The 144,179-nt window shown below is 39.0% G+C and overlaps 4 protein-coding genes, 1 long non-coding RNA gene and 2 pseudogenes across 16 annotated transcripts in view; 3 read left to right on the forward strand and 4 right to left on the reverse strand.

The window, feature by feature from the left end:
• Nucleotides 1–1,935: 1,935 nt before the first annotated feature.
• Nucleotides 1,936–4,525, reverse strand: LOC148867189 (G-type lectin S-receptor-like serine/threonine-protein kinase SD2-5; annotated as a pseudogene).
• A 1,328-nt stretch (nt 4,526–5,853) lies between these two features.
• On the reverse strand, nt 5,854–9,580 carry LOC148867190 (uncharacterized). 3 transcript variants are annotated; one of them, XM_088979904.1, is made up of 4 exons: nt 9,189–9,580; nt 7,453–8,075; nt 6,816–7,331; nt 5,854–6,535 (listed from the first exon to the last, which is right to left on the reverse strand). In XM_088979904.1, exons 1-4 carry the CDS (start codon nt 9,430–9,432, stop codon nt 6,410–6,412), a joined length of 1,509 nt encoding a protein of 502 aa, XP_088836030.1. In that variant the 5' UTR covers nt 9,433–9,580; the 3' UTR covers nt 5,854–6,409. The 3 variants fall into 3 exon arrangements, with proteins under 3 accessions (XP_088836030.1, XP_088836029.1, XP_088836031.1); XM_088979903.1 differs by having other exon boundaries at nt 7,453–8,078; XM_088979905.1 differs by having other exon boundaries at nt 7,453–8,085; nt 9,189–9,569.
• Nucleotides 9,581–11,391: 1,811 nt separating this feature from the next.
• On the forward strand, nt 11,392–15,538 carry LOC148867191 (calcium-dependent protein kinase 5 pseudogene; annotated as a pseudogene).
• A 13,935-nt stretch (nt 15,539–29,473) lies between these two features.
• On the reverse strand, nt 29,474–56,043 carry LOC148867192 (putative sugar phosphate/phosphate translocator At1g06470). 9 transcript variants are annotated; one of them, XM_088978202.1, is made up of 14 exons: nt 55,825–56,039; nt 55,699–55,732; nt 54,849–55,600; nt 54,375–54,544; nt 53,414–53,499; nt 52,715–52,764; nt 44,166–44,233; nt 43,159–43,259; nt 42,954–42,966; nt 42,478–42,662; nt 42,166–42,252; nt 39,570–39,664; nt 37,857–38,016; nt 29,474–29,849 (listed from the first exon to the last, which is right to left on the reverse strand). In XM_088978202.1, exons 3-13 carry the CDS (start codon nt 55,382–55,384, stop codon nt 37,893–37,895), a joined length of 1,515 nt encoding a protein of 504 aa, XP_088834328.1. In that variant the 5' UTR covers nt 55,385–55,600; nt 55,699–55,732; nt 55,825–56,039; the 3' UTR covers nt 29,474–29,849; nt 37,857–37,892. The 9 variants fall into 9 exon arrangements, 7 of the variants coding, with proteins under 7 accessions (XP_088834328.1, XP_088834325.1, XP_088834324.1 ...); XR_016109926.1 differs by adding an exon at nt 30,258–30,395 and having other exon boundaries at nt 54,849–56,040; XM_088978199.1 differs by having other exon boundaries at nt 55,722–56,043.
• A 9,214-nt stretch (nt 56,044–65,257) lies between these two features.
• LOC148867193 (NAD(P)-binding Rossmann-fold superfamily protein) lies at nt 65,258–93,582 on the forward strand. 2 transcript variants are annotated; one of them, XR_016110096.1, is made up of 18 exons: nt 65,258–65,525; nt 66,233–66,490; nt 66,603–66,764; nt 66,968–67,018; nt 79,416–79,550; nt 79,693–79,716; nt 79,868–79,979; nt 80,608–80,733; nt 80,829–80,878; nt 89,368–89,526; nt 89,612–89,707; nt 89,811–89,926; nt 90,053–90,176; nt 90,280–90,579; nt 91,526–91,639; nt 91,785–91,865; nt 92,674–92,858; nt 93,320–93,582. XR_016110096.1 is itself a non-coding variant. In XM_088978960.1 (17 exons), exons 1-16 carry the CDS (start codon nt 65,472–65,474, stop codon nt 92,818–92,820), a joined length of 1,809 nt encoding a protein of 602 aa, XP_088835086.1. In that variant the 5' UTR covers nt 65,258–65,471; the 3' UTR covers nt 92,821–92,858; nt 93,320–93,582. The 2 variants fall into 2 exon arrangements, 1 of the variants encoding a protein (XP_088835086.1); XM_088978960.1 differs by lacking the exon at nt 90,280–90,579.
• A 20,426-nt stretch (nt 93,583–114,008) lies between these two features.
• LOC148867194 (uncharacterized) lies at nt 114,009–114,904 on the reverse strand. Its single transcript, XR_016110513.1, has 2 exons — nt 114,394–114,904; nt 114,009–114,220 (listed from the first exon to the last, which is right to left on the reverse strand). It is a non-coding gene; the product is annotated as an uncharacterized LOC148867194 (long non-coding RNA).
• Nucleotides 114,905–136,575: 21,671 nt separating this feature from the next.
• LOC148867195 (ras-related protein RABA1d-like) overlaps nt 136,576–144,179 on the forward strand; it is a 17,959-nt gene continuing 10,355 nt past the window's right edge. Inside the window, exon 1 of the mRNA XM_088976237.1 lies at nt 136,576–137,138. Coding sequence (XP_088832363.1) covers nt 136,585–137,138 — 554 coding nt within the window. The 5' untranslated portion in view covers nt 136,576–136,584. The remainder of the gene's footprint in view (nt 137,139–144,179) is intronic.

The following is a 144,179-nucleotide window of genomic DNA, read 5'->3' on the forward strand; positions in this document are numbered from 1 at the left end:
CCCTACCGTCTAAACATGAACCAAACCCTTAGAGGGACGAGGAGTACCTCCTGTATCTAACGGAACGGTCATTGGCACTAGTTCTCATCTGGCAGGGTGAAGCTCCACATCAGTTGTAGCTCTGCATGGGGTAGGTCAAGAGACTTAGAGCATGAGCAGGGGTGGGAAAATATTTTTGTTTAGGTTGTATTTGATATGAAGGAAAAAGTAGGGAAAGGAAGAAAAAGGTAGGAAAATCTTTACTATAGGTTTCCCTACCTTTCTCTATCTTTTCCTTCAAACCAAAACATTGCCTAGGGTGAACCTCCACATGCACTGAGGGCAAATGTGTGTGGGAGGACACGTGGCTGGATTCATTGTGTAGGACGTTTTTGGGGCGCCTAACTGTGGGAACAAATTTAAATTCTCAAGAAACTACTTGGACATTCGCACAACACCAATGCCACCACTATGGAGTTAGGTTCACCTACTAATAAAACATGTTCACCGCACATCTCATACATGAGGAGTCCCACTTTTATGATGGGTCCCAGTCTCATGGAGAGATATGTGGTGTTAGATCATGTTGATAGAGTGTTAAACATGTTTTGCTGACATAAGATCCTAACTCACCACCGCCATGGAAATCACCTCTACCATGCAAGCATGATTTATAGTGTAACTGCACGTAATCAAAAAAGTGGATGTGGATATAGGCAAAAGTGGATGTGGATAACCACTTTTGCATTTTCTGCATTTTTTTAGGAATGGATTGAAAGTGGTGGTAGTAGGTTGTGGGCTTTAATAGCAAGTTCTTAGAAAATGCTACATGTCTAGCTTTCTAGAAAAATGAGAAGGACATGTGTCTGCCTGGTAGTGGGCTATGGACTTTAGTAGGAATTTCTCAGAAATTGCCACTTGTCTAGCTTTCTAGAAAATGAGAACATCACTTGTCTTAATGGTAGTAGTAGGTTGTGGGCTTTAACAACTTTTCAGAAAATGCCATGTGTTTAAATTTAAAAAAGCCGCATGTCTCAAGGATGTAACTATAGCCTGAAAACTTCTTTTAATATACATATATATCGGCAACTGTAAAAAAAGAAAAAGAAAAAAAAAAGAAACTGAAACAAAATCCGTACAGCCAATCAGGCTGATGGTTCTAAGTGTTTTGACCCAAGGATTATAACATCTGAAGAAAATTCTTAACTAGTGTGCTACCTCATATTTTGATGAGATTTGTAATGTCATTTTTGCAATGGGCCCTGATGGGCTTCACGCTTTGTTTTTCCAATCTTCTTAGAACAAGTTTTTCCTTCCTCAGTGAATCACACTTATCAGGCGCTCGGCAATGTAATCTCGGTAAGATGTTCATCAATGGGCCAGTTTGGCTCAGATTGAGCTTTTTCAGAAATTCTTATAGGCATTCTTTGGACCCGAATTAAAATAGTCTCTATCATGCTAAATTACTTGAACTCCTCATGTAGTTTATGACAACTGTTTAATTTGACTTCTCCAAAAAATCTCCCTTCACATTTCAGAAAAATTATACAAATTGATCCCTTTTGATGATGATTTGACTTTGAGATGTTAATTAACAGAAAAAAAAGGTGATGTCATGATTTTAAACATAATACAATTCTAATTTTTCTCAAGGATAGAGAATATTGAAATATCCTTCAACCAAAAAACACAAAAAAAATATTAATGGAATAGAAACTGAGAACAATTATTGGAAATTTATTGAGCAAAACCCCTTTCTCCCCTCTCCCTTCCTCTCATCAAATCTCTGCTTATTTTTGTTTTTTCATTGATAATTTGTTGTTGTTGTTGATGTTGTTATATGTGAATCGAGATAAAGGTGACTTTATAATTTAATACTCTCCATCTACTCAAACTAATGGATCCCAAATGAGAAACTTTCGTTTTTCTTCCAGTAAAGAAAATGAAAGTTCTTTGTTATAAAGCCATTAACTCTACATACAACCATGCCCAAATTTCTGCGGAACATTTTATATGAACGATGCATAATATAAAGATTACATTAATGACAAACTTATTATTTATTTGGAGAGAACATATCTTCACCTGGGTCCTTAAGGACAGAACTGAAGGCAATATTGGAACAGAAACTCCGAAGCCTGCCTCATTGTGAGTTACAGTTGTTTCTGCTGGTAATGGTGAAGTTGAGAAGCTATAATCTAAGTTAGTTTCAACATCCATCACTCCTTCCAAGACCTTCACCACCACAGACATGGATGGCCTTCTGGTGAAATCATTCTGTAAACACCATGCTGCAAGTCTCATTATCTCTACAACTTCTGCTCCATGCAACTGCATATCCTCACTGTATTTGGCAATCAAATCAGCTAGTTTCCCCTCCTCTGCCTTTCTTTTGAATAGACCAATTAAATGCATACAATCCTCTGGTTGAGAACGATCCAAATTTTTCCTTCCGCACAGAATCTCCAATGACAACAACCCCAAAGCTATACACGTCTACCTTTTCTGTGACAATTGAGCTCAACCATTCAGGAGCCAGATACCCAGGAGTTCCTCTCATTGTCGTCACAACTTAGCTCTGATCCCTGTCAATAAGCTTAGACAACCCAAAATCAGAAACCTTGGCATTGAAGTTCTTATCCAAGAGGATATTTTGGGGTTTAATATCTAAATGGACTATTCTCTGTCGGCATTCCTCATGGAGATAGGCTAGTCCCTTGGCAATGTCGAAGATAATATTCAACCTAGTTTTCCAACCAAGAGAGAGCTCCTGTTTTCGGTTGAAGATTCATTTATCCAAAGACCCATTGAACATGTACTCATAAACCAATAACCTATGTGATTTCTCAGAACAATATCCAATCAGTCTCACTAAATTGACATGGTGAATGCTGCCAATTGTCTCAACCTCTGCTAAGAATGACTTCTTCACTTGGCCTAAACCATCCAAGCATTTGACCGCAATTTTGGTGCCATCACCCAGAATCCCTTCATAAACTGATCCAAACCCTCCTTCCCCAACCTTCTTCGAAAAATTTTCAGTCATGCCTTTCAATTCCTCGTACGAAAATCTCATAGGCATTCCTGGTACTTGATGCAAATCATCCTCCTCGTCTACATCAGTATCTCTTTTGCTCCTATATAGAATAACCCAGATGCTAAAAACCAAGAAAACCAAACAGAAAGTTCCAAGACTGGACCCTAAAATGATTGCTGCCTTGCTTGTTTTCTTTCTTGATGGGGATTTCTCCACCTTAATGAATGCAAATGCACTATAATTAGTGATTTGCATATTGTTGGCTATAAGGGAATAGAGTTGGGCTGGTAAAGAGCAATTCCCGACTGAAGTATTTCCATAATACTGAAAGAGAGCAGCTTTACAGGAACAGTTCTTCACACAGGAATTTCTGCAACTCTCCATACTAATATCTGTAATATCTGGGGAAAAAGCAGCATTAGTGAAGTGACGTCCTCGAGCTCAAGAAAACTGTGCAATTGAGGTGACTGACAAGACAAGGGAGTACTCTCTAAACACCCCAGATCCGGTTGTCTGTCATCTAATGGCGTAAAATATTTTGTTTCCAAATCAGTTTCATTAGGACAACTACACTACCCATATGAGCAAATACTGTAATTCCCACAGAACGTGGGATAACCACACAAACCAAGATCCATATTCTCCGCCAGCACATCTTTCACCTCCCTCCACCCAAGCACCCATTCGTAAGCTGTCAAATGGCCATCTGGACGGAACCACAGGAACGATGCTGAAGGAGAAGGATCCGTCTCATTTGCCTCGTCTGAGTACACAGTAATGCCTCCTTTCAAGAATAATATATAGCTCAGTTCTCCAGTCACCATGTATTTGAAATAAATCTGCGGAGGATCCGACTCCATGAACGCAATCACACTTTCTCTGGTAACAGAGTGAAAACAAGCCTTGAGTCGCCGTGAGTCTCTTCCCAGGCACCAACTTCTGCCCGGGGAGCAAAGTGTCTGTTGGATGATCAAAAGACTGCCAGATGGTCTGATTGTTGGCGTCAAAGAGCACCAGATTTCCTGTGTTCGTCATCTTCAAGCCCGCGACAGACTTTCCGGTCGTGCTTGTCGACCAAACTAAAGTGCCATCGAAGTCTCGCAAGATCAAATCTCCATCTGCAGTGAGGTTCAACGTTGCATTGGCTCTAACGGGATTGTTCCGGTTGGCAGACCAGATTACTCTGGTGAATTCTATATCATTCATGGTCGACACATTGCTGATGGGGACAATGAAGACAGCGAACAGAAATGAAGTGCAATTACCATTGCAGTAGAAGCCACAAGAGAAACGAAGACTTTCAGTTCTTGTAACGAGGATGGGACTCATCGAAATCATGAACCCATCATCGAATACCACAGAATAGGTAGTGGAGGGGATGTTGGTCCATGAATTATTGACTTTGGCTATTGGATAATCTAATTCTAAAGCTTGGCCGCTGGTTAAATAACAAGAAGAGGTTAGAAGAATGAGGAGGCGAAAAAGAAAACAACCCATGATCCTGCTCATGTCTATTGTCAATGCTGATAAGCAGATCCTGGGTACTGCTATCCTTATACAGAAACGTTACTCAAGGAACAGCAAAAGAAATGAGAGAGGAAGCAGAGAACGGAGATATAGATATGGAGAATTTCTTTATCAAGATGATCTAATACTAATTAGTACAGGCCATGAAACCTGAAGCGTTGAATTAATTATTTGATAAACTGGTACTAATTCAACCATGGATTAAAATTTTCAGGTGCTGCCATAATATTTTATGATTCCTTATGCTTCTTCATTTGTGAAGTCAGCCAGACAAGTATTCCAAATGTCCATATTAGCATCAGAGATCGCAAAACAAACCCATCAAGAATAGAACTAGTACTAGTGGTTTTGGTTCATTGATTCACATAAACAATTATAATTAAGTATAAAGCATCATCAGCTCATCACTCAGCAGGGAGGATAAGAACTCCTTAAGCTGTTCTCCATACCCATAACCCCCTAACCCTGATGGCAACGGGATTTGATCCCAAGTCTCTGGTACAGCTAACCAGAGAAACTGAGGCTGAGGGGAACTCTTATTTATTATTTGTTTCTGATCAGAGCAAATGGCCATCGGATCATCTAAAGGCTGAACGCTAATAGTAACAAAAAAAGATTAAAATAACCAGAAATTGAACAAGAATTGGCAACCCATATCCAGCTGCTCTCCACTGTCTATGCTGATAAGCAGTTTTTTTTTTCGGTAAACAGCTGATGAGCAGATTCAGAAGCTACTAGGCCTTACAGAACGGTTCAAAGTGCCAAATGAATGAGAAGAAGAATACAAAAGCAAACTTTTTCTGAGTTCTGACGTAAAATTAAAATTAGAGAGGTGATGAAGCATGAACAAATGAAGCAAGCCTTGGAATGTTGGATAATTAGCTTCTGTGAATTTTCTTGTCTTTTAAAAATTTCTAGTGGTGTAAGACCAAACCGGCGACATTATTTTATTATTCCTACTGCTTCATGCAAGCGTAAGATCAATCAATAATCCCAAGTCTAACTCAAATCCAACCCAACCCAAAGTCATCAGTTTAGGTTAGAGTTAGGGTTAGGAGCCTTAGGGGTTCAAGTTCAACAACTTGGCTTGGGTTAGGGTTGACCTGAACCCAACCTAACCCTGCCCGAGCAAAGTTTGATATTATTATTTATTGGGCCAGGCTTGGACTTCAACGAATTAAACCCAGCCAGAAAGTTTATTAATGGGCCAGTTTGGCGTGGATTCAGCTTTCTGGGCAGGCAGTACCAGGCCCGGGCCCGGGCCTAATTTCTTAGGACAGTAATCTAAATTCCAAAATCAAACAGCTAAATGAAATCTCACAATAATCTGAACATACATAAAAAAGCAGAACACATTAAAAATACATTGCTGATTATGGTAAAATGCAACAGGCTTAAAATGCAGATCAGAAATACAAAATACCCTCGTGAACTTTCAAAAGTCAAGCCTGATCTGCTTGGAAAGCATTGACTAAAGTATCACCAAAAGATCTTTCAAAGCTCTAGCTACAATTCTTTTTTATTTTTGTAATCTCAAATAAATTGGGGCTCAGTGAGAAAGTCAGGAAGATACCTAGGTTACAGATAGTTCATCAGGGTAGTGATCTCTCCACACCCACCCATCTCCCAGTCTCCCTTTGCTGGCAGTGAAGGCCTCAGAGAGCTCCCTAACTTCCCTGGGTGTTGCCTCCAGTTCCTTAGAATAGAGAGGTCGACACATTCCCAACATTCTGACAGAAAAAAAATTATTGATGCAAAAAAATAAGCAATGAAATACAAATTTTATTGTTACTTTGGCTACATAAATCCTAAACAAATACTATGAACAGAAACCCTTTTGCTTCAAGGTAATCCCTCCTAATCCCATCATTTAGATACAATGATGTCAAAATCACTGACAGTCCACTCTGCAACTTGATCGGCACTGACATATATCTCAGTCCCTAAATCAACAGACATCCATCTTCTTCTTGCTGGTGGTGTCCCTGGATCCTGCATATTAGAAATATGTATTAAAAAGACTTCAAATTTATCATAAGAATTTGGAGAAAATATACAACTGGAGCCTGGAGCCTGATTTATGTTAAATCCCATTTTGAGTCATCAATTTACAAAATTGGAAATTCTACTGCTCGACTACTTATGTTCTAACTAATTTCATCACCCAAACTGTTTGACGTGCTCCATGAGACTTCTGATGTTCCTTTTCATTTCTAGTACTACTAAGGAATGAAGAATTGAGTAGTTGGATTATAAGAAGAGCTATGCATACCTGGTAGAAGTAGAGAGATAGAGACAACCTCCCCACATCCAACTCCCAAGTTCTTGCATCCCCAATCCACCCTTGGCCTTTACTTGTGGGGTACCCATACTCTCCCCAGACCGGATGGGGTAGTATCTGCAGGATCTCTTGCGCTTGAGGATTGCTGAAGGGATCACATAAGACATTTGGTTCCACAAGGTGCTCGGCATTCCCAGGAGCGCAATACAAGTGATAGGCATTGTATGGGAATCTGGAAGTGTCATTGCGGTGGACCCTCGTCCCATTTGGAAAGGTGTGGTAAGGTGGGCATACATTAAGGTTGGTGGGCTGGCACCATGTACTTGTCTCTGGATTGATGATCATCTCACTGTAACGGGTGACATCAGTTGTTACATCCCCATCACAAGCCTCACCATTGTTCTTCCAGCAGCTCCCAATGTCCATTAGGTAGAACTGGCTGCTTGGACCCCCTCCTTGTATCACATTCAATGTGAATCTTACCTTAAAATTTGGTGATTCTGGAATCTGCAGAAAACATCACCTCCAGTTAAACTTTAATGTACATTCACAAATCTGGGAACACTTCATTTGTTCCTGTTCTTAGTGAATTTCTGTATTGCATTTAGAAAGATCTAAAAGTACTTACAATCTTTGACATTCCCCTAGTTTCATAGTGGTAGCCTCCAGACAGTCCAGTAGTGGCATCTGACCTCAAGTAGAGCATCAACCATGGGTACCTCTTTGATGTCCTTAAAAGATGATGGAAAACCCAAGCTCCCTTCCCTACTTCCTTCTCCCAAGTCACTGAGTAGTATGAAGTGTTGCCTCCAATGCCTTCTCTGAAACCAGAATCCAAGTCCCAGGACCCATAAAAGCCTCCCTTCAGTTTGGTCATGTTGGGACCTTGTAAGGTGGTATAGTTGTGGAAGATTAAAGGTTGGTTCATGCATCCTTTACCAAAACATGGGAACCCAGGATCTGGGCCATAGGGTCCAACCTTCTTTCCATTCTTGGGGCACATTGCAGCAAAGGTGTCCATGTTGCCACTCTTGAGCATTATCATCCAAAACTGCCAGGATTTTGGTATGTCATTGACCTGACATTTGGAACCCAAGTAGAGTTCTTTCTCAGCTGCATAGAGGTCGACGTTGGTCAAGGCCTCTTGATGTACTCCATCAAACCGATCCCCCATCCCTAGCTTATTATCTTCCTCTGTGACCCTGTGGACCAGCATATATGGGAGCAATCTGCAGAGGCTGCAGCTCTTCCCTACTGAAAACTATGATAATAAATCAAGAATATTATATGGTTGTAGTATTTAAATACAGACAATGGAAAACTTAAGAAGAAAAAACATAGACCAAAAGTTTAGTTAAACTATGCTACATGCTACATATATGCATAGATCAAAAATACCAATCTTGACTGTTGAATTAGCAGTTTTTTCATGGATGAGATGAGGATCCATGAAGCACTTAGGCTGTGTTTCACAAAATTGAGTAAGCACCTTCTCTCAATTTCCTGTCTCTCTTTGATTTTCTATCAAACCAAAATATGGCCTTAGAGACCCATCAGAAGGTCCTGAAGAATTCATGATATGCTATGTCCCATTGCTGAGATAAGCCTATTGATTGAATGGTTCTGAACTTCTGATTGATGTGTTAATGCACATTTGTACCATCTGGATGATAGGATTATCATTCTTAATGCTTGTAAGGGGAAACTTTGGCTGTTTGGGAATGAAAAACAGCCCAAGCAGCTAAAATTTTTTCCGCCCTTAGGGGTACCATATATTTTTCGAGTACTAAAAATAGGGTCCCCATTGTCTGATGTGGCTAAATTCGTAGCCACATGGCTGATCAGAACCTAGCCAGTATACTCTGTTTTTGCAAATTTTCTACTGACAAAATTGTTTGGGGACACGTGGCCAAACAGGAGTGGGTTCTCTTGAAAATTGGGAGCAGGGATAAATGGAGCCAAATAGTTCAGGCCAACAGTTCCAATTTGCCACGTAGCTGCCACTATGGCCACGGTGGACTACGGGGGGCTCTAGACTCACCCGTGGGTGATGCTCACTTTTTTCCTACTTTCTGATTCATTCATTCTTATGGTTAAGGCTATGTTTGGTTTGAACGGAAAAACAGGGAAAGGTATACTATAGTTTCCCCACCTCTCCTCCCTTCCTTTCCCCACCTTTTCTTTGAAAGCAAACACAGCTAAAGGTGAAACGAAGAAAAGGAAAGATTAACCATCATAACTGAAACTCAAAGAATCCAAAAAAAAAAAAACATCCAAGATTATGAGATGACCAATTTCTTCATTGTTTTGATTTTGTTTTTTCAAAAACTGTTGTAGGAATAACCAAGAGGAAGCTAAGCTCACCCTGTGGAGAAGCCTTGTAGACATCGAAGCAATCTGCAGCTCTGGGGCTGCCCATGTTGGGAACTTCTTCTCCAACCTCATTGCACTGGTTCCATGCCTCAATGGCCACCCTCAGACCATCTCTTCTCATCCCCGGGTCGCCCACCGCAGACACATAATCTGTTGCAGTCGACCCAGAAAATGAGTCGGAAAACGAGACCCCAAGAAGAAGAAGAAAGATGAAAAGCATCCCACATTCCTCCATTAGTGCTTGTAGATTAAGCCCGCTTGTCCTGCTACACCTTGATCAAAGGAAGAAGCTGAGCAAGTTTTCTCAAATGCATGGAGATGGAGAGCACCAAAAAGCAAAACAGAAATTTGCTGTGGAAGGAAGGAACTTCCAAACATGTCATGGGTGTGGCTGGTTTGTGAATCCAGGAAATGCCAAACCAAGCTCTTTGTAGGCCAGGTTTTAGTTACACCAAACATCAGGCAAATCGGTTTAGTTGCAATTCATGGATGTGAATGTGACCCACAATTACTTCTGAGGAAGGTGATCCCTAAAGCCTGTTGGACTATTAGACTGTCTAACACGTAGATACTCAACCAGCAATCGCAAATCGGTGTAAATTAGTACCCTGAATTTTTAATTACAACATTTGAGTATCTTAAATTTTTAAAAATAGATATTTGGATTCACCGGTTAGTATTCTGTCACTTAAACATTGCATAATTTGCACCTGTATTTTTTAGATCGAAGTAAAATCATCACTCATCGTCGAAAAATTTGAATATATTATTTGCTGTCCATATGATAACATCACCATGGGGAAACGTTATATTACCTGAGAATAATCTCACAAATACACCATAAAGGTATTTTTCATATTATATAATATTTAATTGACGGAATATTTAAAGATGGACTAAATTCAGAATATTCAAGTGTTACAATTAAAAATTTAAAATACCTATCTGTCACTACTCAAATTAGAGGATACCTATCTGTAATTTACCCTTAATTTAATTTGGACAGGGCCAGCAATTGGTAGGCTTCCATGTGGTAGATGGGGTTTAGGTTTTGTTGCCTTGTGAGGAAAGTGATCCCCGGAAAATGCTTTTCTTCAACAAACATTAGTTACTTTGTCAAGGTCTACTTATTTGTCTACGGCAATCGGCATCAAAGCCCACTAGTACCGACTACCGACGCCACCATATAGTCAGCCGAATTTATGAGGCGTGTGCCCTGCCCGGAGGAGGGATTCTGTTAAACACCAGAGCAGCCACTGACTAGGTTAGATCTGTCCAGTTCCACCGCCTACGGATTAAGAAAGAGAGAGAGGAGTGAGGTGTTGTTTGGCTAATTATTTTTGCTTCAATGATTATATTTAAAGATTAAAATATTTAAACAGTCAAACATTAGAATATTTCGACTTGACTTTTGTGGGTTGGACGTGAAGCCAAGGCAAGAATTGACGACATCATATAGATATATTAGTAAAGATTTGAGAATATGTATGCAAATGCAATGAAGTGAAGTGAAGTGAAAGAAATTGTTGGAATTTCTTCTTTAACATGCAAACGTGTTGGGTGCCCAAGGATGGTGGAAGATCTGCCCCCAGAAGATGCCTACGTCTCGGCCCTTGAGGAATGGCTATAATGCATAGGAGATCCTGGCATGAGTCAGCTCTTCCGCAGTTTACTTCATGCAGTGGGCAGGTATTCATGGGCAAGTATGGGGGAAGACGTCTCTTTGGGTGTTCTTCGTCTTCCTAATTTTCCTTATTTTAAGGAGTGTTTGGTGATAATAAAAGATTTAATTGGTCATCTTGGGAACCTCCAAATTATTAAGTTCTTTGCCACTCCAGATGATATATATATTTAATTCCTTCGCTCTCTGCCATTTTGGGAGACAAAATTCATTTTTTTTTAATTCGGTGAATGTTTTTCTTTGAATGAATATAATATAATATCAGAATTTTATTTAGGGCAAATTACAAAGACCCTTCTTGTATTATGGGTCAGTGATAAAGTCCCAATTCTTTAAACTTTAGCCTTTAACCTTCAGATAAAAGCCTCCTTTTATTAGTATTCCATTAGTTAAATTAAAAAAAAAAAAAAAAAAAAAAAAATCTAACCGTTTAAGGTTTTCTAAATGTTCAAACTATTTTTTTACTGTTCATTGTCTTCTCCATTGAAATAATTAACTGAAATGGCCAAGCTGTGTGGTGGGGGTGAATTATTTGATCGCATCATTCAACGAGGACACTACAGCAAGAGGAAGGCAGCTGAGTTGACAAAGATTAGCGTTGGGGTTGTTGAAGCCTGTCATTCACTCGGGGTTATGCATAGGGATTTGAAGCCAGAAAATTTCTTGTTGGTTAACAAAGACGATGATTTTGATTTTGATCTTTCGGTCTTATTTAAACCAAGTCAAAGTCAAGTAATTACGGATGTTGGATGTCTATATTATGTGGCTCCAAAGGTACTTTGCAAGCACTATGGACCAGAGGCAGAAGTAAGGATTATAGGAGTGATACTGAATATATTGCTCAGTGGTGTGTCACCTTTTTTTAGGCAGAAACCCATCAAGGAATTTTTGATGCGGTTCTGAAGGGAGTTATTGCCTTTGAATCAGACCCCTGGCCTCTAATCTTAGACAATGTCAAGGATCTTATTAGGAAGATGCTCTGTTCTCAGTGCTTGACTGCTCATGAAGTACTATGTCATCCATGTATTTGTCAAAATGGAGTTGATCCTGACTGAGCATTGGATCCGGTTGTCCTTTCTTGCCTCAAACAGTTCTCTGCAATAAATAAATTAAAGAATATGGCTTTAAGGGTAATTGCCGAAAGCCTTTCTGAGGAGGAAATTGCTGGTTTACAAGAGATGTTTCAGGCAATGAATACTAACAATAGTGGTGCAATCACATTTGATGAACTAAAAGCTGGTTGGAAAACATAGGGGTCTAATTTGAAGGAGTCTGAAATTCGTGATCTTATGGATGCAGGCTGATGTGGACAACAGTGGCACCATTGACTATGGAGAACTTATCGCTGCCATAGTTAATTTTAACAAGCCGGAATGGGAAGAAAATGTCATTGCAATATTTTCATACTTCGAAAAGGATGGGAGTGGTTATATAATAGTTGATGAACAGTAGTGATAGAGCCCATTTCGGCGGTTCCCAGCTGGCAGGTGACACGGATGCCTGGCTAAATAATCTCTACCTGGAATGTGGCATGGATGCCTCACTGAATGGCTCCTACCTGGAATGTGGCTTTGATGCCTAGTTGAATGTTGACGAGCTGGAAATGTGGTTCTGACACCTAATTGAATGGTGATGAGTTGGAGAAGTGGCTCTGATGTCTAGCTGAGTGGTGATGAGTTGGAGAGGTGGCTCCGATGCGACCTGCAAGGACATAGTGTCAGAGTGCCCAGGTTGCTTTACCCAGGGTGGGCACTCTGATGCTTAAGTTAGACAATCAAAGATTTTAAGATAGCTAAATGTGAGAGAGTTGGAGAGCTACAAGAACTAAATTGTCCCTCCCCCCTGGGGTTAGAGGTAAGGCCTTTATATAGGCATTGTTTGGCGTGAGCATCACGCAAGACATCCGAGATCTCCGGGAGGACATGCCTAACTACTCTGAAGTCCTCGGAGGTAGTCGTGCACATAGGAAAATCTTTGCACCTTACTCAGTTTCTCCCAAAACATTCGGTGTGAGAAATCGAGTACGACGGCAAGCATGTCTCGTAGGTCACCAGGTCAGCGCTAGAGGTAGGTCGCCAAGTCGACGGTGGAGGCAGGTCGCCAGGTCGGCAACAAGGGCAGGTCGCTAGGTTGATGCTAGAGGCAAGTCGCTAGGTCGGAACTAGAGGCAGGTCGCCAGGTCGTCGCCAAAGGCAGGTCGCTAGGTCGGCGCTAGAGGCAGGTCGCCAGGTCGACAACAGTGCCAAGTCGCTAGCTGAGACTCCATCATTTTGGCTAAGGAAAGTTGTTTCCTAGGTGGTTCTAGGTGTCACCCAGTTGTTCTGAGATATCATGTGTCATGATGTTAGTGGAGGGCCAAATCTGCCCTCGTCAATTGCCCCCCCACTCCCGAGCTGAGATCAGCTCAGCGAAGGGAGTAGATTTGTGCTTTTTTGTAGGTCCTTAGGCCTGTTACCAACATATTTTGAGGTCATTTTAGGGGTCCTTGATGCCGAAGGCAGTTTGGCTTCCCCTTGTGATATGTGCGTCGATGTTGGAATTTAAATAGTTGGTCGGTGCCACGACTACGTTGTATCAGTCCTTTAAGGTGCTGGTCGTCTACTCCTATGATAAGCCACAAGGAGCTCAGCCTACGGGGGCAGCTTTTCAAACTGCAAGTTGCCAGCTCGCACGGGAACCCTGAAAGGCTCAACCCGCAAGGGCGATTGTAGTTTGTTGGTCGCCGACTCCTGGAAGAGCCACAAAGGGCTTGACCTGTAGGGGCGACCTCGCGAACAGGGCTGACAAGGCTCATCCAGTCTGATTACGTGTATCGCCAGGTCGGTGGAAGCAGGTCGCCAGTTCGGAGGCAAGTCTCTAGGTCGCCAAGTCATCAGAATTTTGACAGTCTAGTTTTGTTCTCAGCACCTCAGCCTACAGACACCTTGTCACCTCGGTAGGACTGACCTACGAGGGCGGCTCCACAACCTGCTGGCCATCAACTCCCACGTAAAGCATGGAGGGCTAGATCTACGGCACGACCTCACAATTTGTTGGCTATCAACTCCCACGGGAACCACGGAGGGCTCAACCTATGGGGTGGCCTCACATTATATTGGCCATCAACTCTCGTAGAGAGCACGTAGAGCTCGACATATGGGGGTGGCCTCATAGTTAGGGAGATTCTGTCAGGGCAAGATTGCGAGAACTTGTCTGGGCTAATCATTTTGTTTCTGCCCCCACTAGGGGGTTCTTTCGATCAAGCGCTTTTTTTGTTGCTTGAAGATGTTATTACTTGAGGCTCAGAGAATCGGGTGAGAAAATAGCCTTTTGTAGTGTTTCCCACAAACGGCGCCAATTGATGGAGCGCATTTCGGTAGCTCCTAGCTGGCAGGTGACTCGGATGCCTGGCTGAATAATCCCTAAATGGAATGTCGCTTGGATGCCTAGCTGAATGGTTCCTACCTAGAAGGTGGCTTGGACGCCTAGTTGAATAGTGACGAGTTGGATTGTGACAAGCTGGAGAGGTGGCTCTGACGCCTAGCTGAGTGGTGACGAGCTAGAGAGGTGGCTCTGATGTGACCTACAAGGACACAGTGTCAGAGTGCTCGGGTTGATTTACCCGGGGTGGGCACTCTGATGCTTAAGTTAGCGAATCAAAGATGTTAAGATAGCTAAATGTGAGAGAACTAGAGAGCTGCGAGAACTAAATTGTGCCTCCCCCTGGGGTTGGAGGTAAGGCCTTTATATAGGCATTGTTTGGCGTGAGAATCACTCAACACATCTGGGATCTCCGGGAGGACGTGCCTAATTGCTCCGAAGTCCTCGGAGGTAGTCATGCACGTAGGCCAATCTTTGTGCCTTACTTGGTTTCTCCCAAAACATTCGGTGTGAGAGTTGACTTCCGAGAGACCCGGGAGTGATGGGAAGAATGCAGAAATCCATGGCGAACACGTCTCGTAGTTCTCTAGGTCGACGCTAGAAGCAGGTCTCTAGGTCGGCGCTAGAGGCAGGTCGCCAAGTCAATGCTAGAGGTAGGTCGCCACGTCGAAGCAAGAGGCAGGTCACCAGGTCGGCGCCAGAGGCAGGTCACCAAGTTGGCACTAGAGGCAGGTCGCCAAGTCGGCACCAGAGGCAAGTCGCTAGGTCGGCAACAGTGCCAGGTCGCTAGCTGGGACTCCATCGTTTTGTCTAAGGCAAGTTGTCGCCTAGGTGGTTCTGGACCCCATTGTTCCGAGATGGCATATGTCATGATGTTAGTGGAGGGCCAAATCTGCCCTCATCAGGTAGCAAGCATGTTCTTAGCAGCTCAAGGTTCAAAATATTGATATGTATCGTATTAGGGGCTTCTTGATACGCCCTTACAAAGGTTTTTCAGGGTCTCCACCGGTTCAAGGGTGGACGAACCTTAAATCGATCCTTTTGAACCAGATTTGAAAAAAAGAATTAAAGAAACAAGTACTTATATGCCTCTACCATCGATACTTTGAACCATGCTGAAGATAACATAACATACTTTCTTGTTGAAGATATTATCAAAGAAGTTGATCAAGAAAATGATGGTAGAATAGACTACGGTGAATTTGTTGCTATGATTCAAAAAGGAAATGGGGGAATTAGAAGACGAACCATAAGGAACAATCTGAATATGAGCAAGATAGATACACCAGAATCGCATTAGCATTTGATTATGCACATCATGTACAAGGATATTGGAAAGTTGTACAGAAAGGCATGAAGAGAAGAATCGGTAGTAATGACTTCAAAGATGCAAGTTTGGTTGGTATCCATCTCTGAAACCTTGAGACATATTACAGAAGCTTCAAGAATGAAGGTTTTATGACAGAGCATTTTGTCAGTTATGCATGTTTGTGGCCAAATAATTGGAAAAAAGAAAATCCATATGACTTCATTGAATGTATGCTTCTCCCATTTGAAGTTGAAAGTTTTGTTTGTCAACAAAAAAAAAAAAATTACCGTTTCTTCTTCTTGTTATCGATTATATTGTTGAATCTATAAAAAATATATATAAAAATTTTGTTTGTGTAATAGGATGTGATGTTTGGTGGCACCGACACCTTGGCGTCAACAATCGAGTAAATGAATAAGCTCCGGGTTAACCAACGAGGGCATCAAAACTCGCCCTTGTAAATCTTCTTGTAGATGGCCATGATGTTCTGATCATGGAAGGAAAGATAATCAGTCATCAAAACAAACAAAATCACTCCACCAAGAGGAAATATCCATCATATAGGTATTTTTGGATCACTAAGGTTTTAAGAAAAAAAAGGGCAAGAAAAAGAAAGTAGAGAAAGTTTAGTGGGGTATTTTAGTAATTTAATGCCTTTCATTATCTAACTTAATGGCTGAGGAGGTTTTTGTCTAACTATTAAAGTTCAGGGGGTCTTTGTCGCAAAAAAAAAAGTATAAGGGGGACTTTGTCACTAACTCCATAGTACAGGGGGTCTTTGTAATTTATCCTTTTATTTAGACTTAATTTAGAAAGAGTACAAATACAAATATGTTGTGGGATTCGGATGAGAGGAGAATGTCACGTGGTACGACCCAAGAGATTGATATAAACCAGATCGGGTCTCTATTTCTCACTCGGGGCAATTTCTATAGGCTCTCTAATCTGAAAGCCCAGGAGACTAGGGCTGTTCATAAGAATGCCCAACCCGACCAAACCGACCAACCCGGACCGACCCAACCCAAATCGGCCAGGTTTTCATTAGTACAGGTCAGTTTCGGGTGGGCAAATATATAAACCGATATATCGGGTCGGTTTCGGTTTTCTTGTGTGAACACCGAAACCAATCCGACCCGAACTGAACTAGTATTCCTACTTAACTATAACTAGTCTTCTACTAGAACTAGAAGACCCATTAGGCAATTACAATTAGAATAGGCAATCTATCATAGTTTCTAACTTTCTATAGTCTTTTACACCAAATAGGCAACCCATTAGGCAATTACAATTAGAATTCAATTATGTGTCCTTTTATATAGGAGAAAAACCAAAACCGACCCAAACCAACCCAACCCGACTCAAACCGACCAGGTCAGTTTGACCTATCAGTGGGCCGGTTTCGATTTCCACCTCAGGTAACCCGACCAGGTCAAGTCAATTGAAAAAACCCAATAAACCAACCCAACTCGACCCGTGAACACCCCTACAGGAGACAGAGGGCTCTAGGAGTGATAGCTTGTAGGGAGAGGTGAGAGGTAGGGATTGTTCTTAGCTTCTCACTCGGGGCCCCTATGTGGGTAAAGCCTCTTTTGAGGTGGCCCCCACTATCCATCAGATGAAGGCATGTCACCCCCACTCGGAATTGTGTATGTCGAAATTCACATCTATGCCCCATAACAAACGGGAACGGAATTGTGTATGTCGAAAATCACATCTATGCCCCATAACAAAAAGGAACGGAATCTGCTCCTCACAATTGGGCACCTCACATGCACATCCACTGTGCATTGGGAACATCTCCCATGAAAAATAATGTACAAGCACGGGAGATGTTCCCAACACATGGTGGGATATGCATGTGAGGCGCCCCATGTGAAGAGCAGATCCGATCTCTAGCAAACGTGTATTGGGAACATCTCCCAATGGCAATTTCAGGAGATGTTTCCAATGCACACAAGATGTGCATGTAGAGCATTTGTGGGGTGCCCTCCATGGAGTGTAGATACGATCTTTGTATGCCAAGGTGTGCACTTTCATTCATTTGATAACACACCAATTGGGTATGAGGGTCCTCATAACGCCCTTCATTAATGTTTTATTTTTTAATTTTAAAACAAAAACCTAAAAAAATAAATAAAGATAGTTTGGAATATCTAGTTGATGAAGATCTATGTGAAAAAATAGGTAGAGAAAACTTAAGATTAGAAAAATTTTGCAACAGGGAGTTCAATTGATGAATGATTTTCATAAGAAAAAAAGCATCCTTGTCTAAAATAAGCAAAGAGAACTTAATATTAGAAAAGTTTTGAAATAGAGAATTTTATTGATGAATGAATTGCATAAGAAAAAATGGTTTTTCTTCTTCTTCTCAATTGAAAACCTAATTTCAGCAAGGTAAAGCTACTGAGTGTTGTCAACAATGTGAAATTTCAAAAAGATCTCAAACCATTGTTCAACAATATCTTTCTTTTTTTTTTATCAATAACAAAGATTTCATTAATCAATAAAAAGAGTACAAAGGAGGAGATAACCTCTCTTATCTCCCCCAAACAAGAAAAAACATAAAGATTACAATTGAGCCCAAAACAAATTCTCCCTATTCACCCTTGCTTTGCTAGCCCATCAGCAAGGGAGTAGGCACATCTCTTAACCCAAACCAGTTAAACTTCCATGCCTTTTATCAACCATTGGAATTTCTTCTTCTCATTGTTGTACATCCACGAACCACTTTTATCTCATTTCAATCATTTTACCACCAGCTTGGAGTCTCCTTCGATGATTAGCTTCCTTAACTTTAAGTCCTTAGCTCTTTGAACACCTTCTATAGCCGCCAAAATCTCAGCTCTAAGAGAATTGCCCTCTTCAATTGGGCATTGATAACAAAGCAATTATAATCCTATTTGTTGAAGATTAATCAGTTTTATGATGTTTTTCTGAGTAGATGTTTTATGTTAGTTGTTAGATAGGAGGTGGGGACCACAGTAGTTATGTGAGTCCAAATTTTATTATTTTTTTAGTGTTATATATGTTGTTTTATGTTCTGCCACCCTATAAGGGCATAGTTGTCTTTGTACTGTTCTATTATTAACTTCTCTTCTTCTCTTCTTCTCTTCTTCTCCTTCACTCTTCCTTCTCTCTTCAAAAAACTATTTTTCTTTCATATTTTTAATTCAACAGATTTCGACTAGGTATCAGAGCATTGGCTAGGGTTTCTTAAAGCATTCTCATGCAACCCTAGATCAGCCAATTGTATGAAGTAGTAAAGGGCTCATCGATCTGCTATAGATTGCCCAGTTCTCAATTTTTTTGGTGGGATCTAGTCATCAAGAAGGTGATCTACTATTCGGCATCAAAATCAGGAAGAACCGGAATACGGGGAAGAGTCCCAGAAAAGTTGGACTCTTTGTTTTTGATCCGATCTTGGGCACCCAAGTATTGTTAGTTTTCTTTTGATTTTCTGAAGAAAGCAGTTTGGTTTCTGGAATTTTCTGAGCCTCCCAGAATGATCAATTCACTCTTCTCTCTATTGGGAGGTGTGGGGAGGAGAGAGATTTCTCTCCAGCTAGGGTTTTCTTTTCTGGAAGGGTTGATTTATGTGTGTGTGATATTAAATTGTTTTTGGAAGGTTCCAATATACTTTTTATTACTATTGAATAGTTTGAAGTAAGATGGAGAGTCGGAATACTGAGATGAAATCTACCGATACTGTAGGATTGGGTGTTGTAAGTAGTAGAGATGTTTTTTGGTATGAAATTATTACTACAGTAAAACTTGATGGTACAAATTATTTGGAGTGGGCATAATCAGTTAAGATGGCTATTGGTGCCCGTGGAAAATTAGGGTATCTCACTAGGGAGGAGAAGAAACCCGATACAAACTCTTCCCGATGGGTGTAGGAGAATTACATGGTAATGTCCTAGCTATGTAATTCTAAGTTACCTCATATTGCAAAAAAAAAATTCCTATGGGCTAATACTACTAAGGAGATTTGGGATGGAGTGACTGAAACCTACTCTCAAAAACAAAATGAAGCCAAAGCCTATCAATTAAGAAATCAGGTGATAAGTATGAAATAGGGAGAAAAACCTCTTGTTGTGTATTTCTCCATGCTAAAAAACCCTATGGCAGGAAATAGATCACTTAGAAACTGTGGTATGGGAAAATGTAAATGATGCAGCAACTTATTACAGACTAATAGAGAGGAATAGGGTTTTTGAGTTCTTAGTAGGGCTAAACCCTGAATTTGACATTGTTAAACAGCATATTCTTTCTAGGGAGGGCGTAACACTCTCTCAGCCTATGCCTTTGTCTCTGGAGATGAGAATAGGAGGAATGTAATGCTGAGATAGCCTAGAATTGACCAGTTGGCTATGGTTGGTACAACAAGGCCTAATTTGAATGGAGACAGGGGGAGTAGTGAGACTAGAAGTGAAGATAAGAGCTTGGTGTGTAATTATTGCAAGAAGCCTGAGCATAACAGGGACACTTGTTGGAAGATTCATCGAAACCTTATGCTTACTTGGATAAGAAACAAGAAGGGAAATGTAAATGTAGCCACTATAGGAGACTATTCAGCCCCTCTTTCCCAAACTGATTGGGAATCCATTACAGTAGCAACAGTGAGAACAGAATTGGAAAGGTTTTGATAACTTATGAATAAGAAAAATTCACCTAGCTCTAGCCTTCCAGATGGACAGCAGAATGCAGGAGCCAACTACACCACTTCCTTTGCACATACAGGTAGTTCATATACAACTGCAAATCTTGCATCCACTTCAAGTAAAGAGAAACCTCACTGGATTATAGACTCAACAAAATTAGAGCGCATGACTAAAGCCCATACTCTTTTCAGTTCCTATCAGTTGTGCTCTGGTAGAGACAGTCTCTCTATAGCAGATGGCTCACATATGACCATTGCTAGGAAGGGGACAATTAAAGTGACCAATGATATAACTTTGTCTTCTGTTTTACATGTCCCTAAACTTCATACCAACCTACTATTTGTTAGTTCGTTTATAGAATATTTGAATTGTTCTGTGACCTTTCTTCCTGGTAATTGTGTTTTGTAGGATCTGGAGTCAAAGAACATGATTGGGAATGGTCGTCAGGTGAATGGAATCTACCTTCTGGATGAGATTCCAAAACATCAGGGCCATCATGTTAGCAGCAATAGTAGTAGTGGGTCAGAGTCAGTGAACCAGATTATATTTTGGCACAATCCCTTGAGACAACTTTCTTTTAGTTCTTTGAAATGTCTTTTCTCAAAGTTTGAGTCTGTTCAGTTATCTACTTTGGAGTATAAGAATTGTCAGTTAGGAAAGCATTGTAGACAGTCTATTAAACCAAGTAATAAAAGAAATACTTCTGCTTTTAATATTGTTCACACTAATGTATAGGGACCATATCATATCCCTTCCATGGGAGGATTTCATTACTTTCTCTTGTTTGTGGATGATTATACACGATATTTTTGGAAATATTTGATGAGATCACGCGATGAGGTTCCTAACTTGGTACAACAGTTCCACCATATGGTTCTCACACAATTTGGAGTGAGAACTAAGGCTTTTGGATTAGATAATGCCAGAGAGTACTTTGAGAATGACCTAACCAAGTATCTCTTAGAACATGGTGTAGTTCATCAGAGTAGTTATACATATACACTGCAACAGAATGGAGTTGTTGAAAGGAAAAACAGACACATTGTGGAGGTGGCAAGGAGTCTTATGGTGTGTGCTTCAGTTCTTGTGCAGTTCTTACAACCGTGCATTTGATTAACCATGTTCCTTCATAGACTTTGGGGTTTATGGTGCCATTTAGTCTTCTTTTTCTAGATGGGGAGATATTTCATATACCTCTAAGGGTTTTGGGGTGTGTTTCCTTTGTTCACATTCTTGGCCCTCATTGCAAGAAATTATATCCTAAGGCCAAAAAATGTATTTTTCTTGGGTATGCTCAGAACCAAAAGGGGTATTACTGTTATGACCTAGTGTTGAGGAGCAGATTTGTCACTATGGATGTTACCTTCTTTTAATCCACCTTCTTCTTCTCGAGTGGTTCTCCTCAAGGGGAGAGTTTTGGGGAGAAGAACTCACAATTTTCTCATCTTCTTGTTTCTTTGGTGCCTCCATCAGTTTAGCCAGCACCTGCATCAGTTCAATGAGCACCTACACCTCCAGTTTCATTACCTGAGTCAGTACGGGTAGCCTCACAAAAATACCAGCATTGGCAAATGATCCTTGACCCCACGCATCCTCAACCCACACCACTCTTTATTAGCCCTTCTAAAACTCTAGATTTGGTAAATACAATTCCAAGTATTGCTCTTGAGCCTAAGCTTGTTATGTTTTTTGATGATAATGTTCTTGTCCCTAACACCATTGTTGTAGTTGATCCCACTGACATTCTTCCCATTGCACTTCGTAAGGGGAAGAGAAAGTGTACAACCCACTACATTTCACACAATCTTTCCTATAGTGCCTTATCACCCTCCTACCGTGCTTTTCTTTCTTCCCTGGATTCTATGTCTATACCCAAGAATGTTACTGAGGCTTTTTTCAAACCTAAGTGAAAAACAGTCATGCAAGATGAGATGGATGCTTTGGTCAAAAACCAAATTTGGGAAATAGTTGATCTCCCCCAAAACAAGGAAATAGTCGGACATAGATAGGAATTCATAGTGAAGTATAAGGTTGATAGCAAGATAGAGAGGTACAAGGCAAGGTTGGTAGCAAAAGGGTATACTCAAACCTATGGTGTTGATTATTTGGAAACCTTTGCTCCAGTTGCTAAGATGAGTTCAATTCATATCCTTTTATCTCTAGCAGTCACTTATTCATGGTCCTTGTTCCAGCTTGATGGCAAAAATGCCTTCCTCAATGGTGATTCACAAGAAGATGTATATATGGACATTCCAATAGGCTTTTATGAAAATGTTGGTAAATGAAAGGTGTGCAAACTTAGAAAATCTCTATATGGACTGAAACAGTCACATAGGGCTTGGTTTGATAGGTTCAAAGGGGGACTCATCCGTTTTGGATACATAGACACAATCTGATAACACCCTCTTTGTGAAGATGAGAGATGCTTTGGTGTCAATTCTGATTGTGTATGCGGATGATAAAGTAGTGACATGAAATGATCTGGAGGAGATTGGTGGTCTCAAAAAATCATTGCAGCAAGAATTTGAGATCAAGGATCTTGGTAAGCTCAAATACTTCTTGGGGATTGAAGTTACAAGATCCAAGCATGGGATCTTCATTTCACAAAGAAAGTATGTACTTGACCTATTATGGGAGGCTGGGAAGTTGGGGACCAAACCAGCAAATACTCTTATTGATCCAAATCACATAATTAATGGTGTAGATGGTGACTTGGTAAAGGATGGGGGGAGATATCAAAGAATGGTGGGCCGATTGTTGTATTTGTGTATGACACAACCAGATATTTCTTATATTGTCGGTGTTGTGAGTCAATACATGCATGCACCTCAGGTTCAGTACTAGGAAGTTATTGAAAGAATACTTGCATGTCTGAAAAAGCACCATGGCAAAGGCATTCTTTTCTCAAATCATGAGAATCTGAAGTTAGAATCCTATACAGATGTAGATTGGGTAGGATGCTTAGATGACAGGAGTTCTACATCAGGAGTGTGTACCAGTGTAGGTGGAAACTTGATCTCTTGGAAGAGTAAGAAGCAAGTGGTTGTGGCAAGGTCAAGTGCAGAGGCTGAGTATAGATCCATGGCTCATGGTGTCTCAAAACTTCTTTGGGTTAGTTCTCTTTTAAGTGAGATTAGGGTAAAAGCAGAGGAACCTATGATGTTATACTGTGACAATCAAGCTGCAATCAATATTGCCCACAGTCCAATTCAGCATGATAGGACAAAACACATTAAAGTTGATAGACACTTTATAAGAGAAAAGGTAACAACCGGAGAAGCCTGCTTGCCTTATGTCTCTTCGAAGTTGCAACTAGTTGATGTTCTCACTAAAGGGGTGGCAAAGAACAAGCTTGAACATGATCTACGCAAGTTGGGAATGTGTGACATTTACTCCCAACTTGAGGGGGAGTGTTGAAGATTAATCAGTTTTATAATGTTTTTCTAAGTAGATGTTTTATGCTAGTTGTTAGATAGGAGGTGGGGACCATAATAATTATGTGAGTCCAAATTTTATTATGTTTTTGAGTGTTATATATGTTGTTTTATGTTTTGTCGCCCTCTAAGGGCATAGTTATCTTTGTACTATTCTATTATTTTTAGTATAAATAATAAGTGAAGGGGGCGGCTAGATGATTACTCTCTTTTCAACTTTTCTTCTTCTCTTCTTCTCCTTCTCTCTTCAAGAAACTATTTTTCTTTTGTATTTTTTAATTCAGCAGATTTCTACTCTATTCTCAGCCCTTAAAACACCCCCCCCCAATACTCGAAGGCCTTGGGTTCCCAAATACTACCATCAAAATGTATTTTGTAAAAAACTACTTGGGGGAGGGGACTAAACTGGAGTTGAAACCTCCTGAACTAGGGCTGAAAAGGAAATTTCTTGAAATCTCTAGAGAATAAATGTTGAAAATATCCAAAGATTTAATCCAATGGAATACCCCAAGGCAAATTACCTCCTGAATAGTTCCCTTTTTCCTCTCATTTTCTGAAAATAATTTGGAGTTCCTTTCTTCCCAAATAGTCCAAATAATAGCAGCCCTTACACCAATACCACATTATTCTTCCCCTTTTTCTTTGGCAACCTAAAGAAAGAAGGAGCAAACAGACTTTTCAAATTTGATGCGAGGGGCACTTGCTTCCAAATAAAGAAGAAAACCATTCCCATAAACCTTTAACGAAAGAGCAAGAGATCAATAAATAATAACAATTCTCACCATCAACCTTACAAAGATGGCACCAATAAGGAGACAAGCAGTTATTTTGTCTTTTTCTTTGAAGTAAATCACAGGTATTGATTCTTTTCAAATAGGCTTCCCCGCAAAAACGACCAACCCTTGGTGGAATAGGTTTGCTCCATGCCTCTTTAATAGGGAAAGGTAGACCCCCACTAATTGCCAATTGGGTTAAGGTATTGAAGAAAGAAGAACAAGTAAATAAACCATGAGGAGTGGGAGTCCAAATTCTTCTATCATCTTGAAGGGGGTCCAAGAACACCCCATTAAGTAAACTTATCAAAGACAAGACACTATTTACCTCAGTAACCCTAATAGCCCTTCTCAAGCCTAAATCCCAACCAAACCCAGAGCTAGAATTAGAGGGAAACAGGAAAGTAGATATAGGTTCTTTTTTGTAACGAGATAAGGCAAGCAAAGAGGGAAATTGATCCTTTAGAGGAAAATTCCCCACCCATACTTGTTCCCAAAAATTAATACATTTCTTAGAGTGCAAATCATACCTGATCCAAGGCAAGAATAAAGGAATGATGGTTTGGATGGCTTTCCACGGGGATGCTCTTGTAGTCCTTTCTCTAATTATAGTGTCCCAACCATTTGCCGTTGACCCATGAATGCTCACCAATACCTTAGCCCACAATTTTTCTTTCTCATAAGGAAATCTCCCAATTCCCAATCCCCAATCCCCCTAGCTTCTTACTCCTATACACCTCTTCGCACCTCACTCTACAATCCTTCTTATCCTCCCCTGGTTCCCAGAGAAAGTTTCTCATTAGGCTCGCCAACTTTCAAGCTATCCCACTAGGAATTCTGAACACCAACAAGAAGTAAACAAGTAAATTAGCTAGAGTGGACTTAATTAAGGTAACCTTCTTCCCATAGACATGTAATTTCGTTTCAAGAAGCAAGTCTCTTTTCAAATCTCTCCACCACTAGGGACCAAAAGCTCACTTTCCCTGGGTTGTTACCTAACAGAAAACCAAGGTATTTTAGAAGCCAACTAGAGACCACACACCCCAAAACCTCCATGCACTCAGTCATTTCCCTCTCTCCCATATTAACTCCAACTATGCAACTTTTTTCAATATTCACCTTTAAGTTTGACACTTGCTCAAAAGGTTGCACCAAAGTTTTGATATTCCTAATTCAGCCTAACTCTCCTCCATCACAAAAGAGAAATGTATCATCATCAAACTATAGATGAATAATTAGTACTCCTTCCCTTCCAATTCTCCATCCCCTTATTAGATTCCTAGAGTCTTCTTTTGAAACCAATCTCCCCGACACATCTGCAACTATAATGAAAGGGAAATGAGAAAGAGGGTCTCATTGTCTAATACTCCTTAAGGCAGGAAAGAAATCCACTACTATCTCATTCACCAAAATTGAATATTAACAAGTCCTCAAACACTCCATCACCCATTTGCACCATCTACCTCCAAATCCAAAGCATTCCATCACTAACTTTAGGAAGGCCCAATCCACCATATCGTAGGCCTTTTCTAGATCAAGTTTACACACCACTCCCTTTCTCCTAGATCTACTTAAATCCTCCACACATTCATTGGCTACCAAAATTTGATCCACAATTTTCCTCCCTTGCGCAAAAGCCCCTTGGTTGGAGGAAATGATAGTAGGAAAATATTAACTTAAGTTAGATCTCAAACTGTTACTAAATGCCATAGCTATTGGCAAAAATAGAATCAGAGAAACAGTAGCACTCTAACTCAGTCGTTTCGCTAGTCACTCCTCTAGCCCTAACAATGAGCTCGTAATTGTTCATAAATGGAAGTGGTTTTGAACATCAAAAGTTAGAATGCTTTAGTCGGACCCTAATCTGAAGCTAAAAAAAATTAGCTTTAAACAACAAAACGTGTAGCTTAGCTAAAGATTGAAGACAAAAACAAAAGTCTATTTGCAAATGACTCCTACTCTTGATTGAAGAATTGAGAATAAAAACCAATCTTTGTTTATAAAACTTCTGCTCTGAAGTTGCAATCGTTAATGGCTTTTGCCCCTGGCTAAAATTTAAAGAAAGAGGTCTCTACAATCGTTAATGGCATCCATCCAACTCTAGGGGTTTAATTGAGTTTCTCTCTTTCCTTCGAGTCCAAACTCTTGAAGACTTGATTTGGGTTTCCTATTTATTTCACCTTTTCTTAATTTTTTAGTTTCAAAAATCTCATCATGTGAACGTAACGGGAAAACTTGTCATTTAATTTTCCCACACATGTAAACCGGGTGCCCATGCAAACTGTGTGATGTGTCCAATTATGAATGGAAGTGCATCCCAGCACACAACATTCCGGGTGCAGGTTATCTGCCTCGTTGCACTTCCATGTATAACTGGTTATCTATGTGTATCTCACATACACTATTTCCTTTGATCCGGTATCACCAGATTTCCCCTCAACATATATACATAGCAAATACATACAAAATGATACAAAATACAAGGTTTTGCACTCTACATGTTTGTATTTATATTCTTTTCGAACTGATCCAAGAGAAGGGCATAAAATAAACCGTTTGAATAGCCAAAATAGTCAAATTTTGCTTCTTTACTTATTTTTTGTCCTCTAGATGCAGTTAAACTATTTGAATATATGAAAAAGAATTTGTTTTACACATTTAACCTCTACGAACTTATACCAATTTTTTTATGAAAAAAATATGAAAGGCAAATATGAGTAAAATGGTTTATTAATAGCACTAGCTCCAATTTAGAGACTCCAAAATCCTCTACTAGCCAGTAAAGGGGGGATTCTCTACTGGCCCATTGATATCATGCCAATTCATTCAATTGAAGTTTGGCATTTAGTGGGCGGGTAATACCAGAAAGGGAATCCAGATCTGCTCGTCACAGCACGTTGCAGCGGTGCACTGGAAACATCTCCCCATTAATGACAGGAAATATTCCCGATATGGGTGCAAGTACTGAGGAGCAAACTCGATCTCCCAGAAAGACAAGATATCAAAAGGGCTTTGACTAATCAACACCTTGTAAACTTAAATGAATTGGGATGGTATCATTGAGCAAGTAGAAGATCCTCTCCTCGCTAACCAGTATGAAGATTTGAAGCCAACAAAAAAATCCATGTTTTTGTGACCATTGTCCCCAAACTTATAGCCTACCTGACAGCCAGATTCCGTTCAGCCAAAACAAGAAACGGTTCTTTAGTATTCCTTCGCCTTCCTCTCTGGAGGAGGAACCAAAGATACAAAGAACAGAAATCAAGGAAGAATAAACGAACTATGCAACCACAACCTGCCTCATGAGATTATCGTCAGATACTCTCCAGATTACTCTCTACTCGGTTTTGGAGAGAACAAAGAACAAGCATGTCTATTGGAAGGGATGGACTACAGAAGCAAGTTTCACTTGGGTCATTGTGGCTTTGCGAAGCCATGTAAAGACGTGAGAAGCCTTGCTTTCATAAATGAAAATTTGAGATACAGGCAGTAGCAGAATTGTGGGTTCAGACTTGAGAACTGGAAGCCAGAAGAATCTAGGCTTTTTTTTGGCATATGTATATGGTATAGCTTTTGAAGGTTGCTTGCCATATGTAACCTTCCGTCTAACCACCTTGTAGTTCACACTTCACACTTCCACTTCCAGATCCAATCCTATGTTGGGTCTGGCTCCACCACACGACTAGATATATGGAAACTGCAGAGTGGACGGGTAGCTTTAACCATAAACCTGGTACGTGAGACTCCTATGGACACATTCAATGACCATAAAGAAGCTTATATTTTCAATACAAGACTTGGCTACATTTATAACCTTACCTGACCTCATGTTAGCAAATAATTTTAAGTTTTTAACCCCACTGAAACATATTCTGGTGATTAAAGAGGGAGGCAACCTAATTGCACAAATACAAAACAAGAACGAAAAATCCAGATGATGATATTCATTGGCACCTGTTCAAAAGGCTCCTAAGAATCTCAGATTGTCACAATTATCTGTTACGTCAATGTCTCCTTCAGGAGAGGGAGAGAGATGAGTCAAACTCATCTTCAAATATAAAGCCCTTATAGGTGGGAAATAAGGCCTCCTATGCCAACTGCCACAGTTGGCAAATCTCAAGACTATATCCTAATGTTCACCGCTGCTGGACCCTTCCAAATCAAAATCAATTTGGATAGATTGGAAGGATCAATAAGACATTGAATTGGACCAGTCCAGACGTAATGGTCCAAAGCATGGTTTTCAAAACAGGACTGCACCGGACGGTCAGACCGAAAAAACCGGGAACCATTCACCTGACCGGTTCTGTTTTCCCCAAAAACCAGATTTCCCCCCAAAACCGTTGATTCTGGTCAGCAAACCGCTGAACCGGGCAGTTAACCGTTCAAACGGTTTTGATCATTTTTTTTATTTTTTTATTTGTCAGGATGGGCCAAGCGTTCGATTCGAACGATCCGACCGTTTGACCCAGTAGCTGGACCCCTGACCGGTTCGATCACCGGGTCGGTTTAAAAACCATGGTCCAAAGCATACACCGGATTGGACCAGGTTGAACCAATATCCAATCCATTGATAGAAGATAAGAATACTGGTGTCAATGGACCAGGTTTGGATTGGAACAAAGCTAGATTAAAACCAATTTGAACAGATTGGATGGTCCAGACTCCAGACATCAAATTGGACCAACCCAAAATGGTCCAAAATATTCATCAGATTGGATTAGACCTGGACCGGATCAGATTGGTCCAATTGACACCTCTAATTACAAGATCCTTCAGGTATCAAGACAGAGAAAATTTATTGGCCTACATATTACATTTATACTGTTGCAGAGCATGAATGGGTAAAAAACCACAATTCGTAATCAAGACATTGAATGCTGGGTTTCCACAAGGAAATAGTTGTAAGCAATTGCACTTCATGGCAGTCCTCTCGATTCATTGATAGTTTAATACGTAACTCTACATTTTGGGTTAATATGTAAACATGACACCAGAACATAAAAATGACCAAGGACTGTCATTGTAAAGAAATGAAAAGAAAAAGAAACAGAAAAATTAGCTGGACAAATTGATTTCTACTGAATGTCTCACGGTTGGAACATAACATCCTCAAATGTCTTAGAAATAACAAAAATGAAGAAAATGAACGAACCAATATGGTAAATCATAAGATGGGCTTTTTGCTGGAAGAAAGTCTGGACAAAGTGGACCAATATGCTTGCCTCTTACTAGTTTAACCCTTCAACTTTGACATTCATTGAGACACAGATAAAGATAAAGATCAAAACTTATACAGAAGTTGCAATCTGGAGGTTGGCCTAGTAACAACATAGCATCCATATTCTACAAGTGACCCTGCACTTCTTCCCAGCATACTCATACTTATCTGGGGTGAAGAACTTCCAAGTCGAACTGAAATGGTATCGGCCCACTGCAAAAGTGGTATTTTTATATAAAAAAGGATTTTCTTTAAAATAATTGTTGACATGCTATTTTGTTGGTTTATGTTATTCCCACTAAGTACAAGGAATTGAACAAGCCAGTCCATGCAACAATAGAGAGAGGGGGAGAGAGGGAGAGAACCTCATTTTATAAGAAATTAGGTTGTTCACATTATTCCCAAAAAACAGTACAAGAAATTTGGCATGCCAGTCAATGCAACAAATCGGGTGTTCTAAGCAATAACTATGATAATATTTTCATGTAATTTCAATACTAAGTTTAGCTACCGATTGTAACTTTCTTTCGAAATGTACAATACAGCACATCTAAGATGGATGCTAATTGTTGGCTCTAGTAAAAAGGGCAGAATGCCTAGAAGCTGGAGAAGGAAGATTACCAGGACATTTTGCCATGTCACCCCATTAACAATCCTTGTAACACAGTGATGGTAAAGAACAGGCAGATTAGGCAAACATCTTGATGGGTCTTTTTTGTCTAAATGGCTCCATTCCCATTTCCTTTGCACAATCTGAAACTGGAAAAGTTACAAAAGAGTTTCTTGAGACTCCTATATTGGTAAGTTTATTTGTTGGTAAAGTTACATCAATAATTTCAGAAAAATGAGGTGTTGAGAAAAATACTGTTTAGGCAAGAAAAGATAGGATAACAGGTGCATTCTTGTGAATCCAAGGATATATTCCCAAGATGATGGAAAGCTGACTAAGGTGGTCTTTTTCATATGCATATTAGACCATCAACTGCATTATTGAGTGATATGCAAGTTGAAGGTTAAGAGAGAGAGAGAGAGGTTGAAGAGAATGTCGATCAAAAATAGTGAGTGAATACATTAAGAGTTGTAACTTAACAGAAGATATGTTCCTTGGCAAAGTGAAATGGATAAACAAACTCACGTCATCATCATCCAGGCCTTACCCAACTATATGGGGGTTAGCTACATGAATCCTGTCTACCATTCCACTCTGTTTAAGGCCACATCCATTGTTAAACTATTAGTGCTTAAATAAGTTCTTACTACTTCAACCCATGTCCATTTTGGTCTACCCCTACTACTTCTAACCCTTTCAACTTGCAACAGATCACTACTTATGAGTACTAAGGTCTTATATGCACGTGACCAGGTCTTATATGCATGTGACCAAACCATCTTAGTCAACTTTCTCTTATCATTGCCTATTGAAGCTGCTCCTAGGTTCCTTTGAATGACTTCATTTCAAACCCTATTCTTTCTAGTTTCCTCACTCATCCATCTCAGCATACGCATTTCTGAACACATTTTTTGAATAGGTTTCTTGAATGTCCAACACTTTACTCCATACAGCATATCTGGTTTTACAATTGTTTTATAGAATTTTCCTTGTAATCTAAGCGGTATTGACCTATCACAAAATTCCAGATGCATCACTCTATTTTTCCTATCTTGCTTTAATTATATGGGCTACATTCTTCTCAATCTTTCCCTTGTTTTGAATTATCAAACCAAGGTACCAGAAAAGTCACATTACCTCTTTGCCTTCAACCCTAAGTATACCCTGATTTGCACTCCTACTAATATTAAATTTAAATATCATATATTCTATTTTGATACTACTTATTTTAAAACCTCGTTTCTAAGGTATGTGTCCATGAATTTAATTTTGCATCCAATCCTTCATTAGTTTCATCAATTAAAACAATGTCATCAGCAAACAACATGCATCGTGGGACTTTCTCCTGAATATGTTTATTCAATTCATCTATATCCACTTTTTTAATTATCATTTATTGGTAAAAACAAACTCACACAGCATTCATAAAAAAAAAAAAAAAAAAAAAAAAAAAAAAAAAAAAACAAATTCACACAGCCAACCCAAATGGGCAAATAATTAAGATAATGGTTTGTTGAGTTGAAGATACAGATCACTTCTGTTATTGTCATTTGTTGATACAATGATAATAATAACCAACTTATGATGTGCATCCTATGCCAAGCACATATAATTCTTCTTTATTGACAAAAGGAGAATTTTATTCAATTAAAAGAATCGGTTACAGAATTACAGCAAGTAGAAGGCAGACATTGCACCACAAAGTGTTACAATAAAGCCCAGAAAAGCTGCTGCCTATGAACTTTGGCTAATGAATCAGCTATCCCATTTGCAGTTCTCCTGATCCATGTGAATGAGGCATTGAGTTCCTTTGCTAGGCTTACTATCTCCCTTGGGGGATGTTTATAAATCCAGGGAGTGTTACCCCTTGAATTGGTCCATGATATCACTATTTTTTAGTCCCCTTCTGTCTCCAAGTTCTTAAGATCTGCTTGCTTGGAAGGTTTTAACCCCTTTAGCAAAGCTAATAGTTCAGCCTTTAAAGAATCACCTTCCCCTAAAGGTCTCGAATGTATAGACAATACTTTGCTTGAGGATCTCTGATCACACCACCAATGCCTGCCAGACCTGGGATTCCTACAGAGCTCCCATCAAAATTCAGCTTGACTTTGTTAAGACCTGGGGGCTTCCACTCCACCCTTCTTTCTTTCTTCTCAAAAGAGTGTGCCACTTCATTCCACACTCTTACTATATCAATAATTGAGAAACTTTGAAAGAGCTCAAGTGTTTTCACCTAGTGTGCAACTTTTATCTTTATAGCCTCAACTAGATCTTCTTTTGACCTATACTTCTCATTGAAAAGTCTTGCATTCCTTTCCTCCCATACAGTCCACATCACTGCTGCCCTAACTGATTTCCACATAACCCTTCCTCTTTTTGTTGACTACCTTAGAAAGTTTGGGTTGAAGAGGCTTACTGCATCCTAGGGAGTACTCCACCTGCAACCAAAGAGAGAACAAAAAGATTCCCAAACAAAGAGCACATAAGGGCAACGGATCAATAAATGGGGTAGGGATTCACCATCTATAGAGCAAAGAATGCACATATGAGGGGAGAGCATTTACTTGGCCTCCTTTTTTGAAGCATGTCAAAGGTGTTTACCTTCTCAAGAAAAACCTTCCAGCACAGAGCTTGATTTTTTTGTGGGATGGACTTGCTCCAAACCTCTTTCACTGGGAAATTCTTAACCCTAACAAGTGTTTGCACGAGAGTATTAAAAGAAGCATAGGTAAAGGTGCCATCAAATAAAGTATGCCAAACTCTAGTGTCCTCCAAAGATTGAACCAAGAGGGTTGACTTAAGTTTATCAAGCAAACAAACAAGGGACTCGCACTCATTATCCCTCGAGCCCCTTCTGAACCCAAACTCTAAAGTTAAGGGAAAAAAGAGTACCCTAGAACCAAACTCACATCAAACCTAATGAGATTAATAAAGATTGGATATACATCTTGTATTGCTTTCCACAGAGAGCTTGAGAAAGATGTGGGGGCTACCTTTGCATCCCAGCCATTGTTCCATCTGCCCGTGAGTTCTTTCTATCACCTTGTGCCAAAGCCTGTCTCTTTCCAATGGAAACCTCCAAAGCCACTTTCCTAACAAAGAAGTATTCCTGTGAACCAAGTTCCCCAATCCTAAACCTCCCTTTTCCATTGCTTTGATGACTTCTTCCCACTTTACTAGGTGATCGCTCTTTTCATCCCCAGGTTCCCAGAGAAAACCCCTCATAAGCTTTTCTAGTTGCCTTGCTACTCTAGCTGGAATTCTAAAGGTGGATAGGAAGTAAACTGGCAGGTCTGCTATAGTTCCTCTAATCAAGGTTATTTTCCCACCTATGGATAAATAATTCTTCCACAGTGCCAACTTCCTTGTAAACATCTCCACCATTTGCTTCCAAAATACTTCTGATCTTGGACTCCCTCCCAAAGGTGGCCCTATGTGCTCCAACAGCCATTGTTTAACCTCACACCCCAAAATCTCAGCTAGCTCTTTCAAACCTTCATCTTCCAAGTTAATCACTGCTATTCAAATTTTTCCCCAATTTATCTTCAACTTGAAAGTCGACTCGAAGGAACTAATGAGCTCATGCAGATGTCTTATACTCTCTTGATTACCTCCCTCGTAGAATAAAATGATGTCATCTGCAAACTACAAATGTGAGAGTGTCACCTCAAGTCTTCCTATCCTCCATCCTCTAAATAGGTTGCTCTGATCAGCCTCCACGATCATCCTACTTAGAACATCAGCAATTAAAGTGAAAAGGAAAGGAAAAAGAGGATACCCTTGTCTCAACCCTCTTTTCACTAGAAAGTAATCTCTAGCCACACCATTAATCATGATTAAGTATTGCACTAAACTTAGACATCCCTTCATCCACATCCTCCATCACTCCCCTAACCCAATTCTCCCCATAATTTATAGAAGAAAAGACCAGTCCACAAAGTCATAGGCCTTCTCTAAGTCCAACATGCACACCAAGCCCCTCCCTCTCCTCCTCTTCTCTGATACACTCATTTGCCACCAATGCCTAGTCTATAATTTGTCTCCCTTCAACAAAAGCACCTTGATGTTGTGAGATGACTAAAGGTAATATCTTTTCTGGTCTCCTAATTTTTCTATAATCTTTTTAAGGCTTCCCTTCCCACTAAGCTTATTGGTCTAAAATCCTTTGGACGTTTTGCCTCCTTGGGAATTAGGACAATGAAAGTTGAATTTATACCTTGAGAAGTTTCCCCTTCAAAATAGAACTCATTGAAAATTTCCAATAAATTTCTTTTGATAAGATCCCAACACTCCTAATAAAAGGCCAAGGAAAAACCAACCGATCCAAGGGCTTTAGACCTTTCCATTGAAAATACCGCCTCTTTGATTTCTTCTAGAGAAAACTCAACCTCTAAGGCTGCAGCCATAGCTCCAATCACTCTATTTCCACTAAACATCTGGGGAGAAAGGTCTCCTCTACCCTTGACTCTAGTAGATGCTCTTAAAGTGATCTACGAAAATCATAATGATCTCCTCCTCCCCAGTTATCTCATGGCCAATTTGATTCTTTCTTCTTCTCCTATTGGCTAAAGAATGAAAAAAATTGTATTGCCATCCCCTCCAAGAGCCACTTGCATCTAGATTTTTGCCTCCAAGAAATCTCTTCCTTCTTAAGGACCTCTTCTAACTCGCACTTTAACCTCCAACTTTCCTCTCTTTCCTCACTACTCATAGTTCGAAGAGCTTCTTTCTTATCTACCTCAATCAGTGAAATCGTTTTTTCTTTGGTCTCCTCCACTTTACCAAAAATATCCTTGTTCCACATCTTTATTTTTCGAGCCTCTACTTCTTATCTCTTGCCACCAACATTTAAATCATTCTACAAAGGTAGGATCTTCTAGCCACATGTTTTCAAACCTAAATGGCAAGGGGCCACCAATTGAAGTTTCTTGTGCTAGGCAAATAGGACAATGATCTAAAGTCACTCTGACCAAAGCTCGTAAAATTAAATCCTCCCATAACTTCCCAATCCACTAAAAAGAGGAATATGTCTAGGTTAGATCAAATCAGGAAGTTTTGAAAATTTGACCAAGTAAAGTCAGCTTATAACAATGGTATCTCTTTTAGTTCAAATAAATCCACATATTCATTGAATTTCGTCATACATGTGGTGATTCTCTAGCTTGGGTTGTTTGTCTCCATTGAAAACCAGATTATATTGAAATCACTACCCAAACACCATGGTCCCTCCCACAAGCCTCTAACTGCACTCAACTCTTCCCAAAAATGGATCCTCTCTTTATAGGAGTTTGGACCATAAACATTTGTTAATGACAAATCCTTATTGTCAATCAGCCTTCTAAATTTAATTGAGACCGGGAACTGCCCTACTAGCTCTTCCAAATCCACCAACTCTTTATTCTCCCAAATGGTGAGAATACCTCCAAAGGCTCCCCATGAAGGTACAAAAACCCAGCTTAAACCCTTACACCCCAGATACTCCTGATCCATCTCCTGTCTATCTCCTGAAGTTTTGTTTCTTGCAATAACACAGCATCTAGTTTTTCCTTCCTAAGGGCTTCTCTTATTAATCGTCTCTTCTTTGCACTCCCTAAAGCTCTCACATTCCAGCTTATAATCTTCATACCTACATCAACATTGAACCCACACTTTAGAGCCGTAACTAACAGCCTTCTCCTCTTCTACCCTTCCTTCTACTCTCTTCCCTATCATGGTCTATCTTACTAATTACCTTTTCCACTTTGCTCTTCTTCCTTTTCTTGCCTTTTTTTCTTCCTTGTATACACCATCACACCGAAGGACTTCTCTAATGTGACTCTTTTTCTTTTTCCTCTTAAGCAACTCCCTTAATTTCTCTGGTCTCTTTCTAACTTCCCTTTTCCCTCCTCAAAACTAGAGTAGGAACTCTCTCTTTCTTGTTTTCCTCTCTCTGTACCCAACTTCAGACTCTTTTACTCCTATCTCCCCCATTTCCTTCGATTCCAAATCACCTTCAAGTTCTGTGTCAAAGATATTTTCAATATCCGTTGGCTTCTAACTTGTACTTGGCTCTGCAAATACTACCTTCTCCTTTTCTTTTTGGCTCCAATAAAGTCAGATTCTCTGTACCCAACTCCAGAACTTTCTCTTTCACTCCTATCTCCCCCATTTCCTATGATTCCATTACACATTTACACCTCCAAGCTTTGTGGCAAAGAGATTTCAGCATCCACTGGCTTCTGAGTTATGGTTGGTTCTGCAAGCACAGGGAAGGACACAAACTACAGTATTAGCAATGGTTTTCGAGGGACCAAAAGGACCACCACAAACCGAAGAAAACACTAAGGGATAGAAAACTCCATGTTCATAACTTTCACAGGCCACACCCAATACAAACTCAGGATGGCCAATCCTGTGAATTGAAGGCTGTGCAGCTACATGGGGAAAGGGATATTGTGTTCCTATGCTCTACGTCAAGTTACAACCTAGGCCCTGAAAGATGTGATCTGCCCTCTATTTCAATGTAAGATTACCTAAATCCTCTCCCTTGGCCATCAGCAAAGTCACTTCGCAATCAGAAGAAGCCTCACCAGACCCATACTCCTTCAACAGGATCGTTTCGTTTGAAGAATCTTTAGCAAACAGTATTGTCGTGCTCAACTCATCATCCCCCAACCTCCTGCAGGCCTTACTCAAGTCTAGACTCCCAATACTCGACGGTTGGTCGATTTCTTCATCCCCTTCAAAAATGTCACTGTCTGCATCTAACTCCTCTTTATCTTCTTCTGTAATCGGCCTCCGGACTAGGGTAGTGGCCATCCGTCCAGCTGAACCCTGTGAGAACCCAACTGGTCTCTGAACTTTCTCCATCGCCGTTGTCGTCTTCGGTCGGGTGTGAGATTCAGTTGATGGAGACAATGATAGATCCAAATTCTCATCCCCAATCGACCCAAGAACAAGGCACGTGACTTTTTAAAGAGATGCACCTTAAAAAAAGAGCTCAAACCCAGCCCTCTTGTTGAACCAGGTCAGGTTAGCTCAACCCTTTCCTCAAGCCACCTTTCAACCTACCTGTGGTACAAAGTATGAATAGTTTCAGAAGCTGAAGCATCTTTTTGGGGTGGGTGGAGGAAGGAAGAAGAAGGTAGTGATGTGGAAGGCAGGAACACATGTAGCAGTGAAGAAATCCATAATAAGCACCACATGGAGGCTGGGTGATCAAAAATAGAGCTCGATTAATATCTTAAAAAGGAAGCCCAAATGTTGCTTGTGAAGAAGGGGGCCAGCAGGTCTCTGTTAAAAATGGGAAGGAAATTTCACTTACACAAAATCGGATGGATGAGAGAAAATACTTTACAGTAGAGTTAGTGTCAAGAAGGGCTCTCATGTCTAACAAGGTTTATGATGTGGGTCTTAAAATAGCGGAATTTTCAAATTCTAAATGCCAAGCACATATAATCAACTAAAAATATTTTGTCAAATCAAATAAATGTGTGAATAAAGGACATTGTAATTCCTAGCGGTTTCAATTTGACATAGAAAGGAGCATAATGAAAATAATAAAATTCAGCATTTAATTTTCACAATTCATCAGGATATTCATTTAAAGGAGTAGCCAGGAAGCAGCTTACCTAAATTTCAGAATTTGATCAAGATAATGAAAATAGTTACTCCGTTTCGTTATCTTGTTCATCCATCTCCTCAAGGATAACATACTTTGCAGCTGCGTTGGGAGTGAGCAACTTTGCTTCATCATTTTCACTCGTGTGGCTCTTGTGTAGCTTTTTGTATCTGAAAAATAGCAACATATAGAAACATATTAGATAAATTCAAATATCCTCTTAGTTAGCAGATGTCATAGAGAAATCATCCAGATGCAAGGTTAACCCATAACTCTTACATGTCCAAGTAATTATCAGCATGCCTGGGTTAGCCAACAGTACAGTCATGCTCCATTTAACTCTTTATATTATAGATTTTCAATGTACAACCATAGTTTGTTCTATCACTTAGAACACTTATATACTGGTTTACAACATACAGAGTTGTGTCAACTAAATCATTTCTTTTCTTCTTTTCGAAAGGTAAAGTATGATTTGTGTTGAGTAAATCTTCAGAATTCAAATTCTAGTGATTTCAGATCAACTGCTTTGAATGCCAGCAATAAGGGCATTTTTCCCCCTTTCTGTTTTCTGGAGGGGGCTGATAAGCATCAAAATTGGAAGAAGGAAAAAAGAAAAAAAAAGTGACCTAAGAATTAACTGGGTAATCCTATCATTTTTTTATCTGGTCCTTTTACACTGGTGAAATCTTCATGATAAGACTTCCATAATTTATATATATATATATATATCGGTTTGTTCAAAATTATGAAATAGTGTTTACAAGTTTCAAAATTTCCTGGATTCAATGGCACCTGGAGCTTCAAATGCCACTGGCCTATGCATCATTAGAAATGGAGTGTAAATTATTGCAATTTTGTTAATCAATTACAAGGTAAATTAACTTCCTCCATAGCACTTCAAAAGAACAAAGAAAGCATCATCCTAATGGAGAACAAAGCTGGAAAGGTATTACAAGAGATGACTTGAAAAAACTAAATAAGGATAATTATTCATGTGCTCAAAATTTAAGGATGGATATGGAATTAAACAGAAAGTAATACCCAAACAGGATTTATGTAGCCAACCCCATATAGTTGGTATAAGGCTTAGATGATGATGATCCTTTATCTTGATGCATGGTATGGAAACATGTAACCATGGGGATCCTTAATATCCAAGATGAAATCACTCATCCAATTGTCATGTTTCCTTGTTCAACTAGGATTTTTTTTTTTTGAGTATCCGGTAAACAGAATAAGTTCCATTGATTAAACAACTGAAAAACGCATGAATGATTGAGGTCACTTTTGATAACTACAAGGAAAAGGCTAACATCACAAGTTATATTTTCTAGAATTTTAGAAATCTGGATTAAGCCTTGACTTTGGTCAAAGGGTGACTCTTTTCACCATTGCATTTTAATTTACAGTTCCTAATATCACATTAGTACATACCATCAGAATCTGTTGGTTATATTAATTAAAAAAGTGAATAAGTAAAGAGAAAATAGTTAGATTATTTGATAAATTAAAAGGTAAACTGACTGCTTACTGATTCTGCCAAACAGAGCAGCCCAGCCAATTCCAGGGACCTAATTTTAGACATTATAGTATTTTACACTGTCGAATTAACTTCAAAATAGTATCAACAATAATCTAGGAGTCTATAACAACTTCCAAGATGAAGAGAAAATGTTTTTACTGGTTGAAAAATCAAAGCCATTAAGTAGTTACAACTTACTTGTACCAGTTGAATAAACTGACACCAAACATGATTATAAGCAGTCCAATCCCTTTCAACCAGGTAAATTGATCATGGAAGTAAAACACTGCCACCTGACATCCATTAATAGGAAAATTGAAAGATTCAGTTCCCATCAAAGTGATAGCGTCTTAGGTAGTTACAAACCCATCAAAAGGCATGAGTCTTCACCAAATCAATCCAGTCATTGAACAGAAAGCAGTAATTGATATAAGAAAATAAGTACCAAAATGATCAATCATCAATTCTCAAAAGTTCTAGAAGGCATTTAATTTTTTTATAGTAAAACTAAAATTTCTCTATGGCCACTGTTAACCATGGTTCTTTCACAGTCAGAGAGCATGACCAATTAGGCCTTCACTGTAACAATGAGAAAGATGAGAGTAAGGTGGAAACATTTCATATACAGAAGAGGCTGTTATGATGCTCCCTAAACTACCATGAGAGCACCTACTCATTGAAATCACAATTAAACTCATCCTCAGGCAAATATTGCAAAAGAGAAACATTTTTTAGGAACTACAATCAGAAATCTCATAATAGACTCAAAACCAATAAGAACAGCTGATTTAGGGGCATCAGACCATTGGATTCTAGGGAAAGGGTGAGTAGGGGGCTATCTGCTCCAGTTAAATGGGACAGTCAGAGAGCAGGACCAACTAATAACAAAAATGACCCCCATACACAACTGATAACAAAAGCCTTCCAAAGTATGAAAGAATTCATAGAATCAGAGAAAAGACTGGGAAAGGCCCAGCCCAAATCGTATGAGCAAAAATAGATCCAGTGGGAACCACCTGAGGAAAGTGTTGTCAAAATAAACTTTGATGCTTCTAAAGATGAGGAACAACTGTGCTTTCAGATGCATTGCTAGGGACTTCAAAGGGAGAATTAAAAAACTAAAGGCCGGGCCCACTGGGATTACATCAATAACAGTGGCTCAGATGAGAGTGTGCTTGGAAGCTCACAAATTGGAAGGTGAGATAGGAGCGAGAAGGGTGATTATGAAGGAGATTCAAAGATAACAATCAATGCCATCAGGGGAAATTCATCAACGACATGGAGATGCCAGCACATGGCAGATGAATGCAAGAAGATTGCAAGGGAGGACAGCTTTGAGATCGTGTACAACCACATTCACAGGAACCACGCTGTTGACTGTATGGCAAATGAGGGTCATAGAGGAGTTTTTACAGATAATGGTGATTTGTCGGGTAGCCTCAACTATATTGTAATGTTAGATGCTTTAGGGTACCCTTTTCAATCCAGGGGTGCACAGCTGAGGTCTAGATGTTTGTTTGAGCTGTAACCTAGCTTTGGAATTGGTTCTCTGTATTCTAGCTCTGATTTTGGAGCTCCTCTGTAATTTCTGTTTGCCTTAATAAATAACCTTACCTTTTTTCAAAAACAAGGGTCCCGTTTCCTCGTTGGGTTTAAGGTCATCACATCTCTATCAAAAAAATCCCTGAGGAAAGCAGAGTGACAAGGGATAGATTTCTGAAGCCCTCTCCTTGTGGTCCTTGTGGTTTCCATCTCAAAGAATTGGATCTAACACATCCACATAGGGCAGGGGTTTGCCTGAAGTTTTTCCCTTTGTGTAACACACACACAACACAGTAGTCGTAAGTTGATGATACAAACTCTTGCTTGTGTAAGAAAACTAATAGGATCTGGTAGAAAAACATATTATCTTGAATGGATGCACATGGTGCCTCTTGTTGACAACAAAACAGTGAACAGTATTATGTTATGGCAAAAAAGGCAGAGGCCATTCTTGTACTGAAACGGAAATTGAAGAGAATATAAGATGTATCTAAGAAACTGTTCTGAATCTTCTGATAGGAAAATGGGTGAACAATTTTCCAAAGTAAATATCGCCTTTTTAATACGCTCAGAAATGAAATTTCCCCACTGGTCCACAGGCATGCACCTGGCATAGAATGCATGCTCAAAATTGGTCAAATAACCATGTGACCAATAATTCACGTTCACATGGTTGGAGTAACACTTGACCTCAAAAACAAGCTGATCACCTAAACAGTGCCTTTACCTGCACTAAAATAATCATCTTTTGCTAATTTTCTGCTACCACTTATAACTGTGGCAGAACTTGCACACCTACCAAAAGGTCCAAAACTAATTCTCTTTTATCAACAGCTGGCACAAAAGATACTCTTATTACAACTCTCACTTCATGTTATTTTTAAATTACAAGTTCTTTTTCGAAAGTAATGCAAAAGGAAAAAGAAAAGAAGCATAAGATTCCTGGGAAAAACATATTGAGTTTTCTGTTGAGTTGATGAAACAGGCTGAAATAAAACTCAAAATCATCAGACATAGAAGCCTGAGAAACACCCACCAAACCATTCTTTCCACCCTCTCAGCTCTAACAATATAGCAACATGCCATTATTTTTTTTTTTTTATCAATAAACAACATGCCATTATGTTAACTGCACAAATTTGCAGTACTTCTGTTCCAACAAAACTAAATATAAACAAGGAGTTCTACAAGATTTGATTGATGTATAAGATATGTAATCATACAAAGAAAAGAATAGATGACAAGACCTTACCAGAATAGTAACAGCTTCCTTGACAACTCCTGCTATTGTTACAGTTACTGCACTTGTTGCTGACACAAGAACATATTCTGTTAAAACCTACAAAAGGAAGAAAAGAAAATCAATATATATTACGCCAAAAATTAACACAAAATAAGCTGTATCAATTATGAGACAACATTGTGAAAGAATTATATAAACGCATAATCACTTATCAAGAACTACAGTGTTTATTAATGGCTTGTCTGAAGTAGCATAATAACAGATATACATGTCAGATTTATCATTCCATTAGTAGAGAACAGTACAAAACCAAACTATTACCATGAAAAAAGCCAGGGTTCCACCAAGAAGCATTAGCAAGCTACTGTGTAGAACATGCCACGAACTATTAAAGTAATTGGTCCTTCTGAATTCTTGCCATGGGTCCATTATTAGAGAGAGAAAAGCAGTTACCACAGCCATTACTGGGGTCAGATAGCTCATCAAAGTAATGGGATCCTTTAAACCTGAAGCAATTCAAATAACATAATCCAGGAAAGTTTTCAGTAGTACAAAATAAAATAATCAACACCACCACTCATAGACATAATGACATAGATCACATCATTCACAAAATCTTTGAAAGAAGAAAGGAGAAATATGTTTAGGCAATACTATGTCTGGATAAAATTGATGAATCCATTAGACATGCATAAATTTCATGCACACAAACACAGGCATGAATATACTAATCATTTATTTAGATTTTAGAATTTGGTCTTAACCAAAATGGCATATTCAAGAAGTTTAGTGCTTACCATAGTTTTCTTTCTTCATGTTGATTTTGAGTCAGTAATGAAAAGAAACAAACCAAAATGTCAGGTAAGACAGCCAAAAAAAGCAAACTAATAAAAAGAAACAAGAAAAGAAATTTGAAATAACTTAATACCAGATCAAAAAATTAACCCTAGAATCTAGAAATCATTGGCATGTTTTTGGTAATAGAAACACGATAAGACATACCTGCAAAAGAATCTGTGTCATGGACCAGCGAAACCCAGACATAACAGCAGCCAGCATAACGAAAATAAAACCCCAAATCTCAAATTCTGTCTCTTTTGCAACTGGCAGAAGGATTCAGATCAGTCATGTAACATAATACAAAGAGTTGCAAGGATAAACTTGCAAATGAAGAAAAAGAAGTCATCATCTAGTTAAGGCATCCAATTACATAGAAATCGAGAGCTGCATTAATAGAAAATTGACTTTGCAGATCCTAGAGTGGGATAGTGATAGTTTTTTTGTGGGGTGAGGAGGGGGAGCAAAGAGATTCTTTTGTCTTCTTACATATCGTACACCTATTCCCTCGTGTACATATTTTCCTACATTTATATGTACCAATCACCTTTTTTCAACAGAGTCAGAAAGAGAGGAGGAGAGGGGGAGGACAGAACAGAAAATAAACCCCACAAAGCCAGCCACAACCCATTACATAAAGCTTCAGGGCAAATAACAACAACAACAAAACATTCTACAAGACATAGAAACAAAAAGAAAAACCATAGCCAATGCCACCACCAAGGCATCAAAAGTCAACCAAACCAAAAGAACCCACCCTTCACTACAACCAAAGAAAGGCCCTTGCCCACACCTACATAGCAAAACATCCTAAATAATGTTATTTGAATAGTTTTTTGTATTATTATTTATTATTATGTCAGAAAAAATTTTTCTAATGGACTAAAAAAGGGCATGAAAGGAGACAAGGGGATTCCCTTTTCCCACACGACGGAGGTGACCTAGAGTGATACTTGACCATGTGAACAAGTGGTGAGGTCAAAAAACACATAGACCTCTTTGATTGCACCAGCTCAGGAGCCACATGAAAAAGCCTCTCCTGGCATGAAGCTCAGCTTGTTTGGTCAAATCAGGCAGCATGGCCTCTTAATTCTACCAACAAATTTAAATAGAATTAATAAAAACATGGTACAGGGAAACAAGAAAAGAAGAGCAGAGAGATAAAGAGGTACCTGTTAATAAAATTCCAACAGAGATGATTAATATGATACCTAGAAGTTTAATGCTCGGGGTCTCCAACCTTCCAAATGAAATTGCAATATTATAAAGCATGAAGCTAAACAAAACTCTCACATAAATGACAGAAACATCGACCAAACTCAAGGTTATGCTAGTATCTAAATAGTCAGATTGAAACCATTTTATTTGTCCTTAAAAAAGAAAGAGTTTTCACAACATAAAGCTCATTAGGGTAGATATTTATTATCTTCATAGGATGGAGACATAAAATCATCTACAACTTCAAGATAATAAATACCATCAAGATAATCCTTCCAATTTGTAGAGAGACAAGGCCAAATGGGCCCTAGCCCATTAATGTCTTATTTATTAGTTCTTTCTTGTTATTTGTTCTTAATGGGCCTTTAACTCTTGTTTATGTTTTCTAAGCATGCTGATAATGTGGGCGTGCCCACTTAAGGGCAGACTAGTAAATTATGTAACTAGATTAGTGTGGGGAAAAGAGGAGATTATCAAACTCCTTCTTTCTCCTTTCTTTCTTTTTATTGGTCTGAATTACGTCTTGGTACCAAAGCAAGCCTTCCTTCGGTTTTACCCTTTTTTCTTTTCTTTTCCCATACACTTTTTTTCTAATCGAAAAGTGTATGGAGAGATAAATTGCTGATTATTCAAAGAACTTGTTTGCCTAGTTGGTAGAGGGTTTGGAGAGTCAGAATTTGGCTATAGATCGCCAAGAAAGTAGGACTGCAGGTTTTTTACCCAAAACCCTAACCAACTAGAGAGTTTCAAGTTACAGGATAAAGAGACTATTTGGGTGCGGCGCTCAAGACTTGGCTTAGAGGGTTCCTTTTTATCTCCAAAAGTGGGTTGTTGTAGTTGGAAGTGGTTTGGATAGCTCTGGTTTGAGGGACTACATCTTCTCTCTTTCTCCCTGAAGGCCAGGTATAGTGAAACCCTAGTTTTGGGGGTTTTTTTTTGGAAAAAAGTAAAGTAATTTTATTCAATGAGAAAGAAAATTACAACACGACTCAGGCCAACTAGATCTTCCTGGTCCCAAAACATAATACAAGAATGAACATCCATGATTTAGTACAAAGAAGGAGAGAAACATTCTGACTTTTAAACTCCTCATTCACCGACACCCAGGAGCAAATCTTCCCCACCACTTTCTGCACAATCTCATCTGGACTTTTTGATTGATTATAGAAAATTCTATTGTTTCTTTCCATCCAAATGGACCAAAGAACAGCCTGCGGAATAGTATTCCAAACAAGCCTGCCTTTCTTGCTAAGACCCTCCAATCTCCAACTCATAAACAGCTCCTTCACAGACTTAGGCATAGCCCAACACACCACTAATTTCTTGAAGAAATGTCCCTAGATTGAAGAGGAAATCGAACAGTGAATGCACAAATGATCTATAGATTCAGCACCCATGCCGCATAAAACACAGGAGGGATCAGGAATCTGAACACCCCTTCTCTCCAAGTTGACCCTAGTTAAACATTTATTCAAAACCATCGTCCAAACCAGGAAGTTAACCTTGGAGGGACAGGTGGGGTTCCAAATCTGCTCATTTGGGAAGCTCTCCTTACCTAAGTTCCACATCTTAAGGAAAAAGGGATTTAACTGTGAAGTTGCCATCTGCATTCCACTTCCAAGTCCATTCATCTTCCATACTCGTGTCAATTCTCTGATTTTGAATCTGCCCCAATAGACCTACATACTCCACTTCCCAGTCTAGCAAATTCCTCCTACATAGGGGAGTCCAAGTAACGAAGCCCCCAGAGGTACTAATGTTATCAGCAACTGAAGAATCTTGATTCACTGCAATTTGGAACATCCGGGAAAAAGCGTCAGCCAAGGGACCTTCCTCACACCAAGAATCCTTCCAAAACTTAATTCTATCCCCTTTTCCAACTTTAAACTTGACCCCATTCATGAAAAGAGTACTGACCTCATTTAGGTCAGTACTCTAGACTGACCTCAGTTGGGTCTATAAAGGTTGAAATCATTTTTTTTATTTTCATTTGATTGATGGAGCAATCTGGAAGTGAGATGAAACAGGTCCCGATGTCGGGGGTTGGTCTCGTAGATTCCATTCTGACGGAGGTGACTACAATTTAACTCGACGGAACAAATTACTTAGCTTGGGCACAATCTATAAAAATCCATGTCTGTAATAGAGGTAAACTAGGGTTTCTCACAGGTAGTAAGGTGAAATCGGAAGAGAACGATCCTACATATGAGAAATGGATGCAGGATAACTACATAGTTATTGGGTGGTTAGAAAATTCTATGCAACCCCACATAAGTCAACACTATCTTTGGATGACTTCAACCAAGGAGATTTGAGATAGTGTTACAAAAACATAATCTCAGAAATTGAATGTTGCAAGGGCCTACAAACTGAAGAATGATGTGAAAATTTTGAAACAGGGGAAGAGTGTAGCTATCTACTACTCAATGTTGAAGTCACTAAGGCAGGAGATTGATGTTATGGAAGCATTTGTATGGGAAAGCACCAAAGATGCAAAAACTTTCAGGAAATTTGTGGAAAGAAACAAGGTGTTTGAATTCCTTACAGGACTAAACCCTGAATTTGATATTACGAGGCAGAATATTCTGGCCAAGGATGAAGTAACACTTGCTCAGGCATACTCTATGGTGAGCAGTGAAGAGAGCAAGAGACAGGTACAGCTACAGGCTCCACCACCTTCAGAACATTTTGCACATGCTGGAATAAAACCAAAGGGGGGTAAATGAGAAGAAAGAGGTGATACGTGAATATTGCAAGAAACTGAAACATACTAAGGATACTTGTTGGAAACTTCACCCAGATCTTCTTCTAGAGAGGTTTCGAAGCAACAACAATTCTAAAAAAGGTGGTCAGTCTAAAAAGCCCAAGAATGCAAATGTTGCTATGGCATCTGAACATGAAGAAAAGTCTATTGTGGAGCAGTTGGCAGCAGTGAAGGCAGAGTTTGAGAGATATGACAGGTTGATTAATCACTTGGAGACTACTGTTGCAGCTTCCTCCTCAAACAACCACTCTTCATCCGGTTTTGCCCATTCAGATATTCGTACTTCTACAAATCATGTTACAACCTCAGGTAATAGTAGAATTCCTTGGATTACAAATTCTGGTGCATCAGACCATATGACTAGCATACCTAACCTTTTTTGTTTATACTAACTCCTCTCCAATAAAGAGAACATTTCTCTTGTCGATGGGTCTCTTGCTCCCATCTCTAGCAAGGGGAATATTAGAGCCTCTGACTCCCTTGTATTATCCTCTGTCCTTCATGTTCCTAAACTTAGCACTAACCTTTTATCTGTTAGTAGTTTAACAAAATCAAAGAATTACAGTATAACCTTCTGCCTACTTATTGTGTTTTTCAGGACCTGAAATCTCAGAGGACGATTGGAAGTGGCCATGAGGCAAATGGGTTATATTTGTTGGATGTCTCTTATCAAAGTCCCAGATCACCTAATGAAGTAGCCTTGGAGTCTATTTTATTAGAGTCAGTTGATAGAGTCATGATATATCATTTGAGATTTGGTCATTTATCTTTTTCAGCTTTGAGTCATTTGTTTATAGAAATGTTTAAGGGAATATCCCTAACGAGTCTTCATCGTGAGTCATGTGAACTTGCAAAACATTGCAGACAATCTTTTTTAGTGAGTAATAAAAGATCAATTTCTCCTTTCCATATTGTGCACTCTAATGTGTGGGGGCCATATCATTTACCTGCTATGGGGGGTTACAAATATTTCATCCTTTTTATTGATGATTTCTCTCATTACACATGGATTTACCTTATGAAATCCCGGGATGAAGTGTCAAATATTGTACAAAAATTTCATTAACTTTTTCTTACCCAGTTTAACACTCGGATCAAAATATTCCTATCTGATAATGCAAAGGAATATTTTGAGAAAAGCCTTTCCTCCTACTTTGATACCTTTGGAGTTACTCATCAGAGTTCTTGTTCCTACACTCCACAACAAAATGGACTAGCAGAAAGGAAAAACCAACACGTGATTAAGGTTGCAAGGAGCCTCCTTTTAGATTCCCATGTTCCTGTTAAGTTTTGGGTGGATGTTGTCGTTACAGCTACATACTTCATAAACTGGACGCCTTCCCAAGTTTTGGGGTTTAAAACTCCTTTTAGTCTCTTATTTCCAAAAGATGATCTCTTCTCTCTTCCTCTCCGAGTGGTTGGGTGCAATTGCTATGTTCATGTTCATAGTCATCAAAGACATAAGTTTGAGCCTAAAGCACACGAGTGTGTCTTCTTGGGATATACCACCACACAAAAAGGGTATTGTTGTTTTGATCTGGTTCGTGGCACTTGCTTTGTTTCCAGAGATGTCACATTTGCAGAGTTTGTTCCTTTCATTGGTACTTCTCCTGAGGGGGAGCATTCAGAGGAGTTGTTTGCGTTGTCACCATCTGTCCCTCTTTCAATTCCCATTGAATCTTCTATTTTGCCTCCACCAATCGAGTCCTCTATTAGCTCTTCTTCTCATGTTCCTGCTCCCCCTCCTCTTCCTACAATCCTACTCATCCTCCCACATTTTCTTCCCATCCTATTATCCAAAGGTGGTACCAAAGACAAAGACTCAGAGACATGCAAATTGTTTCCACACCTTCAAATGAGCCTCTTGCACCTCCCATTACTACTGAGGTAATAGGTCAACCCTCTTCTACCACTTCGGATACCTCCCCTGACCTTGATCTCCCTATTGCTCTTTGTAAAGACAAACGGAAATGTACAACTCATTGCATTTCCAAACACATGTCCTACAGCCACCTTCTTTCCCCTTCCTACTATTCCTTCCTTGCCTCTGTTTCCACACATGTGACTCCCATATCTGTTCCAGAAGCCTTGTCCACACCAGAACAGAGGGATGCTATGGTCGAGGTTCAAAGTGTTGCCAAGGACCGAGTTTTACTTATTTTCAGAGGGGTCAGTTTAAGGCCCAGCTACCCTCTGAACCAATGGCTGACCTAATACAACCCCTGGAGGGGCGTATCGGGAAGCCATTAGCATAATACGTATCGGCCAATACGGGCCGATACATATCGATACTTTGAACCTTAGCTATGATGACTAAATCAAATGATTTGCTCAAGAACAATACTTGGGAAATTGTAGATTTGCCCGAGGGAAAGGAATCGGTTGGTTGTAAGTGGGTGTTCACTATTAAGTATCATTCAAATGGTACTATTGAGAGATTTAATGCCTGTTTGGTAGCTAAAGGATAGACTCAGATGTATGGTATTAACTACCCGGAAACTTTTGCCCCAATGACCAAAATGACTTCAATTCGAGTTTTGCTATCTTTATCTGCTACTTTTGATTGGCCACTTCATCAGTTTGATGTAAAAAATGTTTTCTTGAATGGGGACCTACATGAAGAGATCTATATGTCTTTACCTCCAAGGGTGTATGGGAAGGAGATGCAAGGGAAGGTCTGTAAATTGAAAAAGTCCCTTTATGGCCATGATCAATCTCCTAGAGCCTGGTTTGATAGATTTCGGGCTGCTCTTATTACTTTTGGGTACACACGGACTCAATCGGATCATACCTTGTTTGTTAAGAGGAGAGATTCCTTAGTGACCCTTCTTATTGTCTATGTTGATGATATTGTCGTTATTGGTAATGATACTCAAGAAGTTGATCATCTCAAAAGTTTTCTTAACACTGAGTTTGAAATTAAAGACTTGGGAGAACTCAAATATTTCTTAGGAATTGAAGTTGCCAGATCTAAGGATAGTATCTTCACTTCTCAACGGAAGTATGTTCTTGATCTTCTTGTAGAGACTGGCAAAATGGGTTCTCAACTAGCCTCCACTCCTATAGACCTAAATCATAAGTTGTCAACTACTGATGGTGAACTATTGACTAATAGGGGACTGGTTTTTTTTATAAATGACTAATAGGGGACTGTTCTAGAGATTAGTTGGGAAATTATTATACTTATGCATGACTCGACTAGATATTTCCTATGCAATTAGTGTAATTAGTCAATTCATGCATTCTCCCAAAGATACACATTTAGCAGTAGCTGAAAGAGTTTTGTGCTATCTAAAAGGGACTCCAAGGAAAGGTATCTTGTTTGCTAAGCATGGACACATGAAGCTGGAAGCATACACTAATGTTGACTGGGCTAGATGTATTGATGATAGGTGGTCCACTTCAGGTTACTATGTTATGGCAGCAGGGAACATTGTATCATGGAGAGTAAGAAGCAGTCTGTAGTGGCTAGATCCTCAATTGAAGCAGAATACAGGGCAATGGCACATGGAGTTTCAGAACTTTTGTGGTTGATATCACTTTTAGAAGAACTGGGTATAGACTACGAGAAGCCAATGATGTTATATTGTGACAACTAGGCCGCCATCAACATTGCACATAATCCTGTTCAACATGATAGAACTAAGCACATAGAAGTTGACAGGCACTTTATACGAGAGAGAGTTGCTTCAGGAGAAACTTGTCTACCATTTGTTGCTTCTGAAGAACAATCGGTTGATGTTTTGACAAAAGGTGTTCCTAAAGGAAAGCTGGTTCACTATATAAGCAAGCTAAGCATGATTGATATCTATGCTCAGCTTGACTGGGAGTGTAGAGAGACTGGGTCGAATGGGCCCTAGCCCATTAGTGTCTTATTTATAAGTTATTTCTTGTTACTTGTTCTTAATGGGCTTTTAATTCTTGTTTATGTTTTCTAAGCATGTTGATGATGTGGATGCTAACTTAAGGGCAGACTTGTAAATTATGTAACTTAAGTAAGATTAATAAAAGATTAATGTGGGGAAAAGAGGGGATTATCGAACTCCCCCTTTCTCCTTTCTTCTCCATCCTTCTTCTTCTCTACTTCTTTTGCTATAATCTGAATCATTCTTCCTTTTTTATTGGTCTGAATTACATTTCAATTAATCATTAGGAGTAAACCACCTACGTAAGTACAGGAGTGGAAGGGCTCCTTGGTATAGCAACAAGTCAATACCCATATAGTTTTTTTGCCAAGGGCCATAGCTGTTTCTTTGTTTATTATCTACATATAATTGTATAACCCTGGTGTACACACCCTTCTATAATTACTAATATATTGATGCTACCTTTAAAAGGGTTATCACACAAATATGGCTTAGAAGTGAAGAGACATGAAAACATGATGAGAAAAGATGATTATTGAAACTTTTAAGTTTTAAACAGGCAAATGGAGCCTGTTAAGAGTTACTTCTGCTCAAAAAAAAAAGAAGAAAAATAAAACCTTTAACAGGCAAAGGAGCTAAGAGGCACAGGTTCTAGCGTGTGGCAAGGAATTCTGAAGTACTCCATGCCATTCCAACAGAATATTACATTTGAAGTGGGAAAAAATAGACCAGATGAGGTTTTGGGAAGACAAATGGTGTTGCAGTCCATTGTTTAGCAATACTTCTGCCCTCTATCAAACTGAATTGGGAAAAAAAAGAGCTATAAGTAGCAAAGGGTGTTGTCTGGGCCCTCATCTAAGGCATAAATGCATAATGCTAGACCATCTGCAGCAGCATAAACCTTTTATTGAGAGGTTATATAAGGGAGTCAACACCCTAATGGCCTGTTTTTGGTCAAGTCCTTTTGTGTTGCCTTGCTAGGGGTGGAAGCAATTTCTTTTCCCCTTGGCATTGATTCTGTTCTTGTTGTCTCAAATCCTAAACAAGGTGTGTTTTTCATGTCCATGCCTCCATGGCATATCTAAACAAGACTCTTGCAATTGATCGGCTTATCTCAAGGGGATGAGATGTGAGTATTGAATGTATTCTTGGTGAGTTACGAGAATTGATACCACATATTCTCATTCATTGCAGCCTCTCCATAAAAGGTACAGTCCCAGTTCATTATACTTTTTTGAAGGCAATTGATCATACCAACAAAACCTAGAACACTTTATTAATACCAGGCAAGTGAAAGCTTTCAGTAAAGAAGGTAAGAATTTGTGGAATATGAATCTATTTGCAGTCAAATTGATCTATATAGAGGGAGAGGAAGAACAGATTTTTTGAAGAAAAGAGATTTGAGGTGTTCTGTTATCAGAAAGACAGGACTTGGGAGTTTTTCTTTTTTTTTTTTTTTTGGCATAAATCCTACCTAACCTTGTAAATTTGACCTCCGATTTTCATGGTGGTGCATCTTTGATTCTCAACAGAGGGTTTTACATGTAAATAAATGTTTGTATCTTATTGAACTGTTAGGGGGAGGGGAATTTTATTCTAAAAAAGGAAAATCCACTCAAGCATATGAGAAAAAAGTAGCAAATCAAAATCAGGTTAGTTAAGCCATACAATTTACAAGTAAGATCCTTGCCTGTGGATGGATTTCGTTAAGATTACAAGTATAATTGTCTGCCTCTGTTATCCTGCTATTGGTGGATAACAAAGCCATAATAGAATAACCATGAACTTTTAATAGACATTATTTATATAGCAAACTTCAAATTATAGTGGCAATGGATAAAAATGTCAATTAACAAAAACATGAGAAAGTTACCTGAATGCAAAAGCAAATAAAAGGAGAAATATTGGAGACGCAGATTTACACTGCCAAAAAGGGAAAAAAAAGAAAGAATTGATAACTTATAACCTATAAATCGAAAGGATAATGACAATAATTAGAACAGAGTTCCATTGTGTATTAACAAATGGGGATGATAGAGTAGAGGGAGAAGTTACACCCAGAATGACAACAAACCATACATGCATACATACATACAAACCATATTAAAACAAAGCCCTCCGACTAGAAAGCTTCTCCCTTAGACAAGTGGCATCTTATTTTTTTCAAAAAGAGCACCTAAAGAGCGATTTTTCCCACTCTCAAACAAAAGCTTCCTCCATCAAACATGTCAAACATGTGTATACCCACTCAAATGGTAGTTACCTCCACTCTCAAAAAAGTTAGTAGTAATTACCTCCACTAAGAAGATAAAAAAACAAAAACTATGTAGGATCCTTAAAATGAGTTATTATTTAGATATAAAACTTGATTTAATCTCTTAAATTAAATAACAAGTCTATACATAAAAAATCAAATAAAATAATAACCTAAATTTACAACATAAAACATGGGTGTCAAACAAAATTTATTAGAATGCATTAAATAAAAAAAAAATCAGAATATGGCCCCGTACTTAGTAAGGGTGATCATTCTCTAGTTTCATAATATAAAGTCAAGGATAAGCAAACCAACCATGGTAGCAAATGTGACAGAGATGAAAACAAGGGAAGCATTGCTCAAGTTTACATCCAATGCAGTTCCAAGAGCCGTAGGTACAACTGTGAAAGGCAAAGTCCATCTGTAGCATTAGTTTTTAGAGAAGTTAATAAAGTAAGGGACAGACCCTTCCTGACCAAATGGTATAAACAAAAATGGAAATATAATGATCAACATGGAATTATAGGAGCATCAAAATTGAGCTCAGAAACTATGATACGGTAAGTAGATATATAAAAAATAGCATTCAATTTCAAATGCGGAAAATGAAATATGAGGTCAAAGGCTACATATTTATATATATATGAAAAAACTGCAACATCATACTCTCTATAACTGAATCTCTAGGACATCCTTTGTTGTATACACGTTGGAAACACATTCCAATGCAGAAAGGAAATAGTTAGCTGTCTGCACTGAGATAACTGATCAACCAATAATATCTACATTGGGATTGTGGGCTTCCTGCTCCATCTAGACCAAACAAAATTTTGCATTTTGAGATGTCCAAAAGTTGATGGTTTTGCTGTAAGGTGTCAATTATTTTTTTTTACCAACTCCATGATTTGCAATTTGCTTAAATCAAATTGTAGCTTAGATGAAGTATTAATAGGAGTGGTTCTTGAGTTCAATCAAAATTCAGCAATCTTAATTATTGAATCCAAAGTAAGCCACTTTCATTCAATTCTGAAGCTATTACATCAAGTGAATGGCTGTCTTCAGGTTCTCCCAAAAGCATTACAAGGTAAAAGAAATGTATTAACCAACAATGGAAACCAAGAAAAGAACAGCATTACAGATTAAGTAGAAACCAAGTGTGCATCTTCTTACCCATTTTACTTTGTCTCATTAATACAATATCTACTTTTGTGTCAGTATAAATTAAGTGAAGACGAATAAAGTAAAGAGAAGGGCATGATGATGATGATGTGACTACCTCTGATAAAGTAATCCCTCCATGACATTTTTACACTGGGTTGAAACCTTTGAGCCCAAAAACATGTAATGGCCCTTGAGAAGACAGCTTGCATCGCGAAGTGAATCGTGTTCATTAACAAGGGAGCGGGGAACTTTCCTAAATGATCTCCTAATAGTGTTTTGTTATACCTATCCAAACAAACCACAACACATGATCAATTACTAACAGAGGAAGAAACACTACTAAAAAGGGCCATAATTCAATGTTGGTCCCAGTTATCCAGAGTGTTGGGCGAGGTAAACGGGATACAAACCTAACCTATAAAATTTTTTGCACAAAGTGGCGCTCTCAAATTCAAATCCGTATTCTCATGTTTGTCAGCCTGAGCTTTTCCATTGCACCAAGCAACAGACCCAGGAAAAAGAAAACAAGAAAAAACATAATTGAGCTAAAAAAAAGTAGATGAGTATTTTGATAGAGGTTAACGCTTACAATGTCAAGCATGTGCTGAAAGTATACCAAACCAATATAAAAAACAGTGTCTTAAGAACAATAGCCACAGAAAAAGAGCTCTGAGTATTCAGTTCAGTTTCACGTCGTCCTTCTGAAGAGGATCTATCAACATTAATATCCAACAGGTGTGCTTGGCTTTCAGACCTATTCTCAATATCAAAAGATACGTATTTTGCTCCATGTTCATCTCCCTCAACATGAATGGGTACAGTACCCATGACATTACCCCCATCCAAGTGCATTCTTCTCTGCTGAAAGCTACTAAACTTTTGTGTATCAACATCTAAAGATCCATTTTGTAACCCATCTTCTTGAAGCAATGGCAACTCAAAATCAGATTCTTCTAAGCTTACATCAGCATTTTTTGATTGATAATCTGCAAGGACAATCCCATCTTCGTCGCACCAGCGTGAGAAAGAAGGCTCCCTGCGGAGGACCGGTCCATGGCTTCCACTTTGAATGTCATTAACTCGAGTGTTTTCACTCTTTTCTATTTCTAAGGTGGTTTCCAACATCTCCTTCCTTTTTCTAAGTTAGAACCATCTTTACTCAACCCCCCTGGCCTATCCAAAGGCCAGAAACCACGGCAGTCCCCTCAAGTCACACAAAAGTTCAACCAACTGTGTCAAAATAAAACTGAAACCTCCCAAATTTTGTTGTTTCTTTGCTTTACCAGAAGATAGGAAATATTAGCAATGCACCATGACCAAAATCCTCAAAATGACAGAATCCTGCACCCCCAATTCAACAAATCAGAAGCCAAAACGGTTCAACTTCAGAAATAAAGCCAAATCCGTAGTAAGAAGAAAAAGAAAACAGCTCCAAAAACCTTCAATGTTCTCGTTAGCTTACCCAACCCGATCCTGAAAGAAAAGGCAAATGGATATCAACTTTTCTAATTAAAATTTCAAAAAAGCAACAGTTAAAACTCTTCAACTGCAAGCTCGAAAAGAACGTTGTATAGATATCTCGTTCTTGAAGCGTGCGAAATCTTGTTAACAGTTGAACAATGCTGAAATGGAGCTCGAGAGCTTAAGATCTGATCTGGTTCCTAGATTCTTTGGAGAGTCGGTGGCTCGTGAGTTGTTCGTTGGTTTTTCGCAGTGAAGAATTTGACAGGATACAGTGGAACGCTACCAAAGGTCATCGTTACGGATGCAGCCGCTAACCTTTCTAGTTGAAGACTTGAGGTAAACTTTTAAAGACCGTCGATTAGTTCATTTTTACCGTATTTTTCTACCCCAGAAAAAAATAAAGAAAAGGTTCATTTTTACCTTTTATCTAATGATGTAATTGCCCTTGTTTAATTCTCGTTTTAAACTGCCACTAACCCTTCCCTTTGTTTTGTTATTGAATCATCGCCTTTCGCCCAATAGGGGCCGTATTTTCATTTTATTCTTCATGTGTGGCTGCGATAGACGTGGGCAGGAGATCCGGACTCGTCATGCTAGTGTTTGATACATGTGGGCAGTAGCGAAGTTAAGAATTTTTTGGGGGGGTTTGGGAGAGGGGCAGGTTAAACAAGAAAATGAGATGAAGAGTAGAAGAGATAGGGTTTTGAGAAAAATGGCCATGTATTATAAATCTTTTTAAAGAAAAATAAATAATTATTTTTTAATTTTGGGATCTTTTTAAAAAAATTGCCCCTGCACATAGATTGCTCAGCCCACTGTGTATGATTTTGTCTTGGATCAATATGGATTATTATTGTTCAAGACTTTAAAAACACCAAAAGATCATTAGTGTGACTATTGCTTTATCTTTGGTTCATCTCAATAGAACCCTTCATTCTTCACTAGTATTTTTGAGACTGATGGAGAAATTACTTTTCAGCTTATCACCCTTTTGGATCTAATGTCACATGCCAAAAAACTATGGAAGCTTATGTTTCTTGGATCAATAAACTAAAGGTTTTTTTGCCAAAAACAAAAACAATTTCACAAAAACCATACAAGTTAGCCAACACCCCTTCAAACAACTCTACCATTAAAGCCATGTTTGGGAATGAAGTACTTATTTGAATAAGTGCTTATTCCAATATGTGCTTGTCTAATAATCACGTGTTAGTGTTTGGGGAGAGTGTTCCATAAACTATTTAACTCATAAGTGATTACTCAATGAAAATAACAATTATAGTATTTACTTAACATAATCATATATTGGATGTATTTGGATGTTATATTGCTACATTTGGATAAAAATGATAATTGTAACCCTCACACCTAATGTAATAATGATCTTAATAAACAAGAAATAGGTTAGTTGTGTGATTAATCTATAAACACAACAAAGAGTGTTGTTAAAAATGCAAAAGACCGGAAATGAAACATGGATGGATTCTTTGCCTATAGAGTCACCGCCATTTCCTTAAAAGAGGTGAATGGGTGTAGAGAATTGGAGAAAATATAGGGTTTCCCTATCATGTTTCATGTTTCTATTGGGGGTATTACCTAAAAATATTCCATAAGTTGGGATAAGAATGGAAGAAAAAACACTTATTCAATAAGCACTTAAAAAGAAGCTGGAAGTTGGGAGTTGTTTTTTAAGCATTTATTTTTCAAATATGCGTTTTCCCTGGTTTATTCACCAAATGCATAAGCACTTATTAGGGCTTCTATATGATGCCAAATTCCCAACACTTAAAATAAGTTTTTATTGCTTGCAACCAGATATGAAAAATACGAAATAGGGTCTCTTACAAATATTTTTGGTTTTCTTTTCAGCCAAAAATTAGATAAGTGTGGATGAGAAAGTGGGTGGTGTATTCTCAACCACACAATAGGGGTGTGGTTGAGAACACACCACACCACAATAGAATAGGTGTTTTGTACCGTCGACAAAAATAAGTACACCCATATAGGTGTTTCTATAGGGGTGTCACACATACAAGGTGTTTCTACAAGGTGTGGTGTGGGCCACACCTTGTGTTTTGATTCTATGTATCTCGAATACACAATGTGAGATAATCTATAACATCGATAAAGTGTAGCAATTTTTCTTTTGTTTTTAAACAAAATACAAATTAATTTAACATGCGATTAATTTAACCATAGCTAATACGAATTAATGAAAAAATGAATTCAAAAATTAATAATGACTAAAAAATAAAAAATAAATATAAACATAAGAGTAGTGTTTTCGAAGCACCATTCACCCAAACGGTCAAACCATTCGGCCCAAGAACCGTCCAAGCAACTAGTTTTATTTTGTTTTACCTTAAACCCGATCCCTGGCAAAAAAATAAAATAAATGTTTTTGGTCAGTGACCCACTAACCTGTGCAGTCGAACCATTGACCCATTCGACATATTCAATGGTTTTGGCCATTTCTTAATTTTCAAGTCAGAACAGGTCATTAGTAAAAAAACTAAAAGGTCGATCCATTAACCGAAAACCGGTGGCTAGAATGATTTTGGTTCCCGAGTCATTTTTTAATACCTCGCTTAAGAGAACTAATATTCATGATAAATAATTAGTAAAAAATTAATCTAGAATTATTAAAACTAGTAAAAACATAAAAATAAAATAAAATTCATACTTTTAATATTAATTATTAATAATTGTAAAATTAATATAAAAATTATTAAATAAATATAAGATAAATAATTAAAATATATTGTATGAATCAACATACATGTGAAGTACTAAATAGGAAGAGGGGCTTATGGTGTGGTTGTAACCACAACCATAGCAGAACATTGGTGTATTGTGTTTTAAAACCCATGGCTTTCAAAACCGGGCTGGACCAGATGGACGGACCGAAAAATTGGAAACCGGTCACTTGATTGGTTCCATTTCACCCTAAAACCATTATTTCACTAGAAATGTTGATTTGGTCAGTAAACCGCTTATCCGAGTGGTTGAGCCATTCGAACCATCCAACGGTGTTGGCCTTTTTTTAACTTTTTATTTTTTTTTATCAAAACAAGCCATTCATTTGATTTAAGTGATCAAACTGTTCAACCCAGGAACTAGACCCCTGATTGGTTCATTATCCGGTTCGATTTTAAAAACCTTGTTGAAACCCACTATCTCGCGGATTTACCACAAACATTACCGAAGACTACTTTTGCACAATTGCAATAGTAAACAAAAAATGCAATAGGACACTTGGAAAGTGGGTTTTCTGCTTCATAATTTATAAAGCAACTAGTTATGGATGATAAAGCAATTAATCGAAGACAACATTAATTTGCACGTACAAAAAGAGAAATACACTACAAAAAAAGGAAAGAAAAAAAAACAAATAAAGACTATGAAGAGAAAGTGTAAAATAGGAGACCACATCTCCGCCCCACGACGTCCTACCCTACAATGCCCCACGCTGTGTATTGTGTATTGGGCACATCTCCCGATGATAATACCAGAACCAATGATATCATCATTGGGAAATGCGGGGCGTTGTGGGGCATAGATGTGAACTCATAAAATAGATGGTTTAGATTTTTGGGAAGGTGGTCTGCATGTGAGTCTATATTCGTTAGGGTGGTTTGGGAAGTGTTAAACTTACCGTCTAATGTGATTTGATCTAGAATATTAGTGAGACCAACATAATATTTCACCTAAGGTGTTGTTCGGTATTGTTTACATCTCGTGGATGGACCATTTCGGTCCACGCCACGAGATGAATGTAGCGTTCGGTTCACTATGGATGGGACCGGTCCACATTATCTCGTGGACCAGTCCTACCCACACCCTAATTTCTCGGCAATGGCTTCTTCTTGTGGATGGATTTCTTCCACAGGTTGCCTTTGATAATGTGTTTCACGCACAGTATCTATAACCCTACATATTGTTCAAGGTCTCCTCCACCAAACCTCTGCTACTGTGCTCCACTGCCACCGCCTCTACTGCTATGCTCCACTGCCATCGCCTCTACGTGCTCCACCGCCTCTGCTATGCTCCACCGATATTGTCCAAGTTCTTCATAGAAGGTAAGACCCATGTTGCATCATTCTTTGATCTTTAACGACATCCTCTCTTTTTATTTTCTCTTCACTGAACCTCTATGTTGCTTTCCTTTTTTTTTTCTTCTTTCTGGGTATTGCGTTGGTGGGTTGGTGGTCACAATATCCAACATGCGTGTTCTTTAGTTATGGGTATTGCGCTTTAGTCTTTTTCTCTCCTTTCTCTCTTTTATTCTTCTATTATCTTGATCATCTTTTCTTTCATTATTTAACTCTATAACAAATTTTAGATTTCTTTTTATTCTATGAAAAATAGGTAAAAAATACTTAAAACCAAACTGTACCTATGAATTTGCACAAAATTCCACTGGTCACATTTTCATGTGATTCAAATAGTCCTTGACATTATTACTGTTTGTGAATAGAATTGGTCATATGACATAATAATCTCAAATACAAGAATTTAGATTGGAAAAATAAAAGAAAACAAAGAATCAATTATAGTGATGAAATAAAATACTTATTTGGGTGCAATAGGATGATACTCATTCAGATGAGAGTAGGGTTGGGTTACCAATAGGATGATACTCCCCGTTAACCTCCACCACCTACTTTGTTGATGAGAGCAGAGTTGGTTTTCGAATATGAAAGTTACTATTTTCAAGTCCACAAAACTTATTAGGCAAAGCACAAACAAACCCATTTAGGCCACCACTAGGAATGTCAACATCAATGAAATAATATATATTTTTAAGATATTTAATATATATTTTATATATTTTTAATTATTTTATTATTGTTTTATAAAAATGATGTTTTTTGGTTAATATTAATTCATTGATGCATTTTTTTAAATATTTGTCATACAAAATGCAAAAATTACATATTTATGATTAACTGTGTATATCATTAATTCCATGTACATGAGATACATGGAATCGAAAAGTGTGGTGTGGGCCAATCCACACCACACTACAGAAACACCACTATGGGTGTGGACTGGTCTTGTCCACAATTTAGAACAACTATGGACTGTTGTGTGGTGTGGATTGGTCCCTGCCACATGGTGTAGTGTGGACTCCAATTTCTCATCTACACTACAAAACACCCCTTAAATCAACAATGCACCCCATATAGGTTGCCCCACAGACCACAACACCTTTCCCAATGCACGATGAAATGTGCATGTGGAGCGCCAGTGAAATCTCGTGGACTCGTTATCACTTAACACCATGGTAGATGATCCTATGCAAAGGTGATTTACAAATCACAATTCACAAACAATAATTACTCATCGCCAAAAAAATACAATAATTACTCGATGCCTTAATATTCCCAATTATTCAGGGTAAATATTGTTTTCTTTGATGGCAAATTGACTTGTTGGCATGACCTAAAAGCAACCATTTCAATTATTTTTAGAATTTATTATTATTTTATTAATTTTTTTTGGTAGCTTATTTATCCATCAAAACTTGTATTAATGTAAGAGATTAGGAATGGTTGGTAAACCTTTTTTCTTTTTTATTGTCTATATAAAATGTTACATCAGCTATAAAAAAAAAGAAAAAGAAAAAAATACATCTTCTACATGTTTTCTCAAAACAAATTGAATTTTGATTCAATAGAAAATACTCCTATTTAAAAAAAAAAATCATCATCATCTAAGCCTTGTCACGGCCATATGGGATTAGCTACACGAATCCTATTTCACCGTTTCATTTGGCTTTGTACCATATTTTATAGGGTTCGACCATGATATTAGAAAGACATAATATTGAAAAAACTTATAACCAAACCAATCAACCAGCATCTTAGTAATGCTAACCAATCGTTTACACTATATATATATATATATATATATATATATATATATATATAATAATAATAACAACCAATCACATAGATTTTCATCAAAATTCACATGACAAAGTATTTCTATTATCATAAAATCATATCTTTCCGGCATCATGGATTTTTCATATCTTATTATCATATTTGATTTTTTTCTTCATTCTCACATGTTATAACATACATCTGCATGCGCAAACCCCAACCAAAGGACCATTAAAAGAACACACCACCAGAAAAAGATAAAGAGATGGCCCTTGCTTTTATGCCATGGCTACATTGAACAAAGACTAAAAACATGCATTGTTAGAAAGAAATAGAATTAACAATCCGAAGAGATGAAGAGACACCGAATCAATGCCATAAAATACTACAAATTTCTGATCCATATGAGTTATTGGGCTCTGCATTAAGCATCCAATCCTATATAAACAATGCAAAACCTAGTGCTGCTCGACAGATAATTTTCTCTTTTTCCAATAAAGATGGAAAAGTAATAAATATATATTCATTCTTCATTTTGCTTTTTGTCATTTGTTGCTTTTGCCAAGTTCCCATCATAAATTAACATCTGAAGAGTTAATATTATAGTATTAATTAAACCACATACCTAACTACCAACACTCATTCGCCAATTGAAAAGAAATGGGAAACGTATATGACAACCAATTCACAAGCATCATTATACACCCAAAAATTATATTTAAGAAACTGTATTAAATTTTTTTTGGAGAAATACGGACAGGTCTAATGTAAAATTCTGAATTTTGCTGCAATTTTATACATTTAAGAATTCAAAAATTCACACCCTATGTATTTGTCTCAGCCTGTAAATTGACATCAATTCCGAGCTGGCACCAATTGTACTTTAGGCCTATCAATTCTGACCCAGGGCTGAACGGTCATTCTCCCTTTTTTTTGGTAAATAATTCAAAAAAATTGTGCTCAAGATCCCATCAAATAATTATCATGAATAATAGGTGCCATTAAGCAATTTGGTTCCTACTAATGTCATTATGGGTTCGACGAAGTCTCAATCTAGTGTTTACCAAAATTTTGTTTAAATGTATCCTTTTCATTTATATATGTATATATATTATTTAATTAAAAGATAAAGAGAAATTTTAGAGTCTTTGGCATTGCTGTTGCTTCTAATCTCAACGTTTGTCCTTGGGCCTCTACTTGGTTGCCATTGTAAGTGTTTTGATTTCACCAAAACTTACACTATGTTTGGTTTGACAGATAACTACCAAAAAAATGTTGGACAGATTCCGGTGTTTGTATCGTCCTCCACAAGGGGTTATATAGTCACTTTTTTTTAGAGGTGTAAATCGGGCCATACCGTGACCCGACACAATTGTATGGGCCGATGGATTGTGCCAGAGGTTTTAGGTCATCGGGCCGGGCTGGCATGGCCTGCACTGTTGTGCCGTGTTACCTGTGGCCCAGTGGTTGGCTTGGCCCAGCTCATTTATATTATTTATATATATAATATATAATAAAATAAACAGTTTTCTTTTTCAAATTTCTTATATTATATTATTTAATTATTGTATATATAAACAATTGTATACATCAAAATTCATATAAAGTTAAAGTTTTAAGTTTTTTTTTTCAAATTTTTAAATAAAAAACTTTGGCCTAGTCTACGGCCTGGCCTGGCCCAATGTCCAACACACATACCAGCCTGCCCCGGCTCAACATGGGCCCGCATGAGCTTGGGCCATATGCCATGCCGAGCCGATCTCCCAAAATATTCCAGGGTAGGGAGGCACGGCCTGACCCGACCCACACTTTGTGCAGGCCGTGCCATGCCAACCCGTTTTACACCTCTATTTTTTTCACTTTTAGGTTGTGTGTAAATTACTTTTGAAAACACCTTTTTGACTTTCCCCCTTCATTGGGTCATTTCCACTTCTGTCTTATGTGGTGTCAAATGTTTTTTTTTTCCTGAATTTTAAAGGCGTGTTTCTGACAAAATGGTTGCTTTTGATTTTGAAAACAAAATGAATTGACATTTTAGCAAAATCAGTACAATTTTGCAAATGTGGAAGTAACAAAAACGACCATTATGTCTAATACTAAAATCAAATGCAAGCGTTGCTACATCAACCATGACACAAATCACACCCTTGTATGCTCTCTTCAACGACTGTATAGTTTTCATAGGTCCCTTTTGCATTATTATGAACAGTATTTTATTTAGAGTTTTTATGAATATTGCTTGTTTAATTGTTAAAATAATTAAATAATAAATTTTTTTAAGGATATTGTTGTCTGCCTAACTTCAGTTTCAGCTATTAATGAATACACATCCTCTTTAAAATCTTATTCACTTACAAAACAAAGCAAAAAGTTTTTGAATTCAACATCTCGGGCGCTGTTATCAAACTGCCCATAAGGCTGTGTTTGATTTGAAAGAAAAGATAATAAAATTATCTCGTGCTTTTCTTTGTGAAAGGTCAAGGCCATCCCCATTGTATTTTCTTTATTGTTTGTACTCTCTCTATCGCTTGATTGCTTCCTTTGTCTGTTGGCATGAGAATCTTAACCAAGGAAATGGGAATTTCCCAGTAACCTTGCTTTTAAGTTTTAATTACAGTGTTGAAGGCCAGATGGGATTAGTCATTGAAACTGATGATTCAGCTTTAATCGTCGATCTCATTCCGAAAAGAGCAACTTCTCAGTAGGTTGGATTTATTCCTCACATTTCCTGTAATATATATATATATAACGGATATTCCTATTGTACGGCTGGATAAATTTGACCAACAATGCATTATGATCAGCAGATCCGGACTCAGCTACGGATATTAACACTTCTTGGAGTAAGGACTACGGAACCAAATGTTGTGACTTGTGAGCCCTCTGAGCTCTCCAGCTTTTGCCTCAAAAATCAAAAACATGACCTGGCCCACAAGCCATAAGTACGCACTACAAAGCGATGGTTGTGAAACAGGTCCACTGCAGCGAATGGAAAAAAGTCTGACTTCGTGCTAGATTATTAAAATATCTTAAATTTAATATTAATTTTAGAATGTCTCAAATTTTATCTAAATTTCTAAAACCTTAAGATTTCATAATTTCATTTCTAAAATATTTTAAATTTTAGTTTTTTTTTTATAATTCTATTTTAAAAATAATTTCGAAATTTAATGTATTTTTAAATGGTTGCTTCGAGATAAAAAAATTTAAAGATTCCTTATCCACATCTCTAATGGGTGATCTGCCCTGAACCTACCCCGCCACCAGCGATCGCCGATGGGTGTGGACGGGGTAGGGGATTTTGAGTAGAGTGTTCGAGATGCTCAAGTGTCATTCTTATCAATAGAGGATGACCATTAGGTCGGGTTCAATACGGGTTTGCCTAAATCCAAACCCAATCCGAAGTAGTATCGGTCTGAACCCAACCCGATCCAAGAGGGGTACTGAACCTGCCCATCTTCAAGGCTGCTGTCTCAATGGCTCTGGTCAGAACGGGTCCACTTCAACTCGAACCCAATCTGAAACCCGATCAAGACCGAACCGACCATAGCCCACTAGCTGGTTGATGATCAAGACCTAACCCGACCCACTGACATCCCTGCACCGGGGTGATGAGTATCATTCAGGTCTTTGTCTGGTCGGGTCGAAGAACCAATCACATAACGGACCACGAGAACGGTATTTCCAACTTCCAAGCAGCGGATTCTAGACTCTAGAGACGACTTTTGATCCTTAGTTTTTCTCTGTATCCTGAGATTTGTGTGGTCTACAATTGTCCCGCCAACTCAAATATCAGCTCCATTTGTCTTCTCTTGAGCTCTACTCCCTTCCATCAGTGTCTGTAAGTTCTGCATTCGAAAATGGAGAGTTGTTGCTCCACAAAACTTTCAACGTCTTCTTTCTCTACTTTTCAGGTAATCTCACTTCTCCTTCAATGCTGCCTTGTGTCTCCGCTTTCCAAATTGGGTTCTTCTATTGAAGATGTTATCTGCAACGACAAGAATTTCTGAAGTAAAAAAGCTCTTCTTCGAAAACTATAAGAAGGAAATATGGGTTCTTTAATTCGTTCTTCATTCTTGTTCCCCATGTCCTAATTGATAGAGTTTGTTCTCAGTTTCGAATGGTTTCCAAAAGTGGATATAATTACATTGTAAAATTCCGAATACTGATTTGAGAAATTGCAAATTTCTCACCAGTTATATGGCATTTTGAGAAAGCTGAATATAGTGGGATGCATTTATACATTGTTCCAATACTCCCTAATATTTTATACGAGTACATGCCAATAAGAAAGGTTCTGTTGTTTGAATTTTCAAATTATTACGCCATTTCACTATTGTCATCCTAGATGAGCAAGCACCGGACCTTCCAAATGTCTCTTGAAAAAGTAAACATGTAAGATTCCATTTAATTTGTTTTTCTGGGTATGCAACTGTTTCGTTTAATGGCTTAGCTGGTTGATGATCAGGTCGAGTTTTGAAAGCAAAGTTGTGTGTATCTGGAACTTTTGTTAATTGGTTTTAATGGTGAAATTCACTACTACTTGAATTTTGTTATGTTGGCACTAGTTGGATTAGATGGTCATCTTCATACTGGATCACTGAATTAAATGGTATTGCAGGGGTTTTCTTCATCACCTGTTGTTAGGAGATTTTCTAAGAACACTTCACATCAGAGACTACTCTTCCACCCACATTCTAAACAATTTCTTCAACTTAATGACAGACTGCGGTCTTCTCTTTACCACCATACCAAGAATTCATACTTCTTACAAACGAATAGACGACCCATAGTTGCAGAAGCTAGCAAGCAGAGTTGGGATTTTGGCAGATTTTTGAAGACATTATACTTTTTTAATGGGCCTCCATCTCATTCTAATGTGGGTTACCGTTTTCATTTTCCTTTATGTCTTTATTAACCAATCATATATATTTCTTAAAGATATCAACTTTTCTCATGTTTTACCTAATGAGATCCTTTTCTCTGTTAAGTTCTTTGAATTTCTAATTGCAAAACTATCAAGCCCAAAAGCCAGTGAACCAGTAAAGGCAATGGAAACCTCGGATGTCATCCTAGTTGCTGGAGCCACTGGAGGTGTTGGGAGGAGGGTAGTTGATATCCTACGGAAGAAGGGGTTGCCAGTCCGAGTGTTGGTAGTCTTCTCTTTAACCATTGTGTTGTAACTTGGATGTTTGATTGAGCCAATAGAATTGCATATATATTGGAAAAAAGATAAAGAAATAGAAACATGGAAAATAATTGTCATTTTCTTGGCTTTTGAATCCTATGGCAACTCGTTTCTTAAATTTTTTTTTCCTTTTCCAAAGTTATTTCTCTCATGTGAATACTCTATCAGGTCAGAAATGAGGAGAAAGCAAGAAGGATGCTAGGTCCAGACGTTGACTTGGTAAGACATTCACCATCTAGTTGAAAATAACTGTAAGTGAACTAGTTCAGTGTGACGTGATTTGATAGGAGAATGTGGATGGTCATAGAAATGACAAGATCCCACTTCAAATTTTATGTATTTTTTTCTCAATGATTTATATTTTGCAATATAGATTTATAGAAAAACTTGAGATACATGGTGGGAAATATATAATTCCATCCTACTCTGCTTGTCTGAGGATCTGTTTGCTCATATTCAATCAATCCACACAAGAGACAGTTTCTTAGATGCCATAAAAGGCCACCACCCAGTTCGGGTCCATATGATCTACCTAACCTCCAGCACTTTAGCAAAAAGTGGCTACTCTCACGTGTGAACCTGTATTCTGATGCTTTCCGACCTCAAAGGCATGATTGTATTTGATCAGAACCATGTTCATGAATTTAAGAACCTTTTATGTATCTTCTGATTATTTCAGAAACTCAGATGATTCTTAGATGCATGCCTTCAATCATCGATGTATTCATTTCTGATCACCAAAACAGTATCTGCACCAAGAATAACCATTGAATATATGTATGATGACGCTAAAATGATGAAAACAATGAAACATTATGGATTGAAAGTATGGTAAAAACATTGGCAAATGGTTCAAGTACAGTACTTCGCAATAGGCAATTTCATTAGATGTGCAGTGATTTTTCTGAAGAGTAAATTAGCTAATTATTCCATTATTTATTAGTTTTCTGAAGCACCTCATTGGCTTTGCTGGTGTTAGTGTCAACTAAAATAAGGGTAGAGTAGTCATTTGGGTTTTATTAATATGGTGATGTGTCTTTTAATTAAGTGCTGATGTGTTCAACTTAAACAGGGGCATAATTGACATTTGATACTTATCTTAGTAAATCTCCTTCAATTTTCTCCTTCTCTTCTTCTCTCCCTCTCTCTCTTACTTCTTCTCTTTTACAACAAGAACAGATCTGAAACTGATGAATATAAATCGTCACATGGAATCAGGTGATTGGTAGAGAACCCTCTAATTGATGGAACGAAGAGGGCTGCAACAGTAGGTTCGTGGTAGGTTCAGATGTGTGGTTCAGATCAGTGGGTCGAAGGCTTAGTATTAGTCGTATGGTGGTAGGTTCAGATGTGTGGTACTCTTGTCTGTGATGTGTTTGTTGTAGAACCCTGGTACAGTGAAGCATCTGCACTCTGTTCAGAAGTCAAACTCGCTAATCCCTGCAAAAAACACAAAAGCTGATAAAGTTCTGAAATCAGTGGGCTGACACTTGTACCGGTCCTCCAATATAAAATCAGAGGATATGGATATGACCCAAGGAGGCAGTTCAAGATAGGGTTTTTTCTCAGAAAATTGTGTGTTAGAGTTGAATTGGAAGCCCATATTTATAATGGGGCATCCATCACTCAACGTTACAAAAAATTATAGATAAGAGGAATACCCTTTCTTATCCGAGATCCTTCTAACCTCCTGGACTCTTTCTGCCTCTTGGTTCAAGGGACAAGTGTCCCACAAGGTAGGATTAGTTGCCCAGTTTTCTCAACTACCTTGCCAAACTTTGACCACACCAAGCAAGAGTCTTGCTGACATGGCTTTAGTTTGATTAAATGTAAATAGGCCTAGAAAAGGGAGACTAGTCAAAAATATTTTCCCATTGGTGTAGGCTATGCCAAGCAAGAGTCTTCTGAATCGAGGGCATCTGGCCACTTAGATCAACATTTGTGAGGTGCCGAAAGTGACAATAGTGGGGGTTAACATTGCTGAAACCAGTGACTGTATGTTTCAGCAATGGTTAGTCATATGGCGGTGAGTGATTAACTTGAGGAGTGAAGTACAGTGTTGTTGGAGTGCAGTGTAGTGATTACTGGGTAAGGCAGGTTGAAACAGGAAAAAAAAAGTTTTTTTTTACAGCCATGGGAGATAATGAACATAAGTCGGTTATGATCCCTCAAGACTACTTGAACGTACAAATGACCTCAATTAAATTGAATGGAGAAAATTACGTACCTTGGGCCAAATCTGTTGAAGTGTTTCTCAGAGCCAAGAAGAAAGTAAAGCATATAAGAGAAGAAAAACCCCCCAGTTGATTCCCAGGAGTATGGTGATTGGGAGCAAGAAGGTGCACAGATTATGACTTGGCTGTAGAATAGTATGGAACCTAAGATTAGTGTAAACTTCATGTTCTTAGACACAACCAAGGAAATTTGGGATCATGCAAGGAAGCTTTATTTAGGGCAAGATAACACCACCAGAGTATATTAGCTCTATCAAGAGTATTTTATTCTGCAATAGGGTAACCAGAGTCTTGAAGAGTATTATGCTAGTCTGAGAAATTTGACGAATGAGTTGAGTGTGTATCACCCCCTTACATTTGATGTTAAAATTCAGCAACAACAGAGAGAGCAGTTTGATGTAACCAGATTTCTGGTGGGACTGAAGCCTGAATATGATCCAGTGAGGGCTTAGATATTAGGTGGGTCTGCCCTACCCTCTCTCGAGGAGGTGTCTGCCCGTCTCTGGAGGATTTCTGTTGGCCCTCCAGAGAACCCCACCATATCCGATAGGACTGCCCTTGTGGTGGCTAGAGGGGGTGGCTGTGGTGGTAGAGGAGTAGTTCATCAGGGCCAGCCAGGCCGTGGTGGAAGAGGTGGACACATGTATAGTCGTGGTGGTGGACGTGTTGGAGGTCGAGATTCAGGGGGAGCTCGTGGTAGAGGATGTAATCATGGTCCGAGAAAGTGTACACATTGTGGTATGAATGGGCACACTGTTAATTTTTGCTATTATCTACATAGCCCACCGTCATCCTGGGCTAATCATGTAGTGGCAAGTGGTGATATGGAACAAGGGAGTCAATAGACCGGTCAGACACCTTCACCTATAGATGCCTCCGGACAAGAGATGATGAGTATTTCACGTACTGAATATGAGCGATTGATCTAGGCTACTTCTTAGCCGAGTACAACTACACTTGCCCACTCAGGTATGGCTTGTCTAGCATCCAAACCCTCCCACTGGATCATTGACTCTGGAGCTTCCGATCACATTACTGGGACTCCAGGTGTGTTCTCTTCACTTTCTTCATCCTCTACAACCCACACTGTCACCCTTGCTAATGGTTCCACTTCTTCCATAAGTGGTATTGGTGATGTTAAAACTGATTCATTATCTTTGTCTTCAGTTCTGTATGTACCCAAATTTCGTTTTAATCTTATGTTTGTTGGTAAATTGACCAAGTCTTTTAATTGCTCTATGGATTCTTACACAATGTAGGTCATAAACCCTAGTACTGCAGCTGCAGTGTTTGTGCTTGGTTCTCTGTGAGGCTGAAAATCAGCAAGTGTCTAGTTGTGGACTGTTGCAGCTTTGTAAGATTGTGATTGGTTTTGTGTACTTCTAAACTGAGAATCATGAGTAGTGAAGATTCAGCTACATCCGGAATCTCCACAATGCTGAATGGAATGAGTGGGAACAATGACCTATCCTTCCCTATGGCTGTTGTTCCTCTTGACGGGTTAAACTACCTAGAGTGGTCAAGGGGGATCAAACTATACATAACTGCAAGGGGAAAAGTAGGCTACATAAATGGAAGAATCAAAGAACCACCCTCTGGAAATGCAGAACATGATAGATGGGATCAGGAGAACAGTATGGTCATGTCATGGCTGTTGATCTCCATGCAACCGCAAATAAGGAAGAACTTCATGTGGGCTGAAACTGCAAATGAGATATGGGATCAGGCAAAGTCCACATATTTTGAACTTCGACACTATGCCAAAATTTATCAACTGCAAGCAGCTTCATCTACTTGTAAATAGGGGGAGAGGAGTTTATTAGTTTATTACTCTAACCTAACAACTGTTTGGAAGGAACTTGATCATTACCAGAATATTGAGTGGAAGTGTGAGGAAGATGCAAAATTGTATAAGAAACTTGTCTCATTTTGAGTTCTAAGGATCTTCCTTCAATTCAGGAGGTCTATGCTCTTGTCCAGTTTGAAGAGAGCAGAAGGAACTTGATGAACAGCACCGGAGGGGATGCAATTGTGTTGGTGGCAAAGGGGGGTCCCTCTACTAGTGGAGGACCTTCTTTCAAGAGAGGGGATTTCCAGAAGAAAGCAGAAGATAAGGAAAAATTGTGGTGCACTAATTGTCAGAAGCCTCGACATACCAAAGATACCTGTTGGGACCTCCATGGGAAACCGAAGTGGGCTCAGGATTTACCTAAGAAGCAAGGTTCGGATGGTAGTAGAAGACCCGGGCAGCAAGGTACCAAGAAACACCACATGGCCAATATGGTTACTCGGGAGAATCAGCCCTCCACCTCCACTGTGACTCAAACACCACATGGCCAACATAACTACTCTGGATCCGACCCAAGGGAGGATATTCTTTATGGTAGAACAATTCGCCAGATGGATGATCCTCCCACCACCTCTTTTGCATCCACATCAGGTAATCCTGCCACAACTTTCCATGTTGCTTCTCACGACCTTGACTCTCCATGGATCATTGATTCTGGAGCGTCAAAACACATGACTGGTATGTCCTCTTTCTTCCAAACTTATCACCCTCTTTCCGGAAGAGATAAAGTGAGACTAGCTGATGGATCATACTCTCCCATAGCTGGTTAAGGAACTCTATCTCTTCCCCTTGGCCTTACTCTTTCTAATGTTCTTCATGTTTCAAAATTTCCTATGAATTTGTTTTCAGTCAATAGTGTTACAAATTCCTTAAACTGTTCCGTGACTTTTTTCCCTTCCTATTGTGTGATTCAGGATCTGGCCTCGGGGAGGACGATTGGTAGGGGTCGTATGGTTGATGGACTCTATATGCTGGAGAATACGACTGGTCTTCTTGTTATAGAGTCTATGAGTCAGTTCAGAAAGAGTAAAATGTATTTATGGCATTGTTGTTTGGGTCACTTGTCTTTTGAGTCCTTGAAAGTTGTTTTTCAAGAACTGTGTAAGTTCGTGTCTGTTTCTAATTTTTCTTGTCAAACGTGTCAGTTAAGCAAGCATTGTAGAACTCAATTTCCTCAAAGAAATAGTAAATCTGAGTTTCCTTTTCACATTGTGCATTCTGATATGTGGGGCCCTATTACTTTACCTTCTGAAAGTGGCTACAAGTACTTCATTACCTTTATTGACGATTACTCTAGATACACTTGGGTATATCCAATGCGAACCCGTGAGGAAGTACCAAAAATTATCCAAGACTTTCAATGGATGGTCTTCACCCAATTTCAGACCGAAATCCAAATATTCCAATCAAACAATGCAAAAGAATTTTTTCATAGTGACCTCACGAAGTTCTTTGCTTCTCATGGCTCACTTCACCGGAGCTCTTGTGCCCGCACACCACAACAAAATGGTGTGGCTGAACGGAAGAACTGACACCTTCTTGAAGTGGCACGGGGTTTACTACTCCACATGAATGTTCCCAAACATTTTTGGCTTGAGGCTGTTCTTTGTTCTACATACCTCATTAACCGAATGCCCTCCCGTTGGTTAGAGTACAAAGCCCCACATCAGCTTCTCTTCCCTAAAGCCCCTCTTCTTTCTATCCCTCCTTGTGTTTTTGGTTGTCGGTGTTTTGTCCAAAACCTATCTCTCACCCGGGGGAAATTGGACTCTCGTGCTATCCCGTGCGTATTTCTTGGCTACTCATTCTCTCAGAAAGGGTATCGTTGCTTTGATCCTATTTCTCGGAAATTCTATGTCTCCATGGATGTTACATTCTTTGAGGATGAGCCCTTCTTTCCTGTTTCTCCTCAGGGGGAGTGTAGGTATGAGGAGAAATTGGTTCAACTTCCTCTTCTGCCTACTCCTTCTCCTTCTCCTTCTCCCCCTTCTCCCTCTGATCTTCCTCCTTTTCGTGTTTTTTCTCGTCGTCGTAAAGGCCAACCAGATTCAAGAGCTGTGGAGAATCCAGAAGCCGTGCTTCAAATGCCATCAAATTCCTTGGGGGAAGATCATACTCATTCAGGTAACTTGACTCCCAACCTCCCTGTTGCTAATGATCTTGACCTTCCCATTGCCCACAGGAAAGGTGTTAGGTCGTGCACCACTAAACACCCAATTTCCAACTTTGTTTCCTATGAGAACATCTCACCTTTATTTTGTGCCTTCCTTACCTCCATTAACAGTATCCCTATTCCCAAGAATGTGGCAGAAGCACTCTTAGTACCAGAATGGACAAATGCCATGAAGGAAGAAATTGATGCTCTCCATAAGAATGGCACGTGGGAACTCGTTGATCTCCCTAAGGGAAAGGATCCAGTTGGATGTAAATGGGTGTTCACTGTTAAGCATGGGGCTGATGGAACCGTGGAGAGGTATAAAGCTCGTTTGGTGGCAAAGGGTTTTACTCAAGTATATGGGGTTGGTTATGCAGAAACCTTTGCCCCTGTAGCCAAAATGAACTCTATTAGAGTCCTTTTTTCTCTTGCTGCCAATCTGAATTGGGATCTACATCAGCTCGACATCAAGAACGCCTTCTTGAATGGTGACCTTGAAGAGGAAGTTTATATGTTTCAACCTCCCGGTTTTTTGGCTCAAGGAAGTGAACAAAAGGTGTGCAAGTTGAAGAAGTCTTTATATGGGTTGAAGCAATCACCAAGAGCTTGGTTCAGCAGATTTCATACTACAGTTCAGCAGAGGGGATACAAGCAACGTCAGTCAGATCACACACTGTTTGTAAAAAGAGTAGAAGGTAAGATGGCTGCCCTAATAGTATATGTGGATGACATAATTGTTACTGGTGACTGGAAGGATGAAATTCAAAGTTTGAAGGGATTCCTTGCTACTCAATTTGAAGTGAAAGATCTAGGACCCGCCAAATACTTCCTTGGGATTGAGGTTGCCCGATCAAAAAAGGGTATCTTCATCTCCCAAAGGAAATATGTCCTAGATTTGCTTAAGGACACTGGAAAGATTGGGGTTAAACCAGTTGACTCTCCTATTGACCCCAATCATAAGTTAAGTGACAGCCAAGATGAACCACTTAAGGATGTGAAGCAATTTCAGAGGCTTGTAGGGAGATTGTTGTACCTCTCTATGACTCGTCCAGACATAGCATATGTTGTTGGTGTCTTCAGTCAGTTCATGCATGCACCTAGGTCACTCCATCTTGAAGCAGCGGAGAGAGTTCTACGGTATCTTAAGAAGTTCCCGGGTGCTGGTTTATTATTCCAGAAACATGGACACTTGAGGGTTGAAATTTACATAGATGCGGATTGGGCTGGATCTCAAAGTGACAGAAGGTCTACTAGTGGTTACTGCACCTTTGTAGGAGGGAACCTTGTTACTTGGAGGAGTAAGAAGCAAACCGTGGTAGCTAAACCCAATGCTGAAGCTGAGTACCGTGCAATGGCACACGGAGTAGCCGAAGGTATGTGGATAAAGAATCTATTGGGAGAGTTGGGGTTTCTAGTTGGTAAACCCATGACTCTACTCTGTGACAACAAGGCTACTATCAGTATCGCTGCCAACCCGGTACTACATGATAGAACAAAGCACATTGAAGTGGACAAGCATTTTATCAGAGAGAAAATCATCACAGGCGAAGTATGCACTCCATACATCAGCTCTGAAGACCAACTATTTACAAAAGGGCTAAACCACTCTAGACATCAAGGTCTCTGTGACAAGTTGGGCATGATTGATATCTATGCCCCAACTTGAGGGGGAGTGTTAACAGGTGTATTATATGTACTGTACACAGTCTTAGTACCCGTAGGGTTATTTTCGTAATTATGTAGTCACATTGGTATGTACAGCCAGAACAGTATAAATAGAAAGCTTCACTCGACTGAAGTAAGTTTTTTGATTGAGGCCTTAACTTAGCTGCCTCTTATTCTTCTTCCTCTTCTTCTTCTTCTTCTTCTTCTTCTTCTTCTTCTTCTTTCTTTTCTTCTTCTTCTTCTTGGTCTCCTACTCAACAGGGTCCAAATAAAATAGTGTCACACAATGTATACAAGTACTTTGTTATTTTTGTTGATGATTATTCAATGATGACATGGCTTTATCTTATGAAAGGGCGAAGTGAATTATTTTCTATTTTCCAAAAGTTTTCATGCTGAAATCCGCACTCAATTTGGTATTCACATTAAGATCCTACGTTTCGATAATGGCTGAGAATATTTTTATACATCCTTTCAACAATATTTAGAACAACATGGTAGTATTCATCAAACCTCTTGCTGTTACACCCCCCAACAAAATGTGGTAGCTGAACGGAAAAATCGTCATCTCTTAGAAACCGCTCGGTCCTTGTTGCACCATATGAATTACCCAAACGTTTTTGGAGTGATGCTGTGTTTACATCTTGCTTTCTTGTTAATAGAATGCCTATGTCCATCCTTGATGGTTAGTCTCCCTTCTTTGTTCTGTTTCCTACGTTGTCTCATTTTCTTCTTACTCCTCGTGTTTTTTGGGTGTGTGTGCTTTGTTCATAATTTTGGTCTCGGATTGGACAAATTAGATGCACGATCTATGAAGTGTGTCTTTCTTGGCTATTCTAGGACTCAGAAAGGGTACAAGTGTTACAATCCCAGTTCTCGACGTTGTTTTGTGTGTCCCGATGTTACCTTCTTTGAGTCGGTTCCGTTCTTTTCTAGGTCAAATGTCTCTTCCCCTTCTTTCCTTCCGCTTCCAGTTCCCGTTGCGGACCCCATTCCTCTTGTTCCAGCTACACCTAAGTCTTCACCTCTGGTGCCACTTCCTCCTACACGGTCACCTATCCATCAAGTGTATACGCACTGACATGCACCGGCCCCTCCAGCTTCTTCACCGTCGATGGATCCAAAATTGACTTCCGCAGCACCATCACCCCCCGTTTCTGACCTTGACTTTCCCATTGCCCTGCAGAAAGGTAAACATGGTTGTACCCTTCATCCTATCTCCAATTATGTTTCTGTTTCTCACCTATCTCCTTTCCATCAACAATTTGTTTCATTATTATCTTCTGTTTTTGTTCCTAAGGATGTCCAGGAAGCCCTTATCTCTTCAGGGTGGCGTCAGGCGATGGAAGAACTCTTCGCTCTAGCTCATAATCATACATGGGATCTCACCACTCTTCCCCCGAATAAGCATATTGTAGGTTGTAAGTGGGTATATACGGTCAAGTATTTGCCTGATGGTAGTGTTGAGAGATTGAAAGCTCGGTTGGTTGCCAAGGGTTATTCACAGTTATATGGTATTGACTACACAGAGACCTTCTCTCCTGTTGCCAATATTGGTTTTGTTCGTGTTTTAATCTCCCTAGCTGCTATACATGATTGTCCCTTGTTTCAGCTTGATATTAAGAATGCTTTTTTGCATGGTGATCTTTTTGAAGAGGTGTATATGGAGCAACCACCCGGGTTTGTTGTTCAAGGGGAGGATGGTAAAGTGAGTAGGCTCAAGAAAACTATTTATGGGCTTAAACAGTTCCCTTGTGCTTGGTTTGGCATATTCAATGAAGTCGTAAAGAAGTTTGGCATGCAATAGTGTCAGGTTGACCATTTAGTATTCAACCATGACTCTGATGCGAGGAAGATTTTGTTAGTGGTTTGTGTTGATGATATTGTTATTACTGGCAGTGACATGCTCGGGATTGACAGGTTGAAAACATTTTTGCATGATCATTTTCAAATAAAAAGACCTTGGCAAATTGAAATACTTCTTAGGGATAGAAGTGACAAGGTCCAAGTATGGTATTAATTTGTGCCAGAGGAAATATGTTCTTGATTTATTGGAGGAGACAGGCTTATTGGGTGCCAAACTAGTGGAAACACCCATGGAATTAAATGTCAAGTTGAGTAGTGATACAGGTGAGGAGTTTGAAGATCCAGGAAGGTACAGAAGGTTGGTGGGCAAGCTAAACTATCTAACTATCACTCGTACCAAATATCTCATTTGCAGTGAGTGTGGTGAGTCAATTTATGCAGAATCCTCGGGTTCCACATTGGGACATGGTTCTAAAGATTGTAAGGTATTTGAAGGGAGCTCCTGGTCGTGGCTTGCTATATAAAAGTGGTGGAAATATTGAAATAGAGGGATATACAGATGCTGATTGGGCTGGATCTATATCTGACAGAAGGTCTACTACAGGTTATTGTACTTTCCTTGGGGGTAACTTGGTGACATGGAAGAGCAAGAAGCAGACCTTGGTGGCAAGAAGTAGTGCAGAAGCTGAATACAGAGTCATGGCACATACAACTTGTGAACTAGTGTGGTTGAGAAATCTCCTACAAGAGATGGGGTACTCGATTACTGCTCTGATGAAGCTATATTGTGACAACTAAGCTGCAGTTCACATCTCCTCTAACCCAGTTTTTCATGAGAGAACAAAACACATAGAGGTTGATTGTCACTTTGTGAGAGAAAAGGCTCTTAGTGGAATGATAAGTACAACATATGTCAATACAGGGAGTCAATGGGCAGACTTGTTCACCAAAGGGTTGATTCAGGCAAGCGTGGATTACATATGTAACAAGCTGGACTATATGATATATACTCCCCAACTTGAGGGGGAGTGTTAGTGTCAACTAAAATAAGGGTAGAATAGTTATTTGGGTTTTATTAATATGGTGATGTGTCTTTTAATTAAGTGCTGATGTGTCCCAACTTAAATAGGGGCATAATTGACATTTGATACTTATCTTAGTAAACTATATATCCTGGCCAACCTAAGAGAGAATGAGAACAATTCTCTTCTCTTGGTTCGAACAGGTTTCTTCTCCTTCGTTTTTCTCCTTCTCTTCTCTCCCTCTCTCTCTTATTTCTTCTCTTTTACAACAAGAACAGATCTGAAACTGACGAATATAAATCGTCACAGCTGGTAATGGCTTGTATTAAAGCTTGGAAGTAGGATTGTAGGAGGTGACTCCATTGTGAGGCTCCATCTCCAAGCTGCAATTAAACTGGCTCCATCTCCAAGTTGATTGTGCCCAATTAAACTTTAGGAATCATTTAGGAAATGTAAGCAGTACACATGAAGATGACTCCATTGTGAAGCTCCATCTCCAAGTTCCGAGCATTTCCTGATACTTGTATTTTCATTGGAAGTTTCTGACTTGTCTCATTGGTGTTTCTATGTTTTTTTATTAATTTTAGTGTTTTCATGTTTCCATGGATTTACCGTTTTAAAGGGAAACCACATACAGTGTCGTTAAAGCATCCTCTAGATGTCAAATAGACAATTGCATAGGTGTTTTGGAGGCCAATCACCTAAATGACCAGCTAGGTGGGAGGTACAGCAGTAAATATAAACATCTTAGTGGGAGCAAATGACTAATTACCTCCTTTATGTATTGTAAGTGTTTACAATCTATTTTGCATTGATAGGAGTATATTTGGAGCTAAAAACCAGGGCTATTTATCTCTCTGTGTGTATATCCATTTTCCATTGAACCAAAGTGGTTATTAAAAAATCTTGTTATTTTTTCCTAAAATTCTTTTCAAAATTGTTATCTAATAACCGACTGATTTAATTTGTGATTCAATAGCTTGCAATTAACATGCAAATATATAATTTATGTATGGTCACATAACTTCATTATAAAACATTTATTTATTTATTCAATTCTGTCACATAGGCAATGCCTAGTTGTTGCCTAAGCATTGATGCTCCTTGCCAACCCAGAACTCCTAGGCATCATCTAGCTGCCTTAACAACGGTGACCACATATCTTCCATTCCATACAAGTAATTGAAACTTGTTTTCTATTATGTACAGAAACAAAAAGCAAGACATAGCAACAATTCTTTGATAGCTTGATGGGGTTGGGGTTGGGAGAAGAAATTTGATTGCAAGCAGTGTCTCATGGGGGGGGGGGGTTGCTTTGGTAAGGAGAACATGCAAGTAAGTTCAGAACCTACGTAGGTAGCTTGATTTGCACTTTGGTATCAAGTATTGGCATAATCTTGAGTGTAAATGTGAACTATTAAGTGGAGTGTCAAATTCCCTCTAAGATGGAACTTGAATACAACCCTTCTCTGTAACATGCACTTCTTATAATTTCTCTTGTATCAGCCTGCATAACTTTTTTGTGATTGTTATCTGGTTTATCTCTAAGCTCCGTGCTAAGGGGAGTAACTCCAGTTTCAGAATTTTGGCAATATTGGATGTACATTTAAAACAGATTTTTCTATGTGCATGTCTTTAGTTTCATATTGATGAACAAATTTAGCATGTCTCGTAATAAACTGAGGATGTGTCTGCATTTAGACTTATCCTAAGTCATTGTATCAGACTTTGCATCAGAATCAGGAAATGTCTAATTGCAGGACTTGATTCAGTAGGGATGTTCATAGCATGCATTGTATTTATGGGTGGGGAAAATTGTGCAGTTATGCCTACAATATCTTTGTTACTTGCACATTTCACATCATTCTGTATCTTACTGTTCCAGATAGTTGGAGATATTACCAAAGAGAGCACCCTGGTTCCTGAGCATTTCAAAGGAGTGAAGAAAGTCATTAATGCTGTTTCTGTCATTGTTGGCCCAAAGGAAGGGGACACTCCTGACAGGGCAAAATATAGCCAAGTAAGATTTTGTGCTCTTCTTGGATTATGAAACTTCTGTTCCTCTAGCTGATGACATTTGAGAAGCCTATGAACCATTTTTCTAATGGTTGTTTTATCCCTATCATTCACTTTTGACATTTGAACCTCCTGATATGGTGCAGGGAATCAAGTTCTTTGAACCAGAGGTGCTGAATTGATTGCATATATTGTATCAGGAGTTATTTTCTTTCTTTAATAGAAAGTTTGATTTTGCCTCTGGATTTCTTATATGTTCTATGTGGCTTAGATATTTGGTTCTGACTAAACTTGATGATTTGATTTTATTATTCCAAATAGATAAAAGGTGATTCACCTGAAATGGTGGAGTACTTGGGAATGAAAAATCTACTTAATGCTGTGAAGAAGAGTATTGGACTACGAAATGGAAAATTGTTATTTGGATTTGAAGGTACATTCTTCATGCATCTCAAGGACATTGAATGACACCCATGCTGTTTGAATTACCTGACATTCTAAGAACCGTAAGTCCTGTTGTGAGATTTGCAAAAATTATGTATGGGTCCTAACAGAATCATCTTTAAAGAAGAAAGATTCCCACTAATAATTTCTACTTTTGGTTATTCACTATATCATTTCCTATGCCAATGTTGGAGTAATAAGTTGTTAGTATCATGCTATTGGGACAATGTGACTTCTCTGTCCTATGCATATTTGTTTTCATATGCATCTCATTATTTTTAGTTGGTCATGCCTCTGGTGTTAAGTATGAAACCAAAGTTCGTAGAAGCAATAAATTGGTGGAGTCAGAACTTCCAAAACTGACGTGAAACATGGTTGAGTAATAGGAAAATAATGTAAAAACTGACAAGTTAGTGGCTTCAGCATAATAACTCGTATTTATAAATTATGGCATATAAATTAGCAGTCATACCCAGCTTGGCTGGGAGCAAATGAGTTAGAACTTTAAGCCATAGGTTTACAGTCACTTTTAGATGTACATGTTTTATTTGAAGATATGGATCATTTCTCTTTCATTGTGCAGATAATTTATCTTTTGTTTTTTTGGTAAAATGCAGATAATTTATCTAAAGAACTCCCTTGGGGTGCTTTAGATGATGTTGTTATGGGAGGAGTTAGTGAAAGTGCATTTCAGATCTATCCAACTGGTAGTGAAAATGGTGGACCTACAGGGCTTTTCAAAGGTTTACTTGTCAAATTATTAGCTTTAAGTGTTTTATTTTCTAGAACATTAAAGTGGTTACTTATTATCTTTGAATGGTTCTTTCTTTTATTTCAGGTGTTGTTTCAACCAAAAACAATGGTGGTTTTACTAGCATCAGGACAAGGGTAAGCCTGAGTTTTTTCTTTAGATGTTCATTTCCTAGTAAAATATTGTTTAGGGCTGCATCCGGATCGGATCAGATTCAGTAAAGGGTATACCCAATCCAATCCGATAAAAAATCCAATTGATCCGAATCTGATAAGAATCCCTCGGATTTTCAAGAGTATGTTTTGAATTCGAATTTCTTATCAGATATCTGATTTGATTAAGATTGTAATAAAAAATTATGATATGATATAAATAATATTATATTATTTACACAATATAATAATAAATTATAATATATAATACAAATACAAAATATATGATTATATAAATAATATATAAAATATATATAGAATGTACATATATAATATATAAATAATATACAATATGTTATACTTCATAACTAACGTATTGGATCGGGTTGTGGCAGATCGGATCAGGGTATATCTGAATTCGATCTGCTAACTAAACGGACCAACTTTTCTGATCTGATCCGATTTGTTAGGATCAATGGAGGTATCTGAGTCTGGCTCTTATCAGATTGAATTTGGATCAGATCTGATCTGACTTATTTGCAGCCCCAATATTGTTTTCTGTTTAATTATTTTCCATATTTTCCCATTTCCTTGTAAATCAAGTTATTTTTCTCCATCATGGTTCAAGATAGAAGTTGTGTTATTGAATTTGAACATTTTTATGGGTATTGTGAATCTAAGCAATATTTGATGATGACAGATTTATATAAAGGCCATTACCGAATGTTGGTCCCAGTTATCTGGGGTCTTGGGAGGGGTAGACTGGATACAGTCCTGACCTTTGGCATCATACATATTACATTATTACTGTATAGGATGCCTATTTTGTTGAGACCCTAAACTCATTGGTTGGCATTCACACATATTACTATAAAGTGGTTCAATGGTTTTAAATTTTTTCTCTCATTTTATTCTATTGACAATACATGTATCATTGACCTGCAATTTTAGAAGTTCTATTGAATTCTGAGTAATATACATTCGAATAACTTACTTCATAATTTCAAGAAAATGTAATTTAATTGGTGTTACTGGCAACTTATTTCCTAGTTAATCTAAATTGAGGTCATTGTTATTTTCTATTATTGATTGAATATGCTCAAATGGCTGTGCCAGTCTTCTGAACCTGATCCACTCCAATAAAGCAAGATATTGTGAGAATTTATTGATGGATCTTCCTGTCTTAAAGAATCCTGATCTTTTTAGGAGGCTTCAAATGGGTAATTAGCAGTATACTTTACAGTCTTTGTGGACTGATTAGAAGTTCGAACCAGTTAGGCCTACCAACAGTCTGGGTCAACCCAACGGACCCAAACCTATTGTATCCATTACAAAGGATCTGGGCCTACATTTTGTCTCCCAATTATTAAAGGATCAATTCTGAGTATTCATTAGTGAATACAATGAAATGGTTGTACCAATCTTCTGTACCTGATCTATTCCAATTAAGCAAGAGATTATGAAAATTCATTGATGGATCTTCCTGCCTTACTTAAGGAATGGTAATCTTTTAGAAGTACTCAAATGGGTTAATTATCAGCCTACTTTTTATGGGATGATTGGAACCAGTTAGGCTTAACAAAGGTCAGGTTCGACCCAACAGATCCAAACCTATTGGACGCTATTAAACAGGATCTGGGCCTATAGTTTCAGTCCCAGTTATTAACACGATCAATTCTGGGTCTTCGTTTTGAGTTCTGATTATAATAGGGTCGGGTCTGGTTTTTGACAAATTAATACAAGTTTTCCTTACCTTCTCAAAATAACAACAACAATAATAATAGGGTCAGTACTGGTTTTGCCTGTACCGAACTGATTATGTAAGAGAATACATATATATTGACAAATATGCTCCAACATTTATGTATGCTTCTCATGATTTACCTATAATAACATCAGATAAAATGTCAAGAGTTATCATTTCATAGGGGATATGTAAGATATTTGAGAAGAGTCAGAAAGAGAACTATCAGGTTTATTGTCAATTATCAGGCTAAAGGCCTATCAGTTGTAATTGGGTCTTATCAGGCCAAACCCAATAAACCTTATTAATAATATAGTCAGTTCTGGATCTATTACTTGAAGGCCTTGTTATGCAGGAGAGAAGAAGAGAGGAGAGAAGAGAGATCTGAGAGCCAAAAAGTACTGCTGGCGGTGCCAGCTTTTGGTATATATACTAGGGCAACAGGATATAAAAAATAAAAGGAGAAAATTACAATAGTACCTCTGCGGTACTATACTTAGAGAATTGACAGCCTTTTAACACTCCCCCTCAAGTTGGGACATAGATATCAATTATGCCCAACTTGTCACATAAATCATGATGCCGTGAGTGGTGTAACCCTTTTTTAAAGATGTCTGCAAGTTGATCTTCAGAGTTAACATAAGGAGTACACACTTCTCCTGTGATGACCTTTTCTCTGATAAAGTGTTTGTAGACTTCGATGTGCTTATTTCTATCATACAACATTGGATTAGCAGCAATGTTTATAGCTGCTTTGTTATCACAGAATAGGGTCATAGGTTCGTCAACTAACCCAACTCACTCAACAAATTCTTTAGCCACATAATTTTAGGCACTCCATGAGACATTGCTCGATATTCAACTTCAACACTAGATCTAGCTACCACATTCTGCTTTTTTCTTGTCCAGGTAATTAGATTACCTCCTATAAAGGTACAATAACCACTAGTTGACTTTCTGTCATTCAGGGATGCTGCCCAATTTGCACCAGTATACACTTCAATTTTCAAATGTCCATGCTTTTGAAACAATAAGCCTGCACTTGGGAACTTCTTAAGATATCTGAGAACTCTTTCTGCTGCTTCAAGATGGGTAGTCTTAGGGGATGCATGAACTGGCTAAGAACACCCACTGCATAAGCTATGTCTGGTCGAGTCATAAAAATATATAACAATCTTCCTACAAGTTTCTCGAACTGTTTCACATCCTTGATGGGTTCACCTTGACAGTCACCTAGTTTGTGGTTAGGATCAATAACGGAATCAACTGGCTTCACTCCCAATTTTCCTGTATCCTGGAGTAGATCTAGGAGATACTTTCTTTGGGAAATGAAGATACCCTTTTGTGAGTGGGCCACTTCAATCCCAAGGAAGTACGTTAGAGGATCTAGATCCTTCACTTCAAATTGGGTAGCAAGAAAATTCTTCAACTTCTAAATTTCATCCTTCCAATCACCTGTGATAACTATATCATCAACATATACTATCAGTGCTGCAATTTTCCCTTCCCCTCTTTTCACAAACAATGTGTGATCAGATTGACACTGCTTGTATCCTCTTTGCTGTACTGCTACATGGAACTTGTTAAACCAAGCTCTTGGTGATTGTTTCAGCCCATATAATGATTTCTTTAACCTACACACTTTCTGTTCATTACTTTGAGCCTAAAAACCAGGGGGTTGTATCATGTATACTTCCTCTTCAAGGTCACCATTTAGAAAGGCATTCTTGATGTCATGCTAATGAAGATCCCAATTAAGATTAGCAGCTAGGGAGAAAAGGACTCTAATGGAGTTCATCTTAGCAACAGGTGCAAATGTTTCTGCATAATCTACTCCATACACTTGTGTAAACCCCTTTGCCACTAAACGAGCTTTATACCGTTCCACGGTGCCATCAACCTTGTGTTTAACTATAAAAACCCATTTACATCCAACTGGATCCTTCCCCTCAGGAAGATCTACCAACTTATGTGACATTTTTATGTAACGTATTAATTTATTCCTTCATAGCATCTGTCCATTCAGGTATCGAAAGAGCTTCTGCTGCATTCTTAGGGTTAGGAACACTGTTAATGGAAGAGAGAAAGGTCTGAAAGGAGGGTGAAACGTTTTCATAGGAAACAAAGTGGGAAATGAGGTGTTTAGTGGTGCAAGATCTAACACATTTCCGGTGAGCAATAGGAAGGTCAAGGTCATTAGCAATAGAAGTATCAATAGCAATAGGGTTAGGAACATCAACAAGAACCAAGGTACCTGAATGGGTATGATCTACCCTCGGAGAGTCTGATGGCATTGATGGTACAACTTCTAGGTGCCCCACAACTCTTGAACATGGTTGGCCTTTATGACAACGAAAGAAGACACGAAAGGGAGGAGGATCAGGAAGAGGAGGGAGCTGAACTAGTTTCTCCTCATTCCTACACTCCCCCTAAGGAGAAACAAGGAAGAAAGGCTCACTCTCAAAGAAGGAGACATCCATAGAAACATAAAATTTTTGAGAAACTGGATCAAAGCACTGGTATCCCTTCTGAGTGAAGGAGTACCCCAAGAAGATGCAAGGAATGGCACGAGGATCTAATTTTCCACGAGTGGGTGGAAGATTTTGAACAAAACAATGACAACCAAACACACGAGGAGGAATAAAAAGAAGGGGAGCCTTAGGAAAAAGAAGCTGATGTGGGGCTTTGTACTCTAACCAACGAGAGGGCATGCGGTTGATGAGATAGGTAGCACAAAGGACAGCCTCAAGCCAAAAACGTTTTGGGACATTCATATGAAATAGTAACCCCCGGGCCACTTCAAGAAGGTGTCGATTCTTTCTTTCAGCAACACCATTTTGTTGTGGTGTTCAGGTACAAGAGCTACGGTGAAGTGAGCCACGCAAATCAAAAAACTCCGTAAGGTCACTATGAAAATATTCTTTGGCATTATCCGATTGAACATTTTGGATTTCAGTTTGAAATTGGGTGAAGATCATCCACTGAAAATCTTGGATAATTTTTGGTACTTCATCCCTGGTTCGCATGGGATATACCCATGTATATCTGGAGTAATCATCGATAATGGTAAGAAAATACTTATAGCCACTCTCAGATGGTACAGTAACAGGGCCCCAAACATCAGAATGAACAATGTGGAAAGGAAATTCAGATTTATTATTTTTTGAAGAGAAATGAGTTCTACACTGCTTACTCAATTGACAAGTTTGACAAGTAAATTCTGACACTGATACTGACTTAAACAACTCTGGAAACACAAATTTCAAAGACTTAAATGATAAATGACCAAGACGACTATTGCCATAAATAGACTTGACTCTTAGACTCTGTGACTTGAAGACCAACCTTATTCTCTAGCATGTAAAGTCCATCCACCTTACATCCTTTACCAATCGTCTTCCCCGAGGCTAGATTCTGGATCTCACAGTAAGAAGGGAAAAGGGTCACTGAACAACTTAAGGAAAGAAGGTCACTGAGCAGTTTAAAGAATTAGTAATACTGCTAACAGAGAACAAATTAATGGGAAATTTTGGAACATGTAAAACATTAGATAAGGTAAGGCCAATGGGAAGAGAAATGGTTCCTTGACCAACTATGGTAGAGTATGATCCATCAGCTAGTCTCACCTTGACTTTTCCAGAAAGGAGGTGATAGGTTTGAAAGTAAGAGGACTTACTGGCCATGTGTTTAGACGCTCCAAAATCAATGGTCCAAGGAGTGTCAGGGGTATGAGATGCTACATGGAAAGTTGTGGCAGAGTTACCTGATGTAGACACAAATGAAGTTAAGGGAGGAGCATTCATCTGACGAATTGCTCTACCATAGAGCTCTAAATGGTCACAGAAGGAATTATTTGTATCCTCCCTTGGGTCAGATCCAGAGGCGTGTGTCTGAGTCACAGTAGTAATGGGGGGCTGATTCTCCTGAGTAGCCATACTTTCCATAGTGTGCTTTCTTGTACCTTGCTGTCCTGACTTTTTATTTAGATATGAACCTTGCTTCTTACTCAGATCTTGAGCAAATTTTGGCTTCCCATGAAGATCCCAACATCTGTCTTGGGTGTGTCAAGGTTTCTGGCAATGAGTACACCACAATTTGTCCTTATCATCCACATTTTTCTGAAAATCCCCCTTCTTAAAAGTATTTCCCCCACCTGTAGTAACACTCCCTTTCGCTGCCAACATGACTGCATCCCCTCCAGAATTGTTCATCAAATTTCTTCTGCTTTCTTCTTATTGTACTAGAGCGTAAACTTCCTAGACGGATGGAAGATCCTTGCTACCTAGGATCTAGACTCTAATAGATTCATATGCAGGGTTCAAGCCATGTAGGAAAGCAAACACTCTTTGCTAGGAAACAAGTTTTTTGCACAATTTTGTATCTTCATCACACTTCCAGTCCACACTTTGATAATGGTCTAACTCCTTCCAGATAGAGGTCAAGTCTGAATAGTACACAGACAGACACCTCTCCCCTTGTTTACAAGTGGACGATTCTGCCTGTAACTGGTAGATTTTTGCATAGTGACGTAATTCAAAATAGGTTGATTTTGCTTGTTCCCATATCTCATTTTCCATTTCAGCCCCACATAAAATTCCTTCTTATTTGAGGTTGCATAGACATTAAAAGCCAGGACATGACCATGTTGTTTTCTTAGTTCCATCTGTCATATTCAGCACTCCCAGAATTGGGTTCTTTATTCTCCCATTTATATAACCTATCTTTCCCCTTGCAGTGATGTACAGATTGATCCCTCTTGACCACTCTAAATAATTTAAGCCATCGAGAGGAATAACAGCCATGGGAAAGGATATGTCCACACCTCCACTCATTCGATTCTGCATTGAGGAAACACTGGATGTAGCAGAATCTTCACCACTCATGATTACATATTAAAAAACTCTTAAAATGGGCACAAAGCCTTAAAAAAAAGGGTCTAACACCAAGGGAGAAAGGAAACCCCTTTTTTTCTTCAGAAACACAACCCTTTTCTGTAAAACACAGGTGCTGTTACAGCACTAACAAGTCATCCCTTGACCTACAGAATTAAACACAGGTGCTGTCACAGTGCATACAGGTCATCTCTTGACCTATGCATCAACAGAAATACTGTTACAGCAAGTACAGGCCACTCTCTGACCTTCAGTGCACCATAAAAGCTGCTATTGCAGCACACAAAAGGTTTTCACGACCTACAGTTTATACAGGGGTCTGTCGACCCCACAAAAAAGGAAAGAAAGAGGTGCTGATCACCTCGCATCCAACCAGAAGACCTAGTACAGGTTCTGCCCTGGCACACGACCAGAAAAAAGAGGAAAGAAGTTACTTCAGTGCGTGAGAAACCTTGATCTTCAATCATCCGAACAGTAGATGAGGGGGGCAAATCTGGTGCGAAGGAAACTGTTCACTCGACCTCTCCTTTCAGATCTGATAGTCCCACTCTGATACCATGTTATGCAGGAGAGAAGAAGAGAGGAAGAGAGAAGAGAGATCTGAGAGCCAAAAAGTACTGCTGGCGGCACCAGCTTTTGGTATATATACTAGGGCAACAGGATATAAAAAATAAAATGAGAAAATTACAATAGTACCCCTTCGGTACTATACTTAGAGAATTAACAGCCTTTTAACAGGCTTTATGGAGTCTGAGTGTTTTCTTATTTGAACTGTCTTATCCAATACATTATTTGAACTGTATAAAAATGGAACCAGCAAAGGATAGAACTAATAGGTTATGTTGAAATATAAGAGAACTAAAACTGGTTGAAGGAAAAACCTACAGAAGAAGTTCTGTTAAGGATGAATCTTTTTTTCCTTTATCCTCCATATGATATTGACTTATAAGTAAACTTGTAACGGGAATTTCGTTCCCCTTTAAGAGGGAGAGGTCATTTTGTGAAACTAGCATCCTTTTAAAAGGGAAGTCTATTTTGTGCACCAAAATCTCTAGTTACTCTTTATAGACTGACTGTTCTTAACCATGGCATTACTAGCGGTCACAGAATCTTCATTACAAGTAGTACAAGCTCAAACCTGATTTTCAATTACTGCATCTAAGCTTCAGTCTTACTAAACTTGGTGAATTACTCACTTTAGTCAACCCAGTTGTGTAAGTTAAATATAAAACTAGTTAACAGTTTAAAGAAAAACAAAATGCTGAGATATTTGTTCAATATAAGTAAGCAAAACCTATTTTCTTGGACATGTAGTGGTCTAGCTCAGCTAGGAGAAATGTGAAGGGTCTTCTCTTTTCTTTCCAAGTTTGCTTTGAGAATGAAGCTGCAATAATTCATTTTGTAGACTTCTATAAATCCTCTCATATACGTCTTCTTCCTTTCTTTACTGAAATAGTTAACTTCTGAAAAAAAGAAAAGCACAAGGACCTAATAGCACATTTATTAGGTGGGTAGTAATTCAATAAGTGATCTTCTGTTCCTTAAGGACAGAAGATGAAAGGACTCTCTCTCTCTCTCTCTCTCATAATTTTGGGTCTATTATCACCATGTACATATTTTTGGGAATCTCTTCCACGTGTTTCAATCTAATCATTATTTTGACTAACAACTGTTAAAAAAAGATGATGATTAGTGAGAGCTAATTTTGATCCTTCCAGTTTGTATCTGTGAAACATTTTGCAAATTTTGTATTTCTTGAAAGCTTTTGAAGTTTTGGTGTAAAGTATTTGGATCACCCATCAAACTGTTATAATGATCATTGTTCATGTCTCTTTTAGAATTTTTCTGTACCTGAGGATCTTTCTGAATATGATGGTTTGGAGTTGCGACTTAAAGGCGATGGCCGACGGTATAAACTCATTGTCCGTATTAGCCCTGATTGGGATACTGTTGGTTATACAGCAAGCTTTGACACTGTAAAAGGGCAATGGCAATCAGTAAGCGTATATTGCTGTGTGATAAATCTACTCAAGTATATTAGTGCCCACTGTTTTGTTTAACTTTTGTAAGTTATTTCCCCAGATACGGCTACCATTCTCTTCTTTAAGGCCTATATTTCGAGCACGTACTGTGCTAGATGCTCCACCCTTTGATCCAAGCAAAATTGTGTCACTGCAGGCATGTTTCCATGTTCATGAGTTTCTCTGTCCTCACTGTTGTATTTCTGATTTATGAGTTGCCCTTATGCTTTTGTTTATGGTGCTTGAAACTTGTTTTGCAGCTTATGTTTAGCAAATTTGAATATGATGGAAAACTGAATCCAACATTTGTAGAAGGCCCATTTGAGCTTCCAGTATCAAGCATACGAGCATACATACAAGACTGTATTACTCCCAGGTTTCACATCTCTTTTCCACTGATTAATCTCCCTCAATAGTAAATGTCTGAAAGAAGATAATCAACATAATCTGGTGGCATGGTTGCTGTCTTTTCAGTCTTTTAACATGACTGCGTTTGTTGTAGGTTTGTACATGTCAGTTCTGCAGGGGTTACACGGCCTGACAGACCTGGGCTTGATTTAAGCAAACAACCTCCTGCTGTCCGCTTGAATAAGGAGTTGGGCTTTATTCTTACATTCAAATTGAAGGTTTTTATAATCTCTGTGCATGCTGTTTTTTTTCTTATTTGTCATAGTTAATTACTGACTTCATTGAGAAGGAATAAAAGGAATGCTACCTGTGTACTTATAGGTGCTAATCATTCCAAGTGTTCAGCACACCAGCCTCTAGAAATCAAGGCAAGGGGCATGGCTGTAAATGAATATTGAATTACAGCCTCAAAAGAAAAGAGTAGCCTGATCATAAGAAAACTAGAGACAAACTTGGAAAATCTGGGACCTTAATGGATATCCTCTCTCATGGCACCTTTTCAGAGAGTCAACTATCAAGATTGGCAACTTGATGTCTGCCCAAGACTCCAAGTACTTTCTGTAACTTCTGGCAAAAGTTGCATAGAGTAGACCCTGGTTAGGATACAAGTGACAAACAAAGGTAACACACGATGATAACTAGTCTATGCTTTTGTTTAGCTGTATGAAAAGCTATACTTCAAACTGAGTATAGAAAATAATTAGGTTTAATTCAATTTAAAGTCATAGAACTGAAACATCCTTAAAATCCCATAAATTCCACCAGGATGCTGAAATATATAGTAAACTAAGAACTTCCATTCTGATAGTATCCACTGAGACTTTTATGTTCTTAAAATATGCAATGGTTATACTCCTTTCGTTGTGATTAACAAATCACAAATAGGTGGCTTCACAGGATATGGTCTCTTCTGTTTAAACCACTCACAGGCCAAGTAGCAAGTATCAATCTGGTCTGGTAGATTGGATTGGGTAACAACTTATTCCAATACCACCTACAAATAATTCTTTCAGGCTAGAACTGGGCATAAAACCATTTTGGTCACTGAGTCATAGGTCTAATAGTCCAACCATCCAGTTTGGTTGTTTGGGTCAAATAAAAATGTACAAAAAAAAAAGGTTTCAGTTATCTTTTGAATCTACTATACATCAAAATAAGCTTAAAAGTCTCTAAGAACTGGGCATCTCAAAAACTGTTCTGGATGTTGGTTCCCAATTAGAAAGGTCTACTATCCAATCCAATCGAAATCTGACAATGTTGCTACACACTGGGGTCATATCTTGAGAGCTAAGGAGCGATGGACTAGAAGATGGAGAAGAACTTCAATTGGAAGTTAGTATATATCTGATAGGAACTTCAGAATGGAACACCTGGCCTGTTCACCAGTTCCCTTACATGTTGAATGGTTTGTATTGGGCTTATAATCCCTTCACATTGCAGAAATAGGTTGGATCATCTAGATAGATTCCCTCCTTGACCCAATTACTGGACCTTTTTGTACAGCATTAGAGCTAGATGGCTAGAAACTCAATGTTTCTATTTCTGTTTTCCATCCTTTCTTCCATAGGGGGAAGATTTGATACGAGAAAGTGGAATTCCGTATACAATAATAAGGCCTTGTGCCTTAACTGAAGAGCCTGCTGGAGCTGATCTCATCTTTGATCAGGGCGACAACATTACGGTAATTGCATTTAAGATGATATTTCTTTTTTACTTTTTATAGATCCAGTAGTTGTCTTATAGTTGTAAGACATTCTTTTTGTGTGCTATACTGATATTGGGTGCAGCAATCCTTAATGACCCTCTTAAATTGTTTGATAATACAGGGGAAGATATCAAGGGAAGAAGTTGCTCGCATATGTATTTCTGCTTTGGAAAGTCCATATGCATGTGACAAGACATTTGAGGTTATCCTTCCACATGCTCTTAATAATTCATATTTACATGAAGTATATTGCTTCCTATGCTATTTCTGTTTTCCCTATCTGACAAAGTAATTGTCGGGATTTAACCAGTTCCGACAAGTATGGTAGGTAGACTCAGAAAACCCAGGACTTTGGGTTGGTTATTGGATTGGACACCATGACGTGTAATAGAACTTCATTAACATAGACAACCTATCATGGTTAGTAAGTTCTACTAATTCTCATGATCTTGGAGATTTTGGATAACCCGCCTAACTTTTGTTTCTTCATTGAAAGGGACTTAAAATGAACATCAAATAGAATAGAAACCAATAGATATTTTCTGAAAACTTACTCTCTATTACATTTTTTCTTTATTTTTCTTGGGATTTTTTGAATTCTTCAAATGCTATTCTTTATTCACAAACATATGCTGGTAAATCTTGGAAACAGCCTCTCTGTGTATCTGCAGGGGTAAGGCTGCATAAATCTGTCCCTCCCCAGACCCTGCATTGGTGGGGGCCTTGTGCACTCGACTTCCCTTTATATGCTGGTAAATACATAAATATGCAGATGTAGAAGTACATATACGCATAGGTTCATTTATGAACACATAAGCTTGATTTTCTTCTAGCTGGATATAAATTCCAGTCACTGATGAGGATGGAAGTCCACAACTAAATCATAGATGTTAAAAACATGCTTTTGTTTGTTTTCCTGACCAGAATTGTCATCTAATCCCACTCCATGGACCATTTTATGTGGTTGACAACTAAGTCATGGATGTTAACACAAGCTTTTCTTTTTTCAGGTCAAAAGTGTAGTTCCATTCAGTGAGCCATTCATCGTGGACCCTGAAAACCCTCCCCAAGAGAAGGATTATAATATATACTTCAAAAATTTGAAGGATGGAATTACTGGGAAAGAAGCCTTGGAACAGAGTCCTTTGTTGGTTTAATGCCCATGAACAACAGTCTTTTCTCAAGATGATAGCTTGTAAGTACAAAATGGTTCTTCGTTGTCCTGATTTTTGACAATAGTTATAAAGGGAATAAATATACAATTCTAGGTAATTCTCCCATTGGAATCTTACTAAACCTTAGTCCCAACTATTTGGAGTCGAGTAGTCAACTGCACAAATACCGTAAGAACTTTTCCTGAACTTTCTCTTTCTCTTTTATTTTCTGATAAACCAGACAGAGCTATTAAGTCTCCCAGTGCTCAAATAAAATTGAGTATTGCATGTCAGAGCATTTCTGTTTTGTGATGGGATTAAAAGTTTCTAACTGCTAATAACATGTTTTTAAGGGGTGAAGTGGCCTATATTGCATTTTTCTTGTTGCATCAGACTATCAGAATTAGGCAGACAGAAACATTCTAGTTCATTCAGGAGGATCAGAGTCCAGTCCTTTTCTTATCCTACCATTCCCCAATTCCTTGCCTTTTTTTTCTTGCAGAGGGCTACCCTACAGGAGAACTAGAGGGCTACTAAAGAAACTAGAAGACAAGGAAGAAAGACATATCTGGTGCTGGCTCCATTATGGAACCACTGGCTGCATTTAGATGGCTGAAAAAATAGTACTACTCGCAAATAATTATTTCAATCATACAGAAGAGTGGATTCTTTCCTTTTCTATTTTGTAATCCATCATGTATATTTACATATTGTATTGTATATAAACATAGATATAATACAAACTGTACTATCTTTATTTTCTTATTTCTCTAAGATTTTGTTGTTAAGAATCCCTTCAGGTAGATGGGTTTTCTCCATTACTAGATCTTATATGCACAGGTGGTGCATATCTGCCATTCAGCCTTGACTGGGGTGAATAGAAAGAAGTGCTTATTCCAACATTACGTTTCCTTACATAAAAGAATAAAGGCGTTTGGTTGGAGACCATATGGTCAGAAACTTAGGGTCCGTTGGTTTGCATATCGAATTGGAATTGGAATAGTCTATTCCCATAGTCTGTTTGGTTCAGACAGGAATGAGAATGGGAATTGAAATAAGCAGGAATGGGATTTTATTCCCAAGGGAGGGGCAGGGAATGGTTATTCTCTCAAATGGGGGAATGCCATTCCAGCAGGAATGAGAATGGGAATGAGATTTCGATTCCACTCAACCAAACAATTGGAATTGGAATGGTCCATTCTGATTCCGATTCCAGACCCAATTTCTGTGAACCAAATGGGGTCTTAATAATTTGGATTTAAATAACCATCTTTTATTAATTTTTTAGAATATTTGTTACATTGAATTACAAAGTAAAAATGACTTCTTGGTTCTGTTGCCGTTTATCTAAAAAACGGTGCCAGTTCAGTTCCACATAAGCATTTTTCCAATAGAATTTGAAACGTTGATCGGTTTAATTGTTTATCAAATAAATGCTTGTCTTGGTTTGTGTGAGAGCAATCTGATGGGGGAAGTTTCTTTTTAATGTTTTTTCCAACACTAGGCTACATTTGAATGTGGTGCAAAAGTAAAATTACATCGATTGGTTTAAAGTTATGACAGTTGTAAATTGAAAAGTTTGATTATCAATGTAAATATTTACGTCATTTTTATTGAAGTTATATTTACAAATTTACATCGGTTTTTGATGTTTAAATACACTTCATCCAAACACTGGTAAATACAGACCGATGGAGTTTTACATCGATTTTTTATGCTTAAATACACTTCATCCAAACGCTGATAAATAAGGACTGAGAGTGTTTAATTACCCCAATGCGTATTTACACCGCAAACAAACACATTCAGTTTATGTGGTGCTGCTTAATGGTGCCTAGCTGTTAAAAATATTTTTAACATTTTTTCACTTTTCAACATAACTAGAGTCCAAAGCACTATGCTTTCTATATTTTCGGGCCCAGACCTAACTCTTAGATTGCCCAAGCCCGATCCAAGCTTAGGCCTACCCTAACCCAGCCTGAACTTGGCCTGATTAGGCATATATCTTTTTTGACACATGCCTGATTACAAATGCATACATAGAGAATGCGTGCACAAGGGTGTTCATAAAAAAACCGAACCAAACCAAGTAAATCAAATCGAAAAATGCGGTTAACCAACCCTATCAGTTCGGTTTTGGTTCAACATTTCTAAAAAACTAAATGACTAGTTTGATTTTTGGTTAACCTAGAAATAAACCGATGGTTAATCAAACTGATGGAGGATGATTTGACCCGATCCTTTGAGACGACGACACGTGGAAATGACTCAACACAAGCAACAGCTCAGCACCACAGCCTAACTGTGACTAAGTGACCAGCCCACAGGGCAGCTCGCTACCCCATAGCTCGCTATAGGGGGAGCTCGCTACAACGCGACCTCGAGGTCCCCCGAGCTACTGAAAGAGAATATTCTGAAACAAGTCTATCCTAGCTCGCGAGCTAGGATAACCAACTCGCTCCAACACTTAGGCAGAAAAACTACCCCAAAGGCCATCTTGAGAGGGGTCACCTCGAAGTACCCCAAGGAGCTCGCTACAAAGTAGCTCGTGACAGGATAGCTTGCTACGCGACGGAATAGCTCGCTACAAGGTAGCTCGCGACTATGCGACGCGATGCTTTCAAGAAGCTTCTATTTGACAAGACCGTACCCGTTAGACTGCACCATATCTCTTGACCGATGGCGCAGTCCCTGCCAATTCAACAGACTGCATCCATGTCTCTCGATAGATGGTGCCATACCTGTCCTCCCGAGACGTGTCATTCATCCGATTGGGTAGTACCCTACAACGATTACCTGCGCAGCCCTGGCAGATAACGACTGTGACAGAAGCCCAATGGTGGTTACGCCCGATTTGACAAGAACGCCTATATAAGAGCCCCCTAGTTGAAGGGAAGCTCTCTCTTGGATATCTGAGATCTTATCTTGAACTTACTTGCTCTCAAGCTAACTCAGTGATCTAGTGCGACCACACTCTTAGCCTTTTTTACACTCTTCACTATTTTCTTTAGTATTCTAACTTAAGCATTAGAGTATTCCCACTGGGCAAGTCCCTCGGAATTCTTCACCGTCTTCTTCTCAGGTGCCGTCCGTTGCCATCTAGGAGCCAGTCAGTAGCCAGCTAGGAGTGCCTAGATTGCACAGCATCATTTGGCGTTGTCTGTGAGAAACGCTTCAAAAAGGCCTTCCTTTAAGATTCTACTGTTTCCTTTTGAAAACTCAGCATTCATGGCCTCCTCCAGCAATGCCGAACGTGGTGCCAGCCAGAACGCTTCTGGGGAGCAACCCCAACTTCCCACTGCCTGTATTGGACAGTTCGTCGTCCCCCTCTCCGTTGACGGAGTTCCCAGTCTAAATGTGCCTCTCACTGTGGCACCTGCAGTCGCTCCACTGCCTTCCACAATTGGAGCAACCTTTGCTGAACATTCGGTTGTTCCCCCAGTGGCCAACTTGAACCAGCTGGAAGACTTAATGCAATGCATGCGAGCCATGCAAGCTCAAATGCAACAGTTCTAGTAGTTCCAACTTTACTAACAATAAGTGTTGCATCAGGTCTCCCAATACCAGTACAAACAGCAGTTTCCCTCCCAGCCATGAAGCAGACCAAGCCCTCCCGCTGGAGCAAACAACCTCACTGGGGAGAGGCCTCTCAAGCCCAGGATCCCGCCAAGAGCCAAGCCTCTTCCCTTGGTAGGAAGGAGAGGCCAGCCACCCCCACCTCGTAGCCTGCGGGCAGGTCAAGGGCCTCCTAGCCAACCAAGCCCGCATCGCCCCAACATTCGTAGTTCGAGCTCCCGCTCGCAGAGAACCCATTCGAGGTCCTGGCCGCAGACTACAGGTAGGGCCCTTCAGTTTAAAGCTACCACCAGCAGTCCGAGCCCATCGAGCTCGGTAACACTAAAGCATCAAGCACAAATGCCAAACCAGCAAAGCAGCAGCGAAGGTGCCGGTGAGCTCGCCAAACTACTACCCAAGTCTCTCCCGAGCTCAAAGGAAAAGAGGAGGTATGCTCAGGCGAAGTGAAAGCTGCCCCTTTCCTCCCAGTTTCTTCCCCACTGTCTCTAGAACTCCTTGTTGTCCCCATGCCAAGGGACTTCAAGCTCCTTCCACTGGACAAGTATGATGGATCTTTCGATTGGAATGATCATGTGGACGCCTTCCAGTCCCAGATGCACTTGGCAAGAGCTAGCGAATCCTGCATGTGCATGGCCTTTTCCACCACCTTCAAAGGGGTAGCCCACACATGGTACCGTAACCTCGCGCCTGGTTCGATAAGAAGCTGGGCGTAGTTCGTGCAAGTTTTCACCTCTCACTTCGTCACCAGCAAGAGGTGCCCGAGAACTCAGGAAAGCCTCCTCGGCATAGTTCAAATGGAAGGGGAGTCCATTCAGAGTTACATCAAGCGGTTCAACAACGCTTGTTTGCAGATACCCGACCTGGATCTCACAGTTCGCCTCATCGCAGCCAAGCGAGATATCACTCACAAAGAGTTCAAGTGGCAGGTAGTTGCCAACCAGCCCAAGACTGTGATCGAGTTCCTCAGGCTTGCAGATCGGTTCATAGGGATGGAGGAAGAAATCAACCAGAAGGGCGAGTAGGCCCTTAAGAAAAGGACAAGGGAACCAGAGCCCCCATCTCAAGGTGACAGTAGAAAGAAGAATGACCCGGCTCGGGGGACAAGGCCGGTTCAGCCCTTCCGAGCTCCGGCAGTAGAAAGGGACTACATGCCTCTCAACGCGAAGCGGACCGAGATCCTCATGGCGATCAAGGATGCCCCGTACATAAAGTGGCCACCTCGACTGAAGGTGGACCCTAATGTTAGAAATAAAAATTTGTATTGTAGCTTTCATAAAGATCACGGTCATAGCACCGAAAGGTGTAAAAATCTCCACGATGAGATAGAAGAACTCATTCGTCGTGGATATCTGAGAAATTTTGTACAAAGTAATAATAATAATAAAGAAGGTCGGCAAGGGGAGCAGAGTAGAGACGCTCCCGAGTCCAGCAGGCAAGCGGAACAGCCGTAGAAGCAACCCCCCAAAGAGAGACCAATTCAAGGGACCATCCACGTCATAGTTGGAGGCTCGATTGTGGTAGGCTGCACTTCAACCGCAGCTCGCACATCATCTCGCGAAGCCGCCAGGGAAGAGCAGAAGCCCCCAAAGCGGCCAAGGATGGAAGATCCCATCTTCTTCACAGAAGATGATGCACGTAGGGTCCACTACCCCCTGATGACGCGCTTGTCATAAAGGTGAAGATCAACAACTTTGAAGTCTGGCGCGTCCTCATCGACTTAGGCGGCTCAACGGACATCCTCTTCAAAGCAGCCTTCGACCAACTACAGCTCCAGGAGAGCGACCTAAAGCCCGCAAACACTCCCCTGGTAGGCTTCAGCGGAGAGGAAGTCAGGCCCTTGGGAAGGATTACAGTACCCGTGGAGGTCGACACTTGGCCTAGCATAGTGAGGCTCAACCTCGATTTCTTAGTGGTCGCAACCCCCTCCCCGTATAACGCCATAGTAGGTTGGCCGATTACCCATGCCTTATGGGCTGTGGTGTCCACCTACTACTTGGCCATGAAGTTCCCCACGGACTTCGGAATTGGGATAGCGTGAGATGACCAGCTTGATTCTCGCAAGTGCTACATCGCCGCCCTTAAAGGGAAAGCCAAGGTGGCCGATGACCTCGAGCTGGAGTGACCTACGGAGCAGAACTAAGAGCGAGTTGCGCCCACCGAAGAGACTGTCTCCATCCTAGCCTCGACGGAGGACCCAACCCGAACACTTCAGATCGATGCTTCCCTTGAGGAGCCTCTGTGATCTAAACTAGTACGCTTTTTACTTGAAAATTTAGATGTTTTTGCATGGTCTACGACAGAAATGCCCGACATAGACCCTAGCATTATAACTCATAAGCTCAATACTGATCTTGTAGTTAGGCTCATTAGACAGAAGAAGCGCAACCTAGCCCTAGAGCGATGGAGGGTAGTTGATGAGGAGATCGGGAAGCTCCTTACAGCCGATTTTATCAGGGAAGTCCATTACCCGAGCTGGGTGGCCAACCCCGTTCTGGTGAAAAAGGCTAACGGTAAATGGCGCATGTGCGTCGACTACACTGACCTGAACCGAGCTTACCCAAAGGACTCCTTCCCACTTCCCATGATTGATTGTCTGGTGGACGCAGCCTCGGGGCATGAGTTGCTGAGCTTTCTAGACACCTACTCGGGCTACAACAAAATCAGGATGGACCCGGCAGATGAAGAAAAGACTGCCTTCATAACCGAGCTTGGCCTGTACTACTACAAGGTCATGCCTTTTGGGCTAAAAAATATCGGGGCAACCTTTCAAAGACTTGTAAATAAACTGTTTGAGGCATTGATTGGCCAAAAATTAGAATGTTATGTAGATGATATGGTCATCAAAACCCAGTTCTCATGCGACCTAATACAAGACTTGCATTTAGTCTTCGAAATTCTGCGTAGATTTAATATGAAGTTGAACCCGAATAAGTGTGTCTTTGGCGTTACCTTGGGTAAATTCCTGGGATACATTGTTAACCGGCACGACATTGAAGCCAACCTGGAAAAAATAAAGGCTATCCTAGGTATGAGACCACCCCAAAAAGTGAAGGAGGTTTAGAGGCTAAATGGCCGAATAGCTGCTCTGAGCTGCTTCATGTCCAAGTCAGAAGATCGCTGCCTACCTTTTTTAAATCAATTAAAAGCAAAGGGTTTGAATGGACCCAAGATTGTCAGTTTGCGTTTGATGAGCTCAAAAAGTATCTCGCTAGCATATCGTTCTTAACCCAGCCCAAAGAGGGTGATATTTTAGAGTTGTACCTCTCGGCAAGTGATGAAGTGGTCAGCTCAATACTAATAAAATAAGTAAATCGGGTCCAATGACCTATCTACTATGTTAGTAAAGTGTTGTAGGGAGCAGAGACAGGATATCTGGATATAGAAAAATTGGCCTATGCACTGGTTATTGCAGCCCGAAAGCTCTGTTCGTACTTTCAAGCTCATACTGTTATCGTCCTCACCAATAAACCTCTGAGGCAAGTCCTACTCAAGCCCAAGGTCTCTGGTCGACTAATGAAGTGGGCCATTGAGCTTAGCGAGTATAATCTCCAATACAAGCCACGAACTGCTATTAAGGCCCATGCCTTAGCAGAATTCGTCGCGGAGTGCACTTTCAGCTCCGATGTCCCTAAGCCGGTCGAGCACGAGGCCCCCCGTTCGGGTGAGCCCGGAGCTCCTAGGCCGGTCGAGTCTGAGCACCATGAGGTAGAAGCCAGTGCGGCATCTCTCCTAGTTAGGCAAAACGCGAATTGGGATGAGGAGCCCTGGATCCTTTATGTAGATGGCTCCTCGAACTAGCAGGGTAGTGGAGCTAGAATAGTTCTGCACGGCCCAAGTGGCACAAAATTGGAGTACGCACTATGCTTCGAGTTCGCGACATCCAACAACGAAGCAGAGTACGAAGCATTAATAGCCGTGCTAGCTCTAGCCAAAGAAATGAAAGCCAAGCATATTATCATCTGCAACGATTCCCAGCTCGTGGTTAATCAGGTCGTAGGAGAATACGAAGCTCGTGAACTGACTATGATTTCCTACTTAGCCAAAGTAAGAGAGGCTCTGCTCGATTTCCAGTCACACTTTATCAGGCAAGTCCAGAGGTCAGAGAACGTTGAGGCTGACGCCCTGTCCTGGTTAGCCAACACTAGTGATAACACCATGAGAACTGTGTACATAGAGGACCTGCCTTGGCCTAGCATTCTCGGGGGGGGGGGGCAGAGGAGGTCGCTCCTATCGTTTAAGCAGAGTCGAGCTGGATTGACCCGCTCGCAAGCTTCCTGCTACACGGGACCCTTCCTGCAAATTGTAATGCCGCTAGAAGGGTAGAGCGTCAGGCGGCCAAATATGTCATGATAGATGGACGACTGTACCAAAGATCCTACATGCTCCCCTACCTGCGCTGCTTGTGACCTTCCGAAGTCAAGCTCGTACTCCGCGACACTCATGAGGGCCTGTGCGGCGAACACTTGGGGGGCAGGGTCCTCGCCCAAAAAGCACTACGACAGGGGTACTACTGGCCAACAATGAAAGCAGATGCTATTGAGTTTGTCAGAAAGTGTGACAAGTGCCAGAAGCATGCCAATATCCACCATCAGTCCGCTGCCGACCTCAAGTATCTCACCAGCCTGTGGCCTTTTGCACAATGGAGGATCAATATACTTGGACCGTTTCCACCAGCGGTAGGCCAGAGGAAGTTTCTAGTGGTAGCAGTGGATTATTTCACCAAGTGGGTAGAAGCTAAACTTTTTGTAATGATCACAGCCCGAAACATCTAGAACTTCTTTTGGAAGAACATAGTGTGCTGCTTTGGGTTACCTCGGGTGCTGATTTTTTATAATGGTAAGCAGTTTGAGGATATTAAATTCTAGAATTGGTGCCAAGACATGGGGATCCAACAGAACTTCACTTCAGTCGCACACCCCCAAGCAAATGGTCAAGCAAAGGTCACAAACAGAGCTATCCTTCGCGGACTGAAGGCATGGTTAGATCGAGCTAAAGGACTATGGGCAGACGAGCTACCTAGTGTTCTATGGGCTTACCGAACCACAGAGAAGACCGCCACAGAAGAGACTCCCTTCAACTACACCTACGACACTGAAGCAGTCATCCCAGCTGAGATCGAGGTTCCCTCGTTACGACTGGAAGCATATGACAACAAGGCAAATGAAGACAAGCTACGTACCAACCTCGACCTACTAGACAAAGTAAGGGACCTCGCATATATTAGGACCGCAACTTACCAGCAAAGAGTAGCTTGGTACTATAATGCCAGGGTCAAGAAGCGGAATCTCCGCGTTGGTGACCTGGTCCTTCGTAAAGTTATGGTACCTGAGCCCAGCATTGGCAAGCTCAGACCAAATTGGGAAGGACCCTACCAAGTGAAACGGGTGCTCGGGGAAGGAACATACAAGCTAGAAACCCTTGAAGGGAAACAAGTACCTCGGGCATAGAATATTGTCAACTTAAGACAATATTACCTGTAACTACTGAGTAGACCATTAGTCACTCTCAGAGCCTAAGGGCCAAAATGCCGAGCTAACACGACCTCGACGCAATAAGACCTAGTCGCCTTTACCAGCAAAGAGTAGCTTGGTACTATAATGCCAGGGTCAAGAAGCGGAATCTCCGCGTTGGTGACCTGGTCCTTCGTAAAGCTATGGTACCTGAGCCCAGCGTTGGCAAGCTCAGACCAAATTGGGAAGGACCCTACCAAGTGAAATGGGTGCTCGGGGAAGGAACATACAAGCTAGAAACCCTTGAAGGGAAACAAGTACCTCGGGCATGGAATATTGTCAACTTAAGACAATATTACCTGTAACTACTGAGTAGACCATTAGTCACTCTCAGAGCCTAAGGGCCAAAATGCCGAGCTAACACGACCTCAACGCAATAAGACCTAGTCGCCTTTATGGCCTGTGCGAACTACTAAGTAGACCATGCGTCACTCTCAGAGCCTAAGGGCCAAAATGCCGAGCTAACACGACCTTGGCGCAATAAGACCCAATCGCCTCTATGGCCTGTTAGAACTACTAAGTAGACCATGCATCACTCTAAGAGCCTAAGGGCCAAAATGCCGAGCTAACACGACCTCGACGCAATGAGACCCAGTCGCCTCCATGGCATGGGGAAACTCCAAGGGTAAACTATAAGTCACCCTCTCAGCCTAAGGGCTAAAACATCGAACTAACCAAGACCTCGGCACGATGAAAGACTTAGCCGCTTCGCCAGCAAAGGCAAAGTATGAAGTATCAGAGGCATAAGTAGCTCATGTCCGAACCCTACGAAGCATAGCTCATCTCAATACATCGGTTGGACTAGATAAGGTACAACCTACAAACATGCAATTTGGGCACACATGGTAATTGCTTCATGATATACTATAAAAATGCCTCAAAACACTAAGGGATAGCTTGGGGTAATAATTACCGAAAAATCCTATTTCGGGTATGTAGCTCTAACAGCTCGAGTGATGAGATTGCTTTGGCAAAAAATAAAAGAGCACACCATATTTAGCAGAAAAAGGAAAATTTTCATTACTAATGCATAGATAAAAACCGAGATAAAAAAGCTCGTGAAAGTTCAACAAGAAGTAAAAAAAAGGGGGCACAACTTCCCAAGAAGAAGATTTTTTGAAAACTGGGTTCTGGCACCTGGGAACCACCAGAAGTCAATCAGAAGAGCCGCCAGCCTCAAGGGTCCACCTCCTCCACTTCGTCCTCGTCCTCCGGGGAGTCAGGCTCCTCCTCCTCCGCCTGGTCCGCCATCTCGGGAGCCAGGCCCTTCATTGTGATGCAATCGAGGTTGAGCCTTGGAGGTCGGGATACTCCTAGGAGTCCTTGAAGTCCCAGACTGCCTTAGCCCGCTCGGCCTCCACCATGGTGTCGAAGTTCTGAGTTTAGTCCAGAAGTGTAGACTCCAAGTCTTCAACCTGCTGGCGAAGGATCTCCCTCTCCGCTGCCACCCTCGACGACTCCTCCCTGTAGCGATCTGCGCCTCCTGGTCACGAGCAAGCAGCTCCTGGGCCTCACTCCCCTTGTGAGCCTGAAGGATCTCACCTCGGACCTGGTCGAGCTCGCCCTAGAGCTTCTGGACGTTGGCCCTCTGATTGTGAGCATCATCGGAGTGGATGTTGGTCTGGAGGGCCATGGCGTGGATGGCGGTGTTCACCTACCAATAAGAGACTAAGGTCAAAAAATAGGAAAAGAAAGGAAAGAATGAGAAGAAAGAGAAAATACCACTTACCACCATATAGTGGGAGGCGGCAAACGCGGCGAGCGCCCTGGGCTCCATCTCCCCCCACCTAGCGACCTCCTCGTGGCATATTGCCCTTCAGCTCTTCCGCCCAGCCACGATGTAGTCATTGACACCCTCCTAGTTCCTTACCGGGAACTACGGGTAGGGGAATGGACGGGATGACCCAAGAGGAAACAGCCCTGGCCTCGGGAGCTCGCCCTCCTCGGGGCCACCTTCCCCGACTCAAACTAGTATTTTACAAGTCACTACGCGACCTAAAAGGCAACCTACCCGGACTCAAACTAGCCTATGCAAGCTTTTCCTCGGTCAAGTGGTCCGAATAGTGAAGGCCTACTACTGCCTAGGACTGCAGCGTTTTCCGAGTTTCAGGGTCCAACTTAACCCCAGAATCTTGGATGGCAGCCCTCCAAAAAGTTGGGAAGGGCCACCCCTCGGGGTTACGGACCACAAGATAATTCCGCTTCCAGGCTGGGACCCTGTTCGGCAGCTCGTGCAAGAGCCTGAAGCCGTAGCGGGGAGAAAAGTAGTAGGAACACCTTTCTGGAGGTGCTCAGGGAGTAGCATTCTTGATGCAGAGAATGGAAGAAAAGATATCAAGATCAAGAGGAAGACAATACTCATAGCACAGAGAAATAGTCCCAACTACATTTCGGATGGCGTTAGGATGAAGCTGGTCAATGGTGGCATTGAAATGATTCAACACCTCCACTATCAGAGGGTGCAGAGGGAGACGCAGGCCAGCCTCAAGCTGTTCCTGAAAAATCACTGTCATTGGGATCATGCTCCCATGGAAAGTTACCAGAGGGGAGACCATAGATAAGGTCCCTGGGAAGGTTAAAGTAATGAACTAGAGATTTAAGTCTCTCCATCGTCATAGAGGAGGGACCGAAGGTGTCGGGCTCCCTGCCCCAAGAAGTAGAAGCCACCTCGACGGAGGCCTCCCAAGCCTCCAAAGCCTGCTCCCAAGCTCTCCCTGAGCTCGAGGGGGCGTCATCCTGGTTTCCATCCTGGGAGTAGGTGTGGTATGGATACCCAGACATGATTGACAGAATGATTAGTCTTACCAGAAAAGATGAAACCGTGTGAATAGGAGAAGAGCTCGGGTAGACTAGATGGATGTGCGACCTCAGAATCCAAAGACAACAAGTTAGCGTGAAAGAAAATGAGGCCTAGGGGCCCTCCTATTTATAGCCACTGTGCCCTCAGATCAATGGCCCAAATTGAGACAGATCTGACGGTTCACAATCAAATTGACCGCACGTCTTCTGAAACCGAAATGTGACTGGCTGCACATGTCCCATGATTGAGGTAATGACAGCTTCATGACATCCAGAGTTAAGAGCCGCTTCAGCGTGTTTCTCGGCATTCAAAACGTCAAAAATCCCCTGACTTCTGCGCACGCATTTAATGCAAGTAGTCAATCAAGTTTGAACTTCGGTCAAATTCACCCGTCACACTTCATGAGCTCCTCACGCTAAGGTGGCATACTTAGCCTGAGGAGAGGGGGGCAATTGATGGAGGATGATTTGACCCGACCCCATGAGACGACGACACATGGAAATGACTCAGCACAAGCAATAGCTCAGCACCACAGCCTGACCGCGACTAAGTGACCAGCCCACAGGTCAGCTCGCTACAACGCGACCTCGAGGTCCCCTGAGCTACTGAAAGGGAATACTCCGAAACAAGTCTATCCTAGCTCGCGAGCTAGGATAACCAGCTCGTTCCAACACTTAGGCAGAAAAGCTGCCCCAAAGGCCACCTTGAGAGGGGTCACCTCGAAGTACCCCAAGGAGCTCGCGACAGGATAGCTCGCTACAAGGTAGCTTGCGACTAAGGTACGCGATGCTTTCAGGAAGCTTCTATCTAACAAGACCGTACCCATTAGACTGCGCCACGTCTCCTGACCGACGGCGCAGTCCCTGCCAATTCAACAGACTGCATCCATGCCTCTCGACAGATGGTGGCGTGCCTATCCTCCCAGGACGTGTCACTCATCCGATTGGGTAGTACCCTGCAACGGTTACCTGCGCAGCCCTAGCAGATAACGGCTATGACAGAAGCCCAGTGGCGGTTACACCCGATTTGACAAGAACGCCTATATAAGAGCCCCCTAGTTGAAGGGAATCTCTCTCTCGAATATCTGAGATCTTATCTTGAACTTACTTGCTCTCAAGCTAACTCAGTGATCTAGCGCGACCTACACTCTTAGCCTTTTTTTTACACTCTTCACTATTTTCTCCAGCATTCTAACTTAAGCATTGGAGTATTCCCATCGAGCAAGTCCCTCGGGAATTCTTCACCGTCTTCTTCTCAGGTGCCGTCTGTTGCCAGATAGGAGCCAGTCAGAAGCCAGCTAGGAGTGCCCAGATTGTACAGCATCACAAACCATCCAATATATGTATTTATATGTATATTATATATATGAATTTATTCATTTAATATATCTCACTTACTATCTATATTATATACATATACATGTATTATATATACAAATAAATACATATATTATATTTATAATATAATATATTACATATTATATATATAGATATTTATGTATTCATGTCTAATTACTATTTGCTTCATTTTGTAGAGACGACCCCACTTAGAAACATTGAACCACCAAATGAAAGTTCCCATTGTAAGAATGCTACACTCATTTTCGACCCCTACATTACTTAAAAACTATATATAGTAAGCCGTTGATTATGTTTTTGCCTACACAATCAAAGTAAAAAGAGGAAGCTCACCATTGGAGAAAGTAGTTAATCTTGAAGGTGAATTTGATGATTCATCTCTGTTTAAAGATACCTACCCTTATCAACTTTCTTATTAACATTTTGGGTTTTCTTATGAGTTATGAACATACTATTTTTTAACAACGTTACATCTTTAGTTGTATTACCTAATTTTTAACTATTATCTCTAAATTTATCATCACAAAATGACTCAATTCAGACTTTACATTTGATCATCTACGCAAGCTTTTTTTCTTTGAAAAAATTACACGAACCCCCTATACTTTTTTTTTTTTTTTTTTTACGACAAAGACCCCCCTGTACTTTGACCATTAGTCAAAGACCCCCTCTGCTAGCATTCCGTCAATTATCGCGAAAAAAGTTAGAATTTCGTTGTTACTTTATTTCTAAACACCCAAACCACCCTTTTGACATATTTTTTGACTACTAGAACAGTAACAAGAACACAACCAAAGGTGGGATAAGAACTTAGTAAACAATACAGTATTGGCACACATACTGTATCCTTGAGACAACTATATATGTATCTAAACGTCCATGTTTTGGATACATAATAAAACAAAAATAATAAACCTTTACAATGTAGTATGGTAGAAGGAACTAAATTGTTGGCATGCCTAAGCTAAAAAAGACTCGAAATGTTAAACAACTAGTATTGGTTGAACCACTGGAGCTGAATGGCTGGTAGTCATTTTAAACCTTTTTGAACTAATGAACTGAAAAACCGATACCCAATTCAATAAAAATCCATTGTTAAACCAAAACACTACTTAATTAAGAATAATTGAATCACAAAAAAATTAACAAGAGAAAACATAAAACACAAAACAAGAATAATTTCGTTACATATGTTGTTAAACCGAAACCTAATTAAAATTAATAGAATAATAATAACAAGAAGTAATGTAGTTAAAACCTATGGAATTTCTGCTTAAAAATTAACTGATGATTATGAGAGAAGGAGAATAACAGAGATTAGAAACAACCTTTCGGGTGGGGAAAAACACAACATTTCTGATATGGATTCTAGCTATTCATTACTACAAAATCTCTGATTATCAACGAAACCCAAGAAGCGAAACACATGGAGCTCCATCTTCGACAAGTGTTGATGTTAACATAATCTTCTACTATTTGCTTTTTCTATAGCTTTTATAAATGGTCAGGATAATATTGTAAAAGCAAAATCAGGCTCATTCATCAATATATATAAAACAAAAGATCGTTACTTGGCAGGGGTAATATTGAAAAATAGGGAAACATTTGAAACTAAATAGTCAATAACATTACCGTTTTACTTTTGGTATTCTAGTGCAGCTTTGGCCCCTATAGAGGAAAGGCGTTGTATACTAGACCTAGGGGCATTTGGGACAGATTGGGGTCTTCTCCCAACAAAACACGCTCCAACATCCTTCTAACATGATCCATCATGTATGAGAATTGAGATGCGCGGTGTTGGAACACGTTTTGTTGGGAGATCAATACTCATTTGTGAATTCAGATCGCCTGCTAACAAAAGATGTTCCAACACCCTCCCAACATATATGGAACCCACCATATATGAGATGTGCCGTGCAAGATCATGTTGGGAGAGTGTTGAAATGTTTTTTGTTGGCAGTATGAAAAACAATTGTACATTGTGTTAGCTGTCAAAACAATTTGATTTCTTGATTTTGGGATTTGACACCAGTGCCAAACACCTATCTAGCTAGTGGGTTGGTTAGACCGTTAGAGGAATTAGTGACAGGCACAATAGCTGATAGCGAGCTCCTCCCTACAATAACTCTGCCCATGTCTACTCACATATCATTGCATCCATACACGTAAAATATCTCATCTTCTTACATAATATTATACATTGGGGGGGGGGGGATGTTTTCAATGCATGGGAATAGTGTGTTGTGGGCAGACGTGGACAGAATTATTATGGGCAGGAGATCGGGAATCCACTCTACAAACTTAGGGGATGTTTAGAACCGTGACTGTTTTTTAAAAAACGATGCCACGTCAGATCCACATAGGCATTTTAACAAACACCCATGTATCTCATTGTTTGGTTTAACCGATTATTAAAAACTCGGGACCCCACTGATGCATGATGTGTATTGGCGTTTCATGTATCGGTGAACCGTGTCCCCCAATGATTGACTGATGTGTATCCTATGTGGTGCATACCTGTCAGTACATACATGAAAAACGGTGATAAAAATCACCTTACCAAACAACATAGTATTTCTCACTACCTACATGGTAGAAGCATTTATTTTACGAAAAACATGTTTTAAAAACATAAACATTTTATCTTAAAAATCGGTCCCAAAAAACATCCACGCTTCAAAACACAATGTTATACCCTGTTAAATCCACTTCATTTCAGCAGACTCAAGGTTTCGACCCTTCAAACTAGGACCTTGCAATCAAAACAGTTGTTTGGTTGGCTGGCATTTTAGTCTTGACCAACATACTCCAAATGCATGTATGCATAGGTGATTTCACATATCTATCCGGACCTGTTGAACAGTTAAATCGGATTTTTTTTAGTTAAATTAGATGTCTGAATCTTGCAACCTGTGACTCAGTAACCGTTCTTCGTCTCATTCAAATCCGACAAAATTGTTCTATGTCCGACATTAGTCTGACACATTGATATAAAGAACTTAAAATTATTCAGCATGGAGAGGCATAGGTGAACTGTTAACGTTTTAGACATGGCTTATTTCAGCATTTAATGGCGTTCTCAGGCTTAGCTTATCAACGTCATTCTAACTGGGGGTGCAAGTCGGACTATCTTAGGTCGGGTTGATGTCAACCCCAATCCGATCCAAGTTGTTCAACCCTCAATCTTATCAACTCCCAATCTTAACCTAAAACATTGGGTTGAGTTTAAATTAGTCTCAGGTTGGTCTGATTTCTTAATTTCCTTTTGTCTAACGATTCATATTAATTCAGTATTAGCAATATTATGTGTAAAATAAATGGTTATCATAATTTAGAAAAAAATGTCTTTAAGCTTAAAATTTTGGCCTACAATATATAATGCATATATGTATATATAACTAATAGATAAAGCATAAATATTTGTAATACAAAAATATAAATATTTAGATATATACATATTTATGGATGCATAATTGCACACATATACATACATGAATAGTGAATACACATATAAATAATTATTTACACGCATAATACATATTTGTATATGTAATCCCATAGTTAAGCGGGTTCATACTTTTTGACTTTAACCCAAATCCAAACTTCCACTCAATCCAACTCTGTTTTTTCGAGCTGGGTTTGGACTAACCTGACCCAAGTTGCAGCCCTAATTCTAAGCCCTTTGAAGAACATGTCCTGCTATTGAACTAATACTCTGTACACTTATTTTGTCTTTTTGTTGGTTTTTTTAGCACTTGTATACTTTTGCATTAGTGTAAATGAACTTACACTATAAACAAACAATATGATTGGATTGAAAGAGAGGCAAGATGTACTCATAAGTTGACATTGTCATTATGAAAATTCTTTTTAAGCTAGAGGAGGGCATGGCAAGAACTAGCGTTTTAAGATTCAGACCGAAGTAAGAACCGGAATGCTCTCCCGATCCTGGTTTTACCGGTAACTTGGAAAGGCCACCGGCCGGTTCCCAGTTTTTATGGTCTGACCGTCCAATCTGGGTCAAGTTTTAAAAGCATTGGTAAGAACAAATAAAAGAGGAGGAACCTAATACCAAATTCTATGAATTCTTTATCATGTTTTGCATGATTTATTTATCGTGTATCAACTGCACCATGCAGCAAAGAAAGTGAACCAATGATAAAATGACATGCGATGACCGTCATCTTAAAGGTTGTTAAAGTTTTGATAATAATTGCATCTTATGAAACAATGGAAAATAAGTAGATCATATGACATCTTTAATGTGATTAGTTGAAATTTAAATTTAAAGAGCTTCAAGTGTTCATGAGTACACCATAAATGGAGCAATGGGGAAATGTTGAACCAACAAGATTGAGAATTGAGAACATAAGTGGCTGCTTAATGCCAAAAATAAAAAAGAGAGGAAAAAAAAAACAGAATCAAAAAATCATGTCCGAATCCAGTCCACTGTCCACCCCTCTCAAGACCTGGGATAGTTGGATCATCATTGGGTAATGACACTTTTTTTATGTGAAGTACTGACAGGTCTAATGCAGATTTCTGATTTTCACTGCAGAGTTATAAACATTCAAAATGGCAACAATCTACATTCTATGCATCAAACCCGCCAGTGAATTGGCATCAATTCCGACCTGGCACCTACCCCAACAGTACTTTATGTCTGTAAATTTTGACCCTGGGCTGAATCATCTTTCTCCCTTTTTTATGGAATGTATCAGTCTTTACGGCTAGGCACATAGCAGTATAAGTAGGCCTGAATGGTTGATCATTAACTCAATTTTTGAATAGGCTTGACCCTAAGGTCTAGCCTAATGCAATCGAAAATTCAGGACCAAAAAATGTTGGGAGAATGACAGTTCAGCCTAGGTCAAAATTCATAGGCCTAAAGTACAGTTGGGGTAGGTGCCAATTCTGAATTGATGCCAATTCATGGGCAGGCATTGAAGTATAGGGTGGGGGTAATTGACCTTTTGAAATGTTGTAGTTCTACGGTGAAAATCAGAATTCTGCAATGGACCTATCGGTACTTCTCCAAAAAATGTTCAATCTCGTCCAAGATTAGCATTGGCATTTAGCATCCCCTCAACTGATAGCTAGTAGTTGAAGGCTTTCTTTGCATTCCCATTTGAGCTAGCAGTGGTTTAGTTTTTAGAATTCTCCAAGTCCAAGGTAAGTGTTCTTATTCTGTCAACCATTTTATTGAAGGTTGCATGCTTTTGTCTCAATAGAATTATAGAAACTTACTGTCAGAGGGGTCTTAATATCACATCACCAGGCAATTTTCAGACAAAAAGTAGGGTTTGTTGGGTTTGCAGTAGGAATTGGAATTGGAATCGAAAATTTTCGGAATGAGAATGAGAATGATCTATTTCCATAGTCGTTTGGTTTAAACAGAAATAGGAATGAAAATTAGAATGATCTGAAATGGGATTTCATTCCCAAGAAAGGGAGAGGGAAAGCCCATTCCCTCAAATGGGGAATAATGTCATTCCAATTCCATCCAACTAAATACTTGAAATTGAAATGACCCATTCCGATTCCGATTCCGGTTATAGACCTATATTCCCATAAACCAAATGGGTTCGTATATATGTTATAAACTGAAGAGAACATTTTATGGGGTGTTTGTCAATGTACATGATTTTGATTTTTCAAAACAAAAAACAAGTGATATATCAACAAAAGCAATTGGGGATCATGTGTAATTTGCATAAGGATTTTCTTCTTCCTATTTTTAATTTAATATATTTATATTGTTTACTATTTCCATCTTAATTTATGGATGAAGAAGATTAATCACAGACTTGTCATATGACGTGTATACCGGTGGTGGGTTTACCCGAAAATGGATATTTTGAAGTTCATAATCTTTAATATAAAACTAGTTAGGAGACTCAAAAATAGTGATTGATCGACAGTAATTTTAGCAAAGATGGAGACACTTAAACCATTAAAATTAGAGTTCAACTATGACGCATTCATTAATATTGATTGTACATTAAATCCAGATCTCAAATATGTCAAAATTTATATATTTTATTCATGTTTCACAAAATATACTTTTACGTTCAATAAGATTTACTTACTAATAAATTCAATGAATCACATTTTCTTGCGGCACAGTGCAACCGATACATCACAAATTTTATCTTAAAAACTATTATCAAATATATTGCATCAAGCAACAGGTTGGGGTCGAGCAACCCCTTTTGTTATCTAACTTTTACCCTTGATGTAACAGAAAAAAAGCAGTTGTTAATATAATAAAAAAGGACTTTTACTGACTTGTGAAAAGTGCTTTGGGGCTGAAATTTGACCCGTGAATGGATGGTGGCAAGACAAACTTTATTTGTTACCATCCCCCTTTTTGGGTACACTATGGTTTCTTATACGAAAATCATTTGGAACCCAATTGTTCCCTTCTCTAACAATGGTTTTGTCCATTCTTCAGAATTTGCAGTACAAAATGCACATCAATTCAGCATTGGTTCTTGCACTGGCATATGTGCCAGGAAAAAGAAGAAAAGAAAATGTACCACAAACTTTTTTCTTCTGTAAACTGCCATCAATTCTTTTCAAATGACTGAACTACATTCCTCACATCCCAAAGTTCAATGGTCATGTTCTGTTTGCATACCCCAAAATAGACTGGGTACTTTTACCTTTTTTCCCCTAATCAAGACAAATATACATACATATAAACCATAATCCCAATAGATATCTATCCTAAGAGCATAGTGTTTATACTATGACTAACACTAACCTTAGCCCAACCCAAGGTTCTTGACCCTGATCCAACCTCATCATAAACATGCACAAATATACATTATCATTCTCTAAGGGCGATCACAAAGGTTAGGATTGTATCTACCCCTCCCAAGATTCTTGTTATACTTGTTCAAGGATGATACCTAACATCTTAAGCTAAAAGGTTGAATAATTCCTTAACATGATATGATCAAATGGTCTTGTGTTTTATCTTCATCGTCCCATTATAATTAATTAAATTTCAATATAAGATACGAATATGCTTATATTTGTCTATGCTTTATTTCGGATGGGATTTTATACTTTTACGTTGAGTGGTTTCTTGAAAACCTTAGACAGCTTGACTAACATTGGATGGTGGCTTTTTATTCTCCAATATGAACAATATTATTTATACAAGTGATGATGGTAATATTTTGCAAACTTCATCTTCATGCACCAATAAATCAAATACATAAGATACAACAATGTACAATAATTAGAATTGAAATGCACTGGATTTGAATTGGGTTGAATTGCACAAGACATTAACCTACCCAATCTTCACATCTAGGTTTGGGCTTGTGATCAGGTTGGTCCAACCAGAACGGTCTAATATGAATCCATTACAAATGGACCAAGTCCAATCCAATCCAATAAATAATTTGGAGCATTAAGTCTGTAGTGGTGCAATTCATTATGTTTTATTGATCCGTCCAAATTGATTTTGATTTGAACGGGATCCAACCCAAGGAAGGTTCACCATCCAACCAGTGGACCGGAGTCTAAAACCCCAAACCACGACTAATCAAAATAAAGAATTAAAGATTAATCATAGTATTCTTCGTGAGCGGGAATCTGATTCAAAGTTGACCTACAAAAGCATTCGAATTAAGGAAAGCTGCATCTGCGCCGTCTGATCTTGGAAAGACGGTCCAACCAGTAGCCCCCCTGACTGAAAGCTGATCATGGGCAAAGAAAAGAAGAAATGATTTGACTGTTTTACCCTTTTGTCGCATGCTTGGTTTTGTTTGCCGGGGAGTCGTTCCGCCGGTGCAACTTCTGAATCCACAGCTTTTTCTTTATTTTTATTCTCTGATTTTCGTTCCAACTTCCACCCGCACAAAGCACTGAGAGACTTTGTTCAAAACTTCAAATGCGCCGAGAGTTAAAACAACCAAGGAAGCAAGGACAAGATGTTTGTATTCTTCTGTAATTTTATTATTTGAAATGGTAACACTTTCGTAAATACAGTCAAAGGTCAAGGATATTTTTGTCTTTTTCCTGACCTGCACCAAAAAAAAAGAAAAAAAGAAAAAAAACCACATTCATCTCCGGTTCACGGAAGCTGAAGTTGGCACTGGGCTTTCCTTGGCAACACAAAACATTCACTTCGAGCACCAAAACGCCTGCAAGGAAATCACCAACACCCAAGTTCCAAAATTAACTCATACTCAAATTTCAATTCTCTCTCTCTCTCTCTCTCTCTCTCTCTCTCTGAATCACAGAGTCACAGCGGTGATCAACTTCATTACTGAATGAAAGTTTTGAGGAATTGAAGAGAGCATACATTGAAACAAACCTTGTTCCTCCAAGGACGACTAGTCCGAGTGGCACGCTTTAGTCTAGCTAGCATTTCATCATCGGTGCATATATTATCCGGCGAGCTCAAGAACACGCTTCGCCTCACCGGAGGAGACCATAACGTACTCTGCTCGTAATCGAAGTCGAATTCCGATGCATCAGAGAACTTGACAAGCAGTCGGTCGGACACCCATTTGGACACAAATTGGACCCTTACAGGAGAAGCTTCAGGGAGAGAAGTTGACGACGAGACCTCGGAGGTTGACATATCCGATGGGCTTGAATTAACAAACATCTGGTCGAACTCTGAAGAGATCCGCAGCTTCCGCGGTAGCTAGAAAGTCTGAAGATTGAGGAAGGTCTAGGTGGTTGAAGAGATGAATACTGTGGGTGGATGCGATGATAAGGACGTCTGTGGTAGGCTGTATGAAATCATGGACAGGACGTGGGCACTGGGTAGCATTATTAGAGTGTAATTGACAAATTTGGCGCTCGAGTTTCAGATGCCAAATTTAGAGGAAGCTTTGCTATATATAGGGAAGATCCAGTTGAATTATAAGGTAGATTTAAATCAAAATATCTGAGAAGGGATTAGATGGGCACATGACCCATCACCTTCAATGGAACTCGACCTCATGTGGCTTTTTGTAAGGTCAGCATCAATGGCGGAAAGCCACTTGTATGGCTTGAAATGCAGAGGGGTGGTCCACTGAGAAAGGATGGTGGACGCAATCATATGGGTTTCTTCTCCTTTGTATTTATTGTGTTGAACAAGAAACAAAAATTTTCTGTCTTTGTTCCCTATATTCTTACAGGCTACAGCACCGGACTGGCCTAGAAAAGGGGTGATAACTTTTAATTTAGAGGGCTCATTGCTAGTGTTTCTCAGATCTAGTTAACCATTACTTATAATAATTGAGACATTGGTTAATTAAGGGTCACTAAAGTCTGAACAAGGGGCAAAGAGAGCTCCCCAGTGGCCCAGCCAGTAGCTTAATAGTGGCTTGCCATGACTTATGAAGTTCTGTTTTGGGTTTTGGGCTGTTTTTATTTATATACTATACTCAGAATGAATTAGTTTGAAGGTGTTTGAACAAGAACAAGAGACAAAAGTAATGCCTTCCTCTGGATGATCTTCCTAATGGCTTGGTTTTGGTGAGATTTGGTGAAAAGACTGGACTGCTGAAAAGTAAAACTGGGAAGTTGGTATAGACTAGCTCTTTGATTCTTGAGACAACCATACAAATGTCTCCATGGAATCTCACAGAAATGAAAGAATTCCAATCTGGCGATTTTGGCCTGAGGAGTACTGGGTCTGAGGAATTAATGCATGAGAGTAATTAAGATGGTTGTTTGAATTGGAGTACTGGATATTGAGCATTTACAGTTTTACAGAGTTCACCAGCAGCTTCATTCACAGCTGCACTCTTTTTGGGGGTCGAAGGATCTGTTTCATTCATTATTCTCTGTGAATCGGGTTACAACCGCATATTTGACACTTGGGGACAGCAGAGAATTACCATGTAATGAGCAAGCGCTCTCACAAAAGATTTGCAGATGAGATGGGTCTTCTGACGGAAGATTTCCAGATTGGTGGTGCAGATAATAACAAGGAAACTATCGTCATTAATTGTACTATTCAGCAGAGATTCCTTGATGGGAAAGCACATATGGCCGGGGGTAGTAGCCACTGCACAGCACAGCTCACCGAATATAGAAAAATGGGAACTCCCACTGAAGGAAAAGCTCTGGAGAGAGCTGGTTGGTTGGTTAGAAACGAACGGAGCATCAGCAGATCCACTGGTTTTTATGCCCCTATTGCTTCATACATGGCAGAAGGCGCAGAAGCTTGTCTCATTCACTAGCTGACAAAAGCAAAAAGCTAAAGCTAGCTCTGCTGAAATTGCCATGGCTTAACAGTATAAGTTGCCACGATTACCGATCTGGCCCATTACTGATCTAGCTTTTGGTTTTGAGACTTAGGGTTGAAATTTGTCAGACCCATTACTGATATGGCCCACTCCATGCTTTTATTATATGATAATGGTACATGCACCAATTAAGATGTATATGAACATGTATATCGGCATATATACATACTTACATATACATTGCATACATTTGCATATATGTATAAATGTTGCATTATTTGCAAGACATTTGGCCCAAGCCCCCACATACAAAGTACAAAGAAAATGTCTTCTTATATATAAGTAGTTCAGTACACATAATGCAATTGCATTAAATTGTTTTGTTCTTTTTTCTCTGAGGGGGAGTTTGGGAGTGTTTATTTGAAAAAAATAAGTGATTATTTTAATAAGCACTTGTTATTGCTATTTCGTTTTTTTTATGAGGTGCTTATTTTAAAAATAACCACTTATTTCACTTTGGGTGTTTGGTGAACTTTTTATCTATTAGGCGCTTATTCATTTAAAATGACAAATTTGACCCTCATTTACTAGTGCCACACTCAAAAGAGGAAAAACCCCAACAAATAAGAATATGCTTACCTACCATGGAGATTATGAAGTGAGAAGAAGCAGGGTGGAGTGGAAAGAAAACCCTATCTTATTCGAAAAAAGGTATTCTTAGTATTTTGAAATATATAGGGACTTTTTTGGAATCAAGACGTACATAGAATGAACACTTAAAAATAAGCTTAAAATTTGGACTTCTCGAGTAAGCACTTATTTGGACTTATTTCCGAGTCCCGATCCAAAATGAGTGATTATTTGAATAAGTGCTTATTTTTAAACACTCTCAAACTTAAGTTGGATTGAGGCACGTAGTCTGGCACTAAACTAACCTGTCAATTTTTTTTTTTTTTTTTCGTTTTAAAAGTTAGGTGGAGGTTCTGTTAAACATCCAAATATACCTTTTGAATTTTGAGAATTCCTCTTGAATTCTTAGAGGTTGACTCACCTCTAAATAAATTCAGCAATAAATTAAAATTAAAATCAGTTAGATAATAATGCCCTCGATGAATCACAGATATCCCCTTATAGTATAATATATATTAAAAACAATATATTTATAGTTTGGGGTGATCATGGGCTGAGGCCAAGCTTTGGGCCTATGCCATTAAATACATTTGTATAAAATATATGTTTTTATATTATATAACAAACGACATATGCATAAAAGCATATGTTACAAATTTGTAAAAATGTAAAATATATGTGTGTGTGCACCTATATGCATCTATGCATGTGGGCTGAGTGGGACCTGGGTTGGGTCAAGCTAGAAAGTTCAGATGAAAGAAGAAAGATCTTTATATGGTATTCATTGATTTAAAGAAAGCATATGATAGTACGAGGGTCAAATAATTAATGTTAGAAATAAGGGAAACATTAGATTTCACAGTCATGATGTGTTCTCACCAAGGTGTCACATTTAGTCATTATTTAGTTGCACTTATATCATAGATGAACCAACTAAACGAATATAGGAGGAGGTCCCATTGTAATTGTTATACATTGTTTTAATTGATAAAATTAGTGAAGGATTAAATACAAAATTAAATTTATGAACAAATATTTTAGAAGTAATAGGTTTTAAAATAAGTGAACAATAGAATATATGCTATGTACATGCAAGTTAGGGTACACTTGGGATTGGAGGCTAAGAGATAACTCAATGTGAGATGCATTTTCCAATACCTTAGTTCCATGATTCATAACAAGGTAGAGATTGAAGAGAATGTTGCTCATAGAATTAGAGCATGAATGGAGGGGTGCATCGAACCAAAGTCATTTATATGATAGCAAATACTATTTAGATTAAAAGAAGTTTTATGAAATAGTTGTAAGGTCAACAAATGCTGTCTAGAGGAGAGTGTTGGGCAATCAAGAAACATGTAAAAAAAAAATGAATGTAATAGAAATGCATGTTTTGAGGTGGAAGAATGTACAAACTAGAAAGAATAGATTGAAGAAAGGAAATCATTTGAAAGAACCTAAGAGTATTGTTATAGCCAAAAAAAAAAAAGGAATAGCGCTAATAGAAGACAATATGAGAGAAAGTAGCCTAAAACGGTTTGGTGATATTACCTAGAAGACCACCTACAATAGCCGTACAGTGACTTGTTACAAGTGGAAGGGGTTAAAGGGCTAGGGGCACATGAGGTTAAAGTAGTAAAACATGATTTAAGTGCTCAAAATCTAGCACTAAATAGAACGGAATGATGTAACAGGAATCATATAATAAAGCCCTCATATGGTTAGGGTAAAGTTTAGATGAAGAAGATGATTATATGTTTGAAATTGTATGAAAGTGATAGTTAAGAATGGCATGATTATGATAAAAAAAAAAACAAGATACCAGAAAAACTTATAATCAATTATAATAGGGAGGTTTTGATAGGTCAAAATCTTTAAGGTATCATGTCTTTTCAGTATTATAGATTTTACCTAATATATATTATATACAAAGGCCTCATTTGCTTTTTGGTAAGTTACTTATCCCGGTAAATTCAATTAATTGGATAAGTTTTTTTTAGGAAACACTTACCCAGGTAAGTACACTTATCCATGTTCTTTTATTTCTCAAGTAAATAAGGCAATGATCGTTTTAGCCATAAAAATCCATTATTAAAAGAGACATTTTTTGTCCCGGGTTCAATTATGATATGAAAAAGATATGGCATGGAAAGAGTTTTGACCAATAAATCAAAATCATAAACTTGGTAAGGAGCATGATGTTATTTATCAAAATTCATGGGTGGGTTTTGATTGGTAAAACTCTTTTTATACCATATCTTTTCCATATCATAGATTTTTCCTTTTGTCCCGGTCAAGGAGATGGGTATCACTTACCCAAGAAAATAAAATTTCTCTAGTCTTTACATAACGCTGAAAAAAATAAAAAACAAAATGAGATTCTTTGTCACTAAGAACAAAAATCCCATTGACCAATTTTCTCCTTCTCCAAATCCAAAAAAAGAACACTCCCAAAAGGTTAACACTAAAACAACCAATATTCAGAAGTTCTATCATTCTGAATATTGAACAACTTTATTAACTTTATTACATCTACACAAGGCATAGAAACCATTTTTCACTGTTTATAACTATTTAGCTTTTCAGAGACCAAATATCAAATTCACCGGTCGACAACTGCGTCCAAATAAAAACTGACAAGACATAGCAGATGTGTTCCCCTCAAACCTAGCCCCAGCCTACTAAACATGGGCATGGCTGATCTTGATTCACGTTGGGTGGAAAAAGCCAAGGTTGCAAGGACTGATGGGTGGCCCGACCTTTAGACTTGGTTTGACCCTACACCCAGCCTGACCTATTCTCCCAAAGTTTGGCACTTCGGTTTGACTATGGTACTGAAAAGACATGCATGATATCCAAAAAAGAAACTATAACCACTCAACCGGTATCATAAGCATGTTAATCAATCTGTGTCTTCCAGCATTATAGATTTTCCCGTCAGGTGATATATTTCACTGATGACGAAATGCCATCAAATCTAATATTAGGGTCCATCATTCTGAGCGGTAAAGGGTTGCTTCCATGTCTGTGGATTCAATCCTAAATACACTTCATTCAATGTGTTCACCAATTCTATGTCCGTGCAAGCTAAGGTGATTTTTGAAATTTCAGTTGAATTCCTTTTCAAGTGTTTATGTTTTGTTGCCTATGGTGCTTGTGGTGAGAAGGGTCCAAGCCACGACATTGAGACTGTATTACCAAATGGATTCAGGTTTTTGGTTGGCCCAGTGGCCTAATTGGTGCTGAAATATTGTGTCAATACGACCCAGTACTGGACATGAATGACAGGGCTCATAGATACGATCTGTTCAAATAGATACACTTACTATTACAAGGGTATTTAGTATTGACCCACACACCAGTTCAATATTTCTCCTTACACGTTTATGGGTTAAATCTTGATTATGGGCTCTCAGCTTTTATGGGTCTCTATAAAGAGATGCAGGCAGGCATGGGTAGTCTCATAAGTAACTTTCAAAGGTTGAGCCCAAGTGGTATTTAATATTTGCTGCGAAAAAAAATAATCGAGTTCAACCCAACAAACAAACAGTAGCTTAAAGACTTTCCCTCAACTTTAGGTTTTTCTCTTATTTTCTACCAGACCAAACATAGGTTCAGAGTCATCAATCCACCATTGTTTGAAATTGGAGATGATGGTTCCTCCAAAATGAGAAACTAAAAAGAAATTGAATGAACAGTGACTGGTGAAACTCTCAGTGCAGAAAGAGGAAGGGCTAGGCACTCCCTTACCCTGAGAAGTTTATAACATCAATCAACTATAAAAATCATAAGCCAATGCAAAGGAAAATCTGAAATAGGTGCAAATTTTGCATCTGGTTTGAATTTTCATTATTTTTTTTCTTAGGCTCAGTTTGGAAGGAGTACAAATACAAATATGTATCTTACAAATACATACAAAATAATATAAAATAAAAGGTTTTATCCTCTACACATTTGTATTTATACTCCTTCCAAACTGAGTCTTAGGTTCGGTTTGAAAAGAGTATTGATACAAATATGTACAGTGCAAATATGTGCACTGTATTTGTACTCCTTCCAAATTGAGCCTACAAATACAAATATGTACGGTGCAAGACCTTGTATTTTATATTTTTAAATCTTGTATTTTTGTTGCACAAATTTGTATTTAAACTCTTTCTGAACTAAGTCTTAATTATAAAAGGGGGTGCAAATCAAATGGAGGTTGATGTTGAGAGTGTTTGGTACCGTTGGTGTATATTGGGGGGGGGTGTTTATATGATATAACACTAACCATAAACGTTTTTTGTTTATTTGTTTGGTATGTGTTTGGTTCCATGGGTGTTTATGGAATGCTTATTTATACTTTTTCAGTTTGAATGCTTATTTATACTTTTTCACTTTAAATGTTTTTGGTTTTGTTATTTGGTTGGGTTTCACTTTAAATGTTTTTTACTCTCCACCTCATATCAATACCCATTAAAGTGTGTCACATCAGCATTTGGTTTCAAGAAACACAGGGGTATTGGGGGAAACAAGAATTTGACGTTTCTCCAAATTCCCCATGCACAAAAATCAAAGCGTTTCAGTTTCCTACCATTTATTTGATAAACATTGAAATCAAACGATTGTTTCATTTTTCTTCATCTGCAATAAATGCCAACACCTATGTGGCACTGATGTGGTGGCATTTTTCAATAAATGCCCACGGAACCAAGCACAACCTTGGTTGGGCGTTTTAAGAAATAGCCCATAAAATTACTTACAACTCAACAAAAATAAGTGTTTCTTCATGGTTGATTGTTTGGTGGGGCATTTCAAGAAACAGCCAACCATATGGGTGATTTGGTGTGACACTTCTACTTGATATTTAGGATTTATTGAGTCGATCCAATGGTTCAAATTACCCAATCTTGCATATAAATTTTGAGATCCAACACTGGATGTTGAATGCAAACCACAATCAACGATCAAAATCTGTCCTCAAAGTGTGAAATTGATATATAATGACGTATATTATATGCAAATTATCCGTTTTTTTCTCTTAACCATCACCCTTGGTCCCAACTACTTGAAGTACACCAACTGCTATCCCTTTAAGACCCCTCTGTTCAGTTTGACCATAGCCTTTATACATGGTGTACAGGAACAACTAAGGCCAAGTTTGACTGTAGCTTGCCTTCCTCACCAAACCATTGCTCCTAATACAAATGAAGCTCCCTCTCTCTGTGCCATCCCCACAAGATGGAGAATGTGACAAATTGTGAATCTATTGTCCTATGAGCCCCACATGCAATTCCTGGCTAACTGCGAGTCCGGATAACTAGTGAACCCGGATGACCTGTGGGCTTGGATATCCTGTAAGTCCCACCTGACTGTGATTCCAGGAGAACCTGTGAATCATTCTCTCTATTCTTTCATATATGGCTTTATATAATACTTGTGATTTCAATAATTGCATTTTTGAACTTTCAACTTGCACTTGGACAAAGCACCCAATGGAGACATTAATTGAAGGATAAAAATCTGCTGCTTTATGCCGTGAAAAATATAGGCTAATTGTCATAAAGTTCTGAAATCTGTTGTCTAAACTTTTTCACTTCAGTTTTAGAAAATATAGGCTAATTGTCATGAACCAAACAAAGGAGATAAAAAATATTTTAAAAATATTCTACAAGGTAGTTGAAATGCAGCTTAGCAAACCGCCTTCATTCAGAAAAACATAAGAGATCTCTGATTGTAGCTCCAGTCAATTTAGATGGATAGCAACTCTACTAAAAACCCATACTTGAGGCTTACTAGCGGAAAGTGGGAAAAAAAGTCTATTAGAGAAAACTTGAGGCTTACTAGCGGACTGGCTTATTGGCAACAAACGACAATCGACCTAGGGTTATACCTGCAAAAAAAAAAAAAAAAAGGAGAGTTATTGGCCCCTTTTCCTCCAAAAAAAGATAATGAACGGATGGGCTTATCAAATGGACTGGCTTACCGGCGTCAAACGGCACGACGACGATTGGTGTTTTTCCGATCGGGATGCCTCCTATAGAAAAGACGATGTCTCCTCCTATTGCTGCGTGCGAATGGTTGCCTCGGTGCTACAAGTAACTTTTTCCTTGCATTTTGGGTGGCCTGTGATACACTGGATCATGCCAACTCAGCTAACACATCAGCACATGTCTATATGCACATAAATCGAGGCACTTTTCCCCAAATTCAAGACATTTACGTTTAATGGTGTTTTTTTTATAAACACCTGAACCAAATGGTACTTCAAAGTGCAAAAAAACGTTTATTCCCAGCCAAATGTGGCACCATTTTTTGAAGAAACGCCCACGGTACCAAACACGCTCTTTACGGAGTTACGGAACTTTTGCAATTCAACTTGGAGGTGGGTACTACCTGTCCTAGAATTCATCGGCAATGCAAATTTACATTCCAAAAAGTCAACAACTGGTACAAGATTTGTACGACCTTTCTCCCATCTTCATTCTCTCATATAAGTGGGAAGCATATCATTTTACTTTCCTATTTTTTAAAAAGATTAATATTTCTCTTGCTTTCATTTTTCTCCCATATAAAGTGGGAATAACATAATTTTACTTCTCCCAAAATAAGAAAAAACAGTAAAATTAAAGTAAACTACAATTTGTACTCAACCCATTTACACTGTTATTCATTTGCACTACAAACAAGTAGAACCTTTAGAATGCAGAAAGAATGATAAATCCTTGCTTATGAATAAAAACATTAATAACAAAAAGGCAAATGAGCCATCCACCTTCACTGTGCAAGCAAAGATTTTGATAATGAGTGGAGCTTGTTATAAGTAGTTCACAATAGCTACTTCACTTATTTATGCCAATTTAATTTAATAGTGCTTTCTTAAGTTATGCTTTAGCTGGAGCTTCTTTTTACTTTTAATTGTTGTACCTTGAGTATATATGATAAATAATGTGGGTATTTTTGTTCTTATTAGGTTAGTCTTTTTTAAATGTTTATTTGGACCCTATGGTTTACCTTTTACATAGAGTTTGCATTCTATGGACCCTATGGTCTAACTTTTACATAGACCTTCCAATAAAAACTAGCCACATAATCCTAAATGACTTTGGGGGGGTGCTAAATAGAAGATTAATTCCATTCGAGAAATAGAACATAGAACAAACACAAAGCAAGCATGACAAAAACAAATTACAGCTACTAACTTAAAACAAGATAGACACTACTTAAAACTAAAGTCATCCAAGACATAGTTAGAAATCCATAGAGGGGTTTTATCTAGCCATTCAAAAGACAAAAATAAATCCCATCCCCATGGGCAATAAGGTGAGCAAGTCTTATTGAGGGATCTATTCACAAAAGAGAAAGAGACAAGAAAATATTTAGTCAGTTCTAGACAATCCAAGATTAGGAGTTGCACTTCAGACGCACAACCACAATGAGAAGAAGACAACCAAGAGATGATTAATTTGTTATCACTTTCTAGGATTGCATTTGATAGCTTCAAAGATTTTGCTAGCTTCAGGCCTTCAAAAATTGCAATAGTTTTATCTTGAAATGGGGATAAAGCAGAACTAAGACCACCCTTGGAAGCAACAAAATAACCCTCACAATCATAGATAATTAAACCAAAAGCAACCTTTCCTTCCCTAACAAAAGCTCAATCCACACTGATCTTCATCCAATTCTAGGGTGTGGGGGGGACCAATGGCTTGGGGAGTCACTATCAACCTTAGAATGGGGCAGTGTTGGTGATGGTGAAACTACCAGACTTTGAAGATCTCGAATCTGATTCTGTACCTGCTGATAACATTAAAAGGATTTGCATTAAAACCATTGAAAACAATGTCATTTATCATTAGCCAAATATTCCATAGCATTATAGTTGAATACAAGAGTAAATCCTCATTTCTTTCTTTAATAGAAGAACACTTAGTGAACTAGCCTTCGAGCCAAGTCGTAAAATCAAGGTGACCAATCACAGGAGGGAACACTAGTCCCAACGAACTCCCAAACCAACATCTGTAGACAGAATCACAAGTGTAAAGAGCACGAAGGACTGACTCTTGATGTTGGATATAAATTGGACACAAGTCCTTAAAAAGAATTTTTTTTTTTTTAACTAGACTTTGCTTAACAACTATTGCATTCAAACAAGCTTTCCAAAGAAAAATTTTTATCTTCGGGATAGCTTTTAAGTTCTAGATAATAGTCCACAGCTTTTTGTCACTCTAAGCTTGAGTTATACCTACATTTAATTGCTTTTTTCTTTTACAGAAAAATAAGTAGACTAGACATTAAAACGACATTTCCTATCCAAGGTCATACTAGCCTGTCTTCTTACTCAAAATGGGGAATCTTGATTGCTAAAATTTTATAGGAATTGAAGGTATAAAAGAAATAGCCACTAAGTGAACATCCCAATCCATAGTACTTGGACAGAACAAACTTTTGAGGCAATTAAGCTTATTGGTCTTGGTCCTATTATTCTGAAGGATGGAAATCCCAAAACCCAAGGGTCATCCCAAATTGAAATCTCCCTACTTGAACCTATAGCCTAGCACACACCTTTTGACAGTACTAGCACCCAATTTTTGCTCGATCCCTTCACCATACCTCTTTGTACTATACTCTCAAACCCCAAAACTTGGAACCACAACTAGATCAAATTGAAACTTTATAAAGCAAAAAATCTCTCTTTTAACACAATCTATAGGATAAATGAAAACCTCAAGATCAACGTCAATGTCTAATCGATTGGCCTACAGACTTAGAAAGTTATAAATTAGTCACACACTCACCAGTCATCACGCTAACTTCCTTTCTCATGGCCTTGATCCAACATATCTATTATCCCAAGATCACTAAGATATAATCAACTAAAGAATCCCACCGCAAGTCTATAACAAGCAACATTGAAAGCGCCAAAATTCTATTCCAATGATCCTGATTTAGAAAACCTAGATTAACCATTTCTCTTTTAGATTAGAACCATTCGCTTGACTCCTCACCTTAATTCATGCCCATCCGCCAAATTTCATTCTAAAACTCCCATGTTTGATCCACCACCATGCTTAGATTCTATTTTAGCAAATCTTATTGATTAAATCTTATCATCAATTTTTTCAATTTCATTCGATCAATCAAACCTCATCACTGTATTTAGAAACCAAAAAAACCCTAGAACATCAAATTTCACGACCAAATTCTTCCATTTGACTATTAAAAAAGTGAGATTCTATTTCAAAATGCCTCATCAACAGATAAACCATTGTCCCAAACCAAATCTGTCAATATAAACCTCTGATCAAAGATCCACCATTTCCATCAGATTCAGGACATTCAACCGTTGAATTTCAGTTCAAAAATCCCCCGTTTAACCCTTCATCAAATAAAGATTTTATTTTAGCAAACCTCATTAATTCGAACTTGTCAGATATATGTCCATCATCCCGTCCCTATTAGACCAATCAAACCTCATCATTGTGTTTAAAGACCCAAAAAACCCCTAGCATGTCAAATTTCACTATCTGATTCACCTATTTGATCGTTAAACTAGAAAGATGTCATTTTAACGTGACAGATTGAATCACCACCTCATTTGTCCCAACCTGAAACCTCAAAAGGGTGATGGCTGATGTCATATTCATTTTTGACATGTTCAAAGACCTAGACCAATGAAATTGAACCTAATAAATCAAAAAATCCCAAAAACCCAAAGATACCCCCACTTAAAACTAAGAAAAGACAAAAACCACTTTTAAAAGTTTATTAAACATTTTTTGTCATCGTTTGGCCCAAATACGGGACTGCAACATCCGACATACCCCAAGATCCTTTTGGACACACAAAACCTATGAAGCCACCTCCAAATCGAAGACAACCTTTCACCAAAGAGGAAAACTTAATTAATCACCACTCTCTTTGAAAAATCATTGTTCATTCTCTTGTAAAAACTTTCTTGAAGCCCAAGTCTTGTGATTGGATCAATTTCAGAAAAACCCTAGAACATCAAATTTCACGACCAAATTCCTCCATTTGACTATTAAAAAAGTGAGATTCTATTTCAGAATGTCTCATTAACAGATAAACCATTGTCCCAAACCAAATCTGTCAATATAAACCTTTGATCAAAGATCCACAATTTCCATCATATTCAGGACATTCAACCGTTAAATTTCAGTTCAAAATTCCCCCGTTTAACCCTTCATCAAATAAAGATTTTATTTTAGTAAACCTCATTAATTTGAACTTGTCAGCTATATATATCCATCACTCCATCCCTATTAGACCAATCAAACCTCACCATTGTGTTTAAAGACCCAAAAAACCCCTAGCATGTCAAATTTCACTACTTGATTCACCTATTTGATTGTTAAACTAGAAAGATGTCATTTTAACGTGACAGATTGAATCACCACCTCATTGGTCCCAACCTGAAACCTCAAAAGGGTGATGGCTGATGTCATATTCATTTTTGACATGTTCAAAGACCTAGACCAATGAAATTGAACCTAATAAATCAAAAAATCCCAAAAACCCAAAGATACCCCCACTTAAAACTAAGAAAAGACAAAAACCACTTTTAAAAGTTTATTAAACATTTTTTGTCATCGTTAGGCCCAAATACGAGACTGCAACATCCGGCATACCCCAAGATCATTTTGGACACACAAAACCTATGAAGCCACCTCCAAATCGAAGACAACCTTTCACCAAAGAGGAAAACTTAATTAATCACCACTCTCTTTGAAAAACCCTTGTTCATTCTCTTGTAAAAACTTTTTTGAATCCCAAGCCTTGTGATTGGACGAATTTCAGAATTCCCCCCCCCCCCTTCATTTCTCTATAAATATTGATCCGACTCGAGCTCAATGGAGGAAAATAGAGGAAACTAGAAAGAGAGGGAAATCTAAAAGAGAAGAATAGGAGAAAAAAAGCAATTTCCCCAACCTCTATAACGTCTCCATTTTACTTGAAATCCCAAAGTCCTTGAAGATCAAACTTCAAATCCCCCCCTCTATTTTCAACTACAAGATTTAAAACCAAAATGTGCATCATCCATCTAGTATTCCATTCAAATTTCTTTGAACTTGTTCCCCTTGCTGGAAAACTTCCGTCAAGGTTGTACACGAGAGGTAAGTCTCTCATTCCATCATTTTTTCTAAGTTTGAATTTGTAAATCTTTATTTTCAGCTTAATTCTAGGTTGCTTGAGGTCCAGAAACCGTGGGAAACTTGGATTCCCAATTTCATCCAAATTGAGAAAAAGATGAAGAATGCGAGGGTCTTAGGGAAATCAATACCTAAGATATGATAACATCACTTCAAATCAATTCTGGGTAAGGTTGGGAGTATTTTCGCCTGATTTTTGGAGCTCTGAGCTATTATTTTTATTTTTTTTCTTTTGTAGAGCCTAGCCAACTCCAGCATTGGGATGTTGCATTAGCTTGGAAAGAGGGGTGCCTAACACATTCTCTCTGAAAATCCATTGGATTCAAAGTCTCTCGGTTAGGTGTATTTCCTGATAGAGAACGAAGTTACTATCAAAACAAGTAAATCGATTTCTAAATCTAAAAATGAGGGCCCATTTCTTCTAAAAAATGGGTGGCGACTCCATTTCTTTGAGCAGGGCATGAGCTTTTTAGAACTCACAACTAGCGACTCCATTGGGAACTTTAGGACCTTTACCGTGTGTTGTTTAGGCTTAGTTTCGTGCCTATTTGTTTTGCGTTGGTAAGATTAAAAATTGTAGGAATGCGATTCAAAATCATATCCCAGTGTGGCTAGACACAATAGAGTTACCCAACTTGCTTCTAAATCATGTTTCAATGGTGCTTAGCCTAATAAACATCCCTTACTTGTTGAAGTTGCTCCTAGTTTAGTCCCATTGTAACCTAGCACATGAAAATCATAGCTTCTTTCATCTCAATCGCAACCTAGAATGGAGGCTATAAATTGACTCAAGTCTTTAGGATGGTCAACCTTTGGAATGAAAGCTATAAAAGTCAGGTTCATATCCTTTAGAATTCTACCCTCAAAGAATAACTATTTCATTGAAGCTTTTACATCTCCCCCAGTTACCTTCCAAATTAAAAAAAAAAAAGTGATTTAGAAAATCATCAGGTCTAAGGACTTTACTAGGGTTCATTTGGAAAAGCACCTCTATTATTTCTTCACCAGATACTTCTCTTTTTAGAGTTTCCAAATCACCATTTTCAATAACCCTATTAAGCCACTCAAGGGATTGGTCCAGGTCTTGGGGATTTGAAGAGATTAAGAGATAGTTGAAATAGTCTTTAAAAAGCTGAGGGGAAAGATACAGTACAACAGTAAAAGTGAATGTGAAAAACAATCATAGGACAGCAAGAAACTTTCTCCTAAGTTTGTGTGTCAAAATGGGTTCGTCAACAACAATGATAACAAACAAACAATTAAGCCAAATAATAGAAAAAATGCAAATAGCAGCCACCACACAATAGAACAATTGAATTTTTACATGAAAAACCCCCAAATCGAGGAAAAACCATGGGACCTATAGTCTGTAAAAGTCTTCCACTAATTTGAAAATTAATGGGTACAACAGTCTTCTCTAATTGCAGATAAAGGCTTACAAATATCAATGAAATAATCCTTACCTCACAAGTACAACATTAGCATCACCGAATGTAAGGTAGATACAACAAAAATAAAGGTCTAGATCTCACCAAGTTGTTGTAAATCTGAAATGAGAAGTAGAAGAAGGAAGAATTAACAAATCTGAACTGGAGTGGGATTCTTAATTCCAACACTTAATCTCATCAAGAATAGGCTTGAAAACACATCCGAACTTGGCCTTGAATGGAATAGGAACCATTTCTTTCTTCTCTTCTTCTTAAAACTCAAAACCCAGAAAACCCTTAGTTCTCTTTTGTTTTTCCTCGTTCGTGTCTTACTACGGTGGTTACGAATGAGAGCATACCAAATAAAAAAAGGTGTGAGCCTTTTTGGATTCCACAATACGGCTCCTTTTGGGAGCATGAAAAAGTGGGGTGGGCCCCTTATATGGGTTGGACCCACACCCAACAAAACTTACTCTTTTTTCCTTGATTCTCTTCCTAATTACTCATACAGTTTTTAATTATTATATTCTATTTTCCAATCTTCTATCCATCGTGACATGATGAAAGAACCTAGTATTTCTATCCCCCTACTAAGCCAATTGTACATTGACTTCTGTGCCCATAACACCTCCTTTCTTTTCAGCCAAGTGTCTAAATTGTCTTCACACTTTTTTATATTTTCTATTGAAGTGTTGTCCTTTATTTTCAAGGCCATGTGAAGCTCAACTTGAACTTCCTCTATCATTTTACTAAGCTGCTCAAATTCTGATTTATTCACTTTTTTAGATCATTCTTCAATTGCATTTCTTTCATAGAGGGACTTGTCTAGATCTTACAGTCTCCTTCCTCTGACTTCCTCTACTACTTTCTCACAACTTTCATGTGAACTCCACATTTCCTCATATCTAAAGGGCCTTCTACATTTACCACAGAGAGGGTTTGAATCTAGAATTTTTGAAAGATTGTTTGATCCCCCACCCCCTAAGCCAAGTGAAAAACTGAGGCTTCTTTAAATATGTTCCTCCATTTCAAATTGTTGAAGCCTCGGTCCAAGACCTCTTTTACCAGACCTAAGCTAGATCTCTTGTTCCACCAAGTAAATTTTGGGCCAAAGCTTTTAATGCACTCTAGACGCAACACATTTATTAAATGATTATTCCGTTGAAACTCTCATTGTTTAATTTCCATGCCACCAAGTTTATCATTCCAACTTAAAACAAAGCTAAAATCTCCTATACACAGCCAAGGTCCAATCACAGATGAAGCTAAGCTCAACTAGGCCTGAAAGAGATTACCTAACACAATCTGGTTAGGGTAGTCTCGAATAATCCATTGCTTCACTTGAATGGAAGATGATTTCCTCCGATTATAGTGATGTTTGAACAAAGACGTCTTCTCTTTCTCTCTCTCTCTCTTCTTCTTCTTCTTTAATTCCCTATTTTTTTTGCAATTGTACCTTAGAACCCACCCGCTCCATCCCTCTCTTCTTCTTCTTCTAGATTTACCTCATCAGTTGGGGAAACCCAAAAGAGCCATCATGAAAAAAGGAGGTAGGGTTTGTCTTAACTATTGTTAACTCTCAATCTTTTTTTAGATGGCATGGCAAATTTTTATTGGAAGGTGGACTGAAGGGTCCATAGAATGGAGCTTGATTTTATACATCATCTTTGTTTTTTTTTTGCCTTTATAAATCTATTCTTCCATTACTATGGTAGTTTTATGCCCTTTTCATCCAAATCTCATAGGTTGAAAGCATATGCTTATAAAATTTGTTTTAATTTATTAATAGGCTTAAAAATGTCAAAAGATAATATATAACTATTTTATAAAGTCATTTTGTGCCTAAAATATATTAAGTTTTTTTTGTTCACGCTCTAATCTAAAATGTGGATTTGATTTTATTATTGGACTTACGCTTAGTAGAAGTGGCTTTAGCCCATAGAGGCAGCTAGACATTGTTAGTGGGTTAGCGATGATAGGGTACATGTGCAAGCCTATAGGCATTCACTACATGGAGAGCCTGCCCTTTGGGTGCACTTTTTGTTTTTCTTTTTTAAATGATAAATAATATAAGAAAAATAACCCATATATTTAAAGAACACATCATTTTTAAAAATCTTGAGAATTTTACTCGTTTTTGGGGGGAAAATTCCCGCTTAGTATCTTGTACTTTGGGCCTAGTGCCACTTTGGTTCCCGAACTTTAAAATGTGACAATTTAGTGCTCAAACCTTTAAAACATGATAATCTAGCACCTGTCGTTAACCAGTTGTTAACCAACCATTAAGTGGCATTTGAAAAAGACATAAATGCCCTTCAAGTGTCATCTGATTTTCGTTATCAACAATCTAAACATTGACAAAAATGAACAATCCCAAATCTTTGCCTTTTCCATTCAAGAAAGTTGGGGTCACGTTTGAGTGGGCATTCTAGTGACTCCAACATTCTTGAATAGGATTTGAGACTGTTAATTTTTTGTCAATGTTTGGATGGTTGTTAAAGAAAATTAGATGACATTCGAAGGACATTTGTATCTTTTTCAAATGCCACGTAACAACTAGTTAAAAATAGGTACTGGATTGTCATGTTTTGAAAATTCGGGTATTGAATTATCACATTTTAAAGTTCGGGGACCAAAATGGCACTAGACCCAAAGTACAAGGTACTAATCGGGAATTTTCCCCTTTTTTTTTTTTTTAATTGTAGAGTTGAGAAACAGAAGAAATTTCTAGAAAAATAAAATTTTCTTATGATTTTCAACACACTAGTTAAAATTTGAGATTTCTTTTGAAACATAAATACCCCTATGTTTTATTAACATAAATACTCCAGGTAGAGGCGCGGCCACCTAAAAATTTTATTTACATTATTAAGGGGAGGTAAATCAAAACAGGGGAAGACGTAGCCTGTCTTCCCCAAAACCCAACAATAGAGCACACAACCTTGCCCTCTCATCCTAACCCAACACTAGGCTCAAAAAACAGAAAAATAAAAATCAATCATAAACAATCAAGACCATTAAATGGGGATCCAATTTATTCTATCATAGTTGAAACTCAATCTAAAATTAAAGTCGGATTGGATTGGGTTGAAAAACATGAACCCAATTTTAAGTTCGGCTTAGGTTAAGGCCAAGGCTTTGGACAAACCTCTCCTATATAACCTAAATCCGACATGTTTATATGTAAATATAACAAATATATTGTATTATTAGTGAAGAGAGGCATGTGTTGAAAAAAAAAAAAATGGTCTGTTTTGAACAGGATTTGTTCTACAGGCTCGTCCCTCTATCCTTGAGTTCTAAGGAGATAGGAACCTAAATTAAATTCTATTGATGTCTGGGAACGTGGTATCCGTATTGTGTAGCCCCTTTCTATTTATAAAAAAAAAATTGGAAAATGTATATCTATTTGGTTATATATAATTTGCATTAGGTATATATTGGTTCTATTTTTTTCTTCATTTTTTTTTGTTTTTCTCTTTTATCCTTTTTATAACACATAACTGATCACTACAGTCCACCTCTCTCCTAACTCGGGTTGTCCTAGGTAACCATTTTACATTGATTCGGGTTTGACCCTTCTTGCTGGGTCCGTTCAAATTTTCACAAAAACCCCAAGCCGAACCCACCCAAGTTGCACTCTACTTTTCAATTGGTTCAAATTTAAATTAAAAAAAAAAGAAAAAACTTCTCTCTTCCTATTTATTTTTCTTTCTAAGAAAATCATTTCTCCTCTCTCTAATAATTTTATTCCCACCCCAAAACCCAACCTTTATTTTTATTTTTCTTGTTGTTAATGCATGCAGTTTTGTGCACCCTCGTATTTTAGGGTTCTACTACATCAAAGCATATTGCTTAGACAAGATAGCTTTTCCCTCAAAATTTTGGCTTAATAAACTTCAATTTTGGACAATGTTACATTACATATTTTAGTCACAAAATCAAATTTAATTTCCTTCTTTAATTCAAAACACAAACCCAACATAAAGGCTTTTAGTATCTTATATTAGTCAGTGTCCCATTTAATCATGAACCAAACCCAATTTGATTCAAATAAAATGAAAAACTCAACCAACCAACCGGTCTCCTACCCAACTTGATGTCACCTTCTGATTGCTTTGGGGGTTCAATATCGGGGTCAGGATAGTACTGATTTTAATCCAATTAGACTTATATCCATAAAATGGTATCTTCTACATATCCTATTTTTGGCATGTACAGGGATGATGATGATGATGATGATGATACAGACTTGAATTCTCCATTGGTTGGTTGAATTCAATACATGACATGTTTGGACCCCACACAAATGATATTAGAGGTATATTATCACTATGTTGACATCAAGTTGGGGAGACACTTTAGACATATTTGGACCAGCCAATGCTGGTCTCTATCAATCCAGCAATATAGGTGTCCATTTTAACAACTCTCTCATCACTATGGAGACAAATAACCCTTTTCCTTTGGCTGCTCGCTCTGCTCCAATAGTCCCTTTTGTGGTGGCTGTCGCTCAATTCTAAGTAGCCATTTTTGCAACAACTTTCACTTTGTTCAATAGTCTTTCTAACAAATGGGGTAAGCTCTAATACAAATTGTTATATACACCCCAAAAGCCACGATACCAATTGATATGTACTTGACTGATAGACAAAAACCATGAGACAGATTGAAAGACTTGAAACCAAAAAAATATAACTGTTAAAATGATAGTATATTCTAATTTATTTTTTATATGTCTAACATTATTTTATTGTTTTTCATAGGAATGTAGCATCAATACTTTTCAAAAGGTATCTTAATACTACTCTCACCCAAACATACTTAATTTTGAAGTTTTAATGGGATTTAATGCATTATGAGTAGTATAATTGTATTTTACATGTTAATCTTTCATGGAAGGGAATGGTGAAATATAATTATGTAACCGACCCCATATACTTGATACAAAAGACTGATGGCATGATTTCCTATAAATTCAAGATGACCCGCCTACTTCTCCCCATGTTTTATGCCTCACATAATCTAATAAATAAAACAATATGGTGAAAAATAAATGAGATAAGTAGATTGCACTATACTTCAGAATTCTGAGTTCCACTGCCGACATACAGTAATACAATGGAGTTTAGATTTGTGGGAATGGACTGAACAGTAAAAACCCCAAAATAAAATACGGTGTCAAATTAATTAGTATGTAAGATGTAAACACCATTTTTAAAAAGTAAATAAATTCGTGATCAAGGTTCAAAATATCAATACGCCGATAGAGGCGTATCGAGTAGTATTTTTAGTTTTTTTTTTTTTTTTTCAAATCCAGTTTAGAGGGTCTGGGTTAAGGTCCACCCTTGAACCGGATCAAGCAGTATCAATAGTTTTTTTTTTTTCAAATCCAATTTAGAGGGTCTGGTTTAAGGTCCGTCCACCCCTGAACCGGTCAAAACCCCAATACACCCTCTATAGGGACATATCGGAAAGCTCCCGATATGATACGTATCTGTCGATACGGGCCGATACTTTGAACCTTGCCCGTCGTGATAGCTAGGCTTAAACAAATCACCACCCATCTGACAAAAATGATGTAATCCTTCCACATGCCAAGTCAGACGCCAACTCAAATAGGCTCCATCTTCACTAAATGTTAGATGGTAATCCAATCGGATCCTATGAGGTTGCAGGCCACCAGATTGGATCCATATCTTGTATTGTAAAAACTAAAAAGACCATCTAGATACCAATTCATAACGGTCGACAACCCATACCAGTTGAGACTATGTCAATGGGTCGGGTTGAACAGTAAATCCGGCTTGATGCGATCCTATTAAGGTTAGGTCTATTTAGGTATAGGATCAGGTTGGGGTTTTGATTCTGGTTCGGGTTTTGACTGATCCACCCCATCAAGTCTTCATACCCTATACCCTAGGTATTTTGTGATTTGTTGGTTTCTAACTTCATAACCTTAAAAGTTTAGAATTTTTTTCATGCCTATTTTGGTTTTACTTCTTTCAATGATGGAGAAGCTAACATCTTAGAACCTACAATGCAATTTCCAACTTAAATTAATGGTTTTAAGTTTTGAAAATGTGTTATAAAAGGTTTTAATAATGTATAAAATGACATTTTAGAACCCATGGTTTTTAAAACCGGATCAGACCATGGATCGAAAAAACCAGGAACTAATCCGTTTTACTCTAGAATCATTATTTTCCTTAAAATCGTTGATTTGGTCAGTAAAACGCTAACCTAAGCAGTTGAACCGTTCAATGATTTAGCCAATTTTTATTTTTTTATTAATTTTTTTGTCAGAATGGGCTGTCTGTTCGTTCGGTTCAAACGATCGAACAATTTGACCCAAAAACCAGACCTCTCATCGATTTATCGTCTGATTTGATTTTAAAAAACCTTGTTAGGACCCATAAATCAATTTCCAACTTAAATTAATGGTTTTAAGTTTTCAAAATGTGTTGTACAAAATACAATTAAAAGGATGTTGGTCGGGGTGGGTTGGCATTAGATTGAACCCTATATGCTCGGATTGGGTTCAGAAATTACATATCATTAAATCGGGTTGGAATGTTGGAGGAATTGAGGCAAACCCAAACCGAGCATGTTCCGTTGACATCCTCACATCCCTAATTGATACTTAGCACATATAGGGATGTTGGTTCGGTCTGCACTTAAAAATGATGTGATTTGTGGTTTGGTTCGTGAGGTCAGATCCTCATCCCCCATTCCTGATTTTGGAGTTTGGGCACTTGGATTGGGTCAATATAATCCAGTTACAACCGAATCGGGTTTGAAAACATCTCCGACCGTACCGTAGTAGAACGAAAATGATTAATAAATGAAGGAAAGAGAATTTCTTTCGGATGACGGGGATTGTGAAAAGCCAGTTGCCGACTTGCCGTGGACCAACGTTACTTCTTTCATTCTTGAATAGTTGAATTTGAACAACATTTATCATTTATGACAGCCTATCACCGAAATTTCTCCAAATCTCGAGATTCATGTCGTGTCTCGCCAGACGGTGAGAGTTACTTTCCCGATTCCAACCATCAATGCTCAAAATGACCAAAATACCCCACAGGATGACTGGTTTCCACCCGTGAGAATGAAATCAACCCTTCAAGGATACTACAGTCATTTTGTGTTTTTCCTTTTCCCACTCACTCGAACAACAACAACATTTTCGTTGTGGGCTTCAAAAGCACATCGCTTTTGCTTTCGTTTTGCTCTGGAATCCAGCCAAGCCCACAGCAGCAGTCTCCCACGCTTTCCCCCTCTCGGAAAGAAAAGAGAAAAGGAAACTGCAAACCCAAATCTCTTCTCTCAGAAATCTCACACTGTTTTTCTGTTTTCTGGGAAACAAAAGTCTGGGAGAGGGTTTTATTTTTCTCCTTTTTCCTTCTCTGCAAGGTTGTGTAAGATTTGCAGAGGAACAGTGATGGCTGCTTATAGAGCTGAGGACGACTATGATTACTTGTTCAAGGTGGTTCTGATCGGAGATTCGGGTGTTGGGAAGTCGAATTTGCTTTCGAGGTTCACGAGAAATGAGTTCAGTCTTGAATCCAAGTCTACGATCGGGGTAGAGTTTGCTACTAGGAGCTTGAACGTCGATGGGAAAATCATCAAAGCTCAGATTTGGGACACGGCGGGACAAGAAAGGTGATGCTTTTTTTATCAGGAACTCTGTTTTTTGTGATCTGGGTTGTTCATATTTTCTTTTTGGAGAGTTTGTGTATTCGTGAGCTTCACACATTTTCTTTGATTGGTATGCTTCACGCATTTTGCCTTGATTCTTCCCGTCATGGAGTGTCTGTTTTCTTTTGCGCTGCTTATTGGGTTTAGTAAAGTAGGAGGTTTAGGTAGGTTTCAGAAATCAGTTTAATTGTTAGAGATCTGAAGGTATTCAAGTGGAGTGCTTTTTACTATATTGGTTCCGCGTGGTATTCTCACTTGTCATTTTGATCTGTATCTGAATGCAAATCGGGGGTGGTGTATCGTTTTCCACTATTAGGCTCTATTAATTATTTTATTTGTTCTCGTTATTGGCTCCTCTTTAGGATTAGGTCGATTACGATTTGATTTATCTTGTCTAGCAGTAGATCTTGATCAAAGATAGCTGCTTATGATGGCTTACTCTGTTTTGGGTGAGAGTTGCTTCGTAAAGACTTTTCTGTGGCATTTTGTGTGGAATTTATCCATCTGGTGCATGATGAAGATCCAGATCTGAAGAATCTGGGTTTCATGTACCAAAGTGATAGACTAATGGTGTATGTGTTTTGAAGTATAAATTTTTTTCTGGTGCCAAGCATTTGGCACAGATTTTCATATTGGTTTACTGTCTAGGTTGTAAACAGTTTTGGCTGTTTTATGTTAGCTTCTTTCCATGGTCATATTGCTTCATGGAGCTCTGGAACTGATTGTTAGGAAGGTGATATAGAAACTATAGATTGCTGGATGACTATGCGTACTTTCCTATTGTTGGGGTCGGATCTTGATGTTGGCTACGTGGCAGGATCTAAGAGGCTGGTTGAGACTTGGGACCAGAACTTGGGAGAGGGTGGTCCGGCCTGGTCCGTCTACAACAGAGAACTCGCTGCTGTCAACCCTGTCCGCAAAACCAGGTTTTGGTTTGGCCTTCACCCCGGGAGAGACCTGATTCCCTTTAGGATTAGATTTCTTCCTTACCGAATATCGATCGGCCTTCTATTTTGCTCTTAATTTTCTTCTCAACTACCACCTCCTTGTTGCCTTTAATGACTCCCTTGAAAGGTATTTATAGCTGTCCCAACGTTCCCTCCATTTTGTCTTTTTGCACACGGTGGAGGGAGAGGGTTGATCTAGTGTTCTTATTACACCTACCCCTAGTTTTTACCCAAATCATCTCCTTTAATCTCACACGTGCTACCTTGGTTTAGCCATTAATGGGTTTTGTCCTAGTGCGGTCAGGCTACGTTAATTTTGGGCCATAAATGCCAAACCACCAACTCTGTGTTAGTCATTAAATGTGGCCTGACATAGTGTGACTAGAGGTCTACCTAACTTGCCAAACCTTTGCGAGGGGACAACGATCTGCCTTTTGGTCTTGTCACCTAATTTGCGTGTTGGGCAAGGTTGGCCCTTCGCCATTAATGCACTGTTAGTAAGCTGATTCGAGCCTTGCTTGTCGTCTTGTCACCTGCCATGTGCCCCCTTTACAACCCTTGGATGGTTGATCATGAGCCAGTCACAACATTAGTCCCCTGACAGCTAGGCCACCTCGAGCGGTCGAGGGTAGCGTAGCTGTCACCTCACCTTTCACTCATTAGGTCTTTCTAGAAGTCATTCTTTTGTAATTGTCTTTTGCGTGCTACTTTGATAGGATTTTGTCCTCGGGTGGCCTGGATCCGAGACTTCGTGCGGGCTCTCGTTAAAGCCCACCTCTTCAAATGACAAGCTTACAATTACAATGACCTTCTGGAAGTGGTTAACCCATGCCTACATTTGGTTGTTTGGGGTGGTTAAGCCCATGCCAGAATTGACCATCTATGGGTGGTTAGCCCGTGTCAGAATTGACCATCTATGGGTGTTTAGTTCATGCTTGAATTGGCCATCTATGGGTGATTAGCCCACGCCCAAATTGACCATCTATGGTGGTTAGCTCAAGTCTAAGTTAGGTGAATGGTTGTCTTGTTGAGGCGTCCTTCATAGGTGCCGGTTGCATTAATGCCTTACTGTGCTTCTCAACGTTTAGCTGGTTATAAATATGGGACCCGAGGTGGATGAGGGTTCCCATGTGCTTGCTTGGTAGTTTTGCAAGTGTGTTAGAAATAGTGTTTTAAAAATGCAAGGTGCAAAAAAGGCATAGGGGCCAATTTGTGCCTGAGGCGCTAGGTGTGCACCTTTTTGAAGCAAGGCACAAAAATACAAAAAAGCTGCTAAAACATAAAAAAGTCAAAACATTCAAAAATGCCAAAAAATTTAAAAAACCATAAGATTAATAAAAAATATGAACTTAAATTTTAAAATAAATGTTTTAAAAAACCTATTATCTAAAATTAAAATACCTAAACATAACATGTAAAGCATATTGAAATGAAAATTCAAAAATAAAATCAAACATATAAAACATTTTCAAGCATGTAAAACCCACAATCTCTTTCTTTTTTCCTCAATTGCATTACTTCAAGAAGCTAATGTTATGTAAAACATATTACATCCTTGATTCTATGAGCTGCCATTATGCCATTCCCCTCGAGGCAAACCCAAACAAGTCCATGTTAGGGTCTTAAATTCTTAGTTCTAACACAAAATAATGATTTTATAATTTTAATTGCTTTTTAAGGAGATATTTTATTAGGATGAATGAATGAACAACATTGGAAAATAGGGGGTTCTTGGAGCTTCGATAGGTTCAGAGGAGGCAAAAAAGGCGTGGAATTTTCAAAAGGTGCACACCTAGGATGTGGCGCAAAGCGCATGCCTAGGCACACCAGGCGTGCACCTTTTGAAAGGGCTGTGCCTAGGACCTAGGTGAGGCGCATACCCTAAAATCCCCCTAGGTACGCCTTTTAAAGCACTGGTTAGCAACCAAGTGTCCTTGCTTTACTGCCTCTGAAGATGTTGAGCTTCATCCTACTAGTGTTTTTCTTTGTGGCTTCTAGTTCTTTAGGCCATCGTTGACCTTGGAAAAACATGGTCATCTCCCACTGTCCCTGATGCTAAAGCTGTTGAGGCCTTATAGTTGACTTCCTGCACTTGTCCTCAAAGTTACATGGACTTTGATTCTAAGGCCCCTTCGGCCAAGAGCCCTTGCACGCATTCCCAATCAACCAACCCATCCCAACCTGACAAATTCACCCTGTTGTCCACCATGCTGGAGATTTCTTAGATGAGGAGGAGGTTCCTTCAACAAACATGGATGAGATGTAGTAGATGCAGTACGGGCTAACCACCCATTGATGGTCAATTTGGGCATGGGCTAACCACCCATAGATGGTTAATTCTGGCACGGGCTAACCACCCATAGATAGTCAATTTTGGCATAGGCTAACCTCCCCAAACAACCAAATGTAGGCGTGGGTTAATCACTTCCACAAGGTCATTGCAGTTGTAGGCTTGTCGTTTGAAGAGGTGGGCTTTAATGAGAGCCCGTGCGAAGCCTCAGATCCATGCCACTCAAGGAGGCGAAGACAAAATCCTATCAAAGTAGCACACGAAAGATAGTTCCAAAAGAATGGCTTCTAGAAAGGCCTAATGAGTGAAAGGTGAGGTGACAGCTACGCCACCCTTGGCTCCTTGAGGCGGCCTAGTTGTTAGGACTGGCTCGCGATTGGCCATCCAAGGGTTGTAAAAGGGGCATGTGGTAGGTGACAAGACGACAAGCACGGCTCGTAACAGTTTACTGACAATGCATTAATGGTGAAAGGCTAACCTCGCCCGTTAGGTCACAGTTAATGACTGACGTGGAGTTGGTGGTGTGCATTTATGGCCTGAGATTAACGTAACATGACCACACTAGGATGATACCCATTAATGGCTAAACTAAGGTGTCGTGTGAGATTAAAGGGGATGATTTGGGTAAAACTAGGTATGCAAAGAGGCCCTAGAAGAGGGGTAGGTGTAATGAGAACATTAGATTGACCCTCCTCTTCCATCGTGTGCAAAAAGACAAAAGAGAGAGAAGGTTGGGGCAGCTATAAATACCTCTTGAGGGAGTCATTAAAAGCAACAAGGAGTTGGTAGTTGAGAAGGAAATTAAGAGCAGAAAAGGAGGTTGGTAAGGAAGGAAATCTCATCCTAAAGGGAATCAGATCTCTCCCGGGGTGAAGGCCAAACCAAAACATGGTTATGCAGACAGGGTTATAGGAGCGAGTTCTTTGCTGTAGGCGGACCAGGCGAGACCACCCTCTCCCAAGTTTTGGTCCCAACCAGCTTCTTAGATCTCGCCACATAGCCAACATCAGGATCTGACCCCAACATATTGGTGACTTCACTGGGGATCGAACCCAGAATGGGGTATCTCGTAAGTTGCATTCTGCAATATGATGCATAGGTTTATGCTTTAATTTCTATTCTTCTGCACTGAAGTGGCATTCTTCTTTATGTTTGTTTTCTGTAATCACTGTTTGCTGCAGCCTTTTTTTTTTTTTGTCTCAGTTGTGTGTTTTAATTTTCTTCGTTTTGGTCACTGAGATAGGCATCCTTGTAACTGGCATCTTGTGAAAGCCAACAAGCAAAATTATGACCTGAGGTTGGGCTATGGAAATTACTTTTATAGGCCAAGAGTAATATTTATTGTTACTGATAAAAAAAGGAGTAATATTTATTGTTCTGAGCATCATTATTATCTCTTATAAGCATATAGCCTAGTTTGAAGGAGAACCATGCTGCTACTGAAAAATGAACTGCTACCATTCATTTATCAAAATGAACAATTATTGAGCCTTGGGTAGACCGGCATGTGGGGTGTTTGTTGGGGGGAAGTTTCATTCCTATTAACTCATAACTCTTTTACATGTACTGGTGCCCGTGTACAGAACACCCCCTGATTGGGCCTTTTCCTAACAACTTGTTCAAATTTTTTTTTTTTTTTTTTGATTCATACAAACTTCTTCAATTCGTAGGTCTCAACCTTTTCTATGACTAAACTTTGTTATTCCTTATGACTAGTTGATGGCTACCTGATCTACTATATTATCTTTTATGTTGCCACTTCTGTAAGTGCACTATAGACATCCTGTATGGGAGCAGTCTCTTGATTCATCAAGGTACAATTAATAATATTATTTTTGATGACTGAGCCAAAGTGCAAAGAAGCACCTTTAGTAGTAGACTAGTAGTGCTGCAGGAGTGATAGTGACTTGTTCAGTTGATGATGAGCATCATACAGCAAGGAGATTATATTATTGGGGTATACTGCAATAATGATATGATTGTGGTTAACTGACAAAGAATTCAGTTTTTCACACTTGTATGAAGTAAGTTGACATGCATCATGATCTCGTACCAAAAAATGTATAAAAGGTTGTCATCATTTATTTTTTATTTGTGTGGAGCAAAGGAATGGATCACTTTTTATTTTTCTAAATTCTGATGGTAACTCAACATTATGAACAGTGTGTCAAAATTGAGGAGTGTTAAAGTCATTGGAAACTTTATCACATGAACTGGAGGGGTAGGGTTGGTGGTGGTATTGGACTAAGATAATCAAAATCTAATTAAGTTAAGCTTATCTTTTTTGAGTTGTACTTAGTTTGGGTCCTTTGGGACTCAGACTGGACATAAAACAAGAATGCTCATTGGGTCATGGTTTTACTGGTTAATTGGGCAGTTAGCCCATTCAAACTGTGAAAACTGTCATTTAACTGAATCCTGGAGAGGTTACTGGGTCACCGGTTCAAGTGCCTGGTCCTGTTTGATTTTGTAACTTTGGTCCTAGGGTGTGCTAAACTAAGCTAGTTTCTTTTTTATTAAAAATGAACACTTTTCTTTATATAAAGGGGGTAGCATCTTATTACTTAAATTAGTTGATGTGTTGTGAGTAGTGGTGTTCAACATAGTAGTCTTGAGAGGTTTTGTTAGGAAGCATTTTGGTGGTGTCATGTTGAAATTAGATGTTTGAATAAATTTTTTTCTTTTGCTTTTCAAAAGGTAATTGTGTTGTACCTTGGTGTGCTCATATTTTGGCTTTTGTTTTGTTACACGAAGAAAGATGAGTGAAAGTAGTACATTATTTGTTTTTTTTATCAATAGTAGTACATTATTTGTTTACCATCTCTTTTTCATAATTTTTGTTCTCCTCCTCTTAGATTGTACTTTCTTCCTTTCTGGTGATGGTGACAAAAACCACATCAACAATGTTTTGTTGCTTGGGAAATCCTTGCCCTTGGTTGCATAGTTTTTTTTGTTGGGGGGGGGTCACTTGTGCCTGGTGATCATGCAGATGGCATATGGTGGCAAACTGGCAACCAAAATTGATTTGATGTGCAGTTGATCAGGTTGGTGATTTTGCTGCTTCAACCTTGACAAGTAGTGTAACAAATCCAATTGTAGTTTTTCAGAGTTCTGAACTAGTTGTAATTTGATGGACTCTTGATCAACAGAGCTTCTTTGAGGTAGCTCCTTCCTCCAGAAAAGAAATAGGCTTTAGAGAGAAGGGAGAGAGAAAAGAGAGGAAGAAGAGAGAGGGAGAAGAAAAAAGTTAGTTATGATTTTCTGTTTATTCTGTACTGCCCATAGGCCTTATATAGGCTTTCTTATTTATCAGCTCATCATCACCACGAGCTATGCATATGGGGGGTCCTGACGTGGCTTGTGGTTGTAAAAACACGGGAGGGTTGTAAGGTTTCGCATGGACCACTTCTGGTGCTGCATGGCTTCATGACCTGTGCGGGCCTGGGCTTCCTAAACAGTGTGAGCCTGGTAATCTGAAGGTGGTCTACCCGCCTGGGATCTATCATCTCCCCCACCCTTAAGAATGACCTTGGCCTCAAGGTCAAGATGGGGAAACTGTTCTTGGAACCGACTGAGATCTTCCCAAGTGGCATCTTCTCGGGGCAGGGTTGTCCACTGAACAAGGGCCCGTTTCACCACTTTGCGACCCCTTTTTATCTAGTGGATATCTGTGATGACATTGGGCTCAACAATCTTCTGTCCTTCACTAGTAAACTCAGGCAAGAGTGGCTTCACCAAAGCTGCATCTGTCCAACATGGTTTGAGGAG

This window comes from Nelumbo lutea, chromosome 3 (genome assembly GCF_056320005.1).
Source record: "Nelumbo lutea isolate HS-2025 chromosome 3, American lotus-T2T, whole genome shotgun sequence".
Taxonomy (NCBI): domain Eukaryota; kingdom Viridiplantae; phylum Streptophyta; class Magnoliopsida; order Proteales; family Nelumbonaceae; genus Nelumbo; species Nelumbo lutea.

What these genes read in the sequence shown, in the direction of transcription:
- LOC148867190 (XM_088979903.1), bottom strand. Translation starts at nt 9,432, where the DNA reads ATGGAGGAATGTGGGATGCTTTTCATCTTTCTTCTTCTTCTTGGGGTC. An exon ending in CTACAAGGCTTCTCCACAGG is followed by an intron (nt 8,079 to 9,188) that starts GTGAGCTTAGCT and finishes CATAGTTTTCAG; the next exon opens with TAGGGAAGAGCTGCAGCCTC. An exon ending in TATCTCTCTACTTCTACCAG is followed by an intron (nt 6,536 to 6,815) that starts GTATGCATAGCT and finishes TCTAATATGCAG; the next exon opens with GATCCAGGGACACCACCAGC.
- LOC148867192 (XM_088978199.1), bottom strand. Translation starts at nt 55,384, where the DNA reads ATGTTGGAAACCACCTTAGAAATAGAAAAGAGTGAAAACACTCGAGTT. An exon ending in TTCAGCACATGCTTGACATT is followed by an intron (nt 54,545 to 54,848) that starts GTAAGCGTTAAC and finishes TTGTTTGGATAG; the next exon opens with GTATAACAAAACACTATTAG. An exon ending in GAACCCTGGCTTTTTTCATG is followed by an intron (nt 42,253 to 42,477) that starts GTAATAGTTTGG and finishes TTCCTTTTGTAG; the next exon opens with GTTTTAACAGAATATGTTCT.
- LOC148867193 (XM_088978960.1), top strand. Translation starts at nt 65,472, where the DNA reads ATGGAGAGTTGTTGCTCCACAAAACTTTCAACGTCTTCTTTCTCTACT. An exon ending in CTTCTTTCTCTACTTTTCAG is followed by an intron (nt 65,526 to 66,232) that starts GTAATCTCACTT and finishes ATGGTATTGCAG; the next exon opens with GGGTTTTCTTCATCACCTGT. An exon ending in TTCTTACATTCAAATTGAAG is followed by an intron (nt 90,177 to 91,525) that starts GTTTTTATAATC and finishes TTTCTTCCATAG; the next exon opens with GGGGAAGATTTGATACGAGA.